The sequence below is a fragment of the Acipenser ruthenus genome, chromosome 2, assembly GCF_902713425.1.
Source record: "Acipenser ruthenus chromosome 2, fAciRut3.2 maternal haplotype, whole genome shotgun sequence".
In the NCBI taxonomy this organism is placed as follows: domain Eukaryota; kingdom Metazoa; phylum Chordata; class Actinopteri; order Acipenseriformes; family Acipenseridae; genus Acipenser; species Acipenser ruthenus.
Genome location: NC_081190.1, coordinates 7,887,194 through 8,031,372, shown reverse-complemented (window position 1 = coordinate 8,031,372; position 144,179 = coordinate 7,887,194). Strand labels below are relative to the sequence as shown.

Here is a 144,179-nt window from a genome sequence, read left to right as displayed (position 1 = left end):
TGCTAGCTCCTGATTACATTCAGACTGTGTCACGTTCCAGCAATGCTAACTCCTGATTACATTCACACTGTGTCACGTTCCAGCAATGCTAACTCCTGATTACATTCACACTGTGTCACGTTCCAGCAATGCTAACTCCTGATTACATTCAGACCGTGTCACGTTCCAGCACGTTGCTGCCTGCTTTCTTGGTACCTAGTTTCTGGATTATATTTATTTATTTATTTATTTATGGCATTTATATAGTGCTTTTTATGCAAAAGTATCGCAAAGCACTGTACAGTACATAGCAGAAAAAAAGAACAAACCACAATACATTTATATAGCATGTCACACATACAACTGCCATAAATCAGACCATTTAAATAACATATTTAAATAACACTATACACATAATACAAAGCAGCAATTTTAAAGTTACATTAAAACCCTCTAAGATAAGAAAGTCATTTTATAAAAGTAGTCTTGACTTGAAAACTGTAACGGTCCTAGCTTCCCTGACAAACGAAGGCAGAGAATTCCATCATTTAGGAGCTCTACAAGAAAAAGCCTTTGACATTTTTTTTTAATACCCGGCAGCTGGTCGATCTGTGAAAAGAGGAAGGTGGTTTTACAAATGGTTTCAAACTCATGAATAAATAATGAATAATTCCAAACACTGTTTTAACTTTGAGCGGTCAGGGTTTTGATTATTTCCAATTGTCTTTTATCCTTGCAGTATGAACTTTATTTGTCATAGTAGAAAACTAGATACCGTTATATTTGCATGGCAGTTAAAGGGTCAGGTGTTGATGTTAGTAAAGCAGCTGGAGGTTGTTCTTGATGTAGGACACCCTTGTGAATGAGATGTTACACCTCAAGATCCAATCCTTCATAAAGTGTAGTTTTTAAATAAACTAAAACGTTCATTTTAAGAATGTAGATAAAAGATTCTGCTCAGCAATGTGGTGCATTTCCTGGCAGAGAAGCCCTAAAAGTCAATTCATCATTGAATGGCTTCTAAGTTATCTTATTCATGAGGTGATTGACATGCCTCTCATTAGCACCCTGTCTGCAATTACAGGGCCCAGCCTTCTCCCAGGATGGATCAGTGGACTGAAATAGACCAGAGCTGTGTCTGGAGGGTTCCCTGATTGACACGTGCCTTTCCCTGTATTCATTACCACAGTGATTACTGTTTTTAGCTCCTCTAATGAGCGAGTGAGCAGAATAATACTGCAAGCATCAATTAAAGCCCCTGACAACAAAGAAGGTCATGAGCAGGTGTGCCAGGGTGTAACACGATGGCTCATGTGGTTACGTCAGGCCAGAGAGAGAGAGAGAGAGAGAGAGAGAGAGAGAGAGAGAGAGAGAGAGAGAGAGAGAGAGAGAGAGAGAGAGAGAGAGAGAGAGAGAGAGAGAGAGAGAGAGAGATCTGCTTTCCAGAACCTTTCAATTTAAATAGAATGTGATATTTTGCTGTACTAATATAACAAACTATGGATGACTATGGCTTTATATACATTGTCATGTTATGCATAAATGTAAGAATTGGCTTTCTGTGGTGATCTACTTTTTTCTTTCAAATAGCATATCTCTATAATCGTTTGCGTGATTTATTTTAATTGCAAATATGTATCCTGCTCACTATTACAGTTTTATTACAGGGTTTATTAGTTTATCTGTACTGTAATCACAGTTTTACATATAGACTCAGGGTTCTGGACGGCTTTGCTTTCATAATGTCCCAAATTCTAACATACATAACATCTCTCTTTTTTTTAATAAACAAAACCCTGCAACTTGAATTACGTATAAGTTGTAAATTTTGAAATAGTTCGATCACATGTCTTTCTTTACTTCATGCTGTATGATCAGTTCCTACAGATGGAGTCTTTCCGGTGGCTTTGACTGTCTTCCACTGCGAGAGGAAATAGGGCTCTTTACCACAGGGAGCTATTTAGCTCTCACTGGTGTTGATGAGCCGCTATGAGCTCTCCTAGCTGGCGTACTTGGCACTGAAGTGCTGACCGCTGTGCTTGCTTGCTCCCAGTTCTCATTGTTAGTGCTCCCTGGTATGTCAGCTGTATACCCTCTACTCTGCCTACTTGTCCTTGCACTAACTGGGCTGCTTGGCACCTCTGTTGGGCTGTGTGCAGGCTGTCCACTGTCCTGCATAGCTGGCTGCTCTGCCACTCTCAGATCCACACGATTGCAGCGGTGGAGAGTTCCTTCAACAACCACAAGACATGAGCATGGTGCGATCTTTTGCATACAGGTACCCAGTCTCCAGTGGCTTGTTCGATCTCCAGGCAGTGGCTTTATGCCAGAAGCTGCTTGATGAGATTCTGGGATCAATAAGCTACTAACAACCAAATGACCAAGATGGGCCGAATGGCCTCCTCTCGTTTGTAAACCTTCTTATGTTCTTATGTTCTTTTCTGCGGCATTGACGCTGTCAATCTGCTGCCTGTCCTGCTCATGGCTCTCATTCGCTTGTCAGTGATTTCCACTGTGCGGCACATCTCAATAGCTGTATTCAAGGTTAAGTCTTGTTCTCTTAGGAGACGGCGACGTGTGCGCTCACTTGCTACCCCAATAACAATTTTGTCCCGAATGACCTCATCTTTCAGTGGGCCCTACTTACATGTTGTTGCTTTTTCTCTCAGTCGTGTAACAAAGTTTTCAATTCATTCACCTTCTTCTTGTTTGCAGCAGCCGAACACATACCTTTCATAACTTACATTTTTTGCTGGTCTGAAGTAGGCTTCTAATGCGTTCAGGATGGCTGTTGCATCCTTTTGTTGCTCCTCTGTGAGGTTCAGGTTGTGCATTTGCTGTCCATCACCCTCCTTAGTGTAGCTGCTCGCTCTTCTGCTGGCTTCTTGTCTAGGCCTGTTGCTATGGCGTAATCTTCAAGCTCTGCTCTGAAATATTCCCAGTTGCTGCTCCAGTCACCGCTCATCTTCATCCTGTCAGGGGGTGGAATACTATTGGCAGCTGCCATGATGCTAAAATATGTTTGCGGTCCCTATTTACAGCCTCTGCACTCCTGAATAGCAATCATCTCAATAGCAATGGGAGGGTGCCTGCACTCTTCATCCATCTGATATCAAAAGCCTTGGTTGCTACTCACAGTTTCATAGCTCACTGTGCTTAGAAAATGCTGATCTTTAAATGAGTGGCATCATTTTGAGTCCGGATACTTCTGACACCGTGTTTCTGGTGTAGAAATAAAGACAACTACAAGCTTTTAGTGAATCAAAGCCACGTTGAACACATAATACACAACTGTGGTCAAAGGTACAGGAAGTAACAGTGTGGTATAGCAAGGTGGCGCAGACCCCCAGTCTAACATCCATAACAGTAAGTGTGCTACCTCAGACTTGGAGGTTATACCGAGTCAATTGAAATTAGGTTCTGAACCCACTTGGTTGTGGATTACATCATGGTTATATACATCTGACCTGTTGTGGAATTCCATTATGGGTTATAGGCTGCACAGGTACAGTACTATAATATATTTAACTTCCTAGGTCGCTTCAGCTCAGCCTTCTGGGTCAACGCGTATCAGGGGTAGCAGCTGATTGGCTGATGACAGGAAATAAGTTATTAAAGGTGTTGGGACAATGTCACTGTCCATGTAAAATGACAGAGAAAGTCCCCAACCACCTGTAACTAAGCCTTGTAAACAAAGCCTTATTTTAACAGAGTACAGTAACAGATTTTTAAAAATAAATATACATGGGGGGACATGTATCAAGCGTTTGCAACAGCGTTAAGTCCATTGCGCCGAGTTTACGCCAGCCTTAAAATTGCCCCGTATGTATCATGACACTTTTGGTAAGATAAGGCCGTGTTAGCACCACAAAAATGTGCTCCGCTGTGCAATGCGCTCCGCCGCTCATTAGCCATGCATTTTAAGGCGTGTCAAGCCTTAATTATATGCATGTGCAAATTATAGGTGGGGCTCATTTGTAAGTGAAGTCTGATGTTAAAATGAGATTTATGAAGTGGCAAAACAGCAGAGCCGTCCCTAAAAGGGTTCACATATTTTTCACGGTAGGCAGTCAATAGTGCAGGCTCCCAACCTTCCTGAACAACCCAGGAACAGAGGGAGAGTACTGAGAAGAGGGGAGAGTATTTAGGGTCTGCATTACCCTTTTTGATCTCACTGAGCATGAAATTATAGCTCGATACCGGCTATTTAATTCTGTGCACTTTTCGTATTCGTCGCATAATAAACTTGATTCATTATATCCTTTTCATTGGGTATATTTGGTTTTCCGTTGTATAATAACGGGACAGGGAGATTATGCAGAACATAAAGCAATCTAATACAAATATGCTCCTTATGTAGTATTCTCTGGCAAATGTCAGCAGAGAGAGTTCATTGATTTATACAACTCAGTAATGTAATTGTGAGAAGTAGGGCTCAGGATTGATCCAGCGATCCCAGATGAATTTACTATGTGCCAGTATTGTAACTGCCTAGTCTATAAACAGCAAGTCATGCATCAGGTCTTTTAATTCCACCTATACACGCTATAGAACAGTATCAAAGTCTTATCAATAACATATTCAGTCATTATTCAGTCATTTAAATTACAAAGAGCTAATCAATGCAGCTCTGTACCCCCAGGCAGACTACCTTTCTAAATCTAACATTTCACCTTTTACGCTTTCGAAACACAGGGCAGTGCTAACTTTTAACTAGAGATGTGCTTAATAACATTGCATTGCAGTGTAATGAATTCACTTGGCAGCTGATAAATGTCACACAGTAGTAGCCCCCCAAGCAGTGTTTAATTGTAAAATGAATCCATGGATCGATTTCCCATGAGCTGTGCTCTAATTGATACATTTTACAGGGTAATACACCAGGCATTTCAATTCATATTCACAAAGTATTTACAATTAGCACTGTATGTGGAGTAGTGTGGTGTAGTGGTTAGGGCTCTGGACTCTTGACAGGAAGGTCATGGGTTCAATCCCAGGTGGGGGACACTGCTGCTGTACTCTTGAGCAAGGTACTTTGCTCCTGTAAAAACCTAACTGTATAAATGGGTAATTGTATGTATAAATAATGTGATATCGTGTAACAATTGTAAGCCGCCCTGGATAAGGCCGTCTGCTAAGAAGTAAATACTAATATGTATCTTGTTTATTTTTTAATGACAGACAACATGCATTGAATAACGAAACTATTGCAAGAAGTATACAGCATATAAGAAATACAAAATATCAGCCGGGATGGTAACTGAAATCACATGACGAATGCGTTTTAATAGCTCTTGTATTCTTCATGAGGTTTAAGATATAAATATTGTAACGGAGGCTGGTGAGACTCAAAAAAGTTATTTTTTTACTTCATTTCATCCAATAAGTTGTGCCTTAAATAGTACAGCACAGTGGAAAATGAGGCCCAAGAAAACATCATTCCAGGAACGTTTACATTTAACAAGAAAATAAGTAAATACATATCTTATTTTACAGAGCTCCCTCATGAAAGATAAATTATCCAAAGTCACAAGAGAGTTTGTTCGTGATGAATGGGGACCCATGGCAATGTCACAACAAGATATTGCTTTCTTTTACAAGTTTACAAAAAGGTTTTTAATAATTTCTTGTTTACATGGTTTACTTTTGGTTTGTGTCGCTCAGATAAAAGAGGTTTGAGAGAATAATATAACCTTATCTGACCATAAGAACTTAAGAAAGCAAACCCCTATCAAAGCCTTTTGGAGTCCTGGTCACTTTCTCTTTTTAACTATGATGGTTAATGTTCCTTTAATGAACAAGCCCTGTGACTAAAAAGAAAGGGGAAAGGGGGTTCTTCTCCTCAATACAGAGGCTGTAATAATGCTGGTTCAGTCCATTATTTAATACTGCAGTCCAGATTTGACATCTCAAAATTGATGAGAAAACAGGTCAATTTGAAGTGTTAACCCTACTAAACCACACGCCCACTCAGACATGTTACACACCTGCTCCCTGGGAAGGCGCTGCAGTATGGTCTCCAGTGTAAACATTGGGAATGCATTGTGAGTGTGTACAGTCTTTCAAAGGATTGACTGAAGGGATTAGAGTGGGCCAAGTAATGCGATAAACGTCTGCTTCCTGTTTTTCATTTTTTTTGTTTAGTTTCCTAGTTTGGATGTTTTGGTTCTTTGTATTTAATTGTATTATGTATTTAATAACGGAGGCGTTTTTGGAAGTGAGAAGAATGAGATTTCAGTTGTTTGTAGAACCAAGTACTTCTAAGCTCTGTTTATATAGGCGGTTATGATATGAGTGCCTCTGGCAATTTTAAACAGATGCACGCTGCACACCCATGCAGGACAAAGACCAGCGAAGTAGAGTAGCATACAGCTGAGGCCAAATGATTAGCATCACCTAGAATAGCATTGAGGCATAACTGGAAAAAAAAAAAACTATATCAACATAATTTAGATATTTTATTTAACATCATGTAATCAAAGAAACTACAAAATAATATTGAAAAAGTCTACTGGAAGCCATAATAGTAGTACAGTATTTCATGTTAGACTTCGAATTGTCACATTTTTCAATTTGTGTCAGTTTTTCGTTAAGCATATGGGAAACTAAAAAAGCGGTATGTAATTCAATATGTTAACGTAACATTATTCAGCATGTTTCATTTCACTTTATGAAGCAAAATTAGTTATTCTATAGGGTGATGCAAAACTTTTGGTTATAGCTGTAGACACTCTGAATCACTGAAACCAGTTCTTCATAATACAGCGATAGAAGGTGGAATATTATTTAGCACACCTCGTGTTATCAGCTCTGTGTGTTATATTTGTACTGTACATTGGCTTCGAGCTGGAATAATGACCATGGGACGCTACAATATTTTCTCTTCTTTTTAAAATAAAAACTAAAATTCTACAGTCCTACATTTAGCCAGTGTGGAAATCGCACTAATGCTCTGGTGCTCTGTCATTGTTTCAGAACAGAACTCAGGTGATGAGTGCTGCAATCTCAGGGGTACATGTTGAAAGAAGGTGGTGATAGCCTACGATAAGAAATATGACTTGTGGCTTATCTTTGGAAATGTTTGTTTGTTTATCAATGCAACACAGTTGATTTTCTTTTTGTGTGTGAATCATATATATCAAACAAGTGTCCTATATAGAATTTGCTAGAACTTACAAGGTGTGTAGACGAAGCTTGATGATTGTGGAAGGCATGGAAAGCTCTACACTCATTCAGAAAAGAAAGAGTCAATATTGCATGGGTTTCTAAAACCGGTACTATACAGGCGTAAGATGATAGCCGTCTGATGGATTTGCCCGGTTTATTAACTCCTAAATGTGCTCACAGCTTCACCCCTGATCCTCTAACTAGCTCTATTTGATTAGGGTGTGTTATCAGTTCCCACATTATCACATCCCAAATCCCAGTCACATTGCAACCTTGCCCAGGGGAGACGATGTTCTCCTTCAATTGACTCAAAAGACATCAATGCACAATCATTAGTCATTTTTTGCACCCGGATAATTTCAGAGGATATTAAAAATGTTTTTTGTCAAATTCTGTCCCATCAGGTCTCAGGCAATACAAGCCTGTGATGATTATTATTATTATTTGTTTATTTAGCAGACGTCTTTATCCAAGGCGACTTACAGAGACTAGGGTGTGTGAACTATGCATCAGCTGCACAGTCACTTACAACTACGTCTCACCTGAAAGATGGAGCACAAGGAGGTTAAGTGACTTGCTCAGGGTCACACAATGAGTCAGTGGCTGAGGTAGGATTTGAACTGGGGACCTCCTGATTACAAGCCCTTTTCTTTAACCACTGGACCACACAGATTCTAAATGATGTTGCTGCCACTCACTCCCCCTGGGCCAGGACTCAATACATTCCCTTAAATGGTTTGTTTTAGGGGACACCTAAGATAAGGGGGTGTATTCAGTTGATCTAAACAGATTCTGATCTTAATTCTGAAACAATTAAATCTCAGAAAGTACTAATGACATCTAATAACTCCCTAACCCGATCCCCAGCCCAATCCCTATCCCTCACCATAACCCTATCCCTAAGCCTAACCTACCCCTATCCCTATCCTTAACCCTTACCCTAACCCTATCCCTATCCTTAACCCTAACCCTAACCCTATCCTAAACCCTAACCCTATTCCTAAACCTAACCCTATCCCTATTCCTAACCCTAACTCTAGCAGTTCTAATGAGGGTCTTCATTGTATTTCTTTCTCTTTTAACAACATTCAAATTCAGTGAGTAGGTTTTACAAATTGGTTTGAATGGTGTTATTAATAAGATCCACCACTGCTTAGATTTGACTAGACCTTATGGTGTGCTGATTCCATTACACTTACACATTCTGTACCCAGGCTTTTTCACCAACAAGCCTTTATTTACCCCACATCTGTTGGGGACAACATGTGAGCAACAGGTTTCTCAAGTTTCAATGGATATAATCTGATTAAATACTACTACTGCTAATAACAACAATAATAATGATAATAATAATAACAACAAGCAAGGAGTTATTATAGATGTATACACTTTCTATTAATCTCTTAATAATGAAGACACAAGTTATGTGTATTTCTAATACTGTACATGTCTATATGTCTTATACACTTTACTGCTAGTAAAGGACCTCAATGTCAGTCAACCCTGTGTTTTCAAATAGTAACATTAAGGATGTTGAATTAGAACGTTATAAACTATTCACAAAAATGACACGTGAGGGTAAATGTAATCTTGCTATCTTCCAGCTGGAGTTCAGAGATTGATTTCATCTTTTCTTTTTTTTTTTTTTAAGAAAGCTCTTCCATTAACTTTGCCCTCAGCTTTTTTTTTTTTGACATGTTACAATTATAAGCTATTAAACTTATATTGCAGCACAAATCTCCAGGTAATGCGTTTAAATTCAGTATATGAGCTTTTGCCTTGAGGACTCCTTTGATTTACATTGTATTTAAGTGAAAACTGACAGACATAAATAACCCTCCATCTGCAGGCAACTTATCTTTAAGATGAGGATATCATTCAGTGCAACATTTAACAGTTAAAATGGTCAGGTGGTCTCCTACCTGTCTGTTTTTGTCTGCTCCAGTTTGGAATTTCTTTAGCAGAGAATTGTTTCACTCACCAGCTTTCAGCTGAAGTCTTTCTTTCTGCTTGTGTTTTTTGTTAATTATTATTATTATTATTGCTTTGAACTTTCAGTTCCAGTTTAATAGAATTGTATTTTAGATCTGGAGCAGTTAGCAAATTGGTTGTTAAAATGGCACAGCAGTGGAACTGAAAAGGCCTGTAATTTAAACTGCTCTCTGAAGCCTAGTAGCAGTCTGTCACCTCGGTGCTAAAACCAGCCCAGAAAGTGCTAAGAGCGCTGTGGCAGATCAATCACCATCGACCTACCACAATAACAAGGCAAGGGTACAGAAATGAGAGGCCTCACGACCTGCACTTGCCCTTAACAGGCCTGTAATAGCCAGAATGGGCGTGCGGATCGTACCCTTGCTCTTTCATTATATCCCAGATTAGACCACCCAAGATTTGCTGCAGGATTAAGTTCATTTCATAGCTTTCATAGTAGTTGATTTTGTTTTACATTTGCCCAATATCTTTTCGTGCAATCAATAATATTGCATTTGAATCAAGGCTAACAAATAACATCTCAAAGGGGAAGACCATACAAATTACAAATTGCACATGCCCAGTGCATGCTGTTAAGTGTTACTAATTTAGAATGAGAGAGACAGTTTGGCCCCAGGAGAATGCTCTAAGAACATGATGGATGACGCACACTGAACACCTTGCAGAGACTTGAACCTTCCTGATATAACTGACAGCAGAGTACAACATGTCAGAAAGTAACAGGAAGGGAAGAAGAATGACATCTCAGCCTTTATTATTCTCACTGTACTCACAATTACCATTTAATAAACTCGATAAACTCACATCGCTGTTGGGTTCAGTTCTAGATGTAGACTGGGCTTTGTATTCATACAAGACGCACTGACCACAGTCATATATATATATATATATATATATATATATATATATATACACACACACACACACACACACACATTGAAATGCATAAGCCATGCTTGCCTGCTGTGTCTTTGCACAAAACTAAACTGAGAAAGGTCTGTACAGTATATGTGACTGGCTTATGTGACTGCAGTGTGTTTCAAATCACAGTGCAGCTTTGAGTAGTATTGGGGAGCGTTATACTGTTAGAGGTGTCATCTCTGAAATGTGATTTGTTAACCAATAGTTTTGAAGCAGCACTACCACTAGAACCGCCACGGTAGTTATTTTGACGGGTTTGGATTTAAAATGTAAACCAAATCTGCGTTTGTGAATGCAATGCGGTTGTCTTTTTTCTTTCGTTATTTTCTTTTTTTTTTTTTAATGGACAACCGCATTGCATTGACAGTACGCAGATTCGTTTACATTTTAAATCTCATTAATCCCACGGCGGATCTAGTTTAACCTCAAACATTTCTAGGTTCAAATAAAAATAGTTTGTATTCCCTTTGAAATTCTTGAAATACAGAATACTCATTCACTGGACCACAGAGAATAGGATTCTGTGGTAAAAAAGAGCCAACAGGAGGTACTACTTTATTCAAGCGAAATAAAAACCAACTCAGCCCTGTTGGGTGTGTCTTTAGTTGTGTGTGACAAGCATTTCCCAAGCTTAAAGTAAGCATGTGTTCTTTAGAATGCCTGTATGCTATGTCATGCTTTCACTAGACTCTGCCACACTGTATAACCAAATGTTTATATCTTATGGAACATATTCCAATCACATTTGAATTGTTTTCGATTATTCTTAAGACACACACAAAAAAAACACACGAGCGTTGCCAAAATAAATAACACAGTAAAAAGTGTATAAATATTCAAATGTGTTTATTATCTGTTGTATAGGATTTATAATATGTTAATCTTAAACACTTGATTTACAGTGAACAGTTTACTCTTGTTTTACCATGGTATACCACAGTTACCTTTTTATAAAGCCCTTCCCGTGCTCACTTCAGCCACCAGAGTCTTGAGATGTACTGTACTGTACACTCTTGCTTAACCATAATTGTGTTTAATAATCGCATCTTTCTCTTTGCTGGCAGGTGGTGACAGATGAGAGATGTGCTGCAATTACACCAGCTGTCAGACAAGTTAGATTTCTAATTATTATTAAGACCCTTCACCCGTCATCAGCAGGCTGTGTAGGAACTACTTTTGTCTGTTAATTCTTACTAGGCTGGATACAAAGAGGTCAAATAGAAATAATAAAGCTCCCAAATCTGAAACAAACAATCCAGACGTATACCGTGTCCACCACATTGCCTGAATCATCACCATCAACGGGTGCTGAAACCACGTGAATGCCATTTGCTTCATTCACTTTTTTTCAGAACGTGATAATCGTGAATGATATATGTAATTTATTAAGCTATTTATTAAGTACGTTTCTGCTTATAAACATCTAACAACAATTTGGAGTAAGAGATTCACTGTATTTTTTAAATCAAGAAACTTGCAAATTTGCACTTTATTGGAAATTCATAACTTTCATTAAAAAGTGTAGCGCCAGAAAGTGGTACATTGTCATAATGTGGTACGCGTACCAAAACGTGATCCATGTAAGGTCAGAAAATGGTACGCTGTCAAAAATTGGTACGTTTGTATTTCAAGTCTTTTAATGCATGTTCCAGTTTATGTACAAGTTCTTTTTTTCAATATATACTGATAGCGGTACAGCCTACAGTACACTGTGAAACAAGAAACTGTTGAATAGGCTACTGATGTATGCTTGCTTTAAATATATACATTTCACAACCATTAGTTGTTCCCTCATTTATACAGATGGATAGAATATATAATAATTGTATTAAATAAGGTGCATATGCATGCTGCCTGTGTGTACTGCATACCAAGGATTCAACATTGGATATGTTATGTTGGCTATAGCTAGATAATAAAGTGTGGAGATAAAATAGTGTTTGGAGTATACCTATTCACTCTATATAGGAATGTTACCATGTGAAGGTAAGTAACATCAATATGTACAGTTGACCCTCGCTCTAATGGTGTAAGAGTGTTATTTAGTGCAACATTTAGTGCCATTCGTTTTTCATCAGGGAAGTCAAGTGGGTTCTATTTCCTGACTCCCCTCACATTAGGTTATGTTATAAACGTGACTGAGGTGAGTCATCGAAATTTGACACCAAATCAAATTAACCTCCTTCTTGACCTTTTCAGGATCCTTCTCTTTATGAAGCCTAATCAACATGCTGACCGCCCGCTGAACTTCACTGCAGTCCAGAATACCAAAACACTACCAAAACACCTCTACAGTATTTCCATTACACAGTATAGTGCTAATACTGATGCATGAAATGCAGAACAAAAAAGGACAAATATACAGAATATTAAAATGTTTGCACAACTACAGTATACTGTACTGCATCCCTATGATAAAACACAAACAAACAAAAAAAAAACCTGTGTGGATCCACTTGAAGAATTGCTGGGAACTACGCTACTACGTCTGTTTGCAATAGGCTGGGGGAGTGTCCTCATCAGAATAAAAACAGCATGCCACAAATACACAAAAGGCACAAAAATAGTTATTTTCCCCTGGATTTGACTTTTGTTTAACTAACATTCAGTTCAATACACTCAGAGCATATTGCATTTGTAAAATGCAGTTATTTTTCAATATAATAAATAAAACAAATAATCAATAAAAATAAACCCCTTTGTTGATACCATCCAAGACATGCAGGGATTGAACAGTCAAGAAAAATGGCATGCAAGGCATTTATTAACTAGCTAACACAGGGCTGTAAGCGATCGGCAAAAACAAACAGACAAAAATACTGTTTACAATTTTACATAACCCAATTTGATGCTCATCAATTAAAGTCACATACATTTGGTGAATTGTGAAATTTTTTTATTATTGTTTCCTTGTTTTCTGAGCTAAAATCATTTGTGCTTGCCCGGACAAGCGCAGTACACAGCGTACCATGTTTTAACACGTACAGGAAAATAACACCACACCTGTAATATAGTCCAGCAGATATGTGTCAGAATCGTGACTTTGATGATAAAAGCATGACAATTGGCTCTCAGTTTGATTTAACAAACTTTTTTGGCTATAGGACCATCACAGGTTTGTTCTATGATGGCCATGGCGATAGGATGACCACCCATCCCTAATTGGACGGGACAGTCCCTAAATGTAAAGATCAATCCCGGTCCAGGGCTAAATGACTTTGGGAAGGAATTTGTCCCGGATTCATAGACAGTGCAATATACAGATTTAGCGCCACAGTCAAACCATAGCATCTGCTTAGCGCAAAGCCCCGCCCCTGCCGCATCATTTTGCAATGCCTACACAGCCCTAGAATAATTGACACACTGGATAGCCAATATAAGACATAAAACTACACAGTCTCACTATCATGTGACTTTTTACACTCACATCACATCTTCCCCAACAGCCTGACACTGATCTGCTTTGGCAACAGCAAAAAATATATAATATGTAGAATATTTTAATTTCAGTGTTTTCTTTGTTTATGCGAAATGGCTGACTCTAAAAGTTGAAGTGACACTGATAGTGATACCTCGGTAAAGGAAGGACCCTATACGACTAGGCCTACTCCACCACAGAAAAAAAGTAAGCACCTGTGCAAATTCAGAGAGTAATGGGTTCGGTGGTTAGGTTATACACGTGGATTAGGAAAAGTGCAAATTATTCAACGCATGTTTATATAGAGGCAGGGGCAGCGCAGTGCAGCTTGGGTCAGCTGCACCACAGATGTTTGTAGATGCTGGGTCGGACGTTTCCATGGAGATGGATATGTTGCTGTAAAGCTGATTATTGACTCTGTGGTTTGTTTTGCTCTCGCCCGCTGGCTTTCTTTCTTAATCGGATTCAGGTATAGTTGCAAGGTGTGTCAGGTTTTGTTTTGCTTAAAAATTGTGCAGAGGATACATTGCAATACTATAGAGATTTGTTTGAAATTTGTGAGAAGTTAACTGTTTGAGAAAAGGGAAGTATCATACCGCAGTAATATAGCTACAGTTTATTTTAAACCTATTGTTTATCGGGTTGCAGTTTTAGAATCAAGCCGTGGGTGTGGTGCAATTAAATGTTGAGCGAACAACCCAGTTATTTAGAGTGCCTTTTAGAGGTTTTAGTCTGTTATTCTGAGTAGGACAAGGCTCATTTTCTTTTTTTTTTCTTTTCTTTAGAATTCCTGTCCTGTAACTGCGGTGTGATCATCATTTCTTCCTCCCCCAGAAGAGGTTGTTGGTGCTGTCAGTACTGCGGTGGAATTTTTGTTTTTTTATTATTATTATTATGTTTCTACTTTACACCCTAGTCATTCAGTGGGTGTTTGGGTTATTTTTAATTCATACCAAATTTACTAAAATAAATATTTTATAAATAAAACTTGTTTCAATTGTACCCAGTTTTGTCTGTCTCTCCTTGGTGTTCCAAATCCCAACTATTACTAACGAACCTGTATTTTTATTGTAAGGTACTGTGTTTCTTTTAGCTGCATTTAGGATCTTAACTACAATTAATCCTAGTCCTGGCGCTTATCACCAGGCGGCGTAGTCAACTATATTTATTTAAGGGGACCCTGAGTGTCATAGGCACGCAGTGTGACAAATGGATAGCCTAGAAAAGAGAGATCAATCATTCTTCCAGGAAGACAGCTTCTTGACTTCTCTCGCACTGGAGGCCGACTGAAGGAGGTTATTCCTCTTGATGGGATCTGTAATGGGCTTTGTTTGCTTCACAAGCTGCTCGTTGAAAAACTGCTCTTGTCCAAGCTTCTCAGTCTGGTATACTGTGTCAGTGACAGTGGGATCTGCAAGGTCTCTGCTGTCCAGTACGAGGAGATCACTGCTACTGTTATTGAATGGATTCCCCATGTCTTCTATGAGCTGCAGGGTTCTCCTTCAGGCCTACAGCTCTACTGTCACCTTTCACATAGGCATTATTCTGCTACTAGGTCTGGTCATTTGCAATTAAGAGAATGCACATGCTGTCTTCTTAATTCTAAAGTTCTCTTCAGAAACTCTTTCAGTACACCAGTCTTCCAGTGACATCATATTCTGTCCTTCTTCCAGACTGCTGCTGTATTGGGTGTAAGCCTTCAACAGGAGTAGATATGAGGCGACCTGATGAGCATGGCGGGTACGTGTCACATGGGAAATGTTCCGAAATTAGTCTGCTGTACCAGGTGCAGCAACACCAGCCTGCACTAGAGCACCTGTTCACCGACTGCCATCAAGAAGGTCTCCAAGTGTTTTTAGTGATGCCATCTCGATGTGTAGCCCACTGAATATCACAACAAAGTGATCCTCACCATGGCTTGCTGGCCACCTGCACTGGATTTGTTTTGCAATTGAGTACAGAGGCTGATCAGCAGTGATAATGGGCACCTGACCGGGATTCAGAATCTCCAATGCCTTCTTCACTATGTCCATCGAATGCTGAATCATAGCCACTGACTTATCCTTGTAATAGAACAGGGCAGTAGAGAAGTGAGGGTCTTGCTGCGTTCTGGTGCTGCACTGGATGGATGACGGCTAGCATGGTATGCAGCCCAATAGAGATCCCCTTGCACCTTGCCCATTCCCACCACCACAAGCATCACACAGAAGCTCACTAGCGCTCACTGGTGGCCATTTTGTAAAATGGCTGCCATGGCTGTTATAGGACCTGTTATAGGATCTGTGATTGCCGTATAGCCAAAAATCTTTATAAGGGCCTGTCCTACTGGTGTACCAAAATTCATGCTTTTATCAAAGTAACAATTCTTCCATATCTTTCACATATCTGCTGGACTAGTACATTTTTAAGAAATAGTATTATTATATTGTTTGAGGAAATATAACAATACAATTATTTGTAGACTAATACAGCTATTTTGACTTTTTATTTACTGCGTTGTTCTTTATAAGAGTCCAACCTCTTTAGATAAAAGAGCCATACCTATTACCAGGGAGCTATCATAACAAACAAAAAAAAAGTTTGATAAAAAGCTGACTAAATAGTAGCAACTACATAGACAGCTTCAGTAGACACAGCTCCAGACACTGAAGATAACCCTCCGCTTCTTCTCCTGTACTGTAATTCCCGACTCACATTAAATAGATACTGCACATCACTGCATCTTGAAAACGTCATTGTTAATAAAGGAAATGGAAATCACCTGGTTTTAATGTGTGCGATGACACATTATTTTGGTAGTGTAGAAGGAAAAAGATATACACATGTTGTGAAATATCTAATGTAACCTTTTAAAGCAGTCTAACAGCCCAGTGCACATACACAGCAAGGCTATGACAGAAAATAGACCTTCAAATGATTAATGTCTATTATTAAGAACAAAAAAAAACTCTTGTGACATTCAAGGAGACAAAGAACTGGTTATATAACTAAAAACATTGTAACAACCCTGGGTCTGCTGTAACCGCATTCATGAAGGTTCCGGCCCAGGGTCAACAGTTCAGTGCAGCAGTGTTCAGAGACGTCAGAGATAGGAGAATCGCCACCAATCAGGGGCTCTGCCGTGCCAGTGTCCCAGGTTGCAACACTGTTTGCAGAATCAAACGACAAGATGCTGCAACTTCAGGGGATTGAGAGCGGGAAGCTGTGTGCTTGGGATTGGTTGCTGGTGCACTGGGGGTGTGGCCTGGACACAGACATAAGTAGCGGAATGCTTCTGCTGGGCTGGAGAGAGAGAGGCAAGCTGGAGAGCGAGAGAAAGAGAACAGAAGAAACCATGGGAAAGAGCAAAATAGAAGCGAGGCTAGAAAAAACCAGAGACTGCACTTAGTGGCTGTGGCACACGACCGCAACAGTGTGTTTTGGGACTTTCATTTTATTTTTATTATTTTGTCACAGTCTGAGTAGCTCTACGCTGCTCGGCTGTATTTGTACCACTGGCTGGTAAATTAGCATGTTTACCTGTCCAGTGTAGAGTCCCAGCTTAATAAACCGTGAGTTTGAGAACCTGCAAATCTTGTGTGAGCCTCATTCATTTCCACACAATGCTACAATATGTTACAATACGTTTGGCTCAACGAACATGCAGGAGTTGCGTCTGTATTAATACAACTATATAAAGTATTTATATTGTATACTAAATTAAGCTTCTTGAGTCATTACACGGTTATTTATAGACCTACTGTACACCACAACCATAAAGACAAAAAATATTTCTTACTTGTTCAATCAAAGGTGTCCCAAGCTAGGGGTTTTGGCACAGGATAAGATGTATTAGATCTTTAAGTCCGTAACAGTGATCAGTTGATGTATCAATACAATGTATTTACATGGTAGTTACTTAGTAAATACGTGTGTACTTACACATAACTACAATGTTATTATGCAAAGTTACAATGTACAAAACAAATCTGCACGATATAACCTTAACCCTAACCCTAACCTTATCCCTAACACTAACCCTAACCCTGTCCTTAACCATAACCCTAACCCTATCCTTAACCCTAACCCTAACCCTAACCCTAACCCTAACCCTTAACCCCCAATCCTAAATTTAACCCTAACCCTAACTCTTTTCTGATACAAGTGTGTACTTACATATATCATGCAAAACGATTTACACATTCATTGCATTGTAACTATGCATGATAACATTATAATTATGTGTATGTACTAAGTAACTACTATGTAAATACACAGTAATTAGAGAAACTTAATGCAAATTGTTACCCTTGATTTATAACGTAAAACCAGGTGTTTGATGAAAATACAAGCTGTATCACAGCAAATGCATTTACAATTACATGCAAAGAGGTCTACTGTCCAAGTGCTTTTTAACTGCACTGGAAATAAATCAGGATCGCTTAACACTGACGATAGCTTTTAAAAGCAACCCGCGAGGCTTATGTTACTGTCAATCTGACTTTATTATCCAGTCAAGCTGAAGGTGTTTTAAGAGCTTTAGCAGAAAACAATTATATGGAAAGTTTGAAAAATGTCACATGTAGTACTGGGTTTTAAGCTAAGTACTATACTAATGGCAGTGCAATTACTATTGAAAATACTGTCAGCAAAAATAACTTGTGGCTGACTTCTCATATGAAGTCATGTTGTACCTTCGATTTTAAAGGATTTTTAAATGTACTGCTGGAAGGCCATTAATTGCTTTATTATTTTTGGTTTCCCCAAAGAGAAAAGTGTCAAAAGGTTTCTATAATAACTTCAGATTTCTATGTATTTAGTTATATTCAATCACATTATGTAAACTAAGAATACACACAATTCAGGTTTTCAATGGGCCTAATGTTAAGAACTGTATGCAGGGTACAATCTTCACTGTTGTAAAATAGAAGTCTCCTTGTATTTGTAGGTGTTCACCAGCAAGCACAAGACAGCCTCAATACAGCCCTGCAAATACAACAGCGTGATACAGAATACCTTCTCAATACAACTCTGCAAATATGAGTGAGATACAGAATACCTTCTCAATACAACTCTGCAAATATGAGTGAGATACAGAATACCTTCTCAATACAACTCTGCAAATACAACAGCGTGATACAGAATACCTTCTCAATACAACTCTGCAAATATGACTGAGATATAGAACACAATTCCAATGTGCTGTATGGAGAGCATCATCATTACAACATAAAACACAATTATTTGATCGTTTCATTAATATGCAACGTGACAAGTATTGGCTGCAAAAGTGAACCCTCAGCTTCTGAGGCTGAAATGACCCAAGCAAGATTTTCAAAACCACGCTTTTCTTCAGAATATATTTCATTCTCAGTGCCCAGAAGAGTATGACACCCTCATTTATTGTATCTTGTTTGCGTGACTCTCATAATAGCTAACAGATTGTGCAAGGGCTATGGCAAGTCTCATCCTTGAGTAATCCTCCCTCAAAAAAATTAACCAAAAAGGGCAGCTGTTGAGGTATTGTCTGGTTCTGGCTGAATTCCTTTTGATCAAGTTTGGACGAGCCCAAGATGAAAGACTTCTTTTCCTGCTTCACGTGTTCTAAAATTAGTTCACAGGGATATATCTGAGACCAGGTGAGTGAGTGCTCTGTCATTACTGTGCACACCACACTCCTATATTTATCTGATGACTATTTCCTGTTGTTCTGTATCAGTTAGATTGCTCACAGAAGTGTATCATATGAGGCAATACATTGTGTGTAGGGTGTCACTTATTGTCCCCTGCTTCGGAGGAAATTCTTTGCAAAGTGGACACAGTGGAGGAGGTCATACACATGTACATATGTACGTATCCTACATATTACAAGTATGGTAATATGTTTCATTGAAAGATCCATTCCAATATGTGGACTATCTGATTCTGTAATGCTTGATCGAGTTTTATTCTATGGGGATTTAGTTAACGCTATTCCTTTGATCACAGATAGACATTCTGTGGACTGTGTTAAATTGTTCATCTGAAATATTGCACCCTTGGGCATCGGGACTGGGCTGCATGTACACATTTTACTTTAATGGGATTTTTAGCAAGATAAGGCCTGTGGTTATATGTTTGCATGTTAGAGGTTGTATAATAGAAATATGTTATTATTGATCCCACATAAAAGTTTCCCATATTAAAAGAAACGTGTAATAAAGCATCGTAAAAGTATTGTAAAGCATAGGTAACCACTCTAAATCCCAGAGAGGTATTGCAAAGCATATTTATAGTATGGCAAACCAGTGTAAACGGTGGTAAATTCAGAGTATAATGATGGGAAAAGCAAAACTACTGTGCAAAAATAAACTTTTGTAAGGGAAGCGTTTTCAGTTTTGAAAATGCTACTGCTTCCTGTGCGGTTCTGTAACTTTCTTGACCCTAATATTTATAAATATTTGCTGAAAGTGGCTCCTAAAAGGGACGTTTTTTTGCACCACAATTCTCGTGAATGTGGAGGAAAAGCAGATTTAATGTTATATGATTGACCTGGCTCCACTACATGCTGTGCCAAACTCCATTAGGAAATGAATGTAATTGAAAACAACAATACAGAGAAACTGATACAGCTCAGAAAGGGCTCGTGAGTTCAGTTTCATGAGGGATCGTGTGTACCTCAGGAACTCCCATGAGAAGTCATGTTCTACTCTGCTGGCTGAGGGGAGCATCTAAAACATCCAAATCGCTTTCATAAAGGCCTGTCCATTGAGTACAAAGAAAAGCTTCAGTTGCAGGATTGCCTGCATAATTATCTTTTTCCTGAACTCTCAAATAACAGTCACAGCTTCTTAAAAAGGTCCCGCTGTTAAATATTGACATTGTAAATCATTTAAAGCTGGACTATAATTAGGGCTTCTGTTTTTCGGGTTTTATTAATTGTATTTTTCTGTGCTTATTTTTAGCTATTTTCAAGTTTTATGTAAATCGTTTTTTTCGGGGCTTTCGTTTTTGACATACTGTATAGTGTTTTCGGTTACTTTCCAAAATGCTTGAGCATTGTTTTTTTGTCAAAATATGTATAGTAGTAACTCGACAGTACTTGCACACTTAAATTGTACCTTCTTTCCATTGCTGTCTTCCACAACGAAATCCCTACGGTCACAGGCACATTCTTCTGGGGTTTTTGTATGTAGGCATTTTTGTACATTTTGCCACAATTCTGTTTTAAATCCTCAATATCGTAACTGTAATACAGCTTTAAATCCCGCTAACAAGCCTCCACCCTGATTGTAATCTCGTTTTAAATCCCGCAAGCGGAGTCTCCAATAGAAATGTAGGAATGTGCTGTCACTCAGTAGTTGGGGCGGGTTTAAAGTATTCAGAACAAATCAATGATAAGAACATAAGAACATAAGAAAGTTTACAAACGAGAGGAGGCCATTCAGCCCATCTTGCTCGTTTGGTTTTTAGTAGCTTAAAGATCCAAGTCAGCAGCACTGGGAAATGTATTTATTGTTATTTTTGTAGTAGGTTTTATTTTTTAATGGGAATAGGGTAAAGTCAACGTGAATTGATTAAACATTTCCACAGTTGTTCCAGTGTTTTCCGGTATTTATTGGCTATCCACCGATTTCATTTTTTTGTATCGGGGGTGTTTTATCAGGTTTTATCGGTTAAAACCGAAAATCAGAAGCCCTAACTATAATACACAACGTTCATCTGACTTTGCAGTAAACTACAAGTATCCTGTAGGAACATGTCTATATAGCTTACTACAGTTTACTACAGACTGAATGATTCATTTTCCACGCAGTATGGAATCGACAGGAATTCCTTTTTTACACTACAACGTATGATTTTGTAGTATGCATTAACCAATCAGGGAACAGCATTGTGACAGGTGGTGATTCTGATCACCTGATGCAGCACAGCTTCAAAAACCTGACAATTGCAGTGATGGAATGAAGCAAAGACAGCATTAAAAATGAAAGCGCTTCTGTGGCAAAGTGGTTTGTAGTGCTCAGGTGTACAGGTGATGCAGGTGCTCCAACAATGACAGACACAAAGTTTACTGTTCAAACACTTCTTTATTTTCTCTTTGTCTGCTTGAGACCATTAAATAATAATGCTGGCTCTACACAACGATGTGTATTGCCAGCGTATAAACCACAGAGTTCAGTCCCGAAATAATAATGCAAAGAGCAACACACAACACAGACACGGTCACGTATCCTGACAGTGAGTGCTCTGAGTGCAGGTGCGGAGCAAGGCAATTATAGTGACAGTTATGAAGTGTAGTCCGGGCTCGATGCTGGCCTGTAGCGACAGCTCTCGGTTCTTGTTAGCCGTCTAACAGTGACAAACACAGACAGTTAGTTTAACAAACAAACAAAACACTTAACACTCACGATTCGCTTATCACAGTCCGTTTCCTTTCTCGTCATTCTCATAACCACATCAAAGGAATAGATTACATCGTTACATCCCCAATTATACCCTTAGTCCTTATTACTGAAGAAACCTCTTATTCCATTGCCATTGCACTATTCAGCAATCTCAACGGTTCTTTAACATTAACACAAGATTATAAATACAGTATTCAGTTCTCAGACATTATATTTTACTTTGATATTCTGTTGACATGTATTCATATAAATAAAATACAGCTACACAAAAACATTGTCACAAGTCTGCAATTCAGTTGGATAGCTGGGTGTAATATGTCTGAATACTGCTATGTACAGGGTCATTAGAAAGTAAGTTTACCACATCAATGCACCATTGTATTATAACAATTAAAATACAATGAAATACAAAATATCATCTCAGGGCTCTAGTGCCTAACTCTTATTTTGCCACCAGAAAAGAAAGAAACCCATAGCTACTCAGGGGTGTCCTGTAAGTCAGGCAGGATTGGTTATCTCTATTTCTTTCAGGTGTGTGTTTAAGCAAGTCAGATCATTGATGTACACTGTATCCTGTAGAACGTGGTTCTCTGTCACTTCACAAACACATTATCACCTGATTATGTTGGCCAATCAGTGTCTCATTATTGTGGCAATTGCTGGGTGTAGTAATTACTAGCTTGATCAAAAACTAAACTGAAATACTTAAATAAAAATATAATATTTTTAGTGGATAAGGAATGGGGATAAAACGTAAATCAGTTGATGAATATTAAAACAATAAGAATGTTTCGAAGTTTACAAAAAGCAAAAATAGCAGAAGTGGGTCAGATGAGGCAGAGGATGCACAGCGCTGCAAATACTAATGCATTGAGGTACATGTTTGTGCTGACAATAAAAGAACATACTGAAAAATAGGCAACACATTAAACTAAAACAATAAAGTGAACTGAGAGACAAGAAATCCATTTATGCGGCTTTTACACACGCTTTAATAAAAAGGGAGCGCAGAATGACTGTGTTAATGAGTTTGTCAGAGCGCTGTGCTTTGCTGGACAGCCACTGTTTATTGCAGAGAGGTGTGTATTGGTGACTTTGTGCGACAGTCTGTCCATCAGCTAAAACACTAAAGCCGACAATCTTAATCGTAAATATTTGATAGAAAATGGAACACATTGATGGAAATGTCCAGTGGGATTTTTGACGCATCTCCGGATGGCTTGCACCGCCCAATTCTGTCAATTTTCTTTTCTTTTTATGATTTTACGGTGAATAAACCTGGCTTGTTTTGTGTTGAAGTCATGGTCATACCTTCTGTAGATACTATTTCCTCAGCACAGCGATTGTCCAAACATTCACAACGTACCAGCTAACTTGGGAAAATGTGGCTTCGACTTGCACAGATTCTGCTTCATCATACATGCCAGGGACATTAATCAGAAACCAGAACTGCTACGCATCCTATTCCACATGTACAGTGTTTATAATGAGATCCCCCCCCCCCCCCCCCCCCATTTTTACCGATGTTTCAATTAAAAACTATTTTTTACCGATTTTATCCCTATTTTGATATATGTAAAATAACCTCAAAAAAAATCGCAGAACAGTTTTTTTATAGATAAAAACTGAAAACGCAGAACACTATATATATATAGATATATAGATATATAAAACAAAACACTAGACTGCTATTTCCTCTTCTCTTCTATTAATATACAGCTTCATCAACCCTAAAGTTAAGGGTTGGAAACAAGTATTCTATATACAGAATGCAGTCATCCCATGTCAAAATAAACAGTGAAGTCAGAGGAGGACAGGACATGCCTTCAACTTCTGCTGATAATGTAAGCACATGATTTCATCATTGTTTCACCACAGGCATCTGGATAGAGAGGTACATAAACAAACTGTATTTATCACTACAGACTCAACCCCTGGCTTGTTATGCAAACATTGCCCTGTGAAAGGCAGCAGGTCTCAGATGTCAATGGCAAAGCACCTGGAAAATAAATTTCTTTCCCCTATAATGTTTGTGTCAGAAGGGACCCGAGTCTATACAGTAAATCAGTAAATCAATTTCACATGGTCCAGAAAATCCAATAACCTGCAGACGTGTGGCTTTTAAATTACAAAATGTGATTTCTTCACACAGCTTTCGGCATGGCTTTTAGACCTCTTTTGTTTCTCTGATAAGCACAAACGCATGGTTTCTTTTATCAAAACACTGCAGTGGGGTTTGCTGGTGGGGCTTGTGAGGCAGTCACATTAAATAGTATGTTTTCAGCAAAGAAATGAGGACAATTTAAAAAATGGAAGAATAACTTTTTTTAACTAGAAAGCTAGAAATGAGATGTAAGAATGGAATATCTGCTGGAATGGTTTGTAAACATGTAAAATGCATAGGTGCTGTAAAGTGGAAGAAAAAAATACATGTAGCATATTAGTAAAGATGCAATATAAGGTTATACAATAAACCATGTGATTGTCAGATGCCCCACTCCTGATTTTATTTAATTAAAGTTGTTAGCCGTTAACATAATAATTGTGCAAGTTTCCATGAAATAAGCACAGGTCATCCCTGCTAGTTTTATTTAAACATTTTTAACACAAGTATAGACCCTGGAATTTATAGAAGTCTTGCTATCTTCAAATGAGTTAACCAGACACATTCTACAACACCCAGCTCAACACACTGTCATTCACATCGGGGCCTGAAAAGGTCATTCAATTTTCTCTTACAGCAGCATATTGGATTAGATATAAAAGTAGATTAGATATAAAAGTAATTTATGAAGGACATTCCAAAACTACAGGCAAACCGGTGATGTGAAGAGAGCATTGCACAGCACTCAGTTCTGTGGACAGCCTTCAGGTTTTATATCTACACATCTGCTCTACATCTCAAATTCATGACACCTAGAAACCAGGAAGAACAACATGAACTCACACAGAGGGTTATGCTGCCTACTGCAACATTAATCTTTCTGCCACAATAAAACATACAGCTTTTAACAAGATTCAAATTATTCAAATAGTGTCCATTTCCTATCCAAGCGTGCTTGCGGAGTAAATATTTTGACTGTGTGTGTGTGTGTGTGTGTGGGTGGTATGTGTATGGGAGGAAGGTAAAGATGTGACTTTCACATACATGAAAGAGCAAAGCTTCACCTTCATACAGTCATTTTAAAGTACAATAAAGTAAAAAAAAAAAAAAAACTAAAAAAGATTATCCTAGAGCACAGAAAACAAACCCAATACAAATGTGTTTAATCACATATGAAATACAAAGCAGCTTGAATGGAATTCTAAAATGAGACAAAGAATTCTTCCCTTGAAGAGATAAGCTGCTGCACGCTCCACAACTCCGTTTTCATAAAGCCATGAATGCTGCCATTTACAAAGGGGTTCCCTGTCTGCCGTGCCCAAGCTGAAAGGCTGGGCTGCGTGTCGAGACGCTTGAAACACCTTCATTACAGACACAAAGTACACATGGCACACACTTCAACGTCTGTTCAGATTTTATTAAACTTGCCTTCCCAGCCAGTTGCCGTGGCAATGTCAGCAAGCAGGACCTTTATGTATTTGCATTTGAGTGTCCCAGAAAACCCAGAAAACCCATGAGTAATTCACATGAACTACCTGCACATCCGACTGAGAGATCATTCGTCATCATGCTGCTTTATTCCTGGGTGTTACACGAATACAGAATGTTCCAAAATGTAATAGCTTAACGTGATAAAACCGGGTTTTATTTGAGTTGCTGTTCTGATTGAAAGTGTATGAACAAAACAATAGAAATCTCAGTTTACACAGGGTTTATATACTGTACTGTATGATGTTACAGAAAAAGTGGATAACTAAGTGTGGCCAATTTACACTGCTGGTAGAACATGGCAAAAAGTCAATGGATTACAATCTAGACACAATAAGGCACATGTGAATGCAAGGGATGGGCGTTTTTTTTGTTGTTGTTGAGAGACTTACAGGAAAACTAGCATGCATTTACTCAACAGAGATGTCAAGACGCCAAGACACCGGATACAAAAACAATTAAACTGGTACATTTCAGATATTCCACAAATATACAAAGCAAAGTGCACACAGTAATAAATACAGAAAATGATACTGTTCGTAACAGACCTAGTGCATTTCAAGAAACACAAGGAACATTTCAGATTTCGGAGCAGAAGCTACCCAGTCATTTGTTTACTTTGTTGTTCTGCACACCACTGACCAAGCTTGTAGAACAACGAAGCACAGGAGTAGATTTGCATATTGCTTTAGCCACAAAAAGGAGACATGAATACCGTACAATTTGGTAAATCGCAAGCACCTGCGTATAGCATTTACATGTCATGAAACAACTTCTCTGCTTATTGTACAGTGCTGTATAACACACAATCACTTGTGATGGCTCCGTATAGTGCACATTTGTACTATTCCTGCAATTGAGGATTTATACAAGCCCCAGAAAAGTGCACAATATATACTAACAATTACGGTATTTACATTTGTTTGTTTGTTTGTGTAGCAGGAATTAAGATAGATAAAGGAACAACAAGAGAACAGACTTGTTTTACCCTCTCCCTTTGCAGGAAAAAAACAAGGGCTATCTTTGGGGGTGCTTTACAGAGCTACATGATCAGAGGAATTCAGGATTGGCAGTAAATACATAAGCAGACAAAAACAAGCTAGCACACATGACAAAATGCTGCAGTACATAAGTAGATTAAAATGTGTAGGGAACTGTAGTGCAAAGCAACTGTTTAAACTGCAATTGTGAGTCACTGTGAATCTGAGTTGCAGCCTGCTGTTAATTGTGGCCGAATCACTGCAGTTTAACTGCTCTGTCTGGAATCAGAAGAAATGGGAATGGGTTCAACAAAGCATACGGCAAAAACTGCATTACAAAAAACACTCTGTACTGAAAACACCACCATTTACAGTACTGCTACTGTACATACACAGGAATTACACTTTAGTGCAAACAAAGCTGAACAGCAGAGATTAGTGTATTCCTTCGCTTCCATAAATCGTATAAATGGGACTGGTATAATGGTCTGGTATGTAATGTGCTGCTTTTCTCCAGCCACTTCCAGGTACAGGTTGGTTTGATCATTTGTAACAACCACAATAAATAGTTAGTATGGGAGGGAGATCAAGCAACCTGATTGAACGGAGTGAACTTAAGGGCAGAATCAAAAGCTTAGTGGTAATGGCAACTGAAAAAGTGACGCTTGGCAAAATAGGCAGGCTATTTGAAAAGCATGACACAGAAGTGATAGTAGAGTAAGAAAGGGGTTTAGAGTGAGAGACATAAGAACATAAGAACATAAGAAAGTTTACAAACGAGAGGAGCCCATTCAGCCCATCTTGCTCGTTTGGTTGTTAGTAGCTTATTGATCCCAGAATCTCATCAAGCAGCTTCTTGAAGGATCCCAGGGTGTCAGCTTCAACAACATTACACTGAGGAACACAACTGGAGCTATTAGCGATATCAAACACTGACATACAGGAAGGACTGCAAGAGATTCACGTTGCCTGGTGAACAGAACGAAAGACATCATGTGCAATTGAATAAGTTTAAGTAGGTGTTTTGAATATGAAGGCGTGATAGTTATCTTTTTTTTTTTTTTAATTAAAAAATAAAAAACAGGTTTACTAGACAAAGTGTTGCACAGCTGTTAAGGCACCCACTGATCTTCCACTTGCTCACTGAAGCAATAAAGTTTATTATAACAAAAAACATTTAGTTACTTATTCACGTGCTGTTTTACAGTTTAAGTACTAATAACAGGTGTTTACAACACACACACACATATATATATATGCTATATTTATATATGTACATAAACAGGTTCTACGTGTATACTTTTTACACAATGACCAGAGACTTCCATAAGACAGAGCACATGTGGAAATGCTTCCGGTTGTTTTCCTCTGGGCAGCGCTGCTCTATTGCAGAGGCACTCAGAGGTAGACAATGTTCTCTTCACTCCCGTCCTGTCCATTCTCAGGCTGCAGGGAGATATAGTTCTGGGGCTCAATCAGGAGATGCAGTGGCAGGGACTGGGAATATCCTTGATATGGGCTTGATGCACTTTGGCCTTGCCCAACAGAAGCTTTGTCCGTGTTAGAACAGTGTGTGTTGGTTTCTGAAAAAAAAAAAAAATCACTGTCAAAACAGCATTAGTTATTACAAACATAATTGTAACGGTGATCTCTATGGTCCTATACGTGTAAAGATAACATCTTACTCACAGCCCACATTACTTTAATGTGCTTAAAAAGGGAAGCCAGATTCCCTCAGGAGCACACCCTAGTCTAACTTGATAGTCGACTCTGTGTTTGTATCTGTTTACAGCACTGTTCTCCAAGCAGCATCAAAACTCACATCTCCATGTCATACTTTGAGAAAAGAAGCGATCCCACCATGAAGCCTGGCTGCTATTACATATTAATTATCACCTCCCCCGAGTGCAATGTTTCAGCAAAGCAGGTGCCCAACTAGCTGAGAAAGGACTAATCATACCCGTGCTATCGGCAGCTTCCCTTTTTAAGAAATCATTATAAACAGCTTTTCCTGTTTCAATTCAATGTTATATGACCTAAACCCCTGCACCTCTCTGGTAATTGAAGCCATGTTTTTGTTGGCTCAATTTCACATAGTTAGTTGGTACATGCATATTTTGTCAAAGCAATGTTAGCTTTTTTTCCCCCTATTTTCAATAACAGTACAATCCATGCTGTTCCGCATAAGAAATTACATGTAATTGAAATAAAAATACACACAAAAGTGTAGTTTCTAAAATGGGAAACTGTTGCTAAATGTAGCACTGTTGTGTAAATGGACAGGTTCATTATCAATGCATATGGTTCGTCTGACCTGTACTATGTGTTTATAGAAGCTGCAAATCAGTTTCAGTCACAATGGACAAGACCGCGGATCACGCTGACTGTGGTAGAGGGCTTTTAATTGGCACTGGTATCCTGATGGTTCATGAGGATCTCAAAAGTCATCATTATACAGCATGCCACTCTGGAGACATGGATTTCCAATCCCAGTGAAGAAATTAGAGACTGTAACAGACTGTATACTCAGTGGTGTCACAAGCACACTGCCCTCCTGGCTGCCATCCTATTGGAAGTGAAACTGCTGGAGTTTCTATAATGTACATGAAAAATAATAATAATAGCAATGTCCTTCATCTCTACAAAGTACAGCAATGTACTGTCATGATCCACAAACAGGTGGAAAGTACCAAACGATCCCTGATGGCAATGCCGTACAAGTAGCTCACAATAACCTAAATCTAAAGAACGTTGAATAGATTGCCATTAAAAAAGACCCAGGTGCAGTTTAATAAATGTACACAAACAAAGTGGGGGTGGACTGGTACCATTGTAAGTGGGGGTGGACTGGTACCATTTCACTACTGTAATGTCTAAATGCCACTGCAGTGCAAACAGCAGTACTTGATTTCCAAAATATAACCGATATTAACTTTGAGCACAAAGTACAAGCTTACAAAAGTTAATAAAGGCTGCTTGTCTTCTGTGTTTTTAAAGGGCTGGCATTAATTACAGCAGGTACCAGCCAGAGAGAGTTCTCAGAGATTCCCATGTAGCAGACAGCAATGAGTCAACCCAATCACACTGCCAGCACTGTTACAACTTATCAAGATCTTTCCACCACTCAAAATTATCAGTTATTTGTACAAGTTAAGCCAACCAGACCCCTGGCTCCTCAAAGCGGCCGGCTCATGATGTGTTATTGTAACAAATGTCACTGATTCTGGGTGAGTGCTAAAACAGGGGCCTTTTTAATCTCTGGCCATTGATTCGAGCATGACTTGTTTCCTTGTAAGTGTCCAGGAATGGGTCACTCAAAATGATTAATAACAGACCACTTTGTTTGCCAGGTTTAGTAATTATCTCAATGTTGTCTGTCCAGTCAAGTTTCGATACGTGACAGCAACACTATGACAATTCTAAACTGAGAAGTTAAATACATTTCCCAACCAAACCCTCCTGATGATGAATGAGCAGTATAAGCCAGGCAGATTGGCATGTCACTCAATAGTTTTTGTCTCCTTTTTGTTTTGCCTTCAAAAACCACCTGCACATTTTCTTCCAGTTAACGGGACAACCTGCATTTTGTCACAGTGATGCCCTGAATATACATGTTTAAACTGTATTTACAAAGCGAGAGAAACAATTAAGACGGATAAGGCCTTCTTAACAGAATACAAGGACGTTTATAAATCCAGACTGAAGGAGAAGGAAACGTATGAATATAAGTGGTAAAATAAAACACTTCAGGTACAGTAGCTTTGGGTTTATCCACCTGTCATAAAGAGATCAAACAAACTCTGATGCATGCCTTGCGCTTTCCGTGCCAATCTTAGGCGTTGTGGGAACTTGCTCTAAGGCCTCCCTCAATGTGTCCCGTTCACAAGCAATGAACACAATTACCATGGAAACAGGTCTGCCATCTTAGTAAACAAAAGTGCAACTTTAATTGAGGCCTGGAGGAGGCCAGTGCTAAAGGAGGTAGATTAATCACAGCAAAAAGGAAAATGCCATTAGCTGTAACAATCATGCGATATGTATTTTTGTATTTTTTTGTATTTTTTCTAAACTAACAAAGCCCTATGCCAATCTTTTTGTAAACTAGGCAGCGGACTGTGTAATCTGCAGCAAGAACTCAACAATAAACGTCAGCTTGTTTTCTTTGTGATCTGTGTCCAGAGCACGAGAAGATAAATAGAGATAAATACCTACGCTTAAAGAGATCACAATTTCTTAGTAACCATCACTGTGTTTCTATTCCATCATTGTATATTTGAAAAGAAAGAACAGTTTACTGTGATATCCTTCAGGAACTCTCCCCCATGCGTGTTATACAGTACTTGGAAAACTAGGATACAAAACAGTGGCTTCTGTTTTATTTGAAGTCCTTCCCGTCGTAATGGTTCTATTGTAATAACAGTTTGCGAGGTTTATACTGGGTTGTTTTTTTTAAAGAGCATTCATGGGTTCTCACAATGAAGTGGGGGAAGTTCATCTCCGAGGAATCTAGGCAGACCTGCATGTCAGCAGTGATACCCAGAAATATCACTTCTGTGTAAACCTTTGTGATGTGCAAAGAGCAAAACATGAGTGCTCCACTGGACAACGTCATGAACCCTCCAAAAGAAACAAACCCTTGCAGGATCACTTCTTAAAGCACCACAGCTGGGAGCTGCATGTATGTTTTGATTATACAATACAGATTGTTACATGCTACCGTGTGCAGAAATTGCACCTTGTGTTCATGTTGTTTTTAAGAGCAGTGGTGCTCTCAAACTCATGCTGGTCGTTCTTCTTTCAGCGGTGTTAAACAAAGAAACAAACACAACACTTAATGTGCCTAACGTTATACAGCCTGTGCAAGGAGCTCCAACAACATCCTTAAAACATGTCATATATATATTACATACATATTTATATGTACATAGCTTTACCTAACTGGCATGATCACATTCGGCTGGTTGACATTATTCTTTGAAGAACTGACATCAGTGCATTGAGTGCTGAAAGTCACGTACCCACAAAAAGGACCCACTGTAATCCGTACTACAGTAAACAGGCACTTGTCATAGTCTCATTCCCGCAGCGTACATGTGTCTATATATGGAGCACAGGGGTCTCCAACCCTGGTCCTGGGTTTTATAGGTGTCTTTACATCATCAATGGCTAAAGATCTTGAACACATGTTAATCTTGACTAATTAAGCCAGTAATTGGTTCAATTAAATAACTGAGAAATCGGTTGAAACGAAAACCAGAAGACCCTTTAGCTCTCCAGGACCCAGGTTGGAGACCCCTGGTGTAGTAGGATGGTTATCTATCATGTTTGTGAAACGGTCATCTCACTGACTACAAGCTAAATCTCATCAGCTTCTCTGACAAAAGAAGGAGTGTCAGTGAGACAACATTCTACATCAATATAGAGTGCAGTGTATGACAGCAAGAACACCCAAGGGATTTCCATGGATCACCAAATGTTTTGGCATGACAGGCTTTAGGTTTGAGAAACCAATATGTAATCCTTTGCTGGGTATTTTTATGAAATCAGTTGAAATATAATTTTTTAAAGATTGTTTACCGTTGTTGGCTCTGTCTCTGTGTCCCCAGGCAACAGCGGCTGGAATCTGCTGCTGGGTGCTGTGCGGTCTCCAGTTCTGATTGGTGGAGGCCAGTGGATGGTACGGAAAGTCAGTCCTCTGATTGGTCTGGTTCTCGCTAGTCCGTGCAATCAGAGAGTTTAAACTGTTGTGCGCAGTGGGGGTGTCCGGGTACACAAAGGAACTGGAGCGGTGGTGGTTGTTAAGGGACATCTGCAAGGCAGCCTCATTCACAAAAACAGAACCGTCCCCTTCAAAGCTTCCTGAGCGGCAGTGACTGGTCACCTGGTCAAAGCAACAATAAGAGAGTCAAATTGGAATGATGACACCTCAACTAACAGAGAACTGACACCTACAGTATTTAGTCTGGGTTTCCCAAATAGATCTCAACTTTGCAAATTCAGTCTTTGAGGTCTGAGACTCTCCTGGTCTTTTCTTTAACCTAATTTAACCTGGCTACATATTACTATTACATCATCGACGATGCTGACAAAACAAACTGCACTTCCTGTTGATGATACACAAGCTCACCAGTGCCATCAATCAATAACATAAACAAATGTACCATTTTACTGTAAACATTACAAATAAATCTCGTCTTGGACATTGTTTGTACACTTCGTGAACCGGCCGGCTCCTCTGAAGAGTGAACTTAAACTTTAGCCGATTACACTTTTTATGCTGTCTGCTGTAGTAAACATACGTATTTGCCTTTTATTCTTTATTTTGGGTATTCGAATACGAAACTATTCGAAATTCCCATCCCTAGCAACACTGCACTGGATACTGAAGTAAACTGCAGCTACGTTTCAACATGAATGTGACAGTGCGCCTCGTTCAACCTTGACCTCTGTATACCAGAAGCAGTTTTATTGAACAAGTACACTTACGTAAATTGAAAGCAAAATTGTCTGTGTTGATGGTTATATATAAGAAATGTACTGATTTGGTTATCAGATCATAGGAACTGTCCACCATTAAAAAAGAATTCTGTCCATATGCTAAATATTCTCAAGAAACTATTATTAGGCAAAGAATGCTTCTGAAATACCATACAAGTCAAATAAGGTTACAAACTGAAAATAATGCAGAAAGTAGTTTTAATGCTGAAGATATAATGTGCTTTTTTGTTGTACGACTGTTGATGCTTGCAGTGTGAGGTATGTGCTTTGAGATTATTACATGCAAGCCTTCTTCCAATCTTTCTATGGAAGACAAGTGTTTTATAAATGGTTACCAAACAATTCACTCTTTCATGGCATGGTCAAAAGAAAAGAAAATAAAAACTAAACTACACTCAAAATGGGGAGACTGCTAGGACAATCTAGGAAAAATAACTTCACGCACCAGACCACATAACAGGGTATATATCATTTGTGACTTTTTTCCATATATAACGAATACTTAATTAGTTCATTTAGTCATAGTAAGTTACATTTTAACTAAAACATGAAACCCTATTGAACATCTCAGCAGCGTCCATGGTGGTTATCTGTGCAAGCTTCTATTTGTGTTACCTGTCCACCCTCTGTGATAAGACTGCTGATCTACGGAAACAGCTGCTTACAGATGCAGTACACTTCCCAGGGAAGAGGCTTTATCTGATGCTGCTCTGCAGAGCTGTCACTGGCAATAATGACCAGTTGACAGATTAGCTAAAGATAAGAATTCTAAACAGATAGTGGGACAGTCAACTCGGAATTCCTTTAAAGATACAATACAGACAGTGGATCTATTGCTTTGATTTAAGGCTCCAAAATCCCAGACATTGCGTCCCTGTATCAGAGTGATAATGCCCCGTTCCTTGTCTGAATCCAGTGGGCTGTCTTTAGATGAGCGTGGCTCTGCATTCAGATGCTATGTGGTGTAGTGTATCACCCTGTACAATGCTATCTCATTTCCACCTTCAGTTAGAAACAGTGAATGGCCCTGACCCGCCCAGCTCCTGTTCACACTGGGTCACCTCCACTGAGGTGGTCCTGTCACAACATACTTTAAATGAATAGAGACCCATCCACAGTGCCACACTGAGGAGTGTAGTTAAAAAGAGCAGCGATTTATAGTGCTGATCATGGAAGAAGGCTTTTCACATTTTTGTGGGCTTTTTTTGTATGTCAATCCTCATGCAAAAAGTGTGTAAAATTAGTATTACTTGAATATTTTAAACATATGATTTCTTTGACCAGCCAAATATGTATCTGTTTCTGTCAAACTGTGAACTGCACATAAAAGATTTAGTTGAATTAATACTGTGTGTATTGGACAGCCCGGATTACCCTTAACCACGGTACGGCTTCTTTCTAGTTTCACAATAAGGCAGTATATTTCTTACATCATCAAGGTGCTTCAATACATTGTAAAATGGCCCATCTAGTGGCCAAACACTGTAAGTCCAGCAAACTGGAAAGTGGAAGCTGAATTTTGTACAGTGGAAAGCTCCTAAGCACCTGCTTGCTGTCCACTGGAAACATCACAGGCAGGCTGCTCTGACGGCCGTGCTTCCAGCTGTCCAGCTTCTCCCTCTCCTTCTCCACCAGCCTCTGGCCCTCGCGCAGCCGCTCCAGGTTGTGCTGGTATTCCTGCAGCTGGCTCTCGAGCTCCTCGCGCTCGTGCTGCAGCCGCTCGGCTTGCAGGTGGCACTCTCGCTCTCGCTGCTCTAGCCGGCTCTCCTGCTCCCTCTGCTGGCGCTGCCGGTGGTCGCACTCGCGCTCCCAGCGCTGCTGCTCCAGTCTCATCTGGCTCTTCAGCCGCTGCACGCCGGCCAGCTCCTCACGCTGCTTCTCCACATTGCGCTGCTTCTCCTGCTCCTGGAGGAGGTTGCCGCGGGAACCGGGGAGGCGGGGCATGCGCTCGCTCTCCAGGAGGAGCAGCTTCTGGACCTCGAAGCAGCTGTCCTGAATCGTCACGGCCGCCTGAAAACAAGGAAAAGGGAACCTGGGGAATTATCTGACTGATCCAAAATTGTGCTTTGTGTGGCCATGTATATTGGTACCTGATATAATACGAGGCAACTTTCAAACTGACTTCTTCAATAGTTTCCTGAACGTTGTCTTGAGTTACAGCAGGTGATGGTAAAGAACCAAAGTCAGCAGGATTCGATTTAATCATCATCATTGCATTCTGATATATATAATGCCAAAAAACAACTTTCATTTGAAGTGGTCTACAGGAAACAACACACATGTGTTCTATAGGAAGCACAGCTGATTTTGTTCCACTATTGCAAGACCACAGATTTGATAAGGAGGATTTAGGGATGGAAATACATTTCCCATTGCATAGCAGTTTGATCCATTCCTGGTTTTAGTATACGTTTAATAACACACACCTGAGATTGTTATCTATACACTGTATCTAATGAAGTGTGGGAAACTTATAGGAGGCTGTGTGGTCCAGTGGTTAAAGAAAAGGGCTTGTAACCAGGAGTTCCCCGGTTCAAATCCCACCTCAGCCACTGACTCATAGTGTGACCCTGAGCAAGTCACTTAACCTCCTTGTGCTCCGTCTTTCGGGTGAGATGTAATTGTAAGTGACTCTGCAGCTGATGCATAGTTCACACACGCTAGTCTCTGTAAGTCGCCTTGGATAAAGGCATCTGTTAAATAAACAAATAATAATAATAATAACTGCTGTGCAGTAGGAGTCTTATTTCCATCCCAGGGATTACTCTTGACTCAGCAAACACTGTGTAGTTTATTATGTGTATTGTAAAACATACTGTTAACTGTTACATAAAGAAAGTACATATAGAAACATTCAGGTTTCTAAGGGAGTTGACTTTGCTGATTGAAACATATTTCATGACAAATAAAAGATTAGATGAGATTCTTGATGAGATCGAAGGCTTTTCAAAGCAGATTAAATGCTTATTATTACAGTTCAAACATATTGATGATTTTACTAACAGTACACTATTCTTGCTCAATAGGACAGTCAGATGTTTAAACACTGTTTCATTTAATTACACGCAGCACCTGGCTACAGTAAACACCTGGTGAAATGTGTAATTAAATATCTCTTTATAACAATGTTCCAGTTTGTTTCGTTAAAACATGTCAGTTAACAGGGATCGGCTGTTTATTTGCATGAAGACAGAACACCCCCCTTTCTAGCCCAATATAACCACAGAAGCCAATACAAAACAAGCTTGTGAAGAAGTTCTTTATGCAGCTTCAGCGAGCTTTGCTTTGCTAGATGATTAATGGAGTCTCACCTGCAAGCTGTACAGGAGTTGTGTCAAGCTCTGCACACTCTGAGCCACCTGAAAAAAAAAAAGTGTTTAAACCACCTGCAAACACGTTCAAGAACTATTGAATAAAACCATGCTGAACTATGAATGACCCTTACTTCAGTGCGAGAGACGTTCTGAAAAAGAGAAGTTTCCATTTCATTATTTTAACTTCAATTTTTTTTTTGTTACAAAGTAAATTGTGTCCTCACACACATACAGTAGGCTATTAATGATACATCAATATAACTTTAAAATTACAGCAACAGCAACTAAGACACTACCTGCTGTTTTGTTTTCTTTTCACTTGCTTGTCTATCATGTGTGTTGTCAGCCCCCTTGTGGCTGGTTAAGACACTGCAGGAAAGCTGTTGCTAGGTGAAGTGGTCAAGTGCTAAACAACATTATTGCAACTTTCTCAAATATATACACTTTTTATATTTACTGAGAACACTGACTGTTTTTTTTTTAATATAAAATACGTTCATTCAATTTAATTCACTCGCATGTACTGCATTTAAAATAACCAATTCAAATCACATAAAAGCTGATCTATCACCAGCATTACAATGATTGAAGTACTCTATTACTTCACGCAGAACCACACAGCAGTACCTCTGTTTGTATTTATAGTATTTTTAACCCTTTTTTGACAGAAATACCAATCCATACATTTTAAACACGTAATGCCATCATTCAGAAATACTAAAAGAAACGAATTCAATTCACTGACAAACGTTTAGACTAGTCTTTCAGTAAAGACACAGAGAAATGTTTCTCATCATAAAAACCCAGAAACACATCTAAACCTCAGTGTTTCATAGTTAAAAGCTAATCTGAAAACACACAGCTGCAGAACTGTTTTTGCAGTTGGCAGGAGTGCTAATTGGATTAACCATTATGTGTTAATTGATATCATTCATCATTAGAAGCAGCTATAAATACCATTGCTGAACACTGGAGAAGGCAGGCTTCGAAGTAAGTGCTGAACAACATGGCAATATTGATCCACTTTGTGATGTTAACTGAAGCAAAGGGCTATAACAATTTGCAGTCTTATCAATAAAAGTAATGTCTTCACCGTCTTCAGATGCTGACTCAGTATGATGGGGGTCCTCATTAAAACATGTTTGTAAGGATTATAGTCTATATGGTTTGCTTTGTATTTCTGTACATAAAAAAAGAACTACAGTAAGTGGAAATAGCAGTGGGTTTATGCATATGCTCTCTGTAGACATTGTTTAGTATGATGTATATCAAGAGAAGCATTTCGAAGCTCTGCACTGGAAATAATGAGAAACGCTGTTAGCTGTGTGAGGAACAGGTTCCCTCTGGGGAGGTTACGTTTGCAATGTTTAATGATCTGGGCTGACACATTAAAACTTCATAGTAAAGGCCCTCAGCATGACAATAGCAAAAGTTAATTGAGAAAGAAGGCTGGCAGAGGCTAAACTCCCTTCTTCAAGATCATCATAGCAAAATCCTAAACAAGAGTGCAATTGAGGGTTTACACTACATGATATTTCACTATCCTCGGTCCTTACAATCCTAACTCTTGTCATTTCTAATCCAAATCGAATACAAAACTTTACCTTGATGCTGGTATTGTTGGAGTCAATTCTCTTCAATTCGCTGAGGGATTGTAAGATGTACGAATAAGCTCCAGACCATTCCCCTTCCCTTATTTCAGAGTCTGATGACAGGGATACAGAACTAGAACTCTGTGTGTTCAAGTAATCAGCTTAAAAGGAAAAAAAAGTATTTTCAGTACAGATAAATTATGCACATAACGGCTATACTCGCAACATTCAGATAGTCTAGTAGTATGCCAGATTTTATTATGGTGACCTGACCATATTTTACAAAACACATTGTTTTAAGAATGTTCAGATTTCATACAGTTGCACGTGATCTACAGTATGTTCATGCAAAACAGATTCACGAACACTTCACACACCAGTGCTGCTGTAGTGAAATAAAGCTGGTGTTGTTTGACATTAAGATTCATTATAAATCAGGTCAGCATCATGCTAACATCTGGACACTGCAGTATCTGATTTATTGATATTATTTTCACTCCTGTGTGCTGTTATTAAGGCTGCTTGAATCTTAACAGTTGCTGGTTTGTAATGAATGCATTTGTACTTTATTAGCAGTATTGTGAAATAAAAATAAATAAATAAATAAATAAATCACCCCTTTTGCACTTACACTCAGTTGGAGATTCAGGAATACTACTGAAACTTCCAAAGGCTTTGAGTTTCATTGGTGAACTGGGCTCACCAAGACTCTCCTGTGATTGGCTACTAGAACCACAGGGCTGTGATGTCAGAGTAGCAGTGAGTTTTTCAGCTGAAAAAAAAGCACACATTTAGTGGTGAGAAATCTCCATTAAAAACAATGAGCTTAGATTTAGATTGCAGAGTGACAAGCTGTCATTAATGTGCAATATGGGATTTATATCCAAGAGATCAAACTCATGCACTGTATACTGCTGAGCTGCGCTTGTGAGATCAAACTCATGCAGTGTATACTGCAGAGCCACACTTGTGAGATCAAACTCATGCACTGTATACTGCAGAGCCCCTCTTGTGAGATCAAACTCATGCAGTGTATACTGCAGAGCCACACTTGTGAGATCAAACTCATGCACTGTATACTGCAGAGCCACACTTGTGAGATCAAACTCATGCACTGTATACTGCAGAGCCACACTTGTGAGATCAAACTCATGCACTGTATACTGCAAAGCCCCGCTTGTAAGATCAAACTCATGCATTGTATACTGCTGAGCCCCGCTTGTGAGATCAAACTCATGCAGTGTATACTGCTGAGCTACGCTTGTAAGATCAAACTCATGCATTGTATACTGCTGAGCCCCGCTTGTGAGATCAAACTCATGCAGTGTATACTGCTGAGCTACGCTTGTGAGATCAAACTCATAAAAGGTACTGTATAAGTTCCATTCTTCCAAATCAAGTAAGACTCTGACTGCAACACTGCTTATGGCAACAGATATTGTTGAGAACCGATACAGACGTGAAGTCATTCAACCAACACAGATAAACACAGACACACGGTCTGGCAGTACATTGTGACCCTTAACAAAGCTAGCCTAACGTGCTGATCTGAAGCCTGCCTGAACGTCTCAGAGCTGGACAATGAAGCAGCTGTGTTGAAACAGCCCGATCCATGCCCTTAGGCACAAATGGGAGGTTTGAAATGGATCTGAAAGCCCCTCACCCTCTCTGAGTGCTGCTGTTAAAAGCATGGCAGCCTGAGGCACATCCTCTGGGTCTGGTCTGATCAGTAAGTGTGGCTCCGGCACGGACTCCTGGGGGATGCTCATGCCTGTGAGCTCTGCATAGATCCTCAGTTTGTCTTCCAAACTGTTGCAGATCTGCTGGTCCTGGCTGCTGAGGGTCTCTGTCAATGAAGTACAATACAACTTGAATTTGCATAGCCCCTTTCACATGGCATATCAAAACTGTAGAAACTAACTGATTTTTATTTTTGGCTTAACAGTAACTACAGTGGTTCTCGATGTCCAAGGGCAAGAAACTCTGAGAGTGGATATTAAAAACCTCAGACAAATACAACCACACAGCCCAGGGCAGAGTGGATCATTTGGCATTAGCAGGTAATTTTACAGAGTGAGCTGCAATGTGCTTAATGTGCCCAGCAGGTGTAGCTGGTGGACAGTATAAATGTACTGCAGTTCAGTTGCTGGATTAGTAGTACTATAGGAAATGTAGTAATGCAGCCAGTAGGTCATGCATTGACCTCAGTATGGGGGTTAATTCGCTTTAGAAAGCGAATGTGTTTGATATATAAAACACAGTCGTGATAGACAATCTGAACTAGACGTTTCAAACAAAATTCTATTTGAACATGTGTATTAAAAAAGAACTACGCAGGTTGTAATAAGGGTTTGGCCTTAATACTGAAGCTACAAGGAATTTCTTGCAACAAATAACACTTTTTCCTGAGGCTGTAGAAAGCTGGTGTTACCCTGGAGTTTAAGGATCTTCTGTGCCCTGGCCTCAGCGATCCGCCTGTCCTCCTCGGTCTCACTCGTCCGCTCCTCCTCCTCCTCTGGACAGCTTCAGAGAGACATACGTGTTACTACCGTGTAACTGAACACAGCTCAGAATAGACACGCTGATAACACAGGCATCACCGTAAACACAAGCACCTAAAAAGAGGTCCTGACAGTATTTTACATCTCAGTAACTTTCAAGTTTATTTTAAGTTGTCATTCAATTTTCTTTTCCTAAAGTGCATCAGTGCATGTACTGTGGGACTCGCTTGCCCAGGGTGTCACTGAGTTTCTCTCCATGCATGGGGAAGGCTGAGGCAGCATGCATGTACTGTGGGGCTCGCTGCAGCATGCATGCACTGTGGGGCTCGCTGCAGCATGCAAGTACTGTGGGGCTCGCTGCAGCATGCATGTACTGTGGGGCTCGCTGCAGCATGCATGTACTGTGGGGCTCGCTGCAGCATGCAGGTACTGTGGGGCTCGCTGCAGCATGCAGGTACTGTGGGGCTCGCTTACCTCTCCACTGCTTCTCGAATGTGTCTCATCCAGCTGTTGCGCTCCTCTTTGGAAGCCGTATGAATCTCATACATCTCTGGCCCTGCAGACGAAGCGCTGATCAGAAACATCCCTCGCTCCTCGTTGGCTACTTCTCTCACTATTAGCTTCTGTAGAGAGATAACTGGAGGTTTCTGATCCTGGTGAGAAAAGAACAAATACATACAGAATGAAATAAAAACAGCTTGAGTGAAGAAGTGAAAACATATATTTCTCATTACCGGGAATAAACTGGTTAAAGAGCAGCAGTGTGGTTAAAAAAGCATGCTTAGTATAAATAGAATATGCAGAGCCATTGGAATTTGTTAACAAGGGCACTTGTGAAAATAGTTTGATCACAATTCTAGAACGTCGATAAGTATAGGCTCCAATGCCCATAACAACGTAAGGAACATCCATACCAATATTCATCACAATTCAAGATTTCTCTGGCTATGTCTTCACATCTATATTCCTAGGGGTATTCCTCTTCCACAGGGTGAAATATTCTGCTATCTATACAGTGTAAAGAATGGTTCTCCTTTCTTACCACAGCAGCAAAGACGTATCTTTGGTCTTTCTCCTGCAGGAATATTAGAACGTCAGTCAGAAGTAGAGCCATGACATCTGTGAAAGAAAGACACCTGTTTGAAACACGAAGCCGACACACACTTCCAGCTGTATTGGGAGCTGAGCCTGGGGTCAATTGGAACATAGCAGGGAAACAGACAGCAGTACTACCAAACGCTCTTTGTGAATTCAGTCAATGTGTCTACTTCATGATGATCTTTTTGTGCTGGTTGCAGGTTCAGTGTCTAAGTGCATGGTTACCCTCCTGGGTGACCCACCTTTCAGTCTCCCGGTGGCTGTTTTCCAGTAGACCAGCCCCTCATGCTGCAGAGTGCGGTCCCTGCTCCTCAGGTCCTGCTTCCGGAACGAGTTTCCGTTCTTCAGCTTGGCAAACGTCTTGTTCTCGATCCTGTTCAGGATCTCCAGCAGCTTCTGCTCCTTCTCGTACTCGCTGACCTTCAGGTCCACCGCCGCTATGATATCCTTGATCAGTCCCAGTGCTCTGGTCAGATCTGCATGCTCCTCTTTGCCTTCTAATCAGATTTTAATAAGATAACAAGACATTTAGTAAACAAGGGGTCTGAGTGAGGTTCCCATGGGCAGGCAATAAATGCTCCACCCCTAGTCATTCTGTCCTCCTTGAAAATGGTAACATTTTGGGGGATGACTGCATTGTGACGTGGCAGTCTCATTACATGATTCTGCACATTGTTAACGAGATGATTAATGAGGCAATGAAAGCCCACCCCCAGTCGTTCTGTTTCAAGGCTGCTGTACCAATGCTTTTGGCAGGACACTATGTATCTACTTAAAATAGATACCTTACAGCAGCCTGGATCTCCTTCTATTGAACAATGATAATGAATACCAACCAGGGCTTCCAAAACTAAACTTAAACTAGAAATATGGTCAAAGTTCAGTATGATGCAGAAAACGATAACTATAAAGAATGTATTTTTGACATATTTCTGCCTCATGATGTGGAATTTTAAAATGCTGTCATTTTTAGCAGACAAATGATATTGTGTACCACAGGTATTAACATTCCATCTTATTTTGATGCCTGTCTACCAAGAAATATGTTGAGTACATGTAATCCTATTATTTACACAATGCTGGCACACTTCACCCAAACGCTGGTGCAGTGAAACTTGGAAACGGTTTAAATAAGATTTATTACATAATACCCAATCACAGTTTTATATTCGCCAAATGACTGTATCAGCTTTAGGTGCACTGCCCCTTCCTTCTGGAACTCTCTGTCCAGTTGCATTCCAAATTCTACTTCTGTTTCTCTGTTTAAAAGCTCTCTCTTTTCAGCTGTCTTCTCTTCTTAGGCATCCTAGGCTTTGAAATAAGAACTGAGATTTTGCATCTTGGTTTTATGCTTACACTGTTTATCAATGTATTTGGAAAATGCTGCTTTTATCGTGTTTGTATTTAAGTTAACAATGTTTATAAATTAATTTGTGATTGTGCAGCGCCTTGGGACACTTTGGTGTGAATGGTGCTATATTTAAATTAAAGTTATTATTATTATTATTATTATTATTATTATTATTATTAAGCTCAGAAAGGGACATTTATATATTTTTTACAAAGATAAGAAATGTGTTTTTACTTTGCTGTAATCAGTGTACTTACTAGCTGTCACATTCTTGCAGAAGCAATGTTAAGCATTCAGTTCAAAAAATGAAAAATTGAAAGCTTATTCAGATTTAACCTGAAATTTCTCCAAGCCTGAACGAGTCAAACCCTCCTCAAACCTCACACTAATTGCTCTGGTACAGCCCCATTGTTATGGAAAGAAATTGGTGTCTGCAAGCCTTGGCTATATACTGTGGAAACCACAGACTCCTTCTCAACTAATCTGTGGGTAGCAAATTTCAGGCACATGGCAAGTAACAGCATTTGGCTGCCAGAGGGTACCAAATTCTTACATATTCCAGCAAAGGCCAAAATATTTTTTATCAGAATTGGTTGTGCCAGAAATGTTAAGTAACTTTCACTGTGCTATTAAATTGCATATCACGTCCATTTAGATCACTTTTTGTTACCCTTGAAAATATGTAATAATTTCCCATTGTTTACATGTTTTTACTTGAAAATACAGTTAATCTGACTTAAATGTTAATGGAAAGTAACAAGGAATAATTTAATGTAAATGTAATATCAATTTCATATCTTAAATATTAATTTAACATTAATTTAATATGCAATTCCATATCTATTTAATATTAATTTATGCCACGCAATATAAAGCATTACCAAATGTACTGTTAGAACTAACTGCTAGAAACATGTGCTGTTAATGTTTAACAGCTGCTGCACTTTGTCTAGTGGGCGGCTGACCCTGTGATACAGTATCAATAGTCAAGCCAGGATCATCTGTTATTCCGTTTTTACAGTTTGTAAGTTGTTAACAGGAGATCCCAGCTCAGGGGTTAATGGAGTCCCTGGGAGGTTTCTGGAGCCCTGTGTGGAGCTGATTTTCTGGAGCCCCTGTGGTCGAGCTCACCCTTGGAGTACTGCAGGATCCGCTCCAGCAGGACCGGGTACTTGGTGATGCGCTGCGTGACCAGCAGGATGCACTCTGGAACCTCTCGACGCCGAGCCAGGAAGTTGTTACTTTGTTGCTGTACACACAAAGATAGAATTGTGTGTAATAAGAGTGACAGCAATTACACACACGCAGATTACAAACAAGTATATTAACATGTCTGAGATAAAGATAAGACCAAGGCACACACACACAAATGATTTCACTTTAGATTTACTATTAGTACAGCAGATTTGTATAAAAATCCTATAAATAGTTTTTCGTCTGTCCAGAGATAAGCCACGACAATGTATGACAGAACCTACTTTGATAAAGGCTTGGAATTTCTTATTTTGCTGTTGCAGCTCTTTGAAGAGGTTAACCGCCTCAATGTGACGACTGCAAAATTCTCCATATACTTGTTTCATCCTCATTGCATTTTCTTCTGAAAACTGTAAAAAACAAAGAAAAAAAAAAAAAAAAAAAATAATAATAATAATAATAATAATAATAATAATAATAATAATAATAATAATAATAATAATAATAAAGCTGTGCCTGGTGTATATAGAGCTTCTAATATGTGTGTGTTCTATTGTTCCATCATCTTTAATTCATGCATACAGTGTCTTATTCATCCAACATCTTTAGATAGATCAAAGGAATTAGGGCTGCCTGTATTTTGTATAACTTGAAAATAACAATACAATCACAGAAATGTACCTGACATTGACAGTTCATCAATTCATGAATAAAAGACAAACTACAGTCTACTCTCATTACACTGTCACCTTAATAATATCAATGGTTAGATCAGAGTAACATCTAAAAACACAGACCACAGTCTTTGCATAGAAAAGAAAACACCACAACAGAACAATTAAGAGTTTGCTAAACCAATGCGTATTAATCTGCACTTTCAGCAGAAGTGGTGCAATGCTGAATCATTTCCAATGAAGCATTACAGTATATATGGTGGTAAGAGAGAGTCTGACAGGACAGCAATCGTGTTTTATTCAAGGAAATCCATTCCTTGCTATCAGGGGCGGTACAAGTAAGACAAAAGAAAAGGAGTAGACTTTTTAATTGGCTGTGTAAATAATTGTTATTTTCATTTTTAACCAATGAAAACAAGAGTGCCACACCGGCTAATAACAACGCGTACTGTGCTCATATTAATTGTATAGATGAACTGAGATACATGTCATGCCAATGCCTCATCTAAAAGAGCAGCACTGTAGAAGAATTCACTTCACTGTTTGTATATATGGGCTCCCCCGTAGCCTGCCATTCTTACAGTCCAAACATTCTACTGCTTAACCAGTTTCATTTCAGGACCAACCTCAGTGGAGGAGGAGCTTAGAATGACAAACACATAAAGATGCAAATATCAAATCCTTATTTATGTCCTAGAAGAAAATAAAAGTTAAGCTAAGCTTTAAACTATACCCTGTGGAACACAGAGTCTCATTCAAGAAAAAAAAAAAACTAAAGAATAATTAAGTCTCTGGGAAGACTTCTATTGTCCAGTAACCTTAACTGGAGCACAAGGAGCTGTAAGCTCTACGGTATTTATTGGTAATTGCACACCAAAAGCAGAAACTAGAGAGATCTATTAAGTATGTGCCTGTTCAGACTGAAGCATTTCATGAAGTTGAAATAAGAACAGAATGCACCAGGTTCCCTGTTCATACAGTGTGTATAATTAATAAGCAATGTGTTGCGTATTCAAAGAAGCTCACCCTTTTGCTAATCCCTTTAAAAACATATGCACCGCACACTGAAGAAGGCACAAGTGGAAATCGTTTGCCTGTCTGACCTAGCTTCTTATAGTTTTACTTGACAATAAAAATCGCACTTGCATTTCTTTTGCACTTGCAAGATGTATTTTTTGTCACACAAGAGCAGCGTTAAGGATCAGGATTTTTACGTCTTACGTAAAATACATTCAAGCTGCAGTGAAAATGTGTGATTTGCAAGATGTTACTGATTTAACAAAAGCTACAGCTGGCACACTGACCACAGACCTCTAAGAGACAGGCTCACTTAGATCAGAGAGCATGGTGATAGAAGATGAGCTGCCTGCCAAGTTAATCTCAATACTCCAGACCCTTACCATCCAAATCTATATCCCTAGCACAGAATTGTACTTGATTTCATTAGCATCCTTTGCATATGTGAATCCATCATGCCGCATGCTTGCATTAATGCTAGCACTTTTTTTCTGATTTTCCATTCCCTTTTGGCACTCTTAGCAAGAGGCAGTCACAACAAGAACTGATTTGTATTCCGGATACATAGTCAACAACTTCCATGATTTTCTGGGGATGGTAAAAGCGTGGATCATCTCTTACTATTTGACCTACAGAATCAGAAGGCCTGCATGGCTGCAGTTAGTGTGTGGGATAACATTGTGCATAAAAAAGTGTATTTTTTATTTGAAATGGTACCATAACCATGAACTGTTCAAGTCAAGCAAGCCGGTCCAGTCACCCTGAAGGACAATAGAGGTACCCTTGGATGCCCAGGACTTCAAGGTGCGGTGGAGTACAGTCCAGGCACTTGCAGGGTTTCTTGCTAACTCTCTGCTGGAATGAGGCTTACTTGGTGCACCAGGACGTCCCCAATGCGGTGGATGAGGAAGTTCCTGTCACTGTCCTCCTGGGCGCAGTCTTGCCGCCGCCCTTTCATGGCCCCGAAGAAGCTGCTGTGCATGTGGAGCAGCTCGTCCAGGCAGGGGAAGATCTTGGCCACAGTGCTGGGATCCAGCTGCACCTCCTCCTTCATGCCTTTTCTAAAGACCTCCGACATGATCAGCAGAGTCTGGATGTGGTGCATTTCTGTTTGCATCAGTTCTGAGTAATGAAGCAAGACAACGTTATTCATATACGGTAGAGTGCAAATTATTAGAACACACCTCAAGACCTGTCACTTATATCCTTAATCTACCTACCTGCATGAAAACACCATGACATTGTGACTCTGCTTAAATAAATGCCTATTTTCATCAAACTTGTACTCACACTTCAATTTGGGACTTCATGTGTTAACCTCAAGCTAATGCTAAATATGCAGTCCAATGAATGTATTATCTTTCCTCTGGGGAAAAAAGTTAGAGCATTTCTAAAGGGAAAATTGTTCCTGTTAGAAAACTGTAAACTGTGTGTCAGACCAAAATTTAGTACATCTCACACTCAAAAATGTATTCATATATTTAGAATACATCTCTAGGCACTTTTCAGACTTTACACCGGCACATGATGCGTCCCAATTCAGGTTAGTGCGTTGTGACATTTGTTTAAACGGTCATTGTGTGTTTTTCATGCTAGAGGGCAATATCTGACAAGTAACATGAATTTCAGCTAGTATTACTGTATATAAAGATTAATAAATATTCAACTAACTAATATTCATCAAACAAAAAAATAAAAATAGCTGAGTGGCTGACTTAACTGAATTCCGTGTATTGGTTCCAGATGGGAGCTGGTGGTGGCTACACAGGCTGGAAGAAGCTGTAGCTCGATTGTTGTGATTATTATTGTCTCAGTACAACAGCAAGAATAGTTTGCTCCATAAATAAGCTGCTCATTGACTCACCATAAATAACATCCTGCCTTTTAATCACATGTTTTTCCTGCTTGCTGCAGAACTTCTGGTCCACGGCCAGACTCCAGGACTCTGCTTCGTACTCCGCTGAGTCTACACCGAGGTCACTTCGCAAGGGGGCATCAACGGTGTCTGTGCAATAAGAAGAACAGTGTGCCAGGATTATCAGGGTTTACTGCTAAAATAGAAACAACTGCCTTAACTAAGTGAGAGCTGTCAGAATATGTCAAAAGTAGCATTTTAGTCAACACCATAATGATAGATTGTAGATCACATTTCTATTCTTTATTCTTTATTATTTAAAAAGACAAAGTTAAAAACAGAGCGATGTTTCGGCCAAACGGCCTTCATCAGACTGTCAAACACGTAATTGTCATTCTGTGCTCTAGAGTACATAGTGATGCCAAAGCATCAGCGAGGAAATACATGATTAAGACTGCATTGCTTCTCTTTCTCCAAGATGTTTGAAATGCTGACAATGTTTAGGGTGGCAGCCCGTTGAATCCATTGGGAGATGTCGATTAGGTCCATCAGTATTACAGCAGTCACTCAATTTCTGAAGCCCTGGACACACTGTCCGATACACATGCCTTCTAAAGCCCTGGACACACTGCCCGATACACATGCCTTCTAAAGCCCTGGACACACTGCCCGATACACATGCTTTCTAAAGCCCTGGACACACTGCCCGATACACATGCTTTCTGAAGCCCTGGACACACTGTCCGATACACATGCTTTCTGAAGCCCTGGACACACTGCCCGATACACATGCTTTCTGAAGCCCTGGACACACTGTCCGATACACATGCTTTCTGAAGCCCTGGACACACTGTCCGATACACATGCTTTCTGAAGCCCTGGACACACTGCCCGATACACATGCTTTCTGAAGCCCTGGACACACTGTCCGATACACATGCTTTCTGAAGCCCTGGACACACTGCCAGATACACATGCTTTCTGAAGCCCTGGACACACTGTCCGATACACATGCTTTCTGAAGCCCTGGACACACTGTCCGATACACATGCTTTCTGAAGCCCTGGACACACTGTCCGATACACATGCTTTCTGAAGCCCTGGACACACTGCCCGATACACATGCCTTCTAAAGCCCTGGACACACTGTCCGATACACATGCTTTCTGAAGCCCTGGACACACTGTCCGATACACATGCTTTCTGAAGCCCTGGACACACTGTCCGATACACATGCTTTCTGAAGCCCTGGACGCACTGCCAGATACACATGCTTTCTGAAGCCCTGGACGCACTGCCAGATACACATGCTTTCTGAAGCCCTGGACACACTGTCCGATACACATGCTTTTTGAAGCCCTGGACACACTGTCCGATACACATGCTTTCTGAAGCCCTGGACACACTGCCCGATACACATGCTTTCTAAAGCCCTGGACACACTGCCCGATACACATGCTTTCTGAAGCCCTGGACGCACTGCCAGATACACATGCTTTCTGAAGCCCTGGACACACTGTCCGATACACATGCTTTCTAAAGCCCTGGACACACTGCCCGATACACATGCTTTCTGAAGCCCTGGACACACTGCCCGATACACATGCTTTCTAAAGCCCTGGACACACTGTCCGATACACATGCTTTCTGAAGCCCTGGACACACTGTCCGATACACATGCTTTCTGAAGCCCTGGACGCACTGCCAGATACACATGCTTTCTGAAGCCCTGGACACACTGTCCGGTACACATGCTTTTTGAAGCCCTGGACACACTGTCCGATACACATGCTTTTTGAAGCCCTGGACACACTGTCCGATACACATGCTTTCTGAAGCCCTGGACGCACTGCCAGATACACATGCTTTCTGAAGCCCTGGACACACTGTCTGATACACATGCTTTCTGAAGCCCTGGACACACTGCCCGATACACATGCTTTCTGAAGCCCTGGACACACTGCCCGATACACATGCTTTCTAAAGCCCTGGACACACTGTCCGATACACATGCTTTCTGAAGCCCTGGACACACTACCCGGTGCAATCAATAGCAACGCCATTTATCAGTCGCATCGGCCACTGTGCTATGCTTTGTTTTTAGACATGCTTTCTAAAGCCCTGGACGCATCGGCTAGTGTGTTATACCCACTTGCAAATCTCAAAGTCACCAACCGTGTTTGGTCATATGACTGGAGACAAGCATGCATTCTCTCTCTAATATATATAATCTTTTTATATAAATCTATACACACACACACACACACACACGGTACTCCATTGGTTTGTATACAATGTCTCTGCCGATATCTTTTGAAAACAAGCCCTGACAGCCCCATAAGCATTGCACTTTTTAACTATTAGACGAAATATTTACAGGAAACTTAAACTTATTATTATAACTTGCTATAATCTGTACTAAAGCCAACGCTCCTTATCTCTTTAACATTCTTCTGACTCAGATGAGAACTTGCCACATGGTGACACCCAAGCGGTGTGACGAGAACAATACTGATCGCTTCACCTAAATGTCACTCCGTGGCTGTGCTTGGATTTAAACAACAACAATACAAATCATATCTTACCATCTGTTGCATATGAATCAGTGGAGGGTGAAGTCCCCATCAACTGAAGTGTCTCCTCAGAATGGGATTGGCTCCTCCAACTGGCACTGTCCCCATCCGAATCCATCTCCTCGTTCAGCCTCCTGAGACAGCACAAACACACCAGGGTTCAGCACATTCTCATTGACAGCCCGATTCACTTTCTCTAAATCGCTCTCTCTTCCTACCTCAACTGGTCTATGGTTTCAGGAGACCTCCCCAACACTGCCATGTGCAAACTGCCTTTCAGGAATGACCACTCATAGACTGGAGGAAGTCTGATTTGATATTAATATTAAACATAGTGCCCTACCGCTCCATGCTGACAGCTGACATGCTCTTGGAGATGTGGGGGCCCTGGAGGGAGGGGTCTCGTCTACCGTCCCACGATGTCCCCACAGGGAGGGATGAAGACGTGTTGATCGCTGGGAAAGCTGGAGATGGGATTTCTCTGACAGCCGAAGCTGTAGAAAAGGGCATTTAAAACGGTCTCAACATGGCCCATGTATTCAAAATGAATTGGATATTTGTATTTGGGGGGAACCCAATTTGAAGATAAGGTGTGATGTGGTACACCCCGCCCCTGTGTGTATTATATTATTTGTTGTATTATTATTTTAAATGTATGGTTTAGTGTGGTAAAAAAACGTTTTATTGTTATTATTTTTTGACAGCCTGGATGGGGTTAAACTGCCCCATCCAGATAAAATCGTGAGAATGCCTGGTCAACAGCGAGTACTTATTGATAAACTGGCTGTTGACCACACATATGATAAAACCCGTGCCGAATGTTGTCGAGGGATAAACTAGGTAACTGATAGCCAGTTAATCCCTCGAACCACAATATAAAAACCTGCAGCTTCGGATGAACTTGGATGGTGTGTTCAGAGGCAGAACGAGAGTCAGGAGGTAAAGCTAAATAATGCAGAGAGAAAGATCAATAACAATTGCTACGCATGCTGGTTCTACTCCAGCACCATACTTGTTTGGTTCCGTGTTCTGTTTTGTCTGTTTGTTTTGGCCTCTGTGCCGTTTTGTTTTGTGAAGTGTTTTGTTTTGTTAAACCTTTTGATTTATACTAAACCGGCGCAACAGCGCATTCACTCACAAAACTGTGTGCGATACTTCCTGCTCTGACGTCCCCACAGAGCCTATCCGTGACGACAGGTAACAGATAGTTTCTATATATCTGCTGAAAGCTATTTTGTTTTCTTCTAGAACACTGAAGATGTCAAGTAAAGCATGACTCACACTGTGGGGAAGATGCCGGCTTGTTCTTGGCTGCCACTGTGTGTTTATCCAGTTTCTGCTTAAACACAAATGAACAGAATTCAAAATTAGGTTGGCTGAAGAGGGAACTAAAATCTTCAGATGCGATTCAGTCTCACTGTACAATGAAAGCCAGTCAAGTAGACAGACTTGGAGGCTAGTGCCTTCATGTAACCCTCGACACGTTGCTGTGCCAATGTGAACCCAGAGAAGACCGGTCTGTCCCCATGCCCAGGCCAGTAAAAGTTCCTCATTTCTTACAGGACCACATCGGTCCACAACACGCAAATTTGGAGATAGAGGGGATTTTACCTTGAGACATGGTGTCGTAGAATCTCTGCAGCCTTTATGGACACTGATCGTACAGTCTGAGAAGAAAATACATTTAAAAAAGCAAGTAAGGCAAGGTATACTATCATGTCCCTTGAAGTACTAAAGCAATTCAAATATTATGACATTCTAACATTCATCTGTATTTCATAAGAAAAAATGTATAAACATTTCATCAAGGGGCCAGATTAAAATAAATAAATAAAGATGTTGCTTTATGTAACGCTATTCAATCAAACTTCAAGTCATAGGGGGGCACACTATGCATAAACAGTTTCCATACACATACCGTACATATAAATACTGTGCCTCTGGAAAGTTTGAATGTCGCCACAGTTCATTGAAATAATGCAGGTATTAAGTTGTTTTATTGGCTTTGTTTTTTTTTTATCCCTGGCATCATTTTTTCATATAAACTGATTCCACTTGCAATCTGCTAATATGCTACAGTGTTTATAAAAGCTGACCCTTTTATAAATCCTGACTGTTCACAGATGTGTTGAAATACCCCACTTCAGATGAAGTGTTTATTGAATCACAGCTCTGTCACTTGTATGACTCGCACCGCCCTGTGATTTGCAGTGAGCAGTGCTGGTATTTTAATACATTTCCATTGCTGTTTGCTTAGACCTGGGTCAGTGCCACAGCACTGTTATCTATTCCAAATCAAACATGTTAGAATAATGTTGGACTTGAACCTCCCTGATTCTGTCCCACTGAATTAACTGACCAAATGATCATCAGTTACTCACTTCATCATAAAAATGACTTAAACATGTGAACCCCACTGCTAAACTTTCAGCTTCAACTGAAACTTAATGCACTGTTCTTTGACATTTTTGTAAAAACAACTACTGTACAATGAATACTCACTGAAACACTGCAAGAGCTCTTTCCCAATGGCAGGCTTGTCGCAGACCAAACACAACGTCAGTCCTGAACACGATCCCGTTATGAACTGATGTCCATTGACCAACTTGTCCTTTCCTTCTTTGTCCTTATTTTTCCCCTGGAAAACAAATAAATGAAAAAATAAATAAACACAAAACACATTAACTTGCTAGCAGTACATATTCCGTGTCTTCTGTAATGCAAAGAGAAAGCTAAACGTATTAAAACCTCTTCAATACAAGATATTCACATCAAATAAATACAGTTGAAAGAGAAGCTGTTTAAAGATTAAACGAGGCAGCCAGATTGGTCTTTGCCTTCATTACCCTGTTTAATGTGTGTTCTCGATACACAGCAAACAAGTCTCCTGGTAACCATGCCTGCACTGTGGCTCAAGCCAGTTAATGATTATAGAGCAAGGGAAAGCCCCAGTACCGTCACCCAGTTCTCCCACACAGTGTTCAGAAAAGCTGTTTCACACAGTTATAGATACAATCCATGTGCACAACATGCACATGAATGAATTAAACCGACTACAAAACACTGATCATGGATTATTATTCCTTTTCACATGACTAGTTCATTTCTTTCAAATGGATGGATTAATCATACCACTGAGAGGTGGGCAACTGTTGAACAATAACATTAACCCAGGCCTCCAGACAGTTGCTATTGCATGAACTATCTCTTTGCCCTCAGAAAGCTTGAAATTGATATAAGGTCTTCCTTTGAGTCTGTAGCTGCTGTAGTACTATGGAGTTAGTAATGGGACATTTCACAGCAGTGAACCAAGGGGACATTGGGAGGATTTCAGAAGACATGTTACAAATACCAGCTAAAATAATCTTAAATGTGCAGTACAGGATTAGACCCATTCTCTCTTACTGGAGACTTCAATGTCTAGTGGTAGTAACGTTTACTGTAAATTGAAACCAGGAGTGCAGCTAGTCACTACTTGTTACTGAAGGGAAGGGATTGCATTGTATGATTGGTAGAATACATTTAAATGGTAACATTATATATTGACTGGGTAATATTTAACAGCAATGATAGTGAGATTATGTCATTTAGTTACACTACCCAAGTGCTGTACCATGAAATCAATGAACATCCCGGGTTACTGCAATAATCATTCCTCTGGGAATCCCGTCACTGCCTGGTTTACTCAGAGCTGCCCCTGCTTTCATTCTTACCTTGTTCTTGTTCCTTGTGCTAGACATCCTGCTTTTCAAGAAGCTGATAGTGCGACTAACTTTGAATTTCTCCGATTCACATTTGGATGGGATAATGTATTTATCCCACTCCTCCTCTTCAATTCTGTTGGGCAAATAAGGAACCGTCATAGAATGAAGGAATCCACATGGAATCGCCTACAGTACAACTGGACTGGATTAAAAAAGCATCTCCTTCCAATATACTTTACAAAGTTGTGCTTTACGCTATACATGAACTGAAACAGAATATGACAAATCACATTATGGAACAAGGTCTTCTTGAGGGTTACAGTATAGCGCAGAAAACCAAAATGACCCAATTTACTGTATGATGAACTATTTCTCCCTTTGACATTTGTTGAACACGTAAGTTTAATACAGTGAAAACAACTTAATAGAAGCACTGATTACTTGAATCAAAAGTAGGCCTACATTGTAATCAGCGATTGCATTTGCTAGTCAACCAATACAAAACATATTATCAAATCAACTGCTTTGAGTGGTCGAAATGAAGGTTATCACTTTAAGAGGTTTTCGCTGTACTGCTTTTCAGCATTTAAAAAATAACGGCATTGTCACTTTTGTGTTTACAGTCCAACAGAAACAAGGCTATTAGTTAGTTCAGACAGTTAGATTCTGTGTTCTACACAGCGAACAGCAGTGAGGCATACACAGTAGTATGTGTCTGGAAGATGCATTACATGGCAACAGTGTAAGAATGAAAAACTCCTGCTTAGCCATAGCAAACCAATCTTAAAGCTTTACAGGTCTAGGAAAACAATAACTGCACTCAAACCCTCACACCACCCTCACAGTATACATGTAGGACAGATAACTCCTTTCAAAACAGCAGTAAACTAATCTAATACACCAAATGAGGTTAACCCTGGCCCTTCCTAACCAGGTCTTTGTTCCAACCATTCTTAATGTTTAATTGAACCAATTAAACCTCTGAATGCAGGGAACTACTTCATAATACCTGTTATACCTGGAATAGAATAGCCCTCCACAGCTGGAGTTACCCATCCCTGTAATACACCGATACATAATGCAGAACCTATGTCCGTTTTCTTATTTATTTATCTATGTGCAGTATAATAAACTACTGAATTGGCTATCCTGGGATAGACTTTCTAGGCAGTATGGCTACAGCAGGAGCTCTTCTAACAGCTAGCACTAAATGGGGAGGGAGGGAGGGGTGTGTTTAGTTGAGTTACGAAGGCATAGCCAGTGGAATGGGTTAATGTGGTTAACAGCACATGGCTTGCTGGTCCTACGCATGCGTGCGGCTGTAGAAGGGGGCTATACCACGTACTCCTTGAGGAACTCCGAGAGAGTGAGGTGCTGCAGGGACTCTGCCAGCTCCGGACTGCCCTCCTCCTCTGCTGACTGAGCCCATTTACGGAAATTTAACTCCCTACAGAAAACAACACATGACCTAACGTTCGACTGCAGGAAACAACACGGCCTGCAACCTGACACTTTCAAATATAGCTCTCACACATCACCAACCACCCGGTAGAGTTTTGATTGTACCTGTATTAAAAAGGTGCACTCGCTAGCATTTTAAAAGCTCTTTAGAGAACTGCTTTAGGTTATCTTATAACCACTGTGTAGTTGAAGGTTGTTTTTTTATATATATACAATAAGTATTGATTGAGAGTTACCTCATGTTTCATGGCTTTTTATAAATTGATTTTTGCAACCGGGTATTTTGATTTTAAAATATAATATAGAGATGCAATATGACAACAGCTAATTCAGACCTTGTTAATTCATCCCTGGTTCACTGCGACCCTTTCTTGACCTCCTCGTGTCACTGCACATCCTATTTGAACCTGGATCATAATAATTTTTCAGTGACACCAGGAAGACCAACTGTGAACCAAATTCCCAAGAGGAAGCACTTACCAAATTTGAAATCGTTTTTCTTGCATTGCTTCTAAATATTCAGGTCTACTCTGTTGATCTTAACAGTGGAGAATCAAAATACCGACACTATTTTAATATTAAAAATAAGTACACCCCTGACTTTCTACATACATTCATATTTTAAGTCGCACACGCAGTTACCTAATGATTCAATGACAGCAGTACATTGTTCTACCACCCTTTAGGTGAACTGAATCCAATATGGTTTAAAATTAGAATACTTGGTTGCATTATAGCATTGGTTTCAGATTTCAAACAGATCAACAAAATGAAAGGTGTAGCGCAAAATATAAGATTTAAATGAACAGCTTTGTGGGCTTTAGCTTTAGTATAACTGGAAGCACTGTAATGGAATTCAGTGCTAGGTACTGCAGTAACACACAACAATGAACTTCCACTGTGTTTTTGGTTGTGTTTATACAGCAGGTACACAGCTCACAGTAACAGGAATCAAAGCTTTCCTTGGCAGCAAACAACCGACCTGCTGCCTGCCCAGCAGAGTCAACAGTACTACGAGATGGGAATTTAGATTGCTAATGTTATTCAAGGCTAGTCGTGTTGACACTGCTAGCTGTTCACTGCTCCCCTCCTCCGATTTTTATTTGTATTTTATGACAGCCACGATAAATCGATGGGAAGTGTTTTGTGACAGCTGTCAGGGCTTCAGAGGCTGTGACTGTTGAATAAACCTTGCTGATGAGAGTGGTGGGAGGGAAAGGTTACACTTCAAGCCAGGTTTGTGAAACCGTTATTATTTTACACTGAGCGGACATGCTACGCGGGAAAGCAGCCAAGACCTTTTTATCAAAATGAAAAGAAAGAAGACATCATACCCTTTATCTTTAGTAAAAAACAGAATTCAACAAGCTGCAACAGCACAATGAACCCAATCTGTAAATGGCTAGGGGTTGAAACAAGGCTGGGAATAGAAGAAGCACTTAAGCCGATGGGACACTAGTCAACACGTTGCTAGAAAAACGTAGAAAGGGATACTTTTTTTTTTTGTAGAAAGTGACCTGCAAGCTACATGTTTCAGGCAAGTAACTGTATCAAAGGACTGTTGATTTTCTAGAAGCAATATTACATCATAGAATAAATCAGCCATGAAAGCGATGTAAAAAGTCATGTGACTAGCTTCTTTGCTGGCGAAAAAAAAAAAAATGGCGGAGAACGGAGAACCTTAATGTGAAGCCGGTGTGTGACTTTGTGAGAGTGACTCTCCTTATCGTTTTCTTCAGGGTGATTTTTTTTTTTTTTTTTTTATAGGTGTAAATAAGTGTTAATTGGTCCATTCCTAGTAATTAGTAGGAGGCTGTGTGGTCCAGTGGTTAAAGAAAGGGCTTATAACAGGAGGTCCCCGGTTCAAATCCCACCTCAGCCACTGACTCATTGTGTGACCCTGAGCAAGTCACTTAACCTCCTTGTGCTCCGTCTTTCGGGTGAGACGTAATTGTAAGTGACTCTGCAGCTGATGCATAGTTCACACACTCTAGTCTCTGTAAGTTGCCTTGGATAAAGGCGTCTGCTAAATAAACAAATAATAATAATAATTAATGACCAATTTGTCAGTAATGCCACGAGATGTAGTGAAGCGGCATTAAAGTCAACACAATTATTAATACTATATTCCTTGAAAAAAAACGATTTACTATTATGAACCGTTTTTAAACATAACGTTGTGTTGGCATTATAGTCTAATATTAGCAATTACAACGAAAGCCGGTTAGGTGCCGATGCTGAAGCATTAGAGCGTTCATGTTAAACTGCAGCGGTGTGTTACGTTTAAACCACAGGTTGTGTTTTCAGTGTCATTTTGGCTCAAATAAAGACTTTCATTTGATACAACTTAATAGTAATGGATAAAGTGAGTCCTTCTTTTTGTTTCAAGCCGTTTGAACATTACCGTTCAGCAGACACAACTTGTAAATATTGTTACACAGTTACAGATATCTGATTTGTAGAAGAAAAACAAATCCTCACCTGGCATAATTAGGAATTCTGTTAAAAAATAATATAATAAAAAAACTATAACAATCACATTTCAACTCTATTTACAATTAGTTTTATTTACATGTTTATTTACACAAATAAAACAGAAAAACCGTCAAGCAAAATATTCAAGCCAAGAATAACGAATTCAGAACATAAATGATGAAATGTAATGGTAAATATTACTATTACAATTCTATATACACATATTTGAGAATAGTTTAGTTTATTGAAAAAAAATGCTGGTGAAAATTATGTGGACACTAAAAACACTAATAAACTTTTTGATAGGAAATATCATCTGTGTATTGTTTTCACTGTGCTGTCCATCAACATTCTAGCTACAATGTCTACATACTGTAGAATAGCGTCCTCTGAAATCTGAAGCAGCAATGCAGAAGCAATGGCTTTCATTCTACATTTTCTAGCAATATATAGACTAGTGTCCCCTTGGCTTTAGTCTCTAAGTTCTCAGGACTTTTGTATGGGTGACTAATGAGACAGGTTGGTGAATTCATTTTGTTCATTAAAGATTACGAGGTGACGCAAAGATACAGCGTGTTTTATGATTAAAAAAAGGGCTCAGTCAAAATTGACTGATGTAGTGACAAATCAAAGTTGATTGCGATTGTATATTTCATGAAATCATCTTTATTCATTGTGACGGAAATATAATGAGTTCTGGTTGTAAATCTCCCTCCCGACCTGAGGGCGCTAAGGGAAAGGCTTTGGACGGGTTGGCCTGACAGTTCATTTCCTGGGTCAGAAAGTCATTCAGCCTGGAAAAAGGCAAGGCTCCGTTGCAGGAACGTATTGACCCGGAAGGTAAACGAGGTAGCAGCTGCAGGCAGTAGAGTCAGCTGTAATCGTTTACCAAGGGGTCATGCATGATTGCATAAAGAGGGCCGGAGAATTGTAAATCACTTCCTTCGCTTGGGTTCAGAGACGCATGGAACTGGAAGGACCGGGAGAGTTCCCAAAAAGAAATAAAAAGTATTTGTGAGTGTTTTGTTTGTTTGTAGCACTGTTAGTAATTGTCTTTTGTTTGTAAATTCACTAGACGGCTATCACGTCTCCGGAGCTGTCGCCTTGGGCCAGCACTACACGGAACAACAACACCACAGTCACTGTTATTTGTTATCTCCCACCTTGAGCACTACTGCACGCACCCGGACTGGTGATTTGTGTTCGTAGTATTGTGGGAGCGGATAACGTGTTATTTTTTGTTTTGTTTACAATTCATTATTATTCTTTTCCTGCCGAGCTTTACATCAGGGGTGTACTGCCAGAGGATTATTGTTTGGTCGCCAGACCAGGATTTGTGCAATAATAAAAATAACATTTCCAAATTGGATTACAGTTTTCACTTGTGATTATTTCTGCACTGCATCACCTCTGCATCTGTTCTTAATCAGCAGCCACTTTGCCACATCATCTATTTACCAAACAATGAAAAAAATGGAACTAACCCTTTTGTTCTGCATTAGTTACCCAACCATTTGATAGAATACTTTAATCACATTATTTATCACACTCATTAGTGGGGATGAACACAGTGTGGTTGAATGAAACAGTCTTTTGCTTATATAGGGTTTAATAAAGTTAACAATCATAAGTAAGTTAAGGAGTGGAACTGAAATGTATTGAAATGTTAGTTTTAATTTATTTTAGTATATTATGAAACTGTTTTGTAAACAATAATACTAAATTCCCCATTAAAAACAACAGCAATAGCTATTTTGTCTACTTATCATTTCAAAGTAAACAGAACTAAGATATTTGTGGAGAGCTTCTGATATAAGTTAATATTAAACATATTGGAAAATGGATAGAAAATAAAAAATAAAGTGAAAATGAAATCAAATTGGTTAAACAATTCTCCCATTTAAAAAGCTCATATTAAATTAGAGAAGCATAACAAGTCAATGATGTTGTTTATGTGAAGCTTCTTTCAAAATGATTTACACACAAGTCTGACAGAAGTTCAGGTTCCACAGCTGTAAGACTAGATCAAACTGGCATTATATTAAAACAGAGCTTGAATGCTGAGGGGAAGTAGGAGGGGCTGCTGACTGTTTGCTAAGCCTCACAGGCTTGTAGATCAGTGTCTACTGTAGAAACAGCTGCTGGAGTGTGTGTACCGCTGAACAAAGACTACCTGCTTGCAACACATGCATCCTTTAGAATAGCAAGACCTAACAAAAAGTACAATGAGAATAAGTGATGCACTATGTGGAGGGGCTGGAGCAATACCCTGGTAAACGTGTGTAGAGTCACCATGCACAGCCAGCAAAGTGCTCATTCGATTCCACACGTCTGCCAGGGGTTTGTTCTAGAGGGATACATGCTCAGAAATAGATTCTTATTTTCTTATTTGGAAGAATGTGCTTTCGGGGTTTGACAGAATCATTAATGGCGAATGTCTCTTTAAGAAATCACGTAAACACACACACACACACACACACTCTCTGTGTTCAGGGGGCAACAGCCACCAAAACAAAAGGTGGGGAAGGTAATAAGGCTTTCATTGGAGAAATGAAGAACAATTGATCCTTTAAGGTAGAAAGAGGACCTGAAAGAGGACAGTATGTTGCAGCAAGCTTAAACTGGACATCCAAACACACTCGCTGGACAAACAGAAACATTGGGAGGAACCCATAGTTTCAAATTCAAGGCTGCAAGTACTGTTGATACACAAGCAGGTCATGCAATGCATTTTTTTTGCCACAATCTTCCCATATTAAAAGGCACTTCATTTCCAAATGGCACAAACTATAAAACAAATTAAGCACATATGGTGTTATCAACCCGCAGAAGCAAAACTAGTTTAGTTACAAAACACCCACAGCACAAGTGCACAATCATGTATGATAAAGGCTGATCAATAATGTCAATCGAATGGCAAATACCTTTTCTCTCTGGGCTGCTCTGGCAAGCTGTAAGCACGCTGCTCTGCAAAAAGTAAAACATTTCAAAAAGTTAAAAACAACAAGATAAACAAGCAGCTCTTCAGAAAGGATCACAGTTAATTAGGAAGCCAGAGAGCCTTCACCATGTTACCACCTAGAACAGCAGTTCTCAACCTTCAAATCAACCTGCAACCACCTAACATCATTATCTTACAATGTTAAGAATACATCAGAAGTCAAATTCTGTGTAGCAACCCATGCTTTGGTTTAAGCTAGTTTTGAATCTACTTTCTAACTTTAATATAGACAATTTGGAATATTGTAACCAACCTTGATATGCAATTCCCTGCATCCCAAAGAAGGACTTTTCAAGAGAATATCAAGATAACATTCATATTCCCCAGAACTAAGAATGAGCTGCTTGAGAACGGCTGCTCTGAAGACTGACATGCCAGATGAGGAATGGAAAGGAGACAGTAACACTGAAACAATGGCTTGTATAAGAGATCCAAGCAGCCAGTGCTGCCACTGCTCAGGACAGCAGAGATTGTGTGCCTCAGGATACAAAAGGCATGCCCACTGTACACAGACTGAAGTCTACTGAACAACAGCTTTTTGTTTTAGATTTAATAAACATGTATACATATTAGTTGGATTAGTTGGAAGTAAGAGCATGCACTGTAGCTTCCATCACCAGCACAGAAAAGAACCTCCATTTCATCTGCAATGAAGATGCCACATTAAAAAACATACGAACATTTGTACAGTACGTTGAATTAGTGATTACGCCTTACAGCAAGCAATGTTGTTTACATGATTATGGGAGGTCCCCCCCCCTTCCACCAATGAACAGTTATCTGAATGTCATGCCTTGTATTTGGAGGACCCTGTATCTGTGGGTCCAGGGTGTACTTACTACCAGGGTGGAGCAGAGACACTGATTTAGACAGAGAGAGAGCCTGCAGAAGGGACCGGCCGCTGTTGAACACACCATCTACAGAGCAGGGATACATTTCTTTCTGTGAAACGCTTGGAAAAGGGTTCCTTCATTTACCTTTTCTGTGCATTGGACGCTTTTCTGTCTATTGTAGTAGTTCACAACAGAAAGGTTTTGGACAGATTTATGAAGAACAGCCAGTGAGGTTCATAGCACAATGGGGTGTTGATACCTCACTAGCGTGTCAGATCATCTTCACCATTCGGATATCTTTTGTCAAGAAATAAAAGGCCAAACAATACAAGGCTGAACGTTTAGTTTTTGAAAAAGAAACCTTTATAAAAACACTTATTAAATTTTAGTTTATTATTAAGTAGTGCTAATTTGAAGTTAACAAATTTAAAAAAGCAATAATAATTGCAAAATAATGTAGCACTATTTTTTGTGAAAGGAGACTCCTATAGGAATTATTTCTAATTTGTAACATTAACAGGGGTTTCTCTCTTTTTAGAATCAAAATGGCGCTAATCACACTTTGGAGTAACACTGCTTTGTGGATTTCCCCCTGAGGGTTTGGTTTCATTGAAGTAAAATTCCTCCTTAAAAATGTAGAAAAGGATCAGAGATTATGATAGAAATGCAACATACGTGTTAGCACTTGTTGTTAGTTAATTTGAATATGAAAATACCTAACAGACTACTTCAGGATGCTTTACACATGAGCATGTGAGAGGACACAAACTGACCTTCACTCAGATGGGAGATCCCTGAATCCCGAATGAAGCGAGGTCTGGCCAGGGTAATCTTGGGGGAGGAATAGGAATACGAACGCAGCCGGACTCCAGAATCCACCGGTTCCTGAGAACATTAGCATTGCACTTGATTACAGCTATCAGTAAAACTCTTAATTCACACTACTTGTTCTATCCATTTTAAATTGCATGCTGCACATACTTGCACGCTACTCTGACTGAGGTTTTGTCACACTTCCTGATATCTCTTTTATCCACTTCACCTCATTAGGCCATGGTGAAAATGCATTTTAAGTTAGCGTTAAATGCATGTCATTTTGGAGTATACAAACAGCACAGAAAGTAGGACTAAAGCATCTTTTTTTCTTACAAAATAAAATAACATTAACATTAAAGCACAGTGGAAAATAGAGCCCAGTGAATCTTATTCAATTTAAAATCTGACTGTAAATGGACATATATTTCGATATTAGCATATTCAATTACTGTAGTTTAATAGTCTGCTGTTTTGAGCGGAGTTATTACCTATACAACTAGAGTGTTGAGTTACAGAAATCAACTCCCAAAGATGAGAATTTTAGACGTATCCATTCTTATCCTTTTATGAGTTCACCCAAAGACTTCCAAATGGTCATGGATTATTATAACCCTATAATTTGGGGCTAAACCAAATGCTTCTATGCGGAAGTCTTTATTTAATACCATTTTTTTTAGGGTGAAAAAAGAACACTATGCAGACCAAGCTGTAATACACGAAAATAAATCTTATGGACCAATTACCATCCTTGTTTGGATCAATTGGTTCACACAACATAGGTAATACTTTTATACACATGTCTACACACACACACACACAGACAGACAGAAGCTGAGTACCTTTGAGTTAGCAGTGATGTATGCAGAACTGGATCTCATTCTGTTGTCAGACAGCTCTGGAGACGTGTTGAAGGAGTCCTGTTCATCACCGCTGCTCACTTGCAGAGGGGCTGCAGATGAAAGGTTGGACAGAGGAGACTTGTCCGAATGATCCTCCTCTTCACTGTCCACATCGAGACCGTCCAGACTGGGACTGTATTAAATAACATTATTCCCTAAATACAAAGCCTCACTACAAAACCAGAAACAACACATTCCCAAATACAAAGCCTAACTACAGGACCAGAACAATGTGGAGAGCTGCCAGTTCCATTGGGCAGTGTGGAGTAGTGGTTAGGGCTCTGGACTCTTGACGAGAGGATCGTGGGTTCAATCCCCAGTGGGGGACACTGCTGCTGTACCCTTGAGCAAGGTACTTTACCAAGATTGATCCAGTAAAAACCCAATTGTATAATGGGTAATTGTATGTAAAAATAATGTGATATCTTGTAACAATTATAAGTTGCTCTGGATAAGGGCGTCTGCTAAGAAATAAATAATAATAATAATAATGGCACCAACAACTTGGGTTTGCGTTACTGTAATAAACTCTTGTTAACAGAAGACATACAGTATTAACTGGGTAGAAGAGTAAACGACAGCACAGTTATTCTTTGCTGATATTTACAAACAGAAAGCAGTGTGAATGTGTATGTGGACCACTGCTGATGTGTAATAAATGATGATACTTGATCCTCAAACTATTTTTAAATTCTGTTCACAGCTGAAATGTGCTATATACAGTGTTTCATATTTCTTTTACAAGCTATTCTCAAAGTTTCTAAAATTAAAAAAAAAAAATTAGACACCCCACATATTTTATCAACACATATTCCATAAAAATCGCATGGTTTTCATCACAAACAGCTTGCACGTTCCTGTATAGGAGTTCAGTGCAAGATGCCAATTTGAGCACCATTTATTGGGAATTAGACTCAATAATTTTCTGTACTACAATTTTTGAAAACCTAAGATATAACTTAAATATATAGAATCACTATTTGCTGACTAAACTTAAAACCATATTCAGTTAAAACACTTGCATTTCTATTTAAAAAACATAATAATAATAATAATAATAATAATAATAATAATAATAATAATAATAATAATAATAATATAGGTACCACTAACAACTGTGAACTGTGATGCTTTCTCGTGAAATGTGTAATACATTATTTTGAAAGCACCATGCTCTTAGAATAAACCACATCTTAGCCTTAATAAGCAAGTGTATGTAGAGTGGTCTATAAAAATCACACAATGCACACTAACCATTAATCAACATATATTCTTTCTGTTTCCACACAGTACTTTAACCACAATCAAACTAACACCGGTTGTCTGTTCACAGTCTCTATACATATAAAATGTGTTTCACATCAGGAGTCCCGAGGTTAGTTTAACGGAGGACACTGTGAATCCCTGATGTTTCAATGTGCTCGGTTACAGAGCTACATTCCTGACAGACCTGAACCGCTGTACCTGCTCCACAGGGGGTAATTCCAGCAGTCTACATATAAACTCACTTTTCTCCTGACTTCTGTTGCTGTACTGAACGGCTGGCTGCTTATACTAACAGACCAAAGCCCCCCGTGCTTGCAGATGCAATGCAATCGAAAACATTTCTGAAAGGCTGGAATTGTAACAGAGCCACCAGAAAAAAGAAAAATCAGGTAATTAAAGGAACAGAATGAGGGTGTTTAATAAAGTGAGCACACCCTGTGGCGTCAGCACCTGGTCAGAATCCACCTGGCCCACTGTTCTAGTCAGCTTCCTGCGGGTCACAATGGCCAGCCACTGTCACAGTGATCACTGACGTAATTCAATTTGGAAACAAAATGGTGGAGAAATGAAGCAAAATAGATAAAGCAATAAACAAACAAATACAAATCCTGTACCTCTGTTCGCTCATCTTGCTATCTGGTGGACCTCCTCCTTTATTAAATCCCAGGGGCCACTGTGGCTGATTCAGTCTTGCAAGAGCCAAATTGGCAGCTGAGATTGTGCGCAACTGCTCTGTGTCGACTGTGTTGCTTGTGGTGTCCTTTTTATCATTGCAGCGTTCAGACATGTGATTAGAGGCAGGTGGGCCTGCAATCAGGGAGCCAGTGTCGGAGCGAATGCCCCAACTCAGATCCTGGCTAGAGCTGTCTGTTGATGTGCTTTCAGTGGTGGTCCCATCAATGCTGTACTTTATATCCATGTCATCAACCTGCAATGTGATTGAGGGGGGGGTCAGATTCACTTGCAAGCCAAAAGCAGTATTATAGATGCCATTTTACATGCTTGAAGTTTGAACTATTAAGAAGAGGAGGATTTATTCCAGAAATACAGCAACTGTGTTATTTCCCGGTGGCGACATTTCATCACATTTTCCAGAGGCGCAGTAGACATGTGTTTTAAGCGAAGGGCTTTTCACTCATTTGCTAATCCAGTGGTGTGGTCCTATGACTGGAAATTTGGTTAGACAGAGTCATGAAACAGGTGAACAGCGCTGGCCACAGAGTGGCTCTGGATTTTTTGACTGAATCTCTCCTGATTAGAGGGAATAATGAAGACTTAAAAGGTGGTGGTATTTAGATCATCCACTGTTTAGATCATTAAAACAGACCGCAGTTCTATTTAAGTTTTACCTAAAGTTGTCAAGCACATGTGATTTGACAGCCTGCATTGGGCATTGCTGCATGTGAAAAGCTGTAGTTTAAAGGAATATTTCATTGACTGATTTGAAAGGTATTTGTTTGCAAAGCAAAGTGTTCCCTGTTTGATCTTTGTCTCCTCCACTTATAATAATTTCAGAAACCATCGCTGACATCTCTCATAGGTCTGATGTCTGACAGGTTCAAAAAGTCAAATCTAACTCGGTGCAGAGGATTCTCAGAGGAGCTCCAATTGCACACAGACTTCTCCAGGCTACCTGCACACGCCTTTGAAAACGAACAGAAATTACAAGCAATTACTTAGTCATTTTGTGGTGCAACTTCATGTGTTATTTGTTAACTAATAGCCCATGAACACGATATATACATGTGCAAGCTACCAGGGAACGCCTATGATTCACTTATCACCACTACATGCCCATTAAGATAGCATGGGTGTGTATTCTTTCTGCTAAATACAGTAAATTAAATAGCTATTAGTGACGCCCAGTTGCAATACTTGAAGCATTGCCCTAGACGAAGCTGCATACAGTCTTTAATTTTATCCATACGGCTTTGCTGTTCTGTGCAATTCTAAACACCCTGTTAAAATCCTGTTAAAGGTTTTGGCACTTTAATGACTTTGGTTGTATTCACTAAACACCGAAAAGACTCTAAAGGGTCAGTAATACATTCCCGATGGATTTCTTATTGAAATGCAAGCCTTGCCGTACATGATCCACAAGCATGGCGTTTGCGTAGATCTCGTCGTTCCCGCTCAGCATGGCGGAGAGTCTGGCAGCCGCGTGGAAGGTGGGCTGAGCGCGGGCTTTCTGGAAAGCCTCTTGTGAGGAATGGACTTTCTCTGTAAAGAAGAACAACCAATAATTACATTAATACAAAACAGCTACTTTATTGTGACAAAAGAAAAGTAGACATTGGAAATGAGCTGTAGGTCCTATTCTGATCACAGGCATTGCTAAACCACTAAAGCAAGGAATAAATACATTTGTCTGGGCCAATGTAGAAAATTCATAGCATCAGGAAATATGTTTATAAGTTGTTGTTTAGCTTATTTTTTTTTCACACTTAACACAGTTGCTCTAATTTCTAAATGTGACTCTGTGGAAGGCAGCGTCATTTAAATGTTAAAGTTGTGCAAGGTTAAAAAAAACACGCATAGCTGAACACAATTCCAGATGGTACATACTAACTGATACTAACCCCCCCACCCCCAAGGTGAACCTTAAATACTGAGATGATGGAAAAAAGATTAACGGTTTACATCTTGCTTCAAGAATCATCTGAAACCTTTTTAACTTGAGGAAAAAAATGTTTCTTTAACTGAGACGCACACAGCAACTTTCATTAGACTATAACATGACAGTAAAAAATACAAGAAAAGTTAAAAGTTTAATCACCAACAGGTGCCAGACTGCTAGCTCAACAAAATCCACCCCAGTGAGACACTGTATATTATGAGCACACTGTTTACATTTATGTATATACACACACACGTTGATATTTTTAGCACAGTTTAAGCAAACTAAAATGAATGATTGCTTACTTACACACTTCCCATGTAGCACAAACATTCACAAGGCACATACCAGTCGGGTTTCCTTTTTGCAGGGTGTTGCATCTACCAATAGACTGATTAATTGGGATCAAAGGTCTTAAAAACCCTTTAATCATCTCTGGTGCACTCTGCTGCTGCAAATATAAGTGCTTATCATATGCGTTGCTATGTACTCGTTAACCAAACACTAAGAATCATACTGCTAAATGACCAATTCATAACAAGAATAACACTATCTTCTAGTGGAAGCATTCAGGCAACATCAGCATTCATATCAACCTTGTGTTATGTTTAATCGTTTTGCCACAGCCTAAAAGAATAGTGCGATTGTTGGGAAATATAAACCTGCGTGTCAATATTTAGATTTCCCACGGGCAGTTTGACAGCTGGCACATGCAATAACAACATGCCTGGTCTTTTCATTGCTATCCAATTATTACCTTGCTGCAACAGTGTCAGTATCAGTTTTTCCCATCTGGGGACAGCAAAGCCGCACTTTGTTTATTTGAATCTCACTGCAAGTTAGTATTTGCTTTTCCTTTTCTTTTGTAATGTAGCCGTGGCTGCGTATAACCAAATGTTTTCAATGAGATTAATACTGAAAAGCAACTGCTGCTTGGATTAAGTGAACACAGACCGCAGATATGTCTAGCTACCTGAGGTTAAAGCAATCACATTTACATGTACAACTAATGCTACAAATGTGCTAATAAACAATTAATTGAAACAGTCCCAATGGGGTTTACCCAGTCTAGTTGCAAAGCTTGACTCCCTTATCAGTCTGATAAGCATGGCGGTGCCCTTTAAAGAGTGGCAGCAGTGATGTGAAACGAGGAGGTCGCTCCTCTATATGCAGCTCTGTGGGAATGTACACTGGCGACCCCAAACAAACAGGTCATTCAGGCCCAAAGAAAGCATTTAGCCTGAAGGCCACCTCAAGTACTGAGTCGCTAATGTGCCAGTTGTCAGTATTTTATTAATACATTTCATCTCTCATTTATGCACTTTAGCTGCTCAACACACTTGCGTTACAGTTTTTCTTTTTAGACAGTCTCCACCGCACACCCTTGGTTTGCCACTGAGCTTCACCGTCTGACCCGATCTCATTTCTATCTTATAGAAATGAGATCGGGTGAAAACCTGACTTCATCAGTACCTAAGGTAAACACTTTATATTGTTAGATCAACATTTCATTAAGATTGTGTTATCAGCTACCAGTCTAACTAAAACTTATTGTCATCACTTAACCCTGTCTGAATGGTAAATTCTCCAGTTTGGCACTTCTAAGAAACACACTGAAAACAAACTGCACTTACTTTGGTTAGTGGTTTAGTTTGATACCTGCCATTTTTTTGTGCGCTTTCCAGTCCCCTTTTCATTATCTTACAGAGCTTTCACAATTAACTAGTGTTGAGATATGTGAGCACATTGTATACAAAAATCTTTCATTTCATGAAGGGTGTGGCAGCAGTGAAGATACATTTATGAAGCCAAATGTTTGAATCCCATCCGCTGTAAAACTAAAAAAAAACCTAAACTGAGCACTAGACACTAGGAGGAAACAGAGGCGTGGAAGAGGCTCAAATCCCAGGAGGGCAAGACCCATATTATTGGCTAACAGGGGCTTGGACTCGTGAAACACGAGAACAACAGAAAGCTGTGAGGGAACCATGAAGCAGAGCAGACCGAGGATGCTAGCATGCAGCCAGAGCTAGCACGCAGGCACAAGGGGAAGATAATGGGGCTATTCACAAAGCAGTGTGGAAAACCAGGGAATACATTCAGCAAATCAAACGGAAGACACCAAAAAAAACAACTTCTGTGTGCGATACCTTTTTTGGTTTTGTTTCACATATCTGCTAGTCCTGGCACAGTTTTAAAAACATCATATGACTGTACAAACTAACTATGAAAGGGTAAATCAACATAGACAGTTATATATATATATATATATATATATATATATATATATATATATATATATATATATATATATATATATATATATATATTATACATACTGTAGGTGGACAGATACACAGAAAGACAGATTGTTTCATACCTGTATATACCTACATTTTGAAACTCTCAAGTGAAGAACGTCCTAAACAAGTTTCAACACCAGTGGTTATGCGTTTCTGTAGATATACTGCACAATACATATACAGTATCTCCAGTTGGAGACAAAAACACAAACCAGGGAACCACAAATAACTAACATTTTTATTTGTATTTTCTAATTAGAAAGTTGTTGGTCTGGTGGCTGTAGTGCAATACAAAATTCAATATTTTGCCTTATGTTTTGGAAGTCGGGAATAACTACACCTGTTATAGAACAGAAATACAAAGTAACATTCCTAAAGAATATAAACAAATCCAAGCTTTAGGAAAAATGTAGTTCTGAATATTAGAACATTTTAGAATGTTAGTTTAAAATCGATGTATCAGTATCAGACCACCAATATTTGGCCTGTAAGTGTAGTTGAATAAATTAAAAATGTGATTATGTCAGCCTACCATACTACTCAGTAACTGTAAGTAGAAAAACTGTACAGTACCAACGCAGAACTGTACCAGATGTGCAGCAATGGTACTTCCTAAATAAATAAAAACATATGCCAGTTTTTGTCAATTTTTAACCATGGTTGGGATCACTTATAAGTGACTGGCTTTACAGAAAAGTGCTGTTTTTAAAATGAGAATCCTTTAATTCACCAGAACCTTTATTTGAATGACAACACTGGTGTTTCACCAATTTCAAGGTCAAGATGGATTTCCAGGGAGGTTTCACGAGCAGGCGGTGCGATTAACAGACGCAAGAGCCATTTTCCAAATGAGAGAACAAAGGCAGGTTAATCGCCTGGTCTGTGATTCAGAGTATCTGTCTCCAGTACAGAGGCCAGTACTGCATCCTGTAACAACTGCATCTGGGAGGTTTAGAAGATCAATGGTCCCTGTTACCTCAAGTGATTCCTGCATCCTCTTGCAGACTGTGTTGAGCCATGCCCAAGTTCTTACAGCTACAAGAGACGGCTCAGCTTTCTGCTGCTGACTGTCTGGCGCTGTATTAGAAAATGTCTTATGCCACTCAAAAAGCTACCTTCTTGAGGAAGAAAACGCACAGTTTACAGCAGCACTTGTGAATGGGCTTAAGAGTCTGTTCTATAAATCAAGACAAAGAGCCCACTCGACGTCAGAGTCGATGAACAAGGACGTTTCAAAACAAACAAGCTCTGAAATAAGCTGAAGCCCGCAAGGAAAAGGGAACGGAAAAGAATTGCACTCCGTGTGGGTCAGAGTCTGGCTTTAGCTCTTGATCCTTATAATGGAGACAAGCTCTAACTATCAGAAACTGGAAATGGGCCTGCTCTGCGAATGATGGCTGCTTTTCACTTCTTTAAAACTGAAATTTACTAACAAGAGTATTTTTGACTTTGATATAGCTAGTGGACAGTATTGTGGATATTCCACCAATGAGGATGTCAGAATAACCAACACGCTCCTCGAGGAGGTGAGTGGGTTGTATAAGGCCATTCTTATAGTGATTAAACACAGCACTCCATGTATGTTCATGGTGTCTTCTTTATATACAAAAAGTAGAATGTATAGAAAAGACTTTTTGGTCCCAATTAAACAGCTGTTTTGAAGGATGATTTTCCTGCAACTGTTTTACAATGTGCTGTAATTTAGATTTCAAAACTGTAGCACTGAATAAGAAAAAGTTCATTTCAACACTTGCTGTATTATTTATTTTTTTGTACAACCAGCCCTGTGTCTGTGTACCTTAGTGACATGTCATTACCCATGGGTTTCCTATGAGCACGGTCATGTTTTAGCTAGGTTTCCATGGTTACAACTTTGAATACACTCCAGGTATTCATTATGGTTTGTGCTTTGTAGACCCTCACTGTATTTTCATACAGGTATCCTAAAGTTATATTTAGAAAAGCCTGTTGCAGACAATTATTCAACTGTTCCAGCAGCTTAGACCATGCCTGAAATACTAGTTATCTAAATCATAGCAAGCATAATAATAATAATATTCCACATTAAGATTTACATTTCGTTCTTAATACCAACTAAACAATAAACACATAAATAAATAAAATACATAACATAAATAAATACCATGTACACAAAACAGGTTACCTCAGGTTTTAAACATTTACATTTTTGTTTTCAAAACTTGGAACATTATACCATTAGAATTGGAACATTGGAATTATACAGTACCACATGTCCGGGAAATAAATTGTAACCCTGTAACTTTTAAATACTTGAGGGGATGTGCTTCAGTGGCTGGGTGAAAGAACTGAGGGCCAGGAGATCCTGGGTTCAAAGGCTAGCTCAGCCACTAGCTCACAGTGTGACCCTGGCAAAGTGACTTGACCTGCTTGTACCCTATCAGCTGTGCGGTTAGCAGACACAGGGCCCCATTGGGAACAGGGTGTGCTTTTTCCACACGGGCTGCTTCTACTCTAAACCTATTACTGAAAAGAATGCAGTTTGCGGTAGCAAAACATTTTGCCAATGTTTTAAACAACATACAGTCTGATTCTGTCAGACGCTTATTGCCAGGAGTGTTACACCCAACTGTCCAGATGTCTTCTCCTACCAGCGTGATATATCAGAGAAACATACAAATAACACGATAGGACACACCTTCATTATTTTAAGCAGGAAACTTTTGGAACTCAAACTTCCATGTCAGACAGTCTTATAAAGTTCATAATATACAATCCCAGCTAACTGTTGCTATTACAGTAAGTGCAGCATGTAACATGCAATGATCTCAGCCAATGATACATTTCAGTTCTGTTTTCTGTTTCATAAATAACGTTTAAAAATGGCTAACACCACAACTTTGCAAGCTAAATGCAAATCAATAAATTCCTAAACAATTACAGCTATTACTACAGCTAGCTCATTCTGGCACAATCTTAAGAGTCGACGCAATGAAAAATGTAATATAAAAACCCAGATCTCGTATATATACAAGCCAGGAATACAACTGTTGATTAAATATAATTATTCTTTTTACTACCTTGCTTTGATGCTCGTCGGCGAATCCTCATTTTTGGAAAGGACGGCCATGAGTAATTGAAGGGAGAATCCGAGTCTGAATCCATTTCTTTTTCTGATTCGTTCAAATAAGCACATCAGCCAGAAGAGTCAGCTTGTACATACTTGAAAGCCAAACTCTGTTGTGCTCAGAAGTGCCTCAAGTCTGTTTGCCTCAAGTCTGAATGGGATCAAATTGCCCAATAACCCAGCGAGGGACCTGCACTGAAACAGTAGGGCCTTCCAAGGCTAATCAGACATACAGATAGCTCAGGGAGAGCAACAAGACAGCAGTCCCGAAAAAGGAACAGAAAAAAAACCCAAACTGAATCAAGACACGGAGCTGCTTCTCTGTCCAGAAGTAGTTGAAAGTCAGCATGAGCCAATGAATCATTAACTCACCTTTTCATTTCTATGTAAATGAACCCACTGGAGCCGAGCCACAAAGGAAGAGGGCCTGCCGACCCACAGATTAAAAAGTGAAAAATGACAATCCGTTGTGTAAAAGGTACAAACACGCATCACAACACGAGGCCAGGGAGTGCAGAAGGGTTGAGGGTGCCAAGCATCCGCTTTGCTTCTGGCTTCTCCCTTCAATGCTGCTGAGGAGTTTCAACGCACAAAACTGGGCAAACAACCTTGGGGGTCTTGCTGAGAGATGCTGAGCTTCAGTACCGTCACAGGCAGTCCACAAAGTCTGGCAGCCGAGAAAGCAAGAAAAGCCACTTGACAAATGGTAAATTCCCTGATGTTTTATCTTTTAAAATATGTGGAGGGAAAATCAAACAAACAAAAAAAAACAGGAAATCATCAAACGCTGTATACAGAGAGTGATTTTAGTTTTCCTTTGCGAAGCATAGGAACATAGTTTAGTCAGTTTAGCCTTCTGGAAACGTTTATTTAATTTATTTTTTAGGACTGGCAGCTTTACAGCACTAACTCTGCACAAGAGCCAGTGACCGTTTTACAACAACTCTTCCATTCTTATAAAATCTCCCTGAACAACTCTGAGGCAATTAGTATTCAGCTTGGCCTTGCAAACCCCTCCCCCTCCACTCCAGCATCTTCCAAGCACACAAAACCTCTTTCTTCATGCATCCATATGTGCTTGCACTAAAGCAAGTACCAAGTAACAGGCTTGCTATTTGTTAACTACAGTTAAACCTTTCTTTTTGGCCTCTTTTGTGATGATGTGATAATGTATGCATGTGTTTTTGCAAGCCAGGGGAGAGGTAGAGAGAGAGAGAGAGAGAGAGAGAGAGAGAGAGAGAGAGAGAGAGAGAGAGAGAGGGGGGGAGAGCAGGGAAGAGAGAGAGGGAGAGCAAGAAAGAGGGAGAGCATGAGGGAGAGAGAGGGAGAGAGGGAGAGAGAGAGTGAATGTGTGGATCAGCTTAAATGTCAGCTTAAATGACATTTGAGCTTGTTAACATTCCTCACTTCACTTCAATTACTTTTCAAACAGCTGAGGCCTACAGTAGCGCTTCTGTGCAGTATATGAAATCATTCTCTAGCTTTATTTGCACTTGCATTGCTTATTCTTTTACTGTATCTGTCAAGTAACACTTAGTTCAAAGCAAAATTTAAAAGATATATATACACATCAGCATAAGGCGTGAGATCTCTTTCACATAAAGGAACATAACCAGGATCCTTTTTACAAATACTGTAATTATATATCTTTAGATATCATTTCCTTAAATAGATCTTCTTCAAACTATAAAATATACCTGGTTTTAAATAATATGTTTTCAAAGATGGTAAATATATCATTTAGCTGTACTTATCCACCCACCCCTCCCTCCTGTCACCTCACCACTGCAGGGCACATATTATTTATTATTATTTATTTCTTAGCAGACGCCCTTATCCAGGGCGACTTACAATTGTTACAAGATATCACATTATTTTTACATACAATTGCATTATTTTTTTACACATTATTTTTACATACAATTACCCATTTATACAGTTGGGTTTTTACTGGAGCAATCTAGGTAAAGTACCTTGCTCAAGAGTACAGCAGCAGCATCCCCAACCTGGGACTGAACCCACGACCCTCCAGTCAAGAGTCCAGAGGCCTAACCACTACTCCACTGCTGCCCTACTGACTCAGAAGGAATGGAGATCAATATGACACCTCTGTTCTTTCTGTCTAGACAAGGACCTATTTTATCCTGGCAGTGAATGCTTCCATGCTGACTGTTTCCTGCCAGGCTTCATCAGGTACCTGAGCAGCAGGAGTCCCTGTGCAGAGGGGTGAACCAACCCAAGACTGTTTCCCTCCCTATTTCTCTCCCTAGCCAGCGGGAGTGCAAAGGCTAACACAGTGCTCCCTGTGGGCTCCCTGTTCAACAGCGTCAGTCCTGCAATCTCCTGATCGCACAACACACCCAGCAGCACTGCATGCAGGACTGCCAACACATTACTCTTCTTACTGGGCTAAATCACTTCAGGGTTGGATTTGTCAGCCTCATTAACTAGTCTCCAGGGAAGATGAAGACAGATGACTGTCTTTTTTAAGACACTGGTCTGAATTAAATCAAATTTATAGCGCCTCTATAGCCACCGTGGCGCTTCAGAGAAATGTTTTTACAAACTGATGTGATTTTGATTTAATTCAGGCCAGAATCAACACAATAAAACCATTAAAAGTAACTAGAAATGTGTGTTTCTGTTCACATCCCGCATCACACACTTCGGAACTTCATATAATATATAGACTTGTGATGCAATCAAGCATAAACCACAAGCAATCAAATCATATTGTACAGTACAGGCTTCTGGTTACATAAAAATGTAACAACCCAAGTTTCATTAGATTCGGAGAAGCAGAAGACGTTCCCTATATCTAATACAATAGCCTGTAAATGGTATAACTAGAATTCCCTCAGCAAGTGCTAAGGAGAGTGCATATACAGTTTTAGGCCAATACACGTTTTCCTGAAGGAGGAATTGGATTGCAGATAATAAAGCTGTCTTTCAAGGCTTTATAAAACATATATGGCCTGGTGTGACAGAGAGCGAATGAATCTGAGTCAACAATCTCCCTCCTGACCTGAGAGGGTGCTGTGTAACAGGAACAGTGTGCCCTGGACTGGATGGTTTGACAGTTGATTCCAGAGTCAATTGGAAGTTGGCGATCCAGGAAGGGGGCGGAGCCACAACACCAGAAGTCATCGCCCTAATACAGTAGGCGATGTGTCAGTCATGGATTGGAGCAGACGTGATTGCATTCGCTATTGAAGGGGGCGGTACTGAAGGTATATTAGGTTATGTGGCCAAGCAATCTTTGCCTCTGTTATGGTTACGGACTGACGGAGAGGAGTAAAAAGAGGAGTAATCGAGTGTTTACTGTTGTACTGTCTATTAACTGTTCGTGTTTGTCATTTGTAGACAGCTAAATATCAGGGAGCTGTGGCTGATAAGCCAGCATCAAACCCAGACTGCACTGCAGAACTGTTAAGCACTTGTATCGTATTCACAACACCACTTGCACTTGGAGCACTCACTGTTGGACTGGTGATTCTGTAGGTGTTTTAAAGTGTGTGTTTGTTATTATTATTAATGGGAATGAACCCCGTGGTTTTGACTGGCTATACACATCGTTGTGGTTGGTCAGTATTATTATTTAAAAGCAATTAATAAAGCTTTGTTTTCACCATTGGAGCTGTTGTTGGACTGTTGTTACTAAGCACTGCATCACCTCTACACCTGCGCACTACAAACCACTTTCCACAACTGGATATTTAGCGTTTTTTGAAAAACCTTTGTTTTTCATTATACGCCTCGACTCCAGTCCATATCTGTCTAATATATAGGGACACAACAGCTTGAACTGTTATGAACTATTCAAACAGTCCACCGGTTGCCATTTATCAAATCTGCACCCTAGTAAAATCAATAATCCATCAAAATCAAGGTTAACTACACACTGCCGTATTAAAGGAATCCCTTTAGAAGTTTCGTTGATACCATTACCTCAGACAAAACCTACAACATTGTACTGGGTCAAACAGAAGAAAGGGTTCCTAGAATTGCTCTAAAGAGCGTCATGCCTGCTGTTTGTAATGAATGAAACAAATCTTCCCAAAAGACATAAGCAAATAACTATGTCGGCAGTGGCAGCAGAAATGAAAACAGGAGCAATCTACATAAGCACAAACTGTCACAGGGAGGCTTCATAATAGCAAAACAAATTAACCAACCAGAGCCAGCGCTACCCCAAACCGGTGTATTGAAAACAAAGAAGAAATGCGTTAAGAGTAAATCTATCTGTGAGCTTCTAGACAGGAATGAGCGTCTAACCACAACATTCCAAGCCAAAGGAATGCCTCTCCCAAAGCTACTCTAGGAAATGATTGACTCACACACTCTATATCTGTGACGGACAAACGGCTCCACAACAACAAACAATTGCAATGTGCAGATACATTTCCTATACAGTCTGCATTCTTTCTCAGTTTTTTTTTTTTTAAGTGACTTTGAAGCCTGCTTAAAAAAGCCGGTCTCCTGGTTGCAGGATCTTTCCCTCAGCTTTTTTATCTCAATTCCTAATAATAATAATAATTACATAAGCAAATCTGACATCGTTTATCTTCAAGCTTTATCAGGGCTTATCAATTCAAATCTGACATTGTTTATCTTCAAGCTTTACCAGGGCTTATCAATTCAAATCTGACATTGTTTATCGTCAAGCTTTATCAGGGCTTATCAATTCAAATCTGACATCGTTTATCTTCAAGCTTTATCAGGGCTTATCAATTCAAATCTGACATCGTTTATCTTCAAGCTTTATCAGGGCTTATCAATTCAAATCTGACATCGTTTATCTTCAAGCTTTATCAGGGCTTATCAATTCAAATCTGACATCGTTTATCTTCATGCTTTATCAGGGCTTATCAATTCAAATCTGACATCGTTTATCTTCAAGCTTTACCAGGGCTTTTCAATTCAAATCTGACATTGTTTATCTTCATGCTTTACCAGGGCTTATCAATTCAAATCTGACATCGTTTATCATCATGCTTTATCAGGGCTTATCAATTCAAATTTGACATCGTTTATCTTCAAGCTTTACCAGGGCTTATCAATTCAAATCTGACATCGTTTATCTTCATGCTTTATCAGGGCTTATCAATTCAAATCTGACATCGTTTATCTTCAAGCTTTATCAGGGCTTATCAATTCAAATCTGACATTGTTTATCTTCAAGCTTTACCAGGGCTTATCAATTCAAATCTGACATCGTTTATCGTCATGCTTTATCAGGGCTTATCAATTCAAATCTGACATCGTTTATCGTCATGCTTTATCAGGGCTTATCAATTCAAATCTGACATCGTTTATCTTCATGCTTTACCAGGGCTTATCAATTCAAAGCCTCAGCCACCATGGGAGTCGGATCTCCTGTTATCCCTCTTCACCATGGAAACGGCTTTACACTTAATGTAATAATAATAATAATCTCTTTGCACAGGATTGATTTTTCATTGATTTCACGCTGCAAGTAATCTGTGGCTCAACACACAAAACATATAACCAGCACTATGCAATTCTCATTTCTAGCACGGCTCTGGAATTCAATTAGCCAGGGCAGGGGGGAATTTAGACAGACCAACATGTTTGACCTGCATTGGAAAATGGCCAGGGCTCCTATCCAGGGCCGTCATTTGGGGGAGGAGGGGGGGGGAGGCGACAGGGACGGCCGCCCCTGCCAAGCTCACCAGGGGGGTTCCCAAATGGCAGTTTCTGTGAGAAGTTAAGAGGCTTAAAGGAAAGTGCTCATGCTTCGGGACATCGAAAGTGCAGCGACTAGCCTGACGCTAATGTAACATTGAATGAAACATTCTCTTTTTTTTCTTGCCAAAAGCTGTAATGCTACTGTTTTAAAATTGTTCTGCCAAAAAAAAGTCATAGCAAGAGCCTCTCCCAAGTTATTGTGACAATTTGCATTTGCTGAAATTCAAAATTAACCATAGCAGCTGTTGGGTATGTTGTGTTACAAAAAGCAAAAGAGAAAGGTGCGTTTTACTAATAATTATGTTTAGTGTTTATGACGTTTTTTCAGAACTTGTCAGTAAAAGTGCTTAGCTTATAAGATCTACCACGTCACAGCAACTAAACAAATAGGAAAATAATAGCCAGGGCCATTTTAACCAGTTAAGAAGCTACAGAGTCGAAGAGGGGAACGAAAAGCTAAACTCGTGCCACCGGTAGTTTTTACTCTCTTTTTGAGCTGGTAACTCTACAAGGATACTTACTATTACTTATTACTATACTACTATATTACTAAAGATCATCAAGGTAGTCATCACTAATCATCTAGTTTAGAAACTAAACCTAAATGATTGTTATACTTTGAATGAAGCACTAGATACGCATACACTCAGGGAATTACATTGTAATGCTTCAGTTGCATATGCTTGATTACTGGCAAAAAATAAAGACATGTTCAAATCCAAGTCTTGTACTGTAAGTGACAAAACAACAGTGTGTTCAGATATTGCATACTTCTAACCGCTGTGCAGTTCTTTCTTAATTAAAATGTGGTTGATGGAGAAAAAGCGGTCTACAGCAGACTTAACATGTCAGACCAATTATACAAGAACTTATTCAACTTTTTTCAACAAAACTAAATCATTTGGAAAACATCAGCAAAGCCTCATGATGTTCAAGCCATGATATGAACTTTTCCAAAAGGTTTCATTTTGCAGCCCTCTGCCACTATCAATTTCATTCATAGTCAATGGGTCACACAGCTTCTGCACAGCTTCAAATGAATGTTTTACCAACACTTATAATACATAACTTCACCTTAACCCTGGCATGCCAAAACCTTGAGATAACCAAATAGTTTACTAATGAATGTACTTAGAACAGGAGTGTGGATGCTTTAAATACTTAAACATGATAAATGCTGCGACTCCCTGCATCAGACTGACAAGCTACATGCAACACAAGTTCCTGGCTGTCTGAACAGCAGGGGGTAGGAGTGGAGCTGTCCTGGGGGTCTGACTCAGACACCACTGCAGATTCCTCAGCTACCACACAGTTCACAGTGTGCTGAACAGCAGCAGACGAGATTACAGGGAAATCAAAGTTACTGTAATGTACCTATTTTTAGCTCTACCAGAAGGTGTCTCTGTTTGCCAAGCAGCACAGAAAAAAACAACTTTGTTTTTTTCTACTCTTGCAGGAGTCTCGTTAATCTGCTAAATCATGCTGGGTTAACAGCTACAGGTTTACTGGTTGCAGCCTCATTTCACCGGATTTGATTATAACAAATCCAAAGGGGCAGTTTGTCCACACTCTAGATGTTTAAACATATGTAAAAAAAGTTATTAGGGAGCCTTTTTTCTGGGCACCTCTACTCAGGCAGCTGCAGATGTGCTTGTATAAGACCTCAAAGGAGTAAATGCATTTTCACAGACAGCAGAGAGGAGCATTTCTGAGACAATAGCTATGGGCCGCGCTTTAGCTTCCCAGTATGAAATAAATAACCTGTATCCTGCTTCTTTGTCAATGGATTTATTTTCCAACAACAGCCTCAAAAATACATTTTGAGAATTTTAAGTCTGGACAGTTTGCGTGACAAGAGAGGCACGCAGGGAATGCCTGTGTGTCTGTCTGTCAGAAGGCAACAAGGTAGAAAAGTCAGCTTTCTGTCAAACTGTATTCATAACAACAACTTATAAACACAGCACAGCTTGAGAGTGCTCGTATGGTTTCATGAAAGGTTTCCCCACTCACTTCAGCTCCTCCATAGTTTATCCCGTTTGCTTTTGTTTCTTTGTTGTTATTTATTTTTATTTTTTTGCTTCGCTGTTCAACTCTCTCTGACACAGCCCCAAATCAACGTGCAAGCCCAGTGCCGGGGCCCTGCTGACCTGCTCCCCTGCCCTGGCTCCTGTGAGTAATGAGACGGGCGGCTCACACATTCCTGCTGTCTTGCACGACCTCTAGCTGTGATCAGTGTAACTGGAGACACAGCAGCCTGCTCAACTACCAGCCAAGCTCTTTTCTTTTGCTCACCTTCATGCAGTATACAGTCCATTTCGTAACAATGTTGTTTTCCTACCTGTATTTAGCTGTGCATGGTCCACATCCTCTTCATCCACTGATAGCACCAACTGTTCTTCAAAAACCTCAAATGAAAACAGGGCTCTATATTAGTATGTGCATTCAATAACGTTCCCCATCTGTCTTCAACGCTTTCAGCACTGCAGTCCACAGTGTGGAGAAAGAGCAAACCCTGATGTGTATCATTACAATCATGAAACAAGAGATTATGTTTCAATGATGTTCAATGACTTACAACTGAGGCGAAACAAACAGCACCGACAAAATGCTTGTCCATTCTCTCTTGTTAAGCAGTGTAATCTACTGCTGCACATCATCCGTGACCCTAATCTTGGAACCGTAACCTTTATCTCATCATCAGTAAGAGATGACACGACACAGAAATAAAAAAGAAGAGAAGACTATATAAGCCATGGGAATGGTTTGCAATAATTATGGTTCAACAATTCCACAACATTTCCTTGTGTACTGTTGTTTTGAGTGTTATGAAGAGGCTGTAACTAATCAGAAGCAGACAAGCTGTACAGACTCGCTTCAAACTGCAGTGGCTGCTGTACCACCCCTTCCTGACCTGTATCATTCTGTTACCATATTATACCACAGCAAACTTCATTTTAATAGATTTATTTTGAAACTAGTCATAAGGTTTTCTACAGTGTGTTGAAGGAAACCTGTGTGCGCAAGTCTCTTTAGTTTTTTAGCCAACAGCTGGAAAGCCAAGGAGCCCCATGGTCCCTGGTTTCCACACTGCATAGTTCTGCTGTGTATCAGAAATGACTTACAGAATTAATTAGCAAGTTATGAAACCTTAGGCTTTGCATTGCATTCAATCCTCCCGGCTGCCCTTTCAGCGACCCCATCACTGCAACATTAGCTTATTAATAAGAACTATGTTTTCCCACACAGCAATGAGTTCTCCTAAAGATCTGGCTTTTAATGTATGTTAAAAAGACACTGCTCGTGTTACAAAACACGCTGCTATAGTAGTCATGATTAAAAACATCAGCGCATCCAATACTTTCAACTGCTCGGACATGTATTCTGATTTTCAAGTTAAAGAAATCACACATGTATTATATATATGAGATCTGTCTGGATGATATATTTCTGGTTTGGTTACTTTGTTGGGCATGTGCTGATGATGATTTGGAGTATAAAAGAATCCAGCTCCTTGTTTATTACACTCCTCCGTCTTTGGCTCACTGTGAGTAAGACGGTTTCATGGTACTCTACCTGCGTCACCCATACAAATGCATTAAATCATCATGACAAGCAGTGTCGTCCTTTTAACACCCAGCTGTGACACACAATATTTTTGATGACCGTAACGTTTTCTGAGCCCTTGTTGGTGGAATCTGCCCATTTTATCCAATGAGAATGTGTACTAGTGACTGCACCAACCAAACAAACCCCAGATCCACACAACCTCACACTATGAACCAGGCAGAAAACATGTTACTGTCATACTTACATTATCTAATAGAGTATGGGCTCCCCCACAGAGATCTTTGGAAGAGCCTGTTGAAGAAATGAAAAACTGCAGCGTTATCACCCGTTATACATTCAGATAGGTACGGTGTAACCAGGCAACAGGCTGTGTTGGTTATTAAAAAGCAAATAGCTTCAAATATCATTTTTGTTGTTTTTTTTTTAGATTCCCCTTTTCGTATGTCTGCAGTGACAGTGGTTCTGGTTTCTGCTTTGAAATACTGAGTTATCATTTTTCTCTAAATCTGCCTTTAAGTGCTGAAAATGAACAGCCATGCTCATTCCATTGGAATAGCCCGACAACACAGCCTCTAACTTCTGCTGGCCGCTCCTCTCAGCTCTGCCGGCTGCTCCTGCTCTCCTATACATTGATTGCTGCGAGGGAGGCTGTTCAGTCTCACCACTTGCTCCAGACCTGCTCAAAGCAAGCTCAAAGCCAGGTAATGGCAAATCTGGAGAACAATGATCAATCAATACCATGGCAGCAAAGCCCAGAGTCACTCATAATGCTACCAAACACCATAAAATACAAAGGGACGGGAAAGCGACTTCCTCTTTAACATGCTGTATTACATATATAGATACAGCATGCGGTTCCCACCGCACTCTATAGCAATACATAGTTTATTGCATGCTACAATCAGTAATAAAATGGAACAGCTATGGCACTTTAAAGTGGATTAAACAAACTATAGAAAACAGTCACAAAACATTGCTGTTTAATTGAACTGCCTTACCAACAATCAACAATTGAAATGTTTCTCCCCTAAGTGGGTGCACTAGAATGCAGTAGCACAGCACACAGGGGGATTGTCTTACAGCAGACTTGTGCAATCGAGCTGATGAACTGCAATCAAACTGCCGTTGCTACGGTTACCTGCAACTGCGACCAATAGCAGTAGCTGCAACAAACACAGATCAAATCGGTTCGGTTTTGGGCCGATCCAGGAGTGAAACAAAGTGTTCAGACAAGTTTAACAAAAACACTCTTCCTGCACGATACAATTAACATGCGTGTGTTAAGATCCAGGGAAGATTTTCAGTTACACAGGGACAGCTTGTTAATATAACTAGTACATGTTAACACACTCAGTGTCAGGTGCTGATGTGATATCATGCACACTGATCCAGAACAGCAGACACTGAAAAGGGCAGACACACACTAGGCAGGCAGAAAAAGGAATCACAAGCAAAGACACATTTTCACATGGGAACTCGGCAGACTAGGGCAGGGAATTAACCTCTGCCAAACATGAAAACAACAACACCCACTTCTTCACACATAGAGTACGACCTGTCCCTGCAATAGTCCTACCTATTTACCTACTTATAATGTGCAGGACCTTCACTCTGTCACAAGAGCTGCATATCATGCAAGACAGATTTTACCTGTATCGATTGTAACTGTAATCTTCATCCGATCACTGTAATCTGAAATCAGTCACTCTCAATCCAATACTAAAGTTTACCAGCAGAGGGCAGTGCAGCAGGTAACACTACAGCTCAGCTTGAAAACAAAGCTCTCATAGCCTTGAAACAGTTCACAAGGTCTATGTCCTTTCCATAACATAATGTAATGTAAGAACAACTGAAGAGAAAAACAAGAGCAGCTTCTAATTAAAAGGTCAATAAAATGTTAAATATACTCAATACCTAGGATACATGTCTCAGTTGATTATGCAGGTTTATTTATGTTGGAGGATGTAGTTCTTGAATTTAGATTGAGAGAATGTGTGGATTTAACGCTGCAGGGTTTACTGGGTTTATTTCTTTCTATGAAACAGGACACCTTCTGCTAAGATCAATATACCAGCTTCTCACACTGATTAGCCATCTGTTATAAAAACATTGTACGGCTTATTTAACTACTTGATTTGAAACCTTTATTTGTTTCTATCCATTTTCCCCATATTGTTTTTACCAGGTCACTTATATAAACGGAGTACTTATAACAGAACAGTTCTTCCACTAAGTCAGGGAGGGGTAACCCTGGAGAGCCATTCTATGCCAGGTTTAACCCCTACCCGCTTTAGAGCCTCGTTGGAGGTTTAATAGGGTGACAAAACAATTAGCACCTGGTCTGGAAGGGCCAGAGCTACCAAATTCCTGCTTTTGGGGATCGTCTGTGCCATTAACAGGGTTTAAACTCATCCCTATGAGACCTCAGTGAGCCAGCCCGGGTCTGTTCATAAAAGCAGTCCTGAACAATAGTGGTGGCTCTCTGGATGGACGGACGTGTGCATTCACAGATATCCATCCTGAACTTGCATACATGGCTTTCTCCACGGGTGCCTTGACCATTTTCAGAGCTTCATAACAGAGCTGCGAAAATGGATTATTCGATTATTCGGATGAATCCGATTGTCAAATTTGCTTCATGATTTCAGTTACAAATCTCAGAGGTTGTTGTGCACTGTCAAAACTTTTCTGCCAGGTCCTTCACACGTTTAATCTTAATATACTATTAACTGACTCCTGTACTGTTTATATTTTGAAATAGTTTTTATTTTGTGTGACTTTTTTCTGCCTCTATTTAATCCTGAGGCCGCAGAGTCCTGGAGTCAGCCGACTCGCATCAGACTGCAGACAGCAATAGTCTCACCACAAAGTGGCAGAGTCTTCCAATACCACATCTATGCAATGTGCAGACACATCTGTAAAGATTTCACATAAAACATGTACGTCTGAGGGAAAGGAGCGGTTGAGGACCAATTTGGCTGAGATTTTGAATTAGAAGGCAGAGCTGTCTTGCTGCCTTTGTTTGTATAGCTTAAAGCTAAATAAGTTTAAGAGTTTAAATGCAACAGAAACCACCTTTACAAGCCCATAATCCAGGCTGGATTTAATAAACTCCCTAGTATAACGTGCTCTGCTTGTGTTGACAGTAATGATAGCAGTTTTACACATACTACAGCAAAGCCAACCCAGTACAAGAGAGAGGATCTCTGTTTAAGTACTGGATATATATTTTTTGTGCAGAAGCTATCAAAGCCCTAATACGCATAGGAGTCGTTCTAAATACAGACCCATTTTATACTGTATAATGAAAGATGGCCCCTTTGTGGAACAACATTACAAAAAACAGCATTCCAAACAGAACATGTGAAAAACAAAGCGATGCAGAATTTCAGTTGAAAAAAAAAGGTCAAGTTATTGAATAAACCTGTATTAAACCTGTATTACTAAGCAATATGCAAAGATATTGATACAGAAAAACATGCAGTACCTTTGTCAGCAGTGCCTTCAGTATATTCCATTTGTGACCTGCCATCCAGTCCGTTTATTTTAAGGGATGTAACCTAAAACATAAAGATGCCTTATGTACATCTTTCAGTACTGTTTGTTTATTTGTACACCTGCACTATCTGAAGTGGTTCTATTAAATGGATGATTTTCATCAACATGTAATAAAAGCAGTAGTTTTACTGTACAATAAACAGTGTTCAATAAATAAAGCATGTAATATAACATGTAAAACCACAAGCCTTTTTAGGGTGGAATGAAATAGAAACCACACAGTACACAGGTTTCTGAGAAAGTAAAACACTAAACAGACACCAATGAATTAGACTTTAAACCTGAAAAAGATGTGCAGAGATTATGCAGCTTATAAATCAGTACACTTGAAATGCATTCATTCTCTGACAGAGACAAAGCAAGGCAACTTTAAACCAGGTTTCACAACTATTTATAAGGCATGTGGAGGCTGTGTGGTCCAGTGGTTAAAGAAAAGGGCTTGTAACCAGGAGGTCCCCGGTTCAAATCCCACCTCAGCCACTGACTCATTGTGTGACCCTGAGCAAGTCACTTAACCTCCTTGTGCTCTGTCTTTCGGGTGAGACGTAATTGTAAGTGACGCATAGTTCACACACCCTAGTCTCTGTAAGTCGCCTTGGATAAAGGCATCTGCTAAATAAACAAATAATAATGTGATCACATGTGCCAGAGGCCAAATCAAACCACTTTCATTTTGCATGTAAGTGAACTGAGTTCATCCCACTTACACAGGACACAGTGGTAGACTGCCTTCTTTAGGACAGATTAGGTGGATTAATACCACAGGAACAACACCTGGACATCTTCTGCACTTCTCACAATCTGTTCATTCATGCACGAGTACAAGAACATTGGAATTCATCCGGATAATTAAATCCACAGGAATCAACAGGACTGAATTCAAAATGAATTACTTCAGAACTTACAGAGGAAGTTCATAAAATATCCAGGTGTTATTCCTGTGGTATTCAGCCGAAATTCATTATGAATTTGCGGTCATTATTTTAAAGTGTTACCTTTTTTTATTCTTGCAGTTGAAATCTAGTTTATTTTCAGAACCAACAGTTCCCAGCTTCATTACGAAGCTTTTGTGCAAAGTGGGACAACATTGCATTGTTTCTTTTTGAACACTTGGTTGCTTTTGTTCGAAGCACTTGGTGCGATGATTCTGAAGTGTTCAAATTGCCTTTTGAAAAGCAGACTTTGGTTGGTGTCATCAGAGGGGAATAAGGCTTCAAAGGGCTTTCTCATGCTTTCATTCGGAAGCCCAGTGCCCATGACCACTCTGCCTGATGATGCCCTGTACAATCGGCTGTGTGTGATGTGCTTGCCTTAATGGCATCTTGAAAGAGGTTGTGGAAGGGATCTGCGCACCAATCACTGCTTATATATGAACATAACTTAGATATTTTATTTAACATCATGTAATCAAAGAAACTACAAAATTATATTGCAAAAGTCTACCAGAAGCCATAATAGTAGCAGAATATTTCAATGTTAGATTTCAATTTTTCATTAAGTATATGGAAAACTACAGCAGTATGTAATTCAATATGTTAACGTAACATTATTCAGCAGGTTTCATTCGACTTTATCAAGCAAAATGAGTTAATCCTATAGGGTGACGCAAAACTTTTGGCCATAGCTGTAGGCTCACATTTCCTCTGCTCAGTTATGGCAGACAGGAAACCAGCAATTACTGCAGCAGAGTTCACTCAGCAGACAGTTCACAGCCCTGCTGAAAAGCATTCGAGTGCCTATTGCTCCAAGTCCCAAAGATCAAACGCGGGGTTTTGTGTTCCATGATTTACAAACTCACAAGCAGTTTCAGTGTTACACGGCAGCAAGCCTCTCAGCCTCACCCCTCCCTTGGTGCTTGTTATTCACTCTCTTTCTGATTTACTACAGGCTATGTGAACAGGTCATGTTTCAAAACTACCCACTGCTACCCTGACTGTACGTCAGCTTCCCTTAGTGCTGTTCACTGATTACATGATATAAACAGCCATTCTGTTCACACACACACACAAACGCTAAACTTATAAAACCATTCACTGAACAAAGTCATCAGACTTTAATTCAGGGCTTTCTGTTATTTTTTCATGTATTGTTAATAAAATACATCACCAAAGAAATAAAAAATAAAACACACCACAAAAACAAAACCCCTCTGCTAGCACATTTATACAGCATATAGAGTATAATTCTACATGTGTGGAGTGGCAGTAAGGTATGTTAATATGTACGATTTACCTTCTCTAATGGTAAAGGAGTGTAGCTGCGTGAGTACTTTAGTTGGGTAAGAGGATATCAAAGTGAAGCATCATGATTTATAACTGCTGTCCTTTAAAACAGTGTAATATATATATATATATATATATATATATATATATATATATATATATATATACACATAATAAATGGATAGGCGTCTTCAAATGGCTATCGATTTCTTTAGTTTCTATACTTTCGTTTTCTGTAGGCAAAGGACCAGCATGCGATGGAGAAGCAGCATTGCAAAGCCTGTCTCTCACCTCTATTAGGAAGTTGTTGTCCTTTAAATGCTTCCTCAGGAGCTGAATGTGTGCCTCCAGTGTCCACTCTGTGCCATGCGTGACGGTGAGCGTCAAGGCCTCCGATAAATGAAAGAACTTCAATAGCCTGCCACTGTCAGCCTGGATCTCAGAAATACCAGCCAAGGCAGTGACCAGGGGATTCGGGGGACTGCAGAAACAAGATAAAGCAAGCGCTCTGTTCAACCATAGACATTCAGTTGGGGCAAATGCCTCAACACTAATTCTGCACTAGCCTGGTCAAGTGCAAGTATTTTTTAAAAAGGAGCCTCTGTTCAAAACAGGTCAGTGCTGATGACGATAAAATAATGGGCCTGGTTTTCAAAGCTTTAGTTGCAGCTTGATGTATTGATGGCTTTGGACCCAACTAACACTGCAGGTCATTAACTGGCAGTGAGGACCTCCATGACCTCCACTACACATCAGTCAGTGAAAGCACATTTGGATCTCTATTTAAAACATGCTGTACGCACCTATTCAAAATGATTACTATTACGATTAAGTCCATTCATTCCACATGATGTATGTGTTGAGCTAAAGTAGGGTCCTATTACAGTAACACGCTGACTGCTGATCTGAAGTAAACTGTGTGTGTATCAGTGGAGACACGGGCACCCTCCTGCTGTATCGTGGTTCAGAAATATTTACAGATATTGTCTTTGGAAAACTAAGACACAGCATATTTTGTGGGCAGTCGTCAGCCTTGACCCGTTTACAAGTTCAGGTGAGCTCTTTATAAATATGGGCATTCTTTGTACCTATGTTACACAAGTCAGATAAAATTATATACTGTAACCTAGATATTAAATGAAGTTTTATTTTTATCGGACGCAAATATAAATTAACTGAATATGGGCATTTTTTATCAGTCTGGTTTCTTGTTAAAAACTAGTTTTGGTTTTGATTTTTTTTTAACGATGGCCTTTTATACTGTAGACTCATTTAAAATGTATTCTATGCACATCTTCCAGATAAGAACTGTTACGAATGATTTTACATTCCATCTGTTGGGAAACCAGAAGAGTGTGTGGCTGCTGCAATCAGACAAGAGGAAGACATTAAAATAATATACTTACAACAATGAATTATTTCTATCATGTGATTGAATATGCAGTTAACTGGGTCCATAATAGTGGCTGATTACATACTGGAATGAGATATACAGTACCTCAAGAAGCATGCTTTTGTTCGTTGCATAAACAGATTGCTATATTTTTCTATTTGCACAACACTTACACAGCATTACGGTTGCTAAAGGGACATTGTTGGGGTGTCAATATTATTGCACTGTTTTTGTTGTTGGCAAAAAAGCTATGATTCTAACAATCCACAAACACTAGAAATGGGAGTATTTGTGAACAAAAACAAAGCATCCCCAGGGGCATAATGTAAGGGGAATGGCATACATGATCGGATTGGTTGTACACATGAAGTAAAAAGATCTCTAACATCTACATGGCTTGAGGTCAAAACAATGGGGCAGTGAAACAGTTAATGTACATCACCAGTATTGGAACTCTATTGAGATGACCATAGAACACAGCTGGGTACTAACGGTAAAGACACCAGCATCTAATTTAATGATCTAAATGGTAGATCTTAGTATCTCCATCCCAAAATGAAATAATCTGATGTTCTGCTCTTTTCACTGTAATGAATAACATTTTATTCACTGATAATGAATAAAACTGCAACGGTAAATACGGAAAATCATTAAAGTGCACAGTAATTGCAATTGTCGTGCACCATAAAGTTTAGTGCACTTTCATAAATGAGGCCCGTAATGTACTGCATATGAAAAAGTCTGACTTTTGAGGCTGGATTTAAAAAATAGTAATACAGAGCTGTGGCTACGCATTGTATCATATGGGCATTACAGGGTTAACACATAATGACTACTTGCAAGACCAACACCCTTGTTCCAGCTTCTGACAGTCCACGATCATGTCTAATATTTGACTGCTGGGCTTTAAATGTAGAAAGTACTTCTAAAACATGTCTATGTTTTTTTGTTTTTTTTTTACTGCAATTAGTACTGCAGACTTGTATATAGGTTTAACACACTCAAATCTCAAGTAGCAGTACATGTAAGATAGCTCCACTCAAAACAGCAGGCTTTTTAACTAATCTAATATACTGATATGTGCATACATCATTTTTATTTGACTGTCATTATAAGACCCTGCAAAGTTACTCACTGGTGAAAGAGATGCATTACAAAGTCTTGGTAACGACTTACTTTCTCAGCAGCTCCACAAGCGCTTGGTTCCCAGTCTGAATTGCCAGCTGCTCTGGAGTGGCTCCGTCCTCGTTAGGTAAAGACAAAGCTATCAGGCCGCCAGGCTGGCACAGCAGAAACTGAGAGAGATTAAACAGGCCTAACCGCACCGACAGATGAAGTAAGGACTCCCTGGGCCTGAGCTCTGAAAAACAAATAGGAAAAGAAAAGGGAAAAATCAGATTGTCTGTGAAACAATGCAGTCTGAGCCGCACAGCACACCCAACATTCTGTCCTTCAGACCAGCACGGGGAACAAACAAGAAAAAAAAAATACAAAAACAAAACAAGAAAGGCCCATACAGTCACGGCTGAATAAGCCTGAACTCTGAATCCAAGAAAAAAAAAAAAAAAAAAAAAGTCAGAAAATAGAAAATAAAGGGACGTGGGTGTAAATTGCGCATTTTGACCAACTAATTTATTTATTTTATTGAAATGGTGAAATGGCAGGACCAGTCCTAAGTAGCACTCCACAATGTAAATTATGGAAATAACAAGGCACAAGCACATACACATTATAGAAGTAATGTGATAAGCAAGAGATTGCAAAAACAAATAACTTCTGAAAGGACGCATTTGTCTTACCAGCACAGTTATTAAAGCAGTCTCTTTGTCGAGGTCTTGGGTGCTCGGCGTGGCAGTTCGTTCCAACTTCCAAGAAACAAAAACTCTAATATTTGAAGGTCAATCTGCCATTCATAGTCTCAGACGCAGAGTTAAGCACACATCATGTTATGCAGCGCCTGGTTAAAAGGGAGCTTAAACTGCTCCCAGTTTTTTAAGTAAGGTGTGACTGAGGAACGAGGGATTAGTGCCAGTTCAAACAGGGTCTCCAGGTCCTTCCTCCATTAGACATCTTGTGTTAAAAATACAAGACAAATGCATTCCAGCATTCTGAAAAGGGCTTGATGTCAGCAGATGAAAATATCTTCAGTGCACGGTACACCTCAACACTCAACACAATGGAGCTTCCTGGCATGTTCTTGTTTATTGTTTGCGCTGTGAGTCACAAGATTAAGAGCAGCCAGAAAACAATTAGTGACTTCATTCCTTGAAAAATGTACAAAACATTTTCTACATGGACATTAAACGAGTACTGCAATCCCATGTGGTAAAGACACGAGATCTGAGCACTTTCACCCGATGTAATTGCATGTCTTAAATGTGAGAATGAGTGCACAGCAGTTTGTGCCCTGAAGCTACTCCCACACACAGAATGATCAAGATTAGGAAGGGTTTCCAAAGATGTAGCGCTCAATTGCTCAGTCAGGACTATGACTGGCAGTTCTGTTAATTAAAACTTTTTTTTGACAGCTAATTAGTCCAAGCTCTTACCTTTCAATTGAGCCACTGACGATCACTCTAGGACTTGTACAACCGGAGAAATGCTGTTTGAAGTAGCGAGTGTCAGTGAAACTGCAGTGAACAGAGACGAAAAGTCGGCTTCCATGTACGGGCGACAAGTGTTTTATTTTTATATTTCTGTTAGATTTTTTTTCCTGTATTCTAATATAAATTGCAAATGTGTCCTACATTTAACCAAAAAGTCTAAATACATAAATGTTAACAAACTCACTCTTAAAAATTCTGAAACTTGTACATTGTTTTTTGGAGTGTAAGGGCAGCTCTGCAGCGTACAATGCCAAATCAAAACGCATAATGGGCGGTGGCTCATTTGCATGTTAGCTTCAAATTTAGCAGGCAAAATAAATATTTACTTTGTGAAAACACATATTTATTTTTTCAGATTTAATTGCTTAACAATAATGTTTTCCAGATTTATTTGTTATAAATTTCAAAACTTTTAAGAATGTGTTTGTCTACATTTATTTAAGCTAAATCTTGATTTTTTATGGTTAAATCTAGGGGGGAGAAAAGCGATTTACATTAAATCTGGAAAAAAGGTTAAAATCTAAAATTAAGTTCTAATGTTTTAATATGTGTGGTGGCACATAAAAATCTAGATCAACTTTGATCTAGATTCACATGCGGAATAACCTGCTGAATGTTGCATTATGCATTCCAAACACTGTAGTTTTACAGTGCAGATAGAATCCAGTTGTAGTTCATTTAAGATATAAGCCTTGCTGTAGGAACTGGCATAAAACTAAATTAGAAGAAAAAGGTCCACTGTATAATACATCCCTTCCAGAATGGCAAGACACACAGTACCCTTCATGGGAACTTAGTGGAGTTCTACAACTGTCTGAGCTACTGTATCAGATAGACAGCACACTGATTTGACATGCACCTTTGATTCTAAAAGAGTAACACTGTTGCTGTACCCTGCCACAAACGCATCCAACGTTACCATGCAAAGAGAAAACGTGTTATTATTATTATTATTATTATTATTATTATTATTACTATTATTATTATTATTATTATTATTATTATTATTATTATTATTATTATTATTATTACTACTTTTATTACAACAGCAGTGCGTACTCAAAGGTATCAAATTGCAGAACATCACCTAAACAAAAGATTATTTAGGAACAGAGGGACTCATTATCCCCAGTAGATCAAAACCGGTTTGGCTGGACCAAGATGAAAATTCAGTTGAAACAGCTGGCAGGTAATTTGAAAAGGTTACACTCGGTAAATACACTTCCCATTGTATTGCTATAAAATATCAAATGTCTTCATATGGTTTTTGCCCTCAGCAAATGAGAGGCTAGTGACTTTTCAAGTTGTACCACATCAGGTCCTAAACACAACCATCTATGTTTATGTACTGCCTTTTTTTTCACTGGAAAATTACAGAAAGGAGGGAAGCACAGATGCATAAACTCATTTCCAGTACGCAGTCTTTAGTGTTGGCACAAAGATTGAAATGTTCAAATAAGCAATGTATTTAGTCCCAAACTTGCCCATTAGTTAGTCATTATCCTGTCATAATATTGACACCTGTGTTAATGCAGACCACATTTAACAAAATACAACTAGCAATGTAACTATTCTTAAAAAAGTAAAATTCTGTCAGGCTTGCACTGCCATTTTCACACAGGGAAAAAGCTAATAATGAAGCATCTCTGTGCTAATTCAAAAAGAAACTGCACAGCACAGAGCATTCATAAACTCAGCAACCAGCACAAATTAAGCTGCATAATTTACAACAAACAATGCAACCACTGTGTCACAAGTTTTGGATGAACGTCAGCTATCTCTAGTGTTTTTGCCCTGGCATGCACGGATTATTATCCAGGGCGACTTACAATTGTTACAAAATACCACAGGACAAAGTATCACATTACAAAATATTACATTATAAAATATAAGGTACAGTAAAATCTGAAGGAAATAATCAAATTCAAATAAGAGCAAAATAAAGAATTCAGTAAATAATTACATTTGAGAGTGAGTTCGACTAAGAGCAGTTAACTTACAGTAAAAAATATTTGCTTATGTAAGTAAAGTCCATTAAGAGCACGTAGTAAGTACATTAAGTGGATGAGAATGACTTCAAATAACAGCAATTACAAAAAACATGAATACTACCGACAAGAGTAAAATCAAGTACCAGATACAGGAAGTAGTTATAATTAAGAGCAGCAGTAGAATACAGCAAGGTATGGAGCAGTTAAGTGCAAGTACAAGCTGATGCAAGTGCTGGAACAATTGGGTGCCATCTAGTCCAGTATAGTGGAGAGTTGTGAGGTTTACAGATGCTGTCTGAACAGGTGTGTCTTGAGGAGGTGCCAGAAGGTGGTCAGGGACTGAGCAGTCCTGATATCTGTGTATAGGTCGTTCCACCACTGAGGGGCAAGGGTGGAGAAGAAGCGGGCTCTGGAAGCAGGGGAGTGGGGGGGGGGGGGGGTACAGCTAATCTGCCGCTGGTGGAGTAGCGGAGGGGGCGAGAGGGGGTGTAGGAAGAAATGATAGTCTGGTCAGACAGCAATAGGCGAGTACAAGTTTTGAATTGGATGAAAGCAGCGATAGGGAGCCAGTGGAGTGAGCTGAGCAGCAGTGTAGCGTGGGAGAAACAAGGAAGGGAAAAGACAAGGCAAGCAGCAGTTTTGGATGAGCTGGAGCGGACAGATAGCAGAGGCAGGGAAGCCGGCCAGGTGGGAGTTGCAGTAGTCAAGGTGGGACAGTACCAGGGCCTGAACTAGGGGCTGTGTGGAGTAGTCGGAGAGGAAGGGGCAAATTCTTCATATGTTGCTGAGACAAAAACGACAGGAGCCTGCCAGAGTAGAGATGTGCTGAGAGTAGGAGAGGGAGGGGTCGAGGGTGACACCGAGGTTCTTGGTGGATGAGGAGGTAGAGAGGGCGGTGGATTCAAGAGGAATAGAGATAGAGAGATCAGCAGTGGGGAGGAAGAGGGGGGAAGCAAAGGAGGTCTGACATGGAGAGGTTGTTTAAGATGATGTGAGTGCATCCAGGAGGAGATGGCTGAGAGGCAGGTAGAGATACAGGAAGAAATGTCAACTTTACAGCATCAAAAATTAGCAACAACTCAGGTTACAATTAAAACAAAACTTTACTTACTTAAGAGAACGATCTGGCCCTTCTGCTTCCCTGCTTGCTGTTCTAATAACGCAAACTCTGGCAGTTGCCAAGAGTAATTAAAGAGTAATTAAACTCCTCGCTTCAAACAACACTGAAGGTCTTCAATTCAATCCACTGTGTCATCATACCTTCCTACTTTCTCCCCTCGCTGTGCCTTTAATGGGACAGTGACACAGTTGAGGAGGCTTTCCTAAGACATGGTTCACTTTGTGGGGTACCATACGGCAGGAACAATATAGTGGGTTTGTGTAGAGTAATGTGTGTACAAGGTGCACTGTCCAATATGCTGTTTAATGTTTATACTGTACATATTTAAGCTGTTAAACTATACTGTGTAGAAACATGCCTCTCAGAGTGGTATTGTGTCGAGCTGATTTTGAGGAAAAAACGTTTTATGCATTTACTTATTTATTTTAACTACATAATGGGAAAACCTACTTCCCTGTTTGAAGTAGATACCTTAGCGGATCACTCTGCTTTAGAACTGAAATGCACCCAAATCCAACCAGAAGAAATACCATTTCCAAAGTGTGTTGTATTACACTGCATTCTGTTCTCTTTACCATAAATACTTCAAATCTCTTTAAATAGAACTGAAAATGTACAAATGCCAAGGTATTATAACCAGTTAAAAAAAGAGCGGCATTTCTTCTTTTTTTTTAGATCCCTGTATAAGCTTAAGCATAAACACACATACTATGTATACTGTATTAGGGTAAAAGCGAGCAATATAGGAAATTGTGACCTCTACAGCAACAGCAACAGCAGCAAGAGCCCTGGCAATATCACCTTCCTACTCCCTGCTGGACCAGGGCCCAGCCATCAATTTTGTATATATGTGTGACTGGGTGCCCACCCCTTGTGTATATTTTTTATTTATGTATGTATTTTCATTTGTATTATCATTATTGTTATTGATGTTTGTGTGCATTATTATTTATTATTTGAGACCGGTGAAAAGCTGGTCTTATAAAGTGTAGTCGGCGTGGATGGGGTTAAATCCCCATCGCGATAAATCTCATGGGAATGTGGCTGGAGCCTTAACAAGGTAATTATTTGATTAATGGGTAATTAAATATAAATATAAAAGACCCACTGCGGGCTCATTAGAGGAGAGCTGAGAAGAGGACGGTAAATTGAGAGCGACAGCTATTTGATTAAAGAGATCCAAAAGGTACTCGTTTTGTGCAATACCGTTAGTGTTTGTTATTGTTTATTAGTTTGGCCAATGTGCCCTTTTCTTGTTGGTGTTATTGTTTAATAAATACGAGTGCAGTAGCACAGCTTTGCCCCGTATGTTTTGTCTGTGTATCCCTGGTCTGACGTCACCCCTGCAGCTGTCTCTGCCACGATATGTTATTCATTAAAACAAAGTTAGTCTGTCAGTGTATTTATGGCATGAGGAAACTTGTCTTCTTTGTTCATTTAATATTGCCGATATTAACAATCCACCCACAAACAAACCATCCGTAAAATAATGTAATATTCTATTAAGACTCCCTGTGGACAGAGGTCTGGTTAGCTGCAAGAAGACACTGGCAGCTTGACAAAGATACATTTACAATCGATCCGACTTCACATTTTTCACTGACATGGTATTATCAGCCAATTAGAAAATTGTTGGTCTCATAAAGATTTTCTGACTGGAGCGAGTGATTTTTACATGTAGTGGCTGATTAAAAATATCCCCAGTTCCTACTTATGGAGCTGTGTAGAGCACTTATGAAGCCCTTTACTGTTCAATCACAGCATTACCAGAACATTTCAAAAACTGGTGTAACTAGAAATGGGAGTTTTTGTGAAGCAAAACCAAGCATCCCGGGGGCATTATCTAAGGGATGTCATACGAGATTGAATGTGTTGTAACAAATTAAATAAAAATGGAGCTGTTGAAAAGAGCAGTATTACTCATATGCAAATAAGTTAAACAAGTAGAAGGGAAATAATTCATTTCTACTGCACACTATCTGTAAGAACATCAAACAGTCCAGCTGTATATAAGTGTCCTGTCTTTATAAAGCAGAAACTTAAAAAGTCACATTATCTCGATATGGTCACCATATTAGGTCACAGGTCAATGTCATGGTCACCAAAACATTCACAATGCAGGGTTTATATGTTATGAAGTCACTACCTCAAATGGTTTCTGAAATATGAGGTTTTGACACAGGGACATCTTTACAAAATGTGCACAAAAGGGTTTATTTTTCTTGCACGATACCCTTGATACCCTGAACGTGACTGACAGAATCACAGAATACAGCTGTGTACCGAATATGAAGCCAGCACCTTGAAACATTGCTTATTTACCAGCAGGTACACAAAAAGTAACATAACCCAATATGATAGCCATCTTAGGTCACAAGTCCAGGTGAGGGGTTAGATTTTACCCATAACACTGAAAATATGAAGTTTCCAACTGAAATGGGTTAGGAGATATTAGCAGTATTAGGAGCAGCGGCAGTGATGGCAGGTTGCACAATCATACAAGCTCCCCTCACAAGGTTGCTTAATAAAGAAACCAATTATGTCATATCTATGCCCTTCACCCACGATACGGTTAACTTTTAATATTCTTTAAACTTTGTCATGTGTAACTAGACAACAAGTAGTGTCAAGCAGTGTCAATGTTAAAGCCTTCAATTGCATTCAGGGGCAAAAAGGGACAAAACACTTCGATACCTGACCCGACCTTTTGAAACTCCTTTGGCCACTGCCTGTTAAAACTGAACTGGCTTAGTCTTATATGCAGGTTTGAGTGAATAAAAAAGCAGGATAAAAGCTCATGAAAATGCAGTTTAAAAGTTTTTGAAAGCCAGGGTAAGAAGCCACACCCTTCCAAACAGACAGCCCCATATCAGCTCATTCCAGATCTCATAACTTACAGGCTGGGCCTGAGACAAAAATACAGGTTATTCAAGGCAGCTCTGCTTGCGTGACCCAGCCTAACTCAGGTGGGAGTCAGTCTAATGTTTACACACCCATGGCCAAGCCTAGCTGGGTTAGAATGTAATACACTCCACTAGTCGCATGTGAATCCAAGGTTTTTAACTGCGAAAGTGCCTGATCTGATTAGACTTTTTGACTGATTAGGTTTGTATGAAGCCACTGGGCAGAGGCCACGTGCAACTCAAGTTCAATTACCCTTTGTAGAAAGCAGAGCTATAGGTTAATCTCTTAGAAAAACAGAGCACAGATCAGGGCTGGTCTCAGAAAGAGCAAGGGTCGTGTAACTACAGCACCACATTTAATTTCCTCATCTCCGGTCTTTGCTGCTAGAGTTTTTACTTTTATTTTATTTCTGCACCCACACAGCACACCCAAATTACATTAAAGCACCGAAGTAGCATGTTCTTTATGTTAAAACAGCAAGTGCAAATGTGCTTAGACACAGAGGCACCCTTGGGCATTTTTCTTGCATAAATGGATTCCATTAATTTAATTGGCCCTTATTCTTCCCTGACTCCTCAAGACATTTAAATTTAAACACGCTGAGGTAATAATTAGGGCAACTAATTGAAACCGTTAATTTCATATTGTAATCTACATAAATCCGCATCTAAAAATAAATCTATATTTTAAAAGAAATAAGAACTAATGAATGAAAGGGTCTGGTTTTTAAAAGTCAAAGAAAATTAGATCCAATTTCAGCTTAATCCCTTGCTTTGATAAAATAGCTAATTCAAGGCTTTTATCAGAACACACACACACATATATACACTTCATCAGGATATATATACTGTATACACATCAACACATTGATGTGGTAAACTTACTTTCCAATCACCCTGTATATAGTGGAACAAAAGGCACTAGACTTAGCAGAGCCCTGAATGGAAACCTTCATTATTCCTCCCTTGGCTAATGGTTATAATTGCCTCATCTTGGTAAATGATTTTCGTTGCTTTATTGCATCTTGATGGCATGTGACCTGATATTTTTTGTTACATTCCAGCATCTTCTATTCTACAGGCAATGCAAGTGAAACATTTCAAATGTGTTATTAAAAGACGCTTCGACAAAATAAAAATCAACTACAGCCATGTATGAATTTCATGGTGTGTTTTTTTTTACAGTCTCTCTGCCAGTAGGTTATCATTTGCATGAAATGAACCAGGTCTTCAGAAATCCTCGGCATTATCTACAAATTAGTAAATTTTAGTCCTTCAGTTATAAAGTGAAAGCACTGTATTTATTACTAAACCACTCAAAGAATAACAACATGCAGTAAGACATTGGTCTGTTGAGCATCATGGAGAAGGTGTGTGAAGCCCTCTAATTAAAGTGCCCCACGCAGCCGTTCAGAGAGTTCAAACGGCTCAGTAGAGAGTGCTTGTGCTGGAACTCTGTTCTAATTTATATTATAAGATACATTTACCATGAGGAATGAATGATTTCAAACAGCAGTGTTTAGAACTACCGGGATGTAAGTAAGCAGTTTTCCTTTACAGAAAAATAACACATTAAAAGTCTCTCCCCCTTTGTCTTAGTTTGTATTCCTCCTCCTGTCACTGGTCTGGCACTCGGAATCTGAAGTGTTTAAGAACTTACAGTATTTGTTTTTCTGTGAAATTCCCACCCCACCCCACACAGAAGTGTTTTTTAAAAAAAAGGAAAGAGATATTATGAGAAAACAAGAAAATGAAGGAGAGGCCTGTTGGGCCTAACAACATTTTCCAGTTACTAAAAAACATTACGACAGGGACTGAAATGCTCGCTAGCCCGCACCCAGTCCTGAGCTTCAGAACGCCCCTTGCTAAGGGATATTATTGAAAAGGACAGGTGCCAGGAGCCCCTGGTAAATCTGCTTGGAACTGATCACACGTCTCATAACAGCATTAATAAGTCACACCTGAGTCTGTAGGTAATAGGTGTTACTCATGCAGCTAGGGGGGGGGGGGGGGGGGGGGGACGTTTATTTAACATGAAACTACTAGCAACTGATTATTTAAATAATATACTGCATTTGAGATAGTGCTAAAACCCAGGGCTTGGTGCAGGGCTAATGTTAATAATCTTGCTGTTCCTGTGAAAGGAATACATCTATAATTAATAAAACAAAACATACAAACATACCTTCTCCAGCTTGGCTTCCCAGGACGTTCCATGAATAGGGGAACTCCAGGTGAGCCAAGGTTAGCGTGGTCTTGTCATCGACAGTGCCTCTGGCTTCTCCACTCAGTCCAAATCTCTTCAGTAGGGTTAGGTGGCTACTGGCAGTTAGACAGTGAGAGTGATCCACCAGGAATCGGGCTAGCTCATGTGCTTTATCCGGAATGTACGTGACAGAGCTTCTGGCCAGGACAGCGATGGGGTGACCTGTCATGTAAATGTAGGCAGTAACAGACACGTTTTCCAACTGGTTATGACCTGGAAATAAAAGAAGAGTCAATGTTATAACATCACATGTGTCCACTAGGACTTACAGCAAGACCACCAGCACTCATTTAAAAACACCCACCCCCATTAAAAACAAGAAGATTCATCTCTCAGACCCCAGCCAAGTACAAACAACACACCTGGTGGCTATACAGCAATCAAACACAGCACTGAACGACCTGTTGCAGTAATGCGACAGAGATTTTAAGAGAGATTCTGTTCACTGCAGCAGCAAATGACTAAAGATAGGGATTAAACACAGGGATTTACAGTTTTGCTTTCAGCTGACTGCCCATACATTTTATATTATATACATATACATTTTATGCATTCAATTCACCAGCTGGTCAAAAGTAAAGTATGCTATTATCAGCAGTAGCATTTTCTCCTATGCAGCAACGCTACAGTACATGCCATATGGAATTCAAGGCACACAAATTCAAAGCTGACATCAAATGCAACTGAGAGGGTTTAAAGAGGGTTCAGAACAGCTAACATCTGTTCTGCAGATGATCATTTACTACCTTATTTTGGAGAAGCAGAACCAAGTCTTTTATTTCTGAATTTCAGTTTGGAGTGAATCGATAGGATTGCTTTACTCCAAACGATGTTATAACAGTCATTGTTAGAAAAAAATACAAATAAAGCAGAGCCGTCCAGCCTCACCTGTCGTGAGGGAGGCTCCGTCGAGACAGAGGGGGGCCTCTGGGACAAATCACATCTAATCATCCAATTGGATGCAGACAGACATTGCTCCTGCATAGTGAAAGTACTACTGCATCTGTTTTCTATCACAGATCAACTGAATTGCCCTCTAAAGTAATTACAAATCAGATTATTTTTGTGATGGTCTTATGGATCACCAGGCTTCAGGGATATTTGTTAGGGTACCTGTCTGGTTAGCATGAGATTTTCTTAATTTCTGCAAGTCATAAGATCAACCAAATTATCTTTCCAAAAACTGTGCTTCTCACCTACCACCTTGCTTAAATGCTGAAATGTGTGGTTTTATATATGAGCATATGCCTATGCCACCAAGGTCCCATTTGAATTGCTCTCCCCCAGAATGGATGGGTTTCAGAAAGGCGATCCCAATAAATAGTGCACATTCAGGCAATTCCGTGAAGCTGGCACAAATGAACTGGGCGGACAACAGCAGAACTGGATTGCACAAAAGCTCTTAAAGAAACCGATGACAGTATTTGTAAACATGGCAGGGACTTAAGTAAAAGAAATAAACATTTCTACACCCTGCTTCTGTTCCACAAAGTAAAAAAGATACAGCATCTCCTTTAATTTCCTTGGGAGGTGGTTAAGTACCCAGAGATCTTTTGACTTCCAGCTCAGACCATGACTCACTGTGTGTGCGTCACACTCAGCAAGTCGTTTAACTTGCTTGTGGTTCTGAAGACAGCTGTAAAGCACGAATGGAAACTACATGGTGCATGTCAGTAAGATGTCCCGAGTAATCACCATGGCATTCTGGCATTTTCAACTTTAATTTAACTTTAAACCGTTTCAGTGTGTCCTAATACATGACTACTGTAAATAGCTATGTGTTAGCCACAAAATGGTTCTGAAATAATGAAAACAAAAGTTGGTATGAAAACATGCTGCTCTCATCCCATTTAAGTTTAGTCTTTCAACACCGCCTAGGGTATCAAAGTTCATTAAAAAACGTTTTTTTTTTTTTTTTTTTCTTGAGAAGAACAACACTCATGTATAGTAAAATGAAAAGCAGCCACATCCAAAAAGACAACAGCCACCACTGCTTGATTGCATTTGCTCTGAGAATGTTTAGCCCAGACTCCCGAACGTGTTCGAGTTTCATACACAATATTCTTCAGGTAAACACAACAACAACACATTCTGTGCCACAGCAGTACCTCAAAAAAGTGCTCTGGTCCTGGTATCTGTTTTGTTCTTGTATTGTCTAGGTTTAACTCTGTAACCCTTTTTAAATGTTTCTATACAACCTCATCATAAATCCCTTTGAATTGTTCTCTTTCTGTGTGCCCTTTTAATTCATTCCCCACACAAGAACAGACTGTCAAGGCATAGCTTAGAATGGACACGTCCGCTAACACCAACAGTAGGCGCATGTGTGTTTTTGTATTGAGAATTTGGTAGATGTCCCCGTTACGTAAAGCAAATACAAGTGAGCTCACTATCTTTCATATTACTCAGCACCGCCTTGGTAACCCGAGGCATGCTTGGTATCAAAGGTATCTTTTTATCATTTCAGATAAAATAACCTGTATAAAGTTGTGTGTCCCATAGCTAAAGCTAAGCCTCTATATTTGTGTTCCACTAGGAGTGAGGCCAAAAATTCATTACCAGCTCAATCAGGGGGTTTAATCCAAATGCCAACAACACGCTTTTTATTACATAATATAGTGCTTAGACAGCACTCTGCAATTAACTTTCTTTCTTTTCTTTTCTTATTTTTAACTGGTTGGTACCGAGTTTTCATAACATTGTACATTCCAGTTGCATGTTGGCCGATACTAGCTTTTTTTCTTATTTATAATACCAAGTGTTAACAAAACATAGCTGAAGCAACATGAACTGGAAGGAATGAAAGAATGTGTTGGAAAGCATGATACATCCTGGGAAAGTCAATGGATCTTTCAGAACAGAGCATGTGTGGAATAACCCGGACACCAATACCACCCAGCACAGGCTGAAGTGGTTTATGTGAAGTGCAGAAAAAGGGATTTCATTGGAATCACTTGGAAATGTGCTACATTTCTGAAAAATACATGGTTTCAGTGGTTAGACAAAATATGAAAAGTTTATTTATCTGTATGTGCCAGGGCCTGTCTGGATGTGATAACATTTACTAGCAGTAACTACAAGTAAAATGCAACATCTCCTCTACACCACCAGTGATGAAATGCATAATAGAAAAATAGAAAATAGAAAAATCAATGAAGAACCACAGACTGTACTGTAACAAGCATATGCGGTTAGTACGAAATTCAAATCTTACAAAACAGACTACGGGACACAAGAAAAGCCTGTGTGTTTGTTGTTGTGTCTTCAGTTTAGCTGCTCCACCTCCCAGTTTAGGGAACAGGACAATGGAGACTTCCTCAGCAGCTGTGTCTGAAGTGTCAAGCTGGAAGAGTGTTAGCCGAGACACACACACAGACACACACACACGCACGCACGCACACGCACGCACAGCGCAGCGGGGAATGCAGACTCACCTGGAACAACAAAATGAAGAGTGCTTGTGTTTCCATCACAATGTATCTGTGCCTCTGTGATGTGGTCCTGGCTGGAACCCTCATACACCAAATAGCACTCAGCCTCCTCTGGCAGAGGAGCCGTTGTCTCCAACACTGCGTAGGCTGTCACCTGCCCCTGGAACAAGCACACACACAGGGTTCAGTACTGACGCGCAGACAGGCTTGCTTCACCTACTTACAAATTACAGTGAAGTCCTGTGTTGCTTTTAAGATTGATGAGAGATGGTTTTAAGCTAATCGAGCTGGTTCAAAACCAAACGCAGTTGAAGACTCTTTTTATATTCAACCTAAGTTACCAGTAGAAAGCTATAAACTTCACACTCCATGTCTGCTGATCCCCAGCTCACCAACACCTGCTGGGTTAAACCATCTGAGGGCTGTTGGTCACTGCCTTCTACTGTACAGGGAAAATAAAGGCCAATCAGGTGAAATATGTAACAGAAAATAAATACAGTGTTTTGTAGGGCTGTCAGTTAAGCCTCCAAATAGCAATTGATTAATTGGGCACTGTAACAGGGCGAGCAGCCCTGTACATTGTTTTGTGTTATTTTTAGAACGAGGGTTCATCCTCCGCCCCTGTGCAAAGTATTGTTTTTGTTTATTATGATTTATTGTATTTATGTCGGCGAGCGCCGTATGTTTTATTGTATACATGACGGCGAGCGCCGTATGTTTGTTATTGTTTCGTTTATTTTTAAAACGTGTCCTGGCAGAGGCGAGATCGGTGCTCGTCCTCTGCCAGGAGTAATAATTAATAAACTCGTGCAGAAGGTGAACCATCTCCCGAATTAATTACGGGATTAATTCGGGAGATGGTTCACCTTCTGCACGAGTTTATTAATTATTACTCCTGGCAGAGGACGAGCACCGATCTCGCCTCTGCCAGGAGACGTTTTAAAAATAAACGAAACAATAACAAACATACGGCGCTCGCCGTCATGTATACAATAAAACATACGGCGCTCGCCGACATAAATACAATAAATCATAATAAACAAAAACAATACTTTGCACAGGGGCGGAGGATGAACCCTCGTTCTAAAAATAACACAAAACAATGTACAGGGCTGCTCGCCCTGTTACAGGCACACAAAATTGAATCTTCGAATAAATATCAATGATTGTACTGCCCACATACATTTTCGCTCCATTCCTCTCACGTGATTATTTTAATATCTTTGCTGTTCAGTAAAAGCTTGAGCACAACAACTGAATGCGAGCGGTAATTACGCCTTGGTAGCGTCAGAGAAAAAAAAGAAAAGAACAGCCTAAAGCAAGTTTAACACACTACAGGGGTGTTACTAAAATATTTATTCCAAACAGATTACAATACTTTGGAATGTAATCTATATAAACTAGACACGAGTTTACGAAAAACATCTTTTTGTATTCAGTGACAGCTGCAGCATCATGCATTGCATCTTGTTAATACTGTACCACCTAACCATCACTATCTGTGAAACACACAATGCGGAAATCCCTGCCTAAAGCATCACAATAATAATAATAATAATAATAATAATAATAATAATAATAATAATAATAATAATAATAATACCACAACATGCATACATCACTGATGTTTTTTTGTTTGTTTGTTTTTTTAATGTTATTGAATATTGTTAAATATTCATTATAGAACAGTTCATTTTGAAACTCCAAAGAAGTGCAAACTATATACAATGTGCACAATTTCTTTACAGGCTGTTTGCCAGGATTACAAGCCTGTCGTCCTGCTCTAGATTCAAGGTGCCGCGCTTTTTTGTTTGTTTACATCAAATACACAGAGGGGTGTACTTACAAAGCATTTTCAAAACTGGACAGGAAAACTGTAGGACAGGACCAGCAAATCAGATGCTAGTTATTATTATTATTATTTATTTCTTATCAGACGCCCTTATCCAGGGCGACTTACAATCGTAAGCAAATACATTTCAAGTATCACAGTACAAGTAATAATGCAATTAAGAGCAAAATAAAAACAATGACTTGGGTTCAAGCAAATACAAGTGTGACAAAATACGATTCAATAATACAGCAGAAAACAGTGTTAATGATAGTTACATCAGGATATAATTAAATACAAAATACTACAGATTAAACACTTGGCAGATTACAGTGCTCTGAAGTACAGGATTAAATGCATTAAAATAGGGGGCAGATAAGAGCAAGTAAAGCGCATTTAAGGAAGGGTTATAAGTGACCCAGGGGAAAAACAGAGGAGTTCTACAGGTGCTTTCTGAAGAGGTGAGTCTTGAGGAGGCTCCAGAATGTGGTCAGGGACTGAGCAGTCCTGACATCTGTAGGAAGGTCATTCCACCACTGTGGGGCGAGGGTGGAGAAGGAGTGGGCTCTGGATGCAGGGGAGCATAGAGGAGGTAGAGCCAGTCTTCTAGTGCAGGCAGAGTGGAGAGGTCGAGTGGGGGTGTAGGGAGAGATGAGGGTCTGGAGGTAGCTGGGTGCAGTCTGGTCAAGGCATCTGTAGGCTAGTACAAGAGTCTTGAACTGGATGCGAGCGGTGATCGGGAGCCAGTGGAGTGAGCGGAGTAGTGGAGTTGCGTGGGAGAAGCGAGGCAGAGAGAACACCAGGCGAGCAGCGGAGTTCTGGGTGAGCTGGAGCGGACGGGTGGCAGACGCAGGGAGGCCAGCCAGGAGGGAGTTGCAGTAGTCTAGGCGGAAGAGTACCAAGGCCTGGACCAGGAGCTGGGTGGCGTAGTTGGTGAGGAAGGGTCGGATTCTTCGGATGTTGCTCAGGAAGAAATCGGCAAGTGCGTGCCAGAGTGGAGATGTGCTGGGAATAAGAGAGGCAGGGGTCCAGGGTGACTCCGAGGTTCTTAGCGGAGGAAGAGAGAGAGTGTGGTAGATTCCAGAGGAACAGAGATAGAGAGATCAGAGGAGGGGGAGGAGGAGGAGGGAAAGAAAAGGAGGTCAGATTTAGAGTGGTTAAGTTTGAGGTGATGTGAGTGCATCCAGGAGGAGATAGCAGACAGACAGGTAGAGATACGGGAGGGGATGGTGGAGTCAGAGGTGGGGAGGAGAGGAAAATCTGAGCATCATCAGCATAGAAATGGTATGAGAAACCATAGGATGCGATGAGGGGGCCCAGGGAGCAGGTGTAGAGAGAGAAAAGGAGAGGACCCAAGACTGACCCTTGGGGGACTCCTGTTGAGAGAGGGCGAGGTGTGGAGGTTGCTCCACGCCAGGTTACTTGATAAGTGCGGTTGGAGAGGTAGGAGGAGAACCAGGCCAGAGCAGTTAACACAAGCAGGAAAAGAAGAGCATGTCCACTGCTTGTCTGGCAGAAATACTGTAAATAGCAAGGCAGGGCATTTTCGTTGATAAACTTAAATAATGTTATTAACTATGCACGTTACAAAAATTTTATTATTGAATCAATTATCCAGTATTTATATCAATGTATATAATGAGGAATGGAATCGATTGTAAAATCAATTTTCGATTTAATCGTAGCAGCCCTAGTGTTTTGTACAGTATGCTTTCAGTTTGTACTGCAGACAGACTGGGGTTCACCGTCAGCATGCTCTGTCTGTATCCACCCTGACTGCCTAATTCTGAATGTGCTGTTTAAACACAAAACAGTCAGAAGAAAAATAACAATGTTCCCAACCGTGCCTACTCCTTTATGAGCTGCAATCAGAGTCATGGTAATGATCTTTTTTGGCATTAGCAGGGAAGCTGCATCTTTTGAAGCTTAAAAATAACTTAAAATGCAGGAAGCTGCACATTAAAACTGTAGCCAACATGTAATGTTTATTAATGGCCAAAAATGAAACTGTAACAACTAAGGGCATGTGTGTAGGGAAGGTTAGGTGGATCTAGGTTATATATGCAGGGATGGGTTAGGTGGCTCTAGGTTATATATGCAGGGATGGGTTAGGTGGATCTAGGTTATATATGCAGGGATGGGTTAGGTGGCTCTAGGTTATATATGCAGGGATGGGTTAGGTGGATCTAGGTTATATATGCAGGGATGGGTTAGGTGGATCTAGGTTATATATGCAGGGATGGGTTAGGTGGCTCTAGGTTATATATGCAGGGATGGGTTAGGTGGATCTAGGTTATATATGCAGGGATGGGTTAGGTGGATCTAGGTTATATATGCAGGGATGGGTTAGGTGGATCTAGGTTATATATGCAGGGATGGGTTAGGTGGCTCTAGGTTATATATGCAGGGATGGATTAGGTGGATCTAGGTTATATATGCAGGGATGGGTTAGGTGGCTCTAGGTTATATATGCAGGGATGGGTTAGGTGGATCTAGGTTATATATGCAGGGATGGGTTAGGTGGATCTAGGTTATATATGCAGGGATGGGTTAGGTGGATCTAGGTTATATATGCAGGGATGGGTTAGGTGGATCTAGGTTATATATGCAGGGATGGGTTAGGTGGATCTAGGACAGGGATGGGCAATTCCGGTTCAAGGTTTTTATCAGGACTCATCGAGCACAGGCATATATATTTTAGCTCAAATATATATAGTATGAAATTCTACAAGAGAGTACGGAGCACAAGAAACAGTCTCCCCTTTATCACTATTTACATGACACCATGAAAGAGTTGCTCATCAACTTTAAATAGACCAAGTATCATCTACTTCCACAAGCTGACAGACAGGCCAGAGCACTGGTACACTGCAGCCTAAAGGCTAATTAGCAGTCTCCATGGAAACAGAACCAGACCAAGACAAGCTGCCCCTGGTTTTCAGGAAGTCCAGTTTTAGTGGAGTTTCCGTCCTCCGTTGAGCTACTCTGTTTTGCCTGCTGGTTTTCAGCACGGCTTCCTGTGCTCTTTGAAGCTATTGTATGATGGATTTTTCTTGGCACATTCTCCTTTGCTGCATAGAAACAAGGATATAGATATGCCTTCAAAAACAGGCTTACATATAAGCTTCACATTTTTAGAGAGGATTGCAATAATTCTCGTACAGATATATATATATATATTTTTGCAAGAGAGTGCATCAAATAATTAGTGATTATTTAGGCTGTATAAAAGCAAGCCTTTAAAAACAATGATGTACAATCAGGTAACTCTCAAGCAGAGACTCACAAATGTAGCAAATTGTGTGTGGTGGTTTGGTTTGGAGAATAGAATCCTGGCATAAATCTTCACAGGAGGGTTCAGACTTTTATGTGGCATTAAATTAAAATAAAAAGAGGGGGCTCCCAAGTGGCGCATCCAGTAAAAGCACTCGCGTAGAGTGCAGGATGCGCCCTATAGTCTGGACGTTGCCGGTTCAAGTAAAGGCAATTCCTTCACCGACCGAGGACAGGAGCTCCCAGAGGGGCGGCACACAATTGGCTGAGCGCCACCCAAGGGGAGGGAGGGTTAGGTCAGCCAGAGTGTCCTCGGCTCACCGCGCACCAGCGACCCCTGTGGTCTGACCAGGCGTCTGCAAGCTTGCCTGTAAGCTGCCCAGAACTGCATTGTCCTCCGATGCTGTTGCTCTGGGTTGGCAGCATGGCGGCCCTGCAGAGTGAAAAGAAGCGGTCGACTGACAGCACATGCTTCAGAGGACAGCATGTGTTAGTCTTCACCGCTCCCAAGTCAGTGCAGGGGTGGTAGCGGTGAGCTGAGCACTAAAAAAGAAATACAATTGGACACTACTAAATTGGGGAGAAAACACAAAAAACTAATTGGCAACTACTTTAAAAATAAATAAATAAATAAAAAGGCAATTTACACACATCCAAAAGCACTGATGTAACTTCAGTCTACCTGTTTTTATTTCAGAGATGGGCTACAAGTAGCAGAATTATTTGTTTATTATTATTTGTTTATTTAGCAGACACCTTTATCCAAGGCGACTTACAGAGACTAGGGTGTGTGAACTATGCATCAGCTGCAGCGTCACTTACAATTACGTCTCACCCGAAAGACGGAGCACAAGGAGGTTAAGTGACTTGCTCAGGGTCACACAATGAGTGAGTGGCTGAGGTGGGATTTGAACCGGGGACCTCCTAATTACAAGTCCTTTTCTTTAACCACTGGACCACACAGCCTCCTATGTGGTGATGCACCTTTAAAACCCTGAGCTGTCCCAAACTGTCCCAGTGAACCTGGAGCCATGTGACATCTTAATTTCAATATGTACATACATTGGATGTAGGTCATGGTGGTGATCTCCAGGGTTAGAAACTCACATTACGCAGCTCTGCACCCAGTCCTGGGTTTCGAAACTAGCATAAATTAAGTATATTACTTGAATGACTCAGTAGCCTGGAGTTTGATCAATCCCTGTTAAGCACATTGTTCCTTCCCTTATAGCTGCACAAACAACTCCTAATAGTCAATGCTACAGACACAGGTGAGACTTATTCAAGTGATCAGTTCAGAGCAGATTTACAGCAAATTGTTCAAACTACTGAATTCAATAATTGTTGATTTCAATAATATATTAGAACAAGGGGAGTTCTGAAAACCAACACTAGTGGAAGTTTCTCACCCTGATCTCCTTTTTCATGATATCTTTAATTTAGTATTTACGCAGAAGGGTTGGCTGGTAGAGCAAGGTGGATTAATTAAAAAAGCCAGCCACATGCTGCCCAGGATCCTATTACTGTGAAATGCATCATCAGTGATAAGGGCACAAGGCTGTCAGCTGCTACACAAATGGAAAGCATCACAGTTGGGTGCACTGGGACAATAAACGTCACCAATACAAACAAATCAGCCTAATACTTGCAGATTTATGGCTCTAGCGATCAGCTTCCTTTCTTTCCAATTCTGTTACTTTTACCATAGTGACACAAAGCAGAGCTCCAGGCTTGAGATACAGAGGTCAGTCCGGTCCAGCTGAAAGCATCTCCATGGAGAGAGGGCTGAATGCATCCCATGGGATTTCTTCATATCTCATCATTTCAAGGGCTTTTTTTGCCAACAACCAATTTTTTTTTTTTTTTTTTTTTTTTTATGAATTATCAGAGAATTGTATATAAATATATATAGCATGTTCTTTATGTTAAAACAGCAACTGTAAACTTGCTTAGACACAGAGGCACCCTTGGGCATTTTTCTTGTATAAATAGGTTCCATTAATTTAATTGGCCCTTATTCTTCGCTGACTCCAAGACATTTAAATGTAAACACACTGAGGTAATAATTAGGGCAACTAATTGAAACCCAAGGATAGTTAATCCCTTGCTTTGATAAAATAGCTAATTCAAGGCTTTTATCAGGACTCACCGAGCACAGGCATATATATTTTAGCTCAAATTATATATATATATATATATATATATATATATATATATATATATATATATATATATATATATATACAGTGCCTTGCATAAGTATTCACCCCCCCTTGGACTTTTCCACATTTTGTAGTGTTACAACCTGGAATTAAAATGGATTTAATTGGGATTTTTACCATTTGATTTACACAACATACTTAACACTTTGAAGGTGCAAAATATTTTTTATTGTGACACAAAAGTTAATTAAACAAAAAAAAAAGACATTTGTTGGTTGCATAAGTATTCACCCCCCTGAGTCAATACTTGGTAGAAACACCTTTGGCAGCAATTACAGCTGTGAGTCTTTTGGGGTAAGTCTCTACCAGCTTTGCACATCTGGATCCTGCAATTTTTGACCATTCTTCTTGGCAAAATTGCTCAAGCTCCGTCAAGTTGGATGGGGACCATTGGTGAACAGCAATTTTCAAGTCTTGCCACAGATTCTCAATCGGATTGAGGTCTGGGCTTTGACTGGGCCATTCTAAGGCATTCAGGTTCTTGTTTTTAAACCAATCCAGTGTAGCTTTGGTCGTGTGTTTAGGGTAATTGTCCTGCTGGAAGGTGAACCTCCGCCCCAGTCCCAGGTCTCTTGCAGACTGAAACAGGTTTTCCTCTAGAATTTCCCTGTATTTGGCTCCATCCATCTTGCCCTCAATCCTGACCAGTTTCCCAGTCCCTGCCGATGAAAAGCATCCCCATAACATGATGCTGCCACCACCATGCTCCACCGTGGGGATGGTGTTCTCAGGGTGATGAGCAGTGTTGGCTTTGCGCCACACATAGCGTTTTGCGCTAAGGCTAAAAAGTTCAATTTTGGTCTAATCGGACCAGAGAACATTTTCCACATGTTTGCTGTGTCTCCCACATGCCTTTTGGCAAAATCCTAATGGGATTTGATATGGGTTTTTTTCAGCAATGGCTTTCTTCTCGCCACTCTTCCATAAAGCCCAGCTTTGTGGGGCGTCCGGGTTATAGTTGTCCCATGGACGGTTTCTCCCATCTCAGCTGTGGATCTCTCCAGCTCCTTCAGAGTTACCATTGGCCTCTTGGTTGCTTCTCTGACTAATGCCCTCCTTACCTGGTCACTGAGTTTTGGTGGACGGCCTTCTCTAGGCAGAGTCGTGGTTGTGCCATATTCTTTCCATTTTTTAATAATGGATTTAACAGTGCTCCGGGGGATGTTCAAAGTTTGGGATATTTTTTTATAACCCAACCCTGATTGGTGCTTCTCCAGAACTTTATCCCGGACTTGTTTTGATAGCTCCTTGGTCTTCATGATGCTGTTTGTTTAGATATGCTCTCTAACAAACTCTGGGGCCTTCCAGAAACAGGTGTATTTAATCTGAGATCATGTGATACTTTAATTGCACACAGGTGGACTCCATTCAACTAATTATGTGACTTCTGAAGGCAATTGGTTGCACCAGAGCTTATTTAGGGGTGTCACAACAAAGGGGGTGAATACTTATGACTTTTCAGTTTTTTATTTGTAAATAATTCTGAAAAATATGTAGATTTTTTTCCCCACTTTGACATTATGGACTATTTTGTGTAGATCAGTGACAAAAAATCCTAATTAAATCAATTTTAATTCCAGGTTGTAACACTACAAAATGTGGAAAGTCCAAGGGGGGTGAATACTTATGCAAGGCACTGTGTGTGTATATATATATACACAGTACTGTGCAAAAGTTTTAGGCAGGTGTGAAAAAATGCTGTAAAGTAAGAATGCTTTCAAAAATAGACATGTTAATAGATTATATTTACCAATTAACTAAATGCAAAGTGAGTGAAAAGAAGAAAAATCTAAATCAAATCCATATTTGGTGTGACCACCCTTTGCCTTCAAAACAGCATCAATTCTTTTAGGTACACTTGCACAAAGTCAGGGATTTTGTAGGCATATAATCAGGTGTATGATTAAACAATTATACCAAACAGGTGCTAATGATCATCAATTCAATATGTAGGTTGAAACACAATCATTAACTGAAACAGAAACAGCTGTGTAGGAGGAATAAAACAGGGTGAGGAACAGGCAAACTCAGCTAAACAAGGTGAGGTTGCTGAAGGCAGTTTACTGTCAAAAGTTATACACCATGGCAAGACTGAGCACAGCAACAAGACACAAGGTAGTTATACTGCATCAGCAAGGTCTCTCCCAGGCAGAAATTTCAAGGCAGACAGGGGTTTCCAGATGTGCTGTCCAAGCTCTTTTGAAGAAGCACAAAGAAACGGGCAACGTTGAGGACCGTAGACGCAGTGGTCGGCCAAGGAAACTTACTGCAGCAGATGAAAGACACATCATGCTTACTTCCCTTCGCAATCGGAAGATGTCCAGCAGTGCCATCAGCTCAGAATTGGCAGAAAACAGTGGGACCCTGGTACACCCATCTACTGTCCGGAGAAGTCTGGTCAGAAGTGGCCTTCATGGAAGACTTGCGGCCAAAAAGCCATACCTCCGACGTGGAAACAAGGCCAAGCGACTCAACTACGCATGAAAACACAAGAACTGGGGTGAAGAAAAATGGCAGCAGGTGCTCTGGACTGATGAGTCAAAATTTGAAATATTTGGCTGTAGCAGAAGGCAGTTTGTTCGCCAAAGGGCTGGAGAGCGGTACACGAATGAGTGTCTGCAGGCAACAGTGAAGCATGGTGGAGGTTCCTTGCAAGTTTGGGGCTGCATTTCTGCAAATGGAGTTGGGGATTTGGTCAGAATGAATGGTCTCCTCAATGCTGAGAAGTACAAGCAGATACTTATCCATCATGCAATACCATCAGGGAGGCATCTGATTGGCCCCAAATTTATTCTGCAGCATGACAACGACCCCAAACATACAGCGAAAGTCATTAAGAACTATCTTCAGCGTAAAGAAGAACAAGGAGTCCTGGAAGTGATGGTATAGCCCCCACAGAGCCCTGATCTCAACATCATCGAGTCTGTCTGGGATTACATGAAGAGAGAGAAGCAACTGAGGCTGCTTAAATCCACAGAAGAACTGTGGTTAGTTCTCCAAGATGTCTGGGCCAACCTACCTGCCGAGTTCCTTCAAAAACTGTGTGCAAGTGTACCTAGAAGAATTGATGCTGTTTTGAAGGCAAAGGGTGGTCACACCAAATATTGATTTGATGTAGATTCTTCTGCTGTTCACTCACTTTGCATTTTGTTAATTGATAAATATAAACTATTAACATGTCTATTTTTGAAAGCATTCTTACTTTACAGCATTTTTTCACACCTGCCTAAAACTTTTGCACAGTACTGTATAATTATATATATATATATATATATAAGTGCACAAGTTTATAAAGCCTTGGTTTTAGAATTCTATTTGGAGAAGGGTGAATGCTGTTTAATGACATTATGTCTAAATATTGTAGGTACCTCAACAGGACTTATTAACAAACCTCATTTGAGTTATTTAAATAATGTTTTTATTGATTATTATTATTTATTATTATTATTTATTTCTTAGCAGACGCCCTTATCCAGGGCGACTTACAATTGTTACAAGATATCACATTATACATTATTTCACATTATACAGATATCACATTATTTTACATACAATTACCCATATATACAGTTGGGTTTTTACTGGAGCAATCTAGGTAAAGTACCTTGCTCAAGGGTACAACAGCAGTGTCCCCCACTGGGGATTGAACCCACAACCCTCCAGTCCAGAGTCCAGAGCCCTAACCACTACTCCACACTGCTGCCCTATATAAAATACAGTTTGATATTCAGGGAACTGTTCTAGACTTGGATTAATGAAGCCGTTTCCTGAATATGAAACTTAATATTATTCATAAAAATTAGACTGAAAAGCATTCTTTAAATAACTAGCGTGTGTGTGTGTGTGTGTATATACAGTGCCTTGCAAAAGTATTCAGACCCCTGACCAATTCTCTCATATCACTCAATTACAAATGGTACATTGAAATTTTGTTCTGTTTCATATTTTATTTTATTTTAAAATTTTTATTTCTGAAACTCAAAATCAATTATTGTAAGGTGACATTGGTTTTATGTTGGGAAATATTTTTAAGAAAAATAAAAAACTGAAATATCTTGCTTGCATAAGTATTCAACTCCTGTGCTGTGGAAGCTCCCAGTTTACACCGATGAAAGAAATTGCTCTAACGAGGACACAATTACCTTACCATTGGCCTCCACCTGTGAACCATTAAAGTTGCTGTCACATTTTCTGCATAAAAACCCCACTGTTGAAGGATCATTGGTCAGGCTGTGAATCTGAAGGAAAATTAAGACCAAAGAGCATTCTACAGAAGTTAGAGATAAAGTAATACAAATGCATAGATTAGGGAAAGGGTACAAAATAATATCCAAGTGTTTGGATATCCCAGTGAGCACAGTTGGATCAATAATCAGGAAGTGGAAGCTACATCACACCACCCAGGCACTGCCAAGAAAAGGCCGTCCCTCAAAACTCAGCGCTCAAACAAGAAGGAGACTTGTGAGAGAAACCACAGAGAGGCCAACAATCACTTTGAAGGAGCTACAGAGTTCAGTGGCTGGGAGTGGAGTAATGGTGCACCAGTCAACCATATCAAGAGCTCTGCATAACACTGGCCTGTATGGGAGGGTGGCAAGAAAGAAGCCGTACTCAAAAAGTACCATCTGAAAGCACGTCTGGAGTTTGCCAGAAAGTATGAGAGTGACCCAGCTGCGATGTGGGAAAAGGTTTTGTGGTCAGATGAGACCAAGATAGAGCTTTTTGGCCAAAACTCAAAGCACTATGTGTGGTGCAAACCTAACACTGCCCATGCCTCAAAGTACACCATCCCTACAGTAAAGTAAAATATCAAACAGAACGAAATTTCAGTGTACCATTTGTAATTCAGTAATATGAGAGAATTGGTCAGGGGTCCTGAATACTTTTGCAAGGCACTGTATATATATATATATATATATATATATATATATATATATATATATATATATATATAATCAACACAGAGTACATTCTGAAGCACTTTGACATGCACATGAATAGTTTCTTATTAGGTTTGCAACATGGTGTATTTTACCTTCACAAACATTTGTACAAATTATACTGGAGTAAAAGCTTTGAGTCAGTTTCCCCTAGCCCGTTATCTAACATTGAAGTGAAACAATTGGTTTAATGTATCTAAATTGGTATGTTTTTTGTGATTAAACTGAGAAGATTATGACTGAATGTCTAACATACAGTACAAGAATACTTGAAATGAAATTGCCCATATCTGGTTTCAGTTAGTTCTTGGACATTTTCACCCAGCCAAGTTTGTACACTGGTTTATGTGTGCTAGAGCAATTATGGGTTAATGCATTGCCACAATTAGATTAAACAAAGTGATACCACAGGCAAAAAGGCACACTCTGAAGCTGCACATGCTGTAACCAGAGCACTGCTGCAATAGGAAAAGCAAGTGGACAGAAAAGCACTCCCAGCACTCACAACTGGCATCTGCACATGTCAATGCAGCTCTGTTCCTGTTGTAAAAAAGCTTCTGTTTAAATCAGGACCTCTGAAAAATCATGACTAGCCAAGGCTTTCATAAATGAACCTGAATGAAAAACAGAAACAATATTTTCATACTGGATTACTGCGCTGGAACTCGAAGAGGAAAATTGAGTTAACGAAAATTGGTAAAGATGCATTCTCTAATTGGCCACAAGTTGACAGAGAATAACCATGAGACAAACAATTCTTTTTTAAACAACGGAACCAGAAGATTACCGTCTTCATCAAGCTTACAGTATGTGCTGTGGCCAAAAATAGCAGTTCATTCAGCAGATCAATAGAGTGAAACTGAACACAGGAGAAAAATCCTCTTGCCTGCCTCATGCCCAGCACCTCAAAGCTAATGACAACTAGCCTTCCCTGTACTGTGGGACACACCACAGTCTCTCCTGGGGAAGCACACACTGCAAATGCTTGTGCCCTCTCTACACTGTAACAGTCCAGAACCATGCCAGAGCACACGATTCATAACCACAGATAAAAGAAGGAATATCCCAGCCGCCTGATCTCACTTTGCAGGTGCATCCCAGAACCTGATGAGTTAACCAGAACAAATCCAGCGGGGAAGCTTTCATTCAGACAGAGTTAGTGTCAGCAATAACCAAGGGGTGCTATGGATACTTGGGTTGCAGTACTGTTACACATAATTGAATATATTTTACATTTGATATAAAAGGGTTTTAGTATTTATACCTTTTTTAATTATATGTTGCTTCCTGGGCTTAAAAAGAGTTTGAATATTTAACACTTCTACTACAGGGTGACAAAAGGACAAACTCTCTCTGTAGAGGGCAAGCCCATGAACTGTAAACAAACTGGTCAACAATTAGAATGCACATAGGGCTCATTTAACTGACGGAAAGCTAGGAAACAAACACCAAGGAATTGTACGTTAATGCAATATATTTTTGTTGCATAAGTGTGGCATATTGTAAAATGTAATTATTCCTTGTATAAATACAGAGAATCCTTTAGGTCATTATTCTCCCAGACCAAGTCAAAACAGCCCAGACTGGCCACTAAAAGAATGTCAAATGTCTTGAAATATATACCACATCATTACGCCTTCTCTATTAGTCTATATGGTTTGTGTGTGCATATGATTTCTAAACTGCAAATAGTAATTTATTTGAAAAGAAAACATTCACACAATAAACACTAAAAGAAAAGGATACATATTTTTCCAGCATAAAGTAAGGAACAAAAAATCTAAACTAAAAATGTAAATAAAATATCTAGCTAAATATCTCCATAATAATTACACTAATATATATATATGTAAAAATGCATCAAAGTGCTATTTAAAATAAAACTTGTAACAAATGATTCTACCATATTGATATACCAGTGTCTGTGTTTCTTGCTAAACAGGATGTGTTCTTGCAGATCTGTGCACGGCACTCTGGTCTGCACAGAGCGCGCTCTGCTCTGAGAAATACACAGTTTCTTCGTGGGACCCTTTTTGGTGGACCAGGAAATTAAACTTTAAAAATGCAATTTACTGCAAGGTTTGTTATGGATAGTAAGGAATTCAAGGGAGATATATAATGATTTTTATGTTCAAACAGCAAGTAAGAGACTAAAAATTACATCCAAGAAAAGGTGAAATATGCAGAAACAAGTTAAGTAAAACCAAAGTAAAGTTTCATACCTATCAACAGTTACTATATGGAATGATGTTACACAATGTTTCCCCATGCAGCACTCAACACTGAGCTCAGCAAGTACCTTAATAAGTGACAGTCTTATGAGGGAAAGCTCCTATTGTCATCCAGGTGATCTTTCATGAGGGAAGCTATACTACTCTTCTGGAGGAACACCCTTTTCTGCTCCAGTGACAGTGATCCCACATTTTGTCAAAGCCAAAGGTATTTGATTACTTCCCGTAATTATAATCTTTGGAAGTGGCAGAAAAGAGAAGGGTGGGCACAAATTAGCTCTGAAATGTAAGTCACAGATAAAAGAGGCTCACTCGCACGAGCTCGGAAGAAAGGGAAACGCTTGGAATGTAATGGAATTGTCAGCTATTCTGTCTGCATGGAAAAAATCAGGAGAATAGTCTCAGCAAAGTCAATGAGAACTTCATATGATGCCAGACTAAAAAAATAAAATAAAAAAAGCCAGAAATGATTGAATAACTAGGGAACAGAATGTGCAAAATATCCCTATTAACAGGAAACCAGATAAGTCAGTAAGGGTTTGATTTATTTGGATTTAAAAGTCTGCACTTGATGTAAGCATGGATTTTAGACCTGGTGGCTGTGTGATACAGTTGGTAAACACAAATGGAAAATAGCTCTCAAGTCATGTGGTCTGAGAATGTTTTCCTAGAGATAGTGCTAGAAGCTGGAGAAATTGACAGAATTTATGATGAAGGGATCAATTATGAAACAGTTTGGCAAGGAAATCCACACTAGAGGGTGAACGCTGAGGTCAGAGAGTTCCATGTTGTTGGGAAAACTGAAAGAATCAAGCAATCACCTTCCTCTCTCCCACCTCTCAGTGCTTTTCACCTGAAAATACACCATTCATTCAGTTATAACTCCTGGATCTGGCTCTCCAGACAGTAACTACTGTACAGGTATTTTATGTTTATAACTGAACTTCACTACAATATTCTGAATAGGAACCCCCAATAGAAAACTGTGACAAATCTATGTTGTCTCACAAGACATGCTTCCTCCACGGCAGTGAAATATTTCTGTTTTCTGTTCATTAACTATAAATGCTGTTTTACAAAAGAGAAGTTTCTAGAATTTCCTGGAGACCCCCTGAGCAACCTTTTCCGATCATCACGGGTTCCCCTGACCCCTGGCTGGGAACCATTGGCCTTGTTACTAGAGAACAGGAAAACTGTGATTCATTGTTTGGTCTTTTATTTGTGTCTATTTGATTAGACATAATTCAATGAAAAAGTAGCCTGGGACTCAATCCCAGCTGTCTTCTAGTCCTGATCATACAGCACCCTGTCAGTTGGCTCAACTCCAAATTCCACTTTTCAGCTTTCTGACACAGCGTCCAAAGAGATAATAGGAACTCAGTCTGTCAGCTGCATCTGTTTGCAACATGGGAACTACATTATCGAAATAGATGTTCATACATTCACAAATACTGTATCTTAAGTGGGCAGCTTTACAGTACAAAAAAGTAACCCATAAACTCTTTACCTGCCAAAGGCAATATTTTGATCAGCCTCGCTTTTTGGTGAACAACAGCAAACAATTTCTCCAGTGTGTGTTCCTCTTTCCTCTGACGTACCGCTTTTTAATTTTCCATATAATTAACGAATAACTGGCAAAAACTGTTGTATTGAACTGTCCAATCAGAGACATGGATGCAGTTACTGGGTGGAACATGAATGACTAGCTGATTCACGTTTGACAATGTTTATGTTAAGCAGTTGGAGCGCGTACTCAGAGGAGTGACTGAGAGTGTAATTAGTTAAGAACGTAATACACATCGAGATTTTAATAATGTGTTTAAAATAAATTAGTCTTATATGTCCTTAAATATTTTATATAGTCATGTTGTAAATAAAAATAAATTTTTAAATATATGCCTATTTTCTGAAACCGGACTTCCTGCGTAGTTTTTATGAATGAGATGAGTGTGTGAGTGAGTGAGTGAGTAAAATAAGTGAGTGAGTGAGTGAGTGAGTGAGTTGAGTGAGTGAGTGAGTGAGTGAGTGAGTGAGTGAGTGAGTGAGTGAGTTGAGTGAGTGAGTGAGGGAGTCTCTGTCCCCTGAAAACATACAATGAAATATCTCTGCGATTTATTTCGGACTTTGACCGGGCACTGTTGGGCACTCCTCGATCCACCCAGTTTCGAGGTTTGCCTGTAACAAGTGTATATATATATATATATATATATATATATATATATATATATATATACACGCGCACACACATATACACGCACACACATATACACACACATAAAGAACAGAAAAAAAAATATGGTACTTACTACTACTTAAATGGCCAAGAAAAATGAGTGTTAATATCAGAAATGAACCTTTCCCTTCAGACATTTTATAAAAACAGATGCACCAGTAATTAGCAGGATGATTTCTAAATCATACATTCTTCAGGAAAAGTTATGACTCAGCTAATGGAATGAAATTATTCACACAAGGTACGTCATGAATGTGCTCCACAATCGCCAAGCCACCAATAAACATATTTAATAGCTAGCTAGCTACCATCAAGAAAGCCCTTCTGATAGAGATGTAGAAGACACATCCTTCCGCAGATATTTATCAGAAAACGCAAGCAGTGGCTGTTTACAGCTGCATATAATATCATCCTTAAATTAGTATGAGTGTAACTAGATAGTAGAACCACACATTCAACGTTTTCATTGGAAAATACACAAATACCTATAGAAAATACACCCTAGTATCTACTTAAACATTACAAAAATAATTTGGATGATTTAACAAAACCGTACAATTTACAATGCTGGCAGTCACATAGCCCTAGGAGAGCAGACACTGGGAGTGGTGCTAATACAGTATTTCCTTAGTAAGCAATTTAGTGTAATTACTGAACTAGAGGGGTGGCACTTGGCATACTGGACCCAGACATTGGGCAACAGCACGAGAGCTTTTCAAACATACTGACAGCCACACCGTTTCCCATAGACAAAGCGCTTCATTAGGTAAATGTAAAAACTTAGTGTGACATACAGGCAGAGAGACAGGCAGACAAACAGGTGCCTCCATCTCACCCCATAATGTGACACCCCTCAATAAAGAACAAGATCCTCACATTGCTCCTCCGCTAAAAACCCTTTCTGTTGCTAGCCAGTGGTGTAGTCCTAAATCTGTTAATAAGTATACCACTAGTTTATAACCTTGCTCTGCCTGGGCTCTATCTGTTAAGATCTTTACCACTAGTTTATAACTAGGTTTGCTACTTTTCGATATTAATCTGTAAAGCTCATTAAACGTTGAGTTCCCAAAAATCGAATAGTAGCAAGCCTATTTATAACTTTGCTCTGCCTGGGCTCTGTTGTATATAGCTGTGAGGTATTTAAAGACACAGTACCCATTTACTGGATGAACAGGTATGCTGTTTTTGTTTGTAAATAAATATGCACAAAACTGCCACATTTGGCCTCTGCTGCTATTTTTACAGCTGTTAAAAGCTGCACCACAACGCTGCCTGTTCACAGGGTCCCTCAAGTTTTATTTGCAGTTACACTTTTGATAATAAAGGTTGACCTTGTGGCTACAATAATACCATTCAGAGAGTTGCGCAGATATATTTAGGCAGCATTACAGATTCCTTTAGTGTCAATGAATGACACACCCAAAAAATCTCTAGACTGTTCTCCATTGTTTGGGTTTTTTCTTTTCTTTTTATCCTAAAGATCAGAGACTGTTTGGACTGGAAATGCATAAAAACTGATAAAAAAAAGAAACTTCGCCAGCAAGACAACTACTCAGAACAAGCACTGCAACCAAGTTATTTCTGGCTAGATTGTACAAGTGTTCTACTTGGAACTTGTTCCGAAGACAAATTCTCATTCTCCTGGAGAACGTTCCCGAGAACAAACAAAAAAACAAACAATCACTAATTGACTTACCTATGATGTGTGAATAAAAATACAAAACCGGGATTGAAAAATATACTTCCGGATACAGCAAAGGTAAAGTAATGTGTAATCTTTTAAATACTGCAGGGGGTTCTGTAACACTTTAACAAAAAAAAAACAACAAGCAGGTAATTATTTATTATTTGTTGTTTTCTGAGCCAGAATGTCAATGAACCTCGTCCTCTGTAATGCTGGTCTGATGAAGCTGAAGTTACTCAGTGTGTTACAGAAACAATGACCCGTGTTCTTCTGTTTCACATGTGTCTCAATTCAACTCTGACTCTGAAGCAGCCTGGTAAAGCACCCAGGGTCTAGTCTGTGGAGCACACGGCACTACTTACATAGAGGGGCACTTCTCTGCAGCTCAGCTCCATCTCTTCAGCATCTGCGAAAACAGAGAAGACGGGTAAATGCCTGTTTCTCAGTCAAAACTTACTGACCAGCAGTACAACACAAATACAATAGTTGTATCCCTGTTCAAAATATTGTAAAAACATCATAGAAAAACACAGACACATAGAGTTCCACATCCCCACATGCTGCTACAACTGTTTAAATAACGTACCTGTCATTTCTCTTTTCATTGTTAACTTGAAAGTCTGTCTCAAAGCTCTTTTCAAAATGTCCGCTTAGTAAACTGAGAGTGTGAGGATTTTTGCCCACATTGTCAGACAGGTAACACTGCAAAAATGATCCATGATGTGGTATGGAACAGAAAAGCCAGAGCATGTTGTTGTTCTTTCATTCTTCTTATTGCTTTTCCTGCAGTGATTTAGAGGACAGATCTCAAACCCCAGTGCACTAGAGCGGACATTTTGAAAAGAGCTTTGAAACAGACTTTAAACTTATAAGTGTACAAACTACGAAAAGAAAAATGACAGGTACGTGTGGACGTATATCACTATATTTTTTTGAACCCCGCTACTTACTGTAAGTCACGGCAATGTTAATACCCCAGCCATACACAGTTCAGAGTCGGTTACCTGGTGGCTGGGTTACACTGTACACTTCATGAAATGTTATAATGCAGCCCAATTGAATAATTAAAGAACCTGGTTGGAACAAAGACCTGGTTTGGAATGGACTGAAAGTGCCAGTAGTGTGTATCTGCAGCAGCTGACGTTGGCTGCTGGATTAGTGACCATAGCAACCGGCAATTAAAGGAATGCTTTATGACATATTTTTCTAATGATTAATGCCTTATTTGTATCACTAAGTCTAATCAGTTCTGGAGGTCATTTGCAGCATAAGGAAATGTTATGCAAATCATTTGCTTGGGTTTTTTTTTTTTTTAAGTGTAGTATGTAGGTGGAGCAGTGAATTCACATACAAGTTTTTTGCCTCTGATGAGTTCAAATCCAACTTAGAAATGAGTTTGTGATCTGAACATCAAACAATCACCACTGTGCTTGAGGCATACACACTTACAGGGAATCTACAGTGGAGAACTTCAGTGCTGCCATTCCAGAACCTTTCTTGAGCTCCAATCATTATCCCACAAATGACATCTTATGCTATTTCAATTAGAGGAACGTTCTGCAAGGCCAGCATTAGGTCACGTCAGGTTGAGAGTGGTAAATGGCTGGATTGTCTGTATCGTCTGTTAAGAAACACAATCCTCAAATGCTTTGGTCTGTTTCCATTTCTTTATTATTACTATTGCTCTATGCTTCACAGCGCAGGCTTCCTACTGTTTCCTGCTACTCATGAATAGCCAGTTGATTTTGCATGAGCTACCTGACTATTAAACACTTATACAAAAGCTATAAGAGGAACCGTATTACAGGGTGAAGCTGTCTTACATGTCCTGTGGCAGAAATACCTAGCTCTGTAACAGAAAATGTACGGTGGAATTCTGAGATAATTAGGGACACCCTTTTTATAAGTGGTGGAGCAGGCTATATAATCAGTGCAATTTAATCATCTAATACAGCGGTTCTCAAACTTTTTGCCTCCCCCATGTAGTTATTCTAGGACAGTATTGCCACGTGTGAAAACCTTAACAATAAAGCTGGAACTAAAATGCTTTAATTTGCTTTGAAATAATTTTAAACTGGTTAATAGACTAGCAAGCACTGGTAAAATCAGGTCAGTTTTATATGGTACAGAACTAATTTATTTTAACATTTTGTTTTGTTTATGGACTTTGCGATACCTGCACGATGGAGGTCTTCAGTAATAGTCGTATCTTCAATGTATTGACTTTTAAGTCTGCCTCAAACAATTTAGGCTGTTACTTAATTAAACCCTTCTAAAAAAATAGCACAAAAATAGAACAGTCCTACTACAGTAGCAGGCGCACTCTGCCTCTGGGTTTCTGATCGCATCATCAGTTCTAGATTTTTTAAATCCATTGATGGAAATGTCCGGTCTACCTTTAATGTTTTCAAGCAAATTGACTTCATCACTGCCATTCTTATATCCACTTTGACATCTGACACATTCTTTCTTTCTTCCAGCACTTCTTTAACCTGTTCTGTATACCAGTCGGTCAGAGGGCAGGATCGCTACCAGCACTGTATGCAACCCTCTGATTGGTGCAAGTATTATTGGAGATCCAATCAAAACCGCCAATAAAGCCAAAATAAATTCTTCACCAGTTATATGGTATAGGTTACAAGAAAAGGACTTGTAATCAGGAGGTCCCCGGTTCAAATCCCAGCTCAGCCACTGACTCATTGTGTGACCCTGAGCAAGTCACTTAATCTCCTTGTGCTCCGTCTTTTGGGTGAGACGTAATTGTTAGTGACTCTGCAGCTGATGCATAGTTCACACACCCTAGTCTCTGCAAGTCGCCTTGGATAAAGGCGTCTGCTAAATAAACAAATAATAACAATAATAATAGGTTACTATGTACGCTGTAATAATCTCTCACAGACAGGCCGCCTTCAATCATGCCGATATCATACTGCATGGTTGTATCTTTCGCTGTTCTTGCGTTAATTAAAATCATGTCTTTTCGAATGGCTATTTATACAGATTCTTAATCAACTCATTTTGGCAATTTTAACTCAACTCAAATACCAAACACTGAGCACCTGGCGTTTTTATGAAATCACATGTCTTGAGCTCAGTACTTTGTTATCCTAAGGAAAAATACTACTCAAACAATCGATAAACCTATCTGCCTTTTCCACATTTTGTAGTGTTACAACCTGGAATTAAAATGGATTTAATTAGGATTTTTTGTCACTGATCTACACAAAATAGTCCATAATGTCGAAGTGGGGAAAGAAATCTACATATTTTTCAAAATTATTTACAAATAAAAAACTGAAAAGTCTTAATTGCATAAGTATTCACCCCCTTTGTTGTGACACCCCTAAATAAGCTCTGGTGCAACCAGTTGCCTTCAGAAGTCACATAATTAGTTGAATGGAGTCCACCTGTGTGCAATTAAAGTATCACATGATCTCAGATTAAATACACCTGTTTCTGGAAGGCCCCAGAGTTTGTTAGAGAGCATATCTAAACAAACAGCATCATGAAGACCAAGGAGCTATCAAAACAAGTCCGGGATAAAGTTCTGGAGAAGCACCAATCAGGGTTGGGTTATAAAAAAATATCCCAAACTTTGAACATCCCCCGGAGCACCGTTAAATCCATTATTAAAAAATTGAAAGAATATGGCACAACCGCGACTCTGCCTAGAGAAGGCCGTCCACCAAAACTCAGTGACCAGGTAAGGAGGGCATTAGCAACCAAGAGGCCAATGGTAACTCTGAAGGAGCTGGAGAGATCCACAGCTGAGATGGGAGAAACCGTCCATGGGACAACTATAACCCGGATGCTCCACAAAGCTGGGCTTTATGGAAGAGTGGCGAGAAGAAAGCCATTGCTGAAAAAAACCCATATCAAATCCCGTTTGGATTTTGCCAAAAGGCATGTGGGAGACACAGCAAACATGTGGGAAAAGGTTATCTGGTCTGATGAGACCAAAATTGAACCTGAGAACACCATCCCCACGGTGAAGCATGGTGGTGGCAGCATCATGTTATGGGGATGCTTTTCATCGGCAGGGACTGGGAAACTGGTCAGGATTGAGGGCAAGATGGATGGAGCCAAATACAGGGAAATTCTAGAGGAAAACCTGTTTCAGTCTGCAAGAGACCTGGGACTGGGGCGGAGGTTCACCTTCCAGCAGGACAATGACCCTAAACACACAGCCAAAGCGACACTGGATTGGTTTAAAAACAAGAACCTGAATGCCTTAGAATGGCCCAGTCAAAGCCCAGACCTCAATCCGATTGAGAATCTGTGGCAAGACTTTAAAATTGCTGTTCACCAACGGTCCCCATCCAACTTGACAGAGCTTGAGCAATTTTGCCAAGAAGAATGGGCAAAAATTGCAGGATCCAGATGTGCAAAGCAAAAAGACTCAAAGCTGTAATTGCTGCCAAAGGTGCTTCTAGCAAGTATTGACTCAGGGGGGTGAATACTTATGCAACCAATAAATGTCTTTTTTTTGTTTAATTAACTTTTGTGTCACAATAAAAAAATATTTTGCACCTTCAAAGGGTTAAGTATGTTGTGTAAATAAAATGGTAAAAATCCCAATTAAATCCATTTTAATTCCAGGTTGTAACACTGCAAAATGTGGAAAAGTCCAAGGGGGGTATACTTACGCAAGGCACTGTATATATATATATATAAATTATCCACAGAGAAATGTTACATATTTGCAATATTATCTTCAAAAATACATTATCAACCCACATCCTGAAAATAAGAAGGACTCAATTCAAGCCTGAGCTTTGCCTACTTTAAAAGCACAACGCTGGTAAGGATGTCATTTATTCTAACATGTAGGTTTCATGTTTTAGAAAGGCAGTCAAGCAGTGATGCCACTGCTGTGAATAGGGAAGAAGTATCTTGCTACTTCATGAGGTTGAAACATAGGCTACGGTTTGTCTGATGGAAAGGAAACTATTGGCCATTAATACTAAGCCATTCACACTGGAACAAAACAGAAAGAAAGATGCATCTTTAAAACACAAAGTTTAGAGTTCAGTTTTCTCCTTGTTATTCTGCAGTAAAAAGGCAAGCCATTTTTTTCCTGTGTGTTTTTGTGTAAACAAGTCTACTCCCATTAAGCATCCCTCGAGCTGGATTTCCCTTTCCCTAAAGAGGCCCTTAATGGATCCTCTCTCGTACTTCCTGCACAAGAACACCCTAATATCAACACTCGCTGTCAGCACTCCATTATTCTCGAAAATAAACACTGCACTTTTGAATATTGTTAACAGTTCTCTTTTATCGTGTACTGTTCCTAACACATTCAAGACTGCTGTAGTAAAGCCTCTGCTCAAGAAACCCACCTTAGATCCCAATGTTCTTAGCAACTACAGGCCTATCTCCAATCTCCCATTCCTGTCTAAAGTCTTAGAAAGAGTAGTGGCTGAGCAACTGAACACATTTCTGGGAGTTCATAAGATATAGGAGACATTTCAGTCTGGGTTCAGATCTTCTCATAGCTCTGAGACAGCACTTATTAGAGTGGTTAATGATATGCTGTTATCCTCTGACATGGGCTCACCTTCGGTTCTTATATTATTAGATTTAAGTGCTGCATTCGACACTATTGATCATTCTGTTTTAATTGATCGCCTTAAAAATATGGTCAGATTGTCATGTTGTTCTCTGTCTTGGTTTCGATCCTATCTCTACAACAGGCTTCAATTTGTTAAAATTGAGGAGCAGACTTATTTTTTGTCAAAGGTTACATGTGGGGTCCCACAGGGCTCGATTTTTGGCCCAATTCTTTTTTCTTTGTATATGCTACCTTTAGGCAACATTATTTGTAGACATGAAGTTCATTTTCATTGCTACGCTGACAATACCCACTTACATCTATCTCTCAAATGGGGTGATATCTCTGCTGCAAATATCTGGAATAGCTGTCTTGCTGACATCAAAAATTGGATGTAAAAAAACTTTTTAGGGCTAAACTCAAAGGATAAAACAGGTAATGATTCTGTGATCTCAGAAACAACAAAATGATATGCATTTGTTTGATTTCGTCCTTGACGACTTCTCTCCTGAATTTAGAGTGGAAATGAGAAACTTGATCTGTGACCCAGATAATTCTTTTGAACCACATTAGAAATGGCACCAAAATCTCTTACTTTCATTCAAGAAATATCACCAATTTGAAAAGTATTCTTTCCCGACCAGAGGAGAGAGACTGGAGGCTGTGGCCACACAGGCACTCAGGATTTATTTACAAAGATTTACAATAACCAAAACAAAACACAGTAAAAACACAACTAGCAACACAAAAGTGGCCTGCAGCAGTTCGGCTGTGCAGTACACTATATAGGGAGATACAGGGACCCAGCCTCTGGAACTCAAAATATACCAGGGACCCAGCCTCTGCAACTCAAAATATACCAGGGACCCAGCCTCTGCAACTCAAAATATACCAGGGACCCAGCCTCTGGAACTCAAAATATACCAGGGACCCAGCCTCTGGAACTCAAAATATACCAGGGACCCAGCCTCTGCAACTCAAAATATACCAGGGACCCAGCCTCTGCAACTCAAAATATACCAGGGACCCAGCCTCTGGAACTCAAAATATACCAGGGACCCAGCCTCTGGAACTCAAAATATACCAGGGACCCAGCCTCTGCAACTCAAAATATACCAGGGACCCAGCCTCTGCAACTCAAAATATACCAGGGACCCAGCCTCTGGAACTCAAAATATACCAGGGACCCAGCCTCTGGAACTCAAAATATACCAGGGACCCAGCCTCTGCAACTCAAAATATACCAGGGACCCAGCCTCTGCAACTCAAAATATACCAGGGACCCAGCCTCTGGAACTCAAAATATACCAGGGACCCAGCCTCTGCAACTCAAAATATACCAGGGACCCAGCCTCTGCAACTCAAAATATACCAGGGACCCAGCCTCTGCAACTCAAAATATACCAGGGACCCAGCCTCTGGAACTCAAAATATACCAGGGACCCAGCCTCTGGAACTCAAAATATACCAGGGACCCAGCCTCTGCAACTCAAAATATACCAGGGACCCAGCCTCTGCAACTCAAAATATACCAGGGACCCAGCCTCTGCAACTCAAAATATACCAGGGACCCAGCCTCTGCAACTCAAAATATACCAGGGACCCAGCCTCTGCAACTCAAAATATACCAGGGACCCAGCCTCTGGAACTCAAAATATACCAGGGACCCAGCCTCTGGAACTCAAAATATACCAGGGACCCAGCCTCTGCAACTCAAAATATACCAGGGACCCAGCCTCTGCAACTCAAAATATACCAGGGACCCAGCCTCTGGAACTCAAAATATACCAGGGACCCAGCCTCTGGAACTCAAAATATACCAGGGACCCAGCCTCTGGAACTCAAAATATACCCGGGACCCAGTCTATGGAACTCTAATACACTGGGGTGGGATAGAATCCCCTAAATGAATCCCTGTCCTTATGGTGGTTATCCCGGTCTACACATGGTGAGAACTCGCTGGCTGCCTTGTTTGCTCACCCTGGTTAAACACACAGCCATGAGGGTTCTCCACCAATTCATCTCCAGGCTTGAAAAAGAACAAAGGAACTGGTTTCTCAGCTCCTCTTGTATAGCATGTGGCCAGGGCTAAATGACAACCAGTTAATCAATGAACACCTGGCCACCTTCCACACCTGTCTCATTACAAAGGAATTCTAATTCCCAGCCCTGCCATATCTAGCACAAACTTATGGATTTCAACTAACTTTATTTACAACCCAAACAAAAATACACTATTTATCAAGGGCAACTTACAATTGTTACAAGATATCACATTCTTTTTTTACATACAATTACCCATTTATACTGTTGGGTTTTTTTTACTGAAGCAATCTAGGTAAAGTACCTTGCTCAAGGGTACAACAGCAGTGTCCACCACCTGGGACTGAACCCACGACCCTCCGGTCAAGAGTCCAGAACCCTAACCACTACTCCACACTACTGCCATCAGGGGTCCTTTATGACTGGGCTTGAACTCTGATCTAAATCAGGGTCAGGCAGCTAACAATGACAACCTACAGGTCAACCAACAAGCCAACTCACCACTCCAGAGAAACCCTTTATTCCCCAGAACAAACAAGACAGGACACTTCCTCCACTGCCCATAACAGTCTCAAATTACCACCAGCATCAGAGGATTCCTCCACTTAGCATGCAGCATCAGTCCACCAAACCAGCATTCCAGAAGGACACCAACTGTTGCTATCTAGCAGAGGGGAAACGAAACCAAGAGGGGAAACCAACCTAGCTTTACTAACCTTACGCAGAAACATTCACAGTCTTACTGTATGTGGGAACTAAAACTGCAATATGATTAAACTCCACTGCAGCACCTAAATATACACCGGTATGTATTCATTTATAATGAATCTATACCACAGATCTGTATTTTCAATGTAGCTCTTATATAGTTCTTTGCTATCTTGTCCTATTTCTCTAACCCGGTGCATGTTGTATTTGTGAAAGCACATTGTTCCTGCACTTTCCAATGACATGGAAATGAGCCTTGTCCACAAAGGCAAATTATTGTTGGTAGTTTGAATTTCCTGTGTCTTTATACAAAGTAGCACTGTACATGCTACAACCAGAAAGCAATCAGAAAGCAATCAGCATAAATGTATGCAATGCAATCTCTTTCCCTCCTCCTCATAGTCCTCAACCCTTTTCAGTCTTTCCAGTACTGAATTTAGTGTTCACTTTAGTGATCATTTGCTTTCCTATGAGCAAGTCTGCCACTAATGTTTGTCTGCCCTACGAGCTTGCTGATCTTAACATCGCAAAATAAACAGCTTCTGCTACGGCCATTGTGTATGCATATATTTCATGGCCAAAAGGTGAAGCGTGTCCAACTGCGAAGTGAGATGGATAGTGGGATGGAGGTGTGCTGAAGAAGCCTTTTTATTTATCTGACCCTGTACAACAGCTTTGAACTGGGTTAATTGAGAAACTACAAATGAACATGCAGGTACCTGTTGTACAGCTGCAGGGGCTTGCCTTGTAAAACTGTCCCTGCCTCTTCCAAGTAAACACAGCATTGTGAAGAGCTGAGAATCCTTTACTGGATTACTGGAGAATCCTGTGTTGGCTTTTTACTGGAGAATCCCGTGTTGGCTTTTGCTTCTATGGTTTATACTCCCCACACTTCCCTTCACTTTCTCGAAATAGGGAAGTACTTGTAATGTTTTGTAATCTCTACTCTGATTATAAAACACTGTGATATGCATTGGTTCCAAACACACCTACTGTTATCTGTCTTTCTATTATTTAAATAACAGAGGGAAATAAATGGTTTGCAGGGCGCTTGCCAAGGACTCAATGAAGTTCAGTAGTCTAAAGTTTAGGAAATTCCCTGTCGTACTTTTTTAAAACCCGGAATGACAGTCCACGTTGACGTGTTTTCTTTTTGCTTGATAAGGTGTAAGGAGCATGTGCCTGGATCAGGGAAAGAGGTACTGCATGATTTGGGGTTGAAACCTCGCGTTCCAGTCTTCGAGTCGGGAGCGTTAATGAAGCCACGCTTCACCTTTTGCACATACAGTATATGCAAACACAATGGCCGTAGCAGAAGCTTTTTATTTTGCGATGTTAAGATTAACAAGCTCGCTGGTCAGACAAACATTTTGCAAACGTTAGTGGTAGACTTATAGGAAAACCTGAAAGCAAACGATCGAGTTAAAAGTATACACTAAATTCAGTAATGCAAAGACTGAAAAGGGTTGAAATTGAAATACATGAGGGAATATAATATTTGCTACATCCACTCTGAGGACGATGAGGAGGAGGGAAAGAGATTGCATTGCATACATTTATGCTGATTGCTTTCTGGTTGTCAAACACTCTCGTTGTAGCATACACAGTGCTACTTTGTATAAAGACACAGGAAATTCCAAGTACCAAAAATAATTTGCACAAAAGATCTGCTTTTGGGTGGGGGTATCTCACCTTACACAATGAGCATCGAGATAGCCAATAACACACAGTGCATCAATAAAACACAAAGCGAGGCTTAAAATGTTCCATTCACTAAACGCTGCAGAAAAATATACATGTCGAAGAAATACAAAGAAAACTAGCAAATATATAGTCAATAAGTTATATAATAGCCTGCTGTTCACAACCCTACAGAGTTCCCTTAACCACCAAAAATGTTTACTTGCAATTCTGTACAGTATTACAAGACAATACAATTGGCAACTGTACGCAACAAAAATGCCTTAATTTCGTTTAATAATTGACGTAATAATAATAAACTAATAATAATAATAATAATAATAATAATAATAATAATAATAATAATAATAACTATTATTATTATTTATTATTATTATGGCTTATTGTATCTTTAGGATAATACGTGGGTGTCAGCATTTATTTTCTGCAGTGACAAGTGGTCGTTGCCGTGTCTAAAAACCAAAATGTGTACACTTCAAAAAATGTAATCGCGCTGTATTAGCTCTGCTCGCCTAAACGCGTTTATCTATGCCATTATGTTTTCGATCCCTGAGAACACGGAACAGATGCAGTGAAATGTATTAGCTACGCCGGTTGTGTTAAGATCTTTTCACGTCTTACATAATTTAAGCACTTGGAAAAGAGCCTAGCAACAAGTGAAAAAAGATGCAGAGTTCACAGCTACAAACTGAAACACGTTAACTGCAGTACAGACACAGAAACACGTTACCTCAATCCACACGGCAGCGAAGCATTCAAGTCGTGTTGCAAAGCGATTTAAAACTCAGACATCCTTCTCAGTCAGCAGGGTAGTGCAATCGCAAAAACCAGAAGAACCAACCAAAAAAAAACATAAATATAAACAAAATACAATAAATTTGCTACAAGAGCAACGCGGTATAATTCTTCTTGGTTTCTGCCTCTTCTGGAACTTCGGGTCTGTGTTCAAGTAGGCGGTATCTTTCTTCAGCTGGATGCAGGTTCGCTGAAACACCGGCGTGCCAAAGGCTGCGTGAGCCTCTCTAACTGCTCTTCAGCCTGCCCTCTCTTTCTTACACAGGCTTAGCAGTGAGTGATGTGTTGCAGGGAACCAACAGATCACATGGACAGCCGCACAATAACACGGTCACATGTTCACACAGAAACCTGAACGCACATCACACAGCTGAAAGACGAAGGGAGAGGTTTAGCCCTTCGACTTGGTGTACTACTGCAGATAAGTGGTAGCAAAAATTGCTCGTTATGCATTTACTTAGTACCGGTACGTTATGGAATAACAGCGTTTATTATTTAAAAAAACATACTTCATAGATTACAAAATAACCACCTAGTCATGCTGCACTTGGTTATAGCTGAACACCCAGGAGTTTCCCAGCCCTCTTAAAGTAAATCAAAGTGAAACTGTTACTATTATTATTTTTATTATTTTGATGAAAACTTGCTGTTTTGTTTTTGTGTTGTTTGACAACATTTTCAAAAGACTTTCACCAGCTTTGTGTCTGCTACCACACTGCCAGTAGTGTCTTGCAATGTATTATACCATGCTGATAATCCATACAGAAGCTGCCTGTCTGTCCTGATCTGAGTGACGGTAGAAAGAGTTTGGGTGGGATTTCTGTAGAAAATGATGTCACAAACAAGAAGTGTCTTGTAAATTGCAGGCTTTCGTGAAGAAAGTCTTTAATTTTCAAGTGCCTTATCGAAATTTAATTTAACAAAATCTAAAATATTGTAACAGGCGGCAGCACAAAGAAATATCCATAGAAAGTGTCCTGAGGGCATCAGATGATCTTAATGGATAGGTATTGGGTTAGGGTTAGGTTTTAGGGCTGGGGTTGCTTAAGGTTAGGGTCAGGGTGAGTTGATTCGGTAGTATGCCAGTGTCACCTTGACAGGCGGAGGGGTGCTCTGGGGTGGGGGAAGGGCTGTCTGCGTGGATGTGTTGAGTTTGTGGATGATGCTGACTTGCTGTTGGCTGCCTAATAAAACTGCATTGTACCTGAAAGCTTTGGTGTGTCTCTCCAGTGATTGCTGTGCTCGCTACAATATACAAACATTCTTATTTACATTCAAAATACAGTATAAAGCACCTGTTTTGTTTGTGTTATAAAAGATGAGAAGTAACCCTAACTGTTTAGAGGGAACCAAGCTTTAATCAGAGATACCCCTAGCACCACCAAACTGTATATAAACCTGTGTTTAGAATTTCAGGTTGGGGTCAGTTCAGGTCGCATCCAGGTAGGTCACTCATACAGTATCAGTGTGTCCTATTTTAAAGTACTGAGTATTGGGTAATTGATATGTTCTGAGATACAAAGAACATTAACACTATATAGCATGCAGCAGAGCACTGCAAAGTGTATGCTTACCGCTTTCTTCCGTTTTTGAATGACATTGTTCATGTAAACTGTAATAGACTGTCTATGTGCAGTATTAATGAACGCTGTTTAATCTAAACAATACCAAGAAATATATTTGAGTAAACAGGCATGTTTGTCCTATCAACACGGTTTTATGCTTGTTGTCACTTTGTGTGCTCAGTCTCTTTGAAGTGATATTAAAATGTTTTGATTATACTCTAAAGCAGTGGTACTCAACTCTGGCCCTCAGTCCAGGTTTTTACTCCAAGCAGGTTCTAATGTAGTTAATTGAAGCTGCTGATAGGCAATTAACTAATTGAGGACCTGGTTATATCAACACCTTAAACTCACACCTTGCAGTTAGGCAGAGGCACAGCTCTGTTGGTTTTCCCTATCTCCAATATACTCTAATGCAAGTTGCCAACAGTCACCTGACCCTACAAACAGGTTTTTATTGGATGAATCGCATTCTTTTTTTTTCACAGAGGAGGCCAGCCTCCCCTGTGTGTCCGGTGTACTGTCATGTAATGATGCTTGTGCTGAGCATGTGCGAGTCATGGGATAGCTAATGGTGCCTCAGACAACACCCCACCCAACTGCACAACTTTTGTAAGAAGTCAATAATGAAAAACAGTATTTAGATACCAGACAGTGTTATTGAAAACTGTTATTTAAAGCAAAATGGAGAATGTGGTAGATCAACTGGTATTGGGCCAAACTCGAATTGATAACGTTCTAGATGAAAGCTCTCGAATTAAAGTTGCAAAACACAATGAAACTGTAAGAAAAAACAGGGCTATTTTAAAACGCTTGATTGATGGAATACGTAAAGTAGCAGTATATTTTATAATATAATACTTCAAATTCGCAATGTGTGGAGAAAATGCGATTCATTGACCTACTAAATTCTGACAAGTTTGCTACAATGAGTAGGGAATTTCCAGATGAAGCATTTGATTCCCTGAACAGAGTATATGGACGATTCTTTGACATGTATTGCTTAAAAACAGAGCTACACGTTTTTTTACCCGGACAGGGAGCTGTAAGGTGAGAGTGGCAAAATTGCAGATCTGCTGCGGTACTACAAAGATCACAGTCTGACAAAGCTATGCACCAGCTTTACAAGCTGATTTCTTTAGTAATGACAAGAGGTGCAACTTCAGCTGGTGTGGAAAGGAGCTTCTCCTGTTTCAAGAGACTAAAAAGTTATACCAGAAACACAATGGGACAAGAACGACTAAAGAACTTGGCGATTCTGTATATTGAGAAGGGAATCATGAAGGCACTGCAGAAGAATTCCCTCTGGCATGATTGTGTCATTGACCATTTCGCATCTCAGAGGAGAGGATAGACTTTATTTACAAGTAAAGGTAAGACAACTGTTGAACTGACAGCTTTAATCTTTTTTTTCCGTAAAATAGTCATTTCCGCTATCTTTCTGTTATTAACTATTTTGATACCGTAATTTTGTTTATGTAATTAAGTATGGAAGGCCATTTCCGCCAGTATATTAATTCCAGTGTGTTTGTGTGTTCAGTTTATGGTACTTTGTTTATGGTTTTATGTGGTTAGTGTCACTTATGTTTGGGCTGTCATGGTCTACCACCAGATGTCACATCTTTATTTAAAAATGTTTTTGATGTTTTTTTATCGCCGGTTTTTCGTTGCTTCGGTTGTATTTTCGTTACTTTTGTAATTTTTTTTAAAAAATTGTAAAAAATAAATCTTTGGAAAACAAGTCTATTACCTCTTAAAGTTTCGTAATTCGAATGTGCCTCCTATGTGTGTCAAGTGACCAGCTGCCACAGTCCTGGTTGGAATAAAGACCAGGACTGGAATAGATCTTGAGGGCCAGAGTTGAGTGCCACTGCTCTAAATAATAGGACACTACACATGAAATGTCTTTTTTTGTAATTCACTTCAATGATTGGAGTTCCTAAAGGCTGGCACACGTGTACTCATCATCAGCTGCCAGGCACAGCAATGATAGTTTAATAGATTATGAATCTTGCTAATGGATAATTACACACTTAGCACCTAATTCAGTGATCTTTTAAGCAAGAGGGACATATTTATTTTGCAATATACAAAGTGAATGTGGAGCAATATCTATTGAGATTGTATTAACCCTTTAGTGTCCTGGGTATGCTCCCATACCTATTTAATGCCTGTTTGCTCAATGTCAAACATATTGGACACTGCGCAGCAAAGGGTTAACTTTTAATGCAGGGGAAGTACTGTTTGCATAATGGGGTCTGTAAACCTGGTTTTCCCATCACTATAGTCATGTAGTTATGTTAATGAATGGGTAAAACATCCCTACTTTCCAGTTTTAAATCGCATGTGTTTATTATTTAATTGGATTGTTTCGTTAAGGTACTGTGTGTTTTTCAGTGCCCAGTCTTGTGAGTGTGCTGAGCGTTGGGGGCTGCTTCAGTATATAATCAGGGCAGTAGGCTGTAGGAACAGCTTGAGTTGGGAGCTGTTCCATGACTGGCATACGTACTATTAAACAGGCTGATAGAAGTGCTGCGAAATAAAACAGCTGACAAGCTTGCCTGCTACTGGGTTGTCTTTTTCTGTATCAGGGGAAGCTGTGTCTCCCCTTGAAGCCTGAGACATGAGGACTGTGAAATATTCAGTTTATTTTGTCAGCAAACAATAAATGTCTTGGCTGCATGCGATTTTCATGATTACCTGTGTGTGTCTCAGCTACCCTATCACACTCATCCTGTTCTGTAGTTGACAATAGGACTCTCTACATAAACGTTGTCCTTTAATTGCAAGAATGGTGGAGTCCATTTTACTTTTACTGTAAATTGTGCATGGTCTCCATTGACTGTCACCATGGTGATAATTACTGGTATTGTAGTCAAACAGAAGCTCTTTAACACAGTAATAAACCAGAGGGCACAGGTGTTAGAAAGCCTGTACCTACCTAGACCACGTCAAGCTTTACTTCCTGACAGCTTCCTAACCCCTTGAACAGCCTGCAGCGCTGCTCTGCAGGGCTGGGGCTGGCTGCTAGCTGCATAGTGTGGCTCACTCCCCTCTGAGCCAATACTTCATCAATGCCTCCAGGACAATGAACTGCTGGAGAAGTCATCTTTGAGATGAGACTTTAAAATGGGACGTGAAAGTTTCTCTCGTTTAAAAAAGAGCGTCAGCCCTAACCATACCTGTCTTTGAATATCTGCCTAGAGAAAGTCCCCTTGGCCCAGTTTCATGTGTTGAGGTTAAACTTAAGAAACTAAGCACACTGGAGAATGCGCTCCTGGCATTTTGAAGTGACGGATGATTGACAATCTTAACGCTGCGGGGCGATTACACAGTGTTTTATCTGTACATGATGTATTGTGGCATGTGCAGTACCATAGTGTGGTTTATGATCAGGTATAACATGCAGTAACACATCTTTTCTTTGAATGGTAATGCACTGGTACATTGAATACCTTGTTTGTGGTGACTAATATATTGGAAAGATTTGAATTGTTTTTCTAGGTCTAGTAAAGGGGTGCCTGGTGACAGTTCAACGTTTTCCTTTCCCATGCAAAATGCAAAAGGCGTGCTGATGCGTATCCAGCTTGCAGACTGCGTGAATCATTAACATTATTAATACAATGCAAAGCTGAATAACTTTTTCTATAAATCAGTAACATCCGTGTGGTGGTGATGATGAGCCCTGGTCATCCTGGACAAGCAAAATTCTCAAAATGATCATTCTGAAGTTTGCCCCAATTTTCACTGAAAAGAAGACAGAAAAGAAACTGAATCTCATAGAGCAGTGATGCACAGCTCAAGACCCATTCCAATCCAGATCTGTATCCAAACAGGTCCTTAATTAGTTAACTGAACCCACTTCCTGGCTGTACACGGATGAAGGCGCTAGCAGAATCCATTGCCCAGTCCTATCATTTTTGTGCTTTGAAGTAAAGTGTAAACTATGCGTTTTAGGAAAAGCTTAGTTAATCGGCCAGTGTGTGTAACCTGTGTTCACCACATCAAAGCATCATTCCGTGTGGTGAAGTTGAGGAGGATTCGAGTGGTCAGATAAGGAAAGTTGCCCAGCTGGTGGATTAAGGCTGGTGTTTCTGTAGTGTCAGCCCTTTGTTTTGTGCATGACAACCCATTACTTCCCAAGAGCTGTCTTGTCTGGGGGTGTAAGATCAGATAAAGACTTTGACATTGTGTCTGCACATGCAGTGAATAGTACCTCCATGCACAGTAGTCTGTTCAAGGAATTCAGCTGAATTCATGGTTGTTGTGCAGGCAGGTTTCAGACTGACAGTGTTTGTGTTTACACATTTGACACTAGCTCTATGTGTACTCTATAAACTAAATCTAGCTTTATTTACAAAATACTCTTTCCACATTTATGCAATCACACGGTGTGCAAAGGGCATCATTTGTTAAAAAAGAACAAAATTGTATTTAGTATTTTTTTTTTCTATGACTTGACCCGGCATGCTTTTTCTGATCTCTATTTTTCCATCCCTGTGGTTTCCTGTTATATACCAGATATTTATTCAAATAACAATGCACAATTTTTATTCTATTCAACACCTCTTCCTCCCTTCTGTTCTTACATCTATAATCAGGCTTTCAAAATTGGTTCAGATGTTAGATATATTAGCTGTCTGTCAAAAACCCGCTGACATTTTTGAGCCAATGGGAAAGCTTTTACTATATGGTTTGACCAGTAGATGATAGTCAGAGGCGGAGTTTGTGAAACCAATTAGTGGCTGTAAATAGAGAGTTGTAGGAAGAGGAAATCATTATTTATGTCCAGATATATCAGTTCCTCAAGGAGCAGAAATATCAAAGACCTACTTTAATACATATTCAATTCCACAATCCCAGCTCAGTCAGCAGCGAATACATGACCTTGTCTTTTTTAGTTTTCTTTTAAATGCATAAAGTCAGTAAAATGAAATACCTGTATACAGTTTACAAGCTCAACCCTATTACTATACTAATATACTATACTATACTAATAATATAACAAAATATAACCGGTAATATTGATAAATAAGACCAGTGTTTTTGTGTGGTGAGTGAAATTAAAAATCACGGCTGTAGCTTTCTATGCCTTTAGAAAATCGCCATTGTGTTCATGCCATGCGATATTCTGTGATGTACTCACAGCACAAATGAAAAAAGATGTTGTTTTGACCTTATTAAAATGCAATAGCCCTGCTCCTCACCTCTCACATTACACATTGATATCGCTCCAGGGTTGTATGTGCATCGTGTTCTTGCATATTCTCGCATTCTTGCTTCCTTGTATCAGTTATACAATAAATGAAAATCACTTTTTACAGCACAGTGACAAAAAGCTTAGAACTTCAATAAAAAAGGACTTTGCTTTGAGATATTCATCTTATTGGATGTACAGTAATTTGCATACTATAGTTGTATAGACTTCTGTCAGGAAACAAGAAATTGTGGGTTTTAGTTCCCTTTAAATGCAAAGGAACTGAAATCCCTTGAGTGGGAGCATAATAAAGCAATGAGTACTGGTTAACATTCACACAAATACAGGCCAGACACCTTATATACTGGGGTAGACATAGTCAAGGTTTAATATCCCTATACAATTGTATTGGACTTGTCACACCAAAGAGCTTTGTGTCACAGAAGTGTCCCGGTATAGCATTGCAATTTGAAAATAAGAATTGTCAGAAATGAGACCTTTAAGTCTGGATTATCCCTTGCCAACCAGCACAGTATTTCCCTCAGTGTAGTTTCTAATTATTGGCATTCTGCCTTATATTTGTTGCTCCTTTACCTGGTAAACTATTCCATGTATGTATTACTCTCTGCGTAAAGGGTATTGCTTCCTACCTTCTGTTCAGTTGCCTGTACGCAATGATCAGTAGATGAGTTAAAAGCAGGATTAAAGGGATACTTGGTACTTAACAATCATAATCTTTTTTGTAAATCATTATTTACATACATAACAGAAAAAAATCGCGTTTCAGCCATAAATAGTTTTTCCCCTTTCTAGCAAAAAAGCAGGCCCTGATGGCAATAAATGTTGATGTTTTTGCTGTGTCGTTTATGTTGTGGAATTTACCCCTGTTTACGCGCTTGTGAAAAGGTTGACACGTAATAAAATGACCACGTTCACAGCATCAGTGTTGACGCTTGGTACCACCAGGTAGATGTTGTGTACATGTCTGCTTCTCTATCTCTCAATCCAAACATGCCCAGATGCTCCCTAAACAAGGGGGCTTATTAGAATGAACGGGATTATCAGCAAACTCCTGTTTATGTTCTATACAGAGAATGCATCAGTGATGTTAGCTCTTTAGGGCATTAACCACAGTGATGTTAGCATTACTTGAAAATGACGCCAAAATGAAACACATGTGTTGGTTTGTGGTCCATTATACCCACATCCTAAAAAAAATTGGTATGCATGAATGGAGAATCATCTGTTCTTCAAAAACATTTCATTAAGCAAGACGCCCCTCAAGTTATTGGTACCATTTATTGCCCAATACAGAATGATTGGGTGGGATATTTGTTTTTCCATTTTACCCTCAAAATATGCCAAAAAGGGTTCTGATCTCTTATTGTCAAAACAAAATCTTGATGCAGATGACTAATTACTGCAACAGTTGTGTTAGACTGAAGAACCCCAAACCAAACCATTAGCAGCACACAATGGAGAATACATCATGCACACAGGTACTGATACCTTACCAAAACCAAACCATTAGCAGCACACAATGGAGAATACATCATGCACACAGGTACTGATACCCTTCCACTGTAATTCCATTTTTACGTCAAAATATTAAAATAGAACTTACACTTATATACCTAATTTCATCATTCATGATCCCAAGGCACTTCACAATACAACTGTAAGAATAAAACGTCATGATGGAATTCATAAACAAAATAAACAAAAATAAATAAATAATAATAATAATAACAAACCCCAGACCCATCCCACTCAGTCATGAAATCCCCAGGCATCAAGTCCAATTGACCATGGTAAACTATGACACAAACCAGAATGATCAAGTGTGTTTTTAGTTTGTACTTGAAGTGTCGGTGCAATACAACTGAAAGTGCAGCCACCGAAAGTGGCCTGTTTAAATCTCACTGAAGAGCACATCCTCGGCTGATCTGAGCTGGACCCCAGGGATGCAAGGGGTTAAGAGCTGAGCGAGGTAAGGAAGAGATGGACTGCATAGGCATGATAACCAGGGAATAAATACCATTGTAGTTGCCCTTGAACCCCTTAGTATTGAACCATTGCTTTGTCAGTGTAGTGCCACTGAAGATCATTGGGTAAGGAAGACCCTTTTAAAAATGTTTACTTCAGTATATCATGGAAAAAGTGTAGTGAGTTACATGGTGTATGGTAAACGACCTTGGCAAGCCATGGAACAGCTCGGTAAATGCATAGTAAAAGCATGGTAAACTGCAAACTGACCACGGTAAGCTACAGTATAAGGCATGTTGTTCTATGAATTTGGCAGAGGGATGTTCATTTTTGTAATAACTGCTCAACAGCAGCTGACAAAGCAGCAATAAAACGTCAATTGTGCAAAGCAAAGGGTGATTCCTTATTGAAATGGCATTTGTGTTTTGCCCCATGTGTCATACAAGCATGTGCAAAGTGTCAGGTTTCTAATTGCTTTTCATCTCACTGTCATCGGCTACCACAAAAGCCTTTGAAAATCCACTATTTCATATGGAAGAAGTTTAGCAGCTTAAAAGTAGCACTTGAAAATCATCAGTCAAGGTTTGTTAGGTTATGGGCTGGGTAAAAAAAAACAAGTTTCCTCCAGGACACTGCTGACAATGTTATAAAGCACGGAATTGAAGGCAATTCCTCAAATTGAAAAGCCATTAAATCTGTCCCAAACTGTTTCCTCTTTTCTTTTACAAACGACAACATGTTTCAGTAACTTCCTATTAAAATGAATGGTAAATGTTTGTGAAATGTTCAGTGAGGGCTTACACCCTGTGTTAAGTCAGTGTAATTGCTGTGCTGTTTGCTCTAACCTCAGTTGCATGCTGATGTCAGTGCTCAGCACATTTTTGGCTGGCTGCATTCCTCAGACAAATTTGTTTTCCAGCCTGATCTGAAAAATGAAGAACAATACAATGTGGTCTGCAACATTAACCACTGTTAGCACTGTTAGTGTGAGTGTTTCAGCTCACTTATAAGATGTGGCTTAGAGAGAATGCCAGGAACTTTTGCCAACCGCTGGGCTTATTCCACTTGACGCTACTCTGTTCAGATGGCAGTTTGTGCAGTCGTTCCAGAAACCTGCTTAAACATGCAGTTTGCATCATTGGCCTCAAACAGGCCCAGATCTGAACAGTAGACCTGATTTTTCATATCTCAATGAAACATTGTTGGGAAATATGCATATAACTTAAAACATTAAAAAAACAACAAATAATGGGAATGCTCAATTCTGTATTTTAAAATAGAATATTACAATAGACCAATACATTGAAACAAATTAAATTCTATCATTTATTGGACTACGCTTATGGTAAAATGGAACCACCGGGCCAAAATGTTGAGCTGTATTGTAATTTATTTTATCCAGGGGTTAATATCCACACACGTTATCATAGTGTATCGTTATTATCGACAAGGTGTACAGGAAATTCTTAGATCCTCCAATCCTAATCCTAGGTGGAATGGCTGCAGGATATTGCAGACCGGTCCCCAGCACATGACTTATCCTCCAGCATGTCTGAACATGTTATAGATATCCACTGTGCCTCAGGATCCCAAGGAACGGCTGCACTTCAGAACAGGAAAAAGCCTTCATTGGCTAGGCCAGCATTCACATTAGAAGTTCAGAGTACATTCTGGCAAGCTGCTCCTCTATCAGCACCAGCTTTGTCACCACTGCCCCTTTAAAACTGATTTGTTTATTTATTCATTTAAATAACTTCAGATAAATGGACTGGGATAAAGCTCCTGATATAGATACTGTACAAAAGTGAAAGAAACTGCCAAAAATAATATCAATTTATAAACGAAAACCCAATAGAAATAAGAAAAGGTTCCAGTCCAGAGCTCCCTTGAAAGGCCTACAGCCAGAAAGGTTAATTGTTGCACTTTAAATGAGGTGGAAGCTCCTATCGTCCACTCCTATACTTTATTAAAACCCTCTGCTCAGCCTTGAATACACTGGTGTTGAAGGGCATCAGTTCTACATTAACGCAGCACAAACATTTCTCTGACGCTCTGAAGGTCAAACAGCAGCTTCTTTTCTCTGGGTTTGATGGACTGTATGAGTCCACGGTTTACTTCCTACCAATTTTTTTAAACCACTGTATTATTTCTATTATAGTACCCACCACACCAAACTAGGGCCTGCAGTATAAATGTGGCCAAATGGGTCCAATAATATTCAAGTGGATACAATACTAACATGAAGAAGACTTTGTGTATTATTATTATTATTATTATTATTATTATTATTATTATTATTATTATTACAATTCAAACTGGTTTGCTGTATTAGTTCCAGGATCAATATTTGCTACTCTTTCACCTGGTTTCACTGACCCTGATTAGCACTACTCTTTGGTATGGTAGCCGAAGATTACTAGTAATTGGTCTGTGTAACCATCCATATAACCAAGGCTTTGTAAAATGAATACCTCATTACATGCACCATGACAAGTTTGCTGCCTGTGCAGTTGGTATTTGAACCCCAGCCTCACACTCACTTTCTTTACAGCACACGGGACTATGTTTGGGGGCAAGTTGGATGCACAGGAAGTGAGCTTGGACATGAAATGTGTGTGGCATCCTAAAAATGGGCTTCAAATAAAATGCAGAGTTGTTGTGCTAATTAAGGATTGTTTTTTTAAGACTTGGTAATCGCAAGCAGTTTGCATGCTAAATGATATGCTACTTATCAATATCAGTCGGTATTTAAAATCGTGCTTGGAAGCTTGTGATCATTATTGAAAATGACCCTCTTGGGCTAACAGTTTGGACCTCTCTGGCTTATGCCCTCCTCATCTAATCTGTCTGAGACTACCTGGGCTCAGGCATTGCAGTACTTACATTGCAGTGT

General features: G+C 39.7%; 1 protein-coding gene across 5 annotated transcripts; it reads right to left on the bottom strand.

Moving 5' to 3' along the window:
- Positions 1 to 25,343: 25,343 nt before the first annotated feature.
- Positions 25,344 to 132,836, bottom strand: LOC117403529 (rho guanine nucleotide exchange factor 28-like). Of its 5 annotated transcripts, XM_034928514.2 has the most exons (38): positions 132,477 to 132,836; positions 122,106 to 122,149; positions 103,333 to 103,489; positions 99,818 to 100,111; positions 90,189 to 90,372; positions 87,911 to 88,100; positions 85,327 to 85,399; positions 82,084 to 82,130; positions 80,611 to 80,677; positions 66,627 to 66,757; positions 65,152 to 65,465; positions 63,212 to 63,404; positions 62,330 to 62,441; positions 61,563 to 61,640; positions 60,647 to 60,689; positions 55,132 to 55,233; positions 53,796 to 53,919; positions 52,585 to 52,720; positions 51,694 to 51,749; positions 51,364 to 51,421; positions 50,426 to 50,576; positions 50,095 to 50,216; positions 47,519 to 47,659; positions 46,526 to 46,776; positions 44,248 to 44,373; positions 43,901 to 44,018; positions 41,661 to 41,915; positions 41,363 to 41,439; positions 40,795 to 40,973; positions 40,251 to 40,342; positions 39,483 to 39,665; positions 38,451 to 38,591; positions 37,832 to 37,980; positions 36,359 to 36,376; positions 36,225 to 36,272; positions 34,459 to 34,923; positions 31,993 to 32,296; positions 25,344 to 27,998 (listed from the first exon to the last, which is right to left on the bottom strand). In XM_034928514.2, exons 2-38 carry the CDS (start codon positions 122,136 to 122,138, stop codon positions 27,814 to 27,816), a joined length of 5,397 nt encoding a protein of 1,798 aa, XP_034784405.2. In that variant the 5' UTR covers positions 122,139 to 122,149; positions 132,477 to 132,836; the 3' UTR covers positions 25,344 to 27,813. The 5 variants fall into 5 exon arrangements, with proteins under 5 accessions (XP_034784405.2, XP_034784408.2, XP_034784410.2 ...); XM_034928517.2 differs by lacking the exon at positions 36,359 to 36,376 and having other exon boundaries at positions 132,477 to 132,835; XM_034928519.2 differs by lacking the exon at positions 55,132 to 55,233 and having other exon boundaries at positions 132,477 to 132,835.
- Positions 132,837 to 144,179: the final 11,343 nt, after the last annotated feature.

Excerpts from the sequence above, each read along its gene's own strand:
- LOC117403529 (XM_034928514.2), bottom strand. The coding sequence starts at position 122,138 with ATGGAGCTGAGCTGCAGAGAAGTGCCCCTCTAT. Across the intron at positions 85,400-87,910 it reads ACAACAACTTCCTAATAGAG|GTTACATCCCTTAAAATAAA; the intron begins GTGAGAGACAGG and ends TTTATGTTTTAG. Across the intron at positions 62,442-63,211 it reads ACATCACTGCTAACTCAAAG|GAACCGGTGGATTCTGGAGT; the intron begins GTACTCAGCTTC and ends TAATGTTCTCAG.